Here is a 144,179-nt window from a genome sequence, read left to right as displayed (position 1 = left end):
ATAGACGAGTGAGTTAATTTGGACAAAAGTTTCCTCATTTTCTCCGTGTTATCAGCAATACGTATCTGCTTTGATTTTAACAGTTTCTGATTCTGATATGTACGGATACAAGTTATTATTTTCCATGATATCAATCCAAGACTCCATGCCACTAGTAAATGTCTAACTGGGTGTCGCATAAGTGAGATGAAATACTCTTTGGATACTATGAGCACAGAATCAACTCCTGAATTTGCCATCTGCAAAACAATGAAAAAATTTCGAAATTATAAACTGGATCTATATCAGCGCTAATTTAGCGTTCTTTAACAATACTTATCATTTATTTTAAATATCCCTTGATAAAGGGATGATTATATGTTTAGCAAGATAGAAAATCAACATAAGTTAGACACGGAGTTTGATCGCTACGGTCATTTAGGTTTTTAGTATTTGCTGTAGTTTTTATCAAGCCACTGGTTAACTTAGTGTTGTGAAAGAGTTGATACAACCATTAGATCTCTACGTCTTAAGATCGATTTAGCAAGGGATTCGCATTTTGTGGTAAGAAGTGGCAAACATATGAAAGAATATAAGTGCACTCACAGATTATATATATATATACATATAACATATAACATATTAATAATTCTGCAAAATTATTGATCTGAATGAACTCCAGTAGTGAGCAAAAATTTGCACATTCCAATCCCTAAGAAGTCTTAGAAATGTAGTAGAAATTTTGGGGTTTTCCCCAGTGTCATGTGAAAATCTGCAGTTTTTCTCCAAACGAGGGAAAAATTTAGGTTCCGTAGTCTTGTTCCCAGAAAGTTTTTAATTGTTATTTTCCTGGATTTTCCAAAAATCGAAAAAAGTTTCCCTAGATTCGGAAGATTGGGTTGAATCAAAATCTTGTCACATAGTTAGTTGTGACAAAATTTTAGTACTATTGTATCAAACTAATAGTTTACTTGCTTTGGTTTTAAGAATTACTACAGACGCTGTTGAAATTACAAGTACTGGGTTAGAACCAGACTGTCAAAAAGTAACCTCGTAGGTCGTAGCAAAATATATAAACCACAGCTTTGTTGCTACACGACCTGTCTGAACTTAAAATGACCTTGAGAGAGTACAATCAACTGGATAGTACCAACAAACCTAAAAGGAATTACTTAGTGATGAAATACAATCCAAGAAAAATAGGAATATTATGGGCGAAATCAGTATGTTAGTTCAAAATTATAAGAAACTAGAAAATTGATTGTGAATGTAAATGGAAAACTTTGCTATGAATTTTATTTCTATCGTTTAGAGCTATTTTCACATGTCTTATAATAATTCATAACATGAGCGCATCCAAAGTCATCAAACAAAAATTTCGAGAAAACGTGGGTTTTGGAGCCTGAAGTAAAATCTCTAATGGAAATTATCAAGTCGCTGCTTGATAAACATAAATTTCTGGGTAATGGTTGGATTCGCACAAACTGACATTGAAATATATGCGCAATGCAAATTCACTGAGATGAACTATGAGTTGCTCGATCATCCATTATTATCCTATCCTTTTTGGGTAGGTCACGTACAGATTCGTTCGAAATATAATATTTGATTGCGTTATAACACCGAGCGTTTCCTATCCTAGAAGAATCGTTCAATACACAATTCCAGTCGATGAAACCAACACAATAAAAAATGAAATAAATCAATGTGACCTTCGCCGAGAACAAAACAACACGATTGAAGTTCCAGAGGAAGCATAGAAACTCAGTGAGGGCGTGAGGAAAATAATAGTTCCTTACTTGCACCTGTTACTCCTCATGGAGGAGCATAGGCCGTCTACAAGCACTCTACATCCAACCCCGTTCTTCGCAATACTTTACATCTCTTTCCAGTTGTTATTCATCCTTTCCATATCTGCTTCTATTTCCCGACGTAATGTATTCTTTGGCCTTCCTCTTTTCCGCTTCCATCCAGGATTCCAAGTTAGCGCTTTTGTCGTGATGCAGTTTGGTGATTTGCTAAATTTATGTCCTGTCCATTTCCATCGTCTTTTCCTAATTTCTTCTTCAGCTGGAAGCTGGTTTGTTCTCTCCCTCAGAAGGCTGTTGCTGATGGTATCCGATCAACAAATCTGGAGTATCTTGCGTAGACAACTGTATGTAAATATTTGCACCTTCTTGATGATGGCTGTGGTTTCAGCTCCGTACAGTTGAACCGCCTGGACGTTCGTATTGCAGATTGTGAATTTGATATTGGTTGAAAGTTGTTTTGAGTTCCATATGTTCTTCAACTTAAGTAATGCGGCCCTTGCTTGCCAATCCTCGCCTTTTCGTCTGCATCCGATCCTCCTTATTTATCGATGGTGCTTCCCAGATACGTGAATGATTCTACTTCTACCAGAGTTACGCCATCAAGTGCGATTGGGTTGGCATACTCGGCATTGTATTTGAAGACCTTGGTCTACCCCTTGTGTATGTTGAGGCCTACTGTTGCCGAGGCTGCTGCTACAATAGTTGTCCTCATCTACCTTTGTTCGTGTGTATGGGATTGGGGCGAGATCATCTGCGAAGTTCTAAACTGTACACTGTATTCCGTGCTTTACTTCAGATGTCGAGGTCTTCATAATTCAGCCGACCACCAGAAGAGAGAGGAAGGGGGAGAGTAGACAGCCGTCGTATGAGTTCCGGATAATGTTGAAAATCTTCCCAGAAACTCCAAAGTGTCGAAGACGTTTCCATAATGTTCTCCTGTCTACACTGCCAAACGCCTCATAATCACTGAAGTTGACGCATATCGTTGACTGTCATTCAACTGATTGTTCGACGACAATCCGGAGTGTCGCAATTTGTCTTGTGCTCGACAGATCCTCACGGAATGCAGCCTGTCGATCTCCAAGTTTCGTCTTTTGTCCGGTTCGGCGACACTCTGTTGAAGACTTACTCTGGTACTGAAAGCAGTGTGATTCCTCTGTGGTTCTCACATTTGCTCAGATCTCCTTCCTTTGGAATCCTTATTAGGTGTCCTTCATTTCAGTCACACAGCACTTGTTGTAACGACCGAACTGCCAATATTTGGTTTGAACGAGGAACTAACGAACCAAAACTTATACAATTAGACAAGACTACGTTCTTCTTAATAGCGTATAAAGCGTTTCTGAGCTACTCGTGTTAAATTATATCAAAACACAAACTCTGTGCTCAAGTTAAACGGTTCTTATCTAGGAAATATAACAAATTATATCAAAAATACAAAATACCTCAAACGGTACAGCCTGTGCTATGCAGTCAACAATTTCTATAACACAAAATAGCGTACTAAACAACAAAAGAAGCAGTTAATACAAAAGATTTTAATACCTGGGAATCAATAATATGAGTCCCAACAACGTGGGGTCAGACATCTATCCGCAGGGATTCCAGCAATCCTCAAAAGCAGAAAGTCAAAAGGTTAACAGCCGCACACTGAACAACGCAGTGACTTTGAGCTTAGTCAAACACGACCTTACTGTCAATTGTCCGGCAACATGCAAAAGAAAATTATGTAACAAAAGATGGGTCTTTAATCAAAATCACATCTTCCATTGTCCTTCGGAATTTTTATTGATGCATATATGATATATCTGGTTTTCTGTGATGTGATCCGGTGAGATACATCTAGCTTTGTGTAGGAAATATTGTGCCGCCCATGACCAATTTGTTGAATGCACATAGATTTGAAAATCTTTCCTCACTTCGTTTCTCCCTCCTGGTTCATGCCTTCCCATGTGTCTCCATATCCCGTGTTGTCTATTACGACTTTGATGTTTAGACCTCCCATCGGAATGGTGAGGTCCTTTCTTGAGCACCTCTCTATGACTGATTGCAGCCGCTCATAAAGTTGATCTTTAGTGTCTTCGTTGCTATCACTGGTGGGTGCACAACATTGGATAATATTCATTGTGATCCCCTCATTCTTTGTTTTAATGATGCTTTGATGATTTCCGATCCGTGAAATTCTTATCTTATATGTACACTTCGTGCTTCTTTGGACACCATCAGAACGACGCCTTGAGTGTATCGAGCATTTTCCTCTTCGTAGCCGGAGTACAGCAGCATCTTTTCCGTATCCTGCATTTGATATTCAGCTTGGGTCCAATGGGTTTCGCTGGTTCCCAGTACTGCTAATTTGCACCTCGTCATTTCCGTTGCCATTTGACTGACTTGTACGGTCTTTCACATTGTCCGGACGTTCAATGTACCTATAAAAATTTTTGCTCTGGTTGCTAGAAGTGGCGTCGGCCTCGTCACATCCAAAGGAACTTGGATTTTGCTATGAGGCGTCATAGTTCTTCTAAATGGAGACTTTCTAACTATCGGGGCAGAGTCTAAATGGTTTAGATTATTTTTCCTGGTTAGCGTTTTTTAGTGGGGTCGCTAACCTCATGACCAACACCCCTCCTTTACTAGGTTTTGGGAACGGTAGTGTCTTTAGAAGAGACACAAGTAGAGTTAAGGGAAACAATAGCCAAAAAAAATTACAAACGCTGCCAGCTCAAATGGAGTAAAAAAACCAACAGAATGTACATGCGAAGGAATCAGTATGAATAAATTACAAGTGTATACATGGAGGGCTTTTCACACAGAAAACCTCCAAAATAGATCTTATATTGGGAATGTTAAGTGTAGCATTAGGATCACAGAGGCTATTAGAAATTAAAATGGCGACAAAGTGGGTATCGGTTATTTACTCACAGCGATAGATGTTGAGTGGCCATGCGTTAAACTTAGCTTTGATTAGGTTAACTTCACCGATCAAATTGGGTCATGTAGAAGTTCAAGGAAGAATCGAGTTTAGGAAGGATTTGACTTGACCGGATATCTATTGATAAACTATTACAGAAGCTTGTGTAGCGCATGATAACAGAGAAACTTGACCTTAATTTGGTTGATGTTTTAGTTACCTTCTGTACAAACTGCTAATTCAGGAGGTTATAATTACCGTCTTTGGGAAGATTTAAAGTACTACAATAAATATAGTTTGGTTTTCTAGGGTTTCAAAAATTTGGGTAAGGTTAAGCATAATTCGACTTCTATTCTTCTCATCTATCTTTATAAGATAGATCTTGTTTGAGAAGTCTTGTAAATTGGTATTGTAATTTCTCAATGTTCTGTCGGTCTAGGAAGAGCTTGCGACTGCATATAATTGGGAAGTATTCAAGCAGAGGTTAAACATATACCCTATATAAAAATCATTTTGGATACCTTTAAATGAAAACTAAACCAAAAATCAGGAATGAAATAGTTTAAAGATATATTTGGAAAGCTACCTATATGTTGAGAAGCTTCTAGGCTAAGCCGACACGGCACGCCTAGTCGTGGTCTGTTGTGGAGGCGTGACCAAGCGCCTTCAGCTAGGCTAGCCTATTAAAACCAGTATGGTCGGCATCAATGTCGAAGACCTACAGAACTGTTTATTTTGAGGATTTATTTACCGCAACACGTCCTTCACAGCTTACCTTTCAGAGGTGAAATATACAAGACAGCAGGATAATCTCATTACAATACAAAAATATCAAAACCATGTGAAAAAGTGTTACCAACTTCCGAATTTTCACCTTTCTTTCCCAGATAATATGAAACTGACCATAAGGTAACACACGTCACTTTACAAATGTCATTTGTTATCTTATGTATCGGATTAAATAACCATAATTATAACACGAATACTTTAATGACCCGTGGATCTGACTCCAATTAGATCGTATGAATGTTCGTTATCGCCTATCCTCGTATATTATCACCGACTTAAATCGCGTTAGTCAATAACGGAATTAAATAAGTCGAATAACCAGAAGTGACTTTCGAATACATATATCTTGTATATGAAGCGAGTGGAATCGAACAAAGCAAAACGACGCGCAGTGGAGATGGCTGGTAAGTCAACTCCCATTTAACCAAGCGTTAATCAATATTTATTGTTACACAAAAGTAAGTTACAGACATGTGATGAGTAATGGGATAAGAAATGTACACATACCTGCGCGCTCATATAACAACAGTCAAGATTGATAAGCGAATAAATAACAAGGTCAGAATGTGACTCCAGCAGAATGAATAGAATGGGCTGTCCGAAAGCTAAAATAAGGTATATGGGCTTAAAATAATAACAGACACTACAACATTCAAACACTAAGATCGATGTAACTGCTAAGTAATATTATAAAGGTTGATATCCTTCTTTACATGCAGCCCGTTGATTCCGCATCTAGTGAAATAACTTAAGTTTGTCCATCAAATATGCATTTACAGAAAGTGTAAAAAACTAAACTCTCAATTTGAAGTGAATACCCCTTCCACTAAGTGTAGGTCTCATGTGGCTAATGACAATTAAGTACAGCCAGATTGTTTTCTACAGTGTTTATGATATTTAACTATAAAAAATATTTTTCTGTGACACTGGACTTCATTCAAAAAAAGTTAGAATTTCCAAATTATTCAAGAAAACATTTATTTATTCAAGTTGTGTTAAATTATCCAATAACTTTGAAGTGTTGATATTGAAATAGTTTACTGAACCTAAGGAGCAAAAGAAATATAAGGTGAATAATACAGCAGAACGCTGCAGATGGAAAGATAAAGACTTATTGACATTCAACGCAGTTTTGCACTATCGAAGAGGTATCAAATGGGACAATATGATGTTTCGAATTATTTGAATTATAGTACGAACTAAGAGTCCCAGAAATAACGTAACTAAATCAAGAAGTACTAAAGAAGCACGAACGCATGTATTGTGTTTAGAATTCGAAATCAAGTACTCAACAAGTACCAAGAAATCATCAGTTCATTCAAACACCACAGACAACCCGGCAGGTTATGATAAAATACATACCAGATCAGCACACACACTTATAGAAGATCCACTTGTCACATGTTTGCACCAAAACCGAAACTTATAGGACGTGTATATCAATCCTAAGTTCTGCAGTAACTGCGCATGCGTGATAAACTATTAGAGAAGTGGTTGTTTCTATGCAAGTTGATTCTCACTCACTAACGTGTGACCTATTAACCTAATGGGCAGCCATTTTATTTACAGGTACACAAGGTAAGGATATCCAGAGAGTCAAATCTTAGCTCATTTATTTCTTAATAGTTCCGTATATCATATTGTGTACCAAAGTGACTTAACTGAAGACAATATTCGTCGTCAGTGGAAGTAAAATGATTACAGGTGTATTGATATATAAATAACATGTATTTAATAATAATCTCGATTCGATGTTATTGAAACTTATAATTATTAATCCAATGAGCCTTCTTGTTTTGGATACCTAAAATGAAATGTAATCGAAAAAGTTCAAACCGTTGCTATACCTCAAACCCAAGTCATGAACAATGTTGAGAAGTTTCAGTTTGTGTTTGTGTATAACCAGATTTAGGTTAAGTCAATGTAAATAAACTCGTTCCTGTCAACATTCAGCGACAGATTCTATGACACTGTTCATTCATATAACTTGTTTATATCTTCGGCTGGAGACGAAAATACATAAACGAATTTTAAATCATCGTCAAAGGGGGAAGGTTAACCGCTTTAAAAGAGTAAGCACATGTCATTGATGAAAAGGAGAAAAATATACCTTCACTCTACCTCTTCTTGCTTGTGATCTTGGTCTAAACCATGCTGTACTTTGTGTTGGTCAACTTACTAATACCGCTACAAGTAACTATCAAAGACTCTATACGTTACAATATTTCGGAATGCCAGTCAAATTTACGTTCACCTTCTATCATTTTAAACTTTTGGTTTTGTTGCCTTTGGAATCATTGTGTGGAATTGTCAAATTCTGCGTATCTATGACCTCTGAATTTACATTTAACTTGTAGTGTGGCGTGAAGTCGCGGGTGACTATGATCACCACTACAGGAAGACTACGTGCCAGTTAACCGATAAGATCCCCCGTTGGCCAAATATCAGAAGGCAGTTGATGGTTGTAGTCGAGATGTATTTGTTGGCGATCTCGTGGTATCGAAAGGATACCGAGATCGTGCCAAAGGAGTACAAGTGTGGTTACTGAGCGTAACCGAATTCGTGCAAGGTCACAATCAGTGGAAGGACGAATGTCTTTAGTGCAGTTAAACAAACAAGCACGGTAAAACAATCCCTGGTACTATTGATTATAATGATAATAATAATAATAATAATGACAGTTTCCATTAAACAAATCGCGTTCTCTTGATAAAAGTAGGTCACTACAAGTTAATTCCCATATGGGAGTTGAAGTATTCCATGATTTTCGGCAAACACAAAACCTGGAACTCAAGTTAACTTAATGTGAACATAACGCAATTATAATAATTATGCATTATGTACGATAAACCTACCATCCTTCACTTCGCGGTATGGATAGAGCGTTAAATGTTTCTAAACCACGTTCTGTGTTAAATAAAATCTGGTAAGGAAAATAAATGCATGAGAAGATTGCGTGCTATAACGCACGCTTTCTATGTATGTTAACTGTAACATTTCAAAGCTAGTTTTGATTCTTATCCTACCAACGCGAGCATCTGTAGCAACAACCATATCAAAGCACAACCCATATTCCCCTAAATTTTGTAAAAATTGACATGCATCTGAACATTTCGTTTCATGTCGTATTGAGTAACATCCATTCGTTTCTATTGCTTTCAAGTCATTGACTTAACTTTACCGATATTGTGGGAACTTTCAATTTCTTCTGTGCCGTTTTTCTGTCATGAATAAATATATGAACACATTTAAGAGGGTGATATAATCTTGTTGTTCCTAGTGCTTTCATAATTAACATAATCAGAAGCATCATCAAGTACTTCAGAATATAGCTAATGATTAGAAGAATGGTTCTATCAGTCAAGAAACAATATCCTATCGAAAGAAAAAGGATGGGTCAATTCAGTATGCTTCAAAAGTGAGCAGTCATCTAGAAAATAAAATTATACAGAAAATGAAAAATGTATAAAGTCAATTACGGGTTATCAATAACAGAAGTTTCATACACATAGTTCCCTTTATTATCTTGAAGAGAGCAAAAACAAAGATAATACGAACTCATTTTTTTCTCCGGATTCTCATCAGCTGCTTGCAACCTATGGTACTTTAAAGTCAAAATTATTATAGATAATGTCACTTATAAATACTAAGGTGATTAAAGATAAGCATCATAGAACAAACAAACATTAGATGATTGTGTAATGAAGTAACTGAAAGCAAACTAATGGTGATGAAGAAAGACATGAGTCGAAGTCAGCCAATACGGATGAAAATTATGAATTAGAGAAATCGACAGTGATGTAATCAAAACTTGAGAAAGAGTTGAATCAATGAATTATGCACTATAAATCATGTAATGTTACCAGGATAAAGGAAGATTTATTACTGTTTCTTTTCGAACTCACAGGTCTGATTTTAGACGTTTGCCCGCCATGGCTTTGGCAAATCTCAGACGTTTTGAATTTGATACATGAAAGTAAACTTATAACGTCATAAGACGTTACCTTTTCTATATGGGACAGAATCCGTTTATCTTTAATACCAGGTCATAATTTAAAATATCTACATAAAAGTTCAACAGAAATATTGCGTATATGTAACGGGAACATTACCTCTTTAGTAAGACGTGATTTCGCAACGCCAATTACTGGCTCATCAGCTCCGATGGGCGAAACAATAATGCTAAAATTAGCTTTCTCATTAAACAACTCAATTACACTACATTCTTGCCCTTTACTCGATGTTGGCCTAATGTTTAAAAATTAATCAAAGGTTATCTACTAAAACAGACTATAAGAGCTCCATATTCAGGAAACAAAGGTACATGTAATTCGACGAGACTTTATCAATGAATATCAGTTTGATCTGCTTCTATTTCTGAGTCGAATTCAGTTGGAGGTTTAAAATTACATTTGTGATGTGTACTACGTATTCGGACAGACACAGGCAGTATATAGCAGGAATTGGAAGTAGAATACTCACCAACAGGAAAGTATAGTAAAGAGAATAAACAGAAAAACGAAGAGCAATCAGAATAAAAACAGGATTGAGAGAATGATAGTGTAAAAGACAACTGAAGGAAAATATGTAAATGATGTATTTGATAAATAATTTAAGCATTTTGCCAACTCCCTGTGTAATCTTACATAAGACGATATATTAGTTATCCGTACCCGAGTTGTCGATCGTTACACTATCATCAGATAATTAAAAATTTAGTTTAACATCATGGGCATTATTGGCATTCTCTAATTTAAGTAGTTCTTTATCAACAACATGGTTTAAGCTAGATTTGCTTTCGGACAAAGATTACACTTTAAGTACTTCAACTATTATTCGTTAAAAATCTAACTTAGCTTCCTATTTTCCTTTGAAATAATCTTAGTTGGACTTTTGAAACTGTTTACAACAGATGAATCAATAACTAATAGATTACCTCTATCACTAGGCTTTTTCTGTTTAGAAATAATTATACCTTGTATAAAATTTTTTAGAGTACATGTCTAGTTTACCGTAATCTGTGGTACGGTTAGTTATGACTGAAAATTTATTTGCTTGCGGGTTAACAGAGACTTTGTCACCTATTCACTAAAATGATTGCAAGTTTACAATACATACTGATTATTGGTAAGTAATATAATTTAATTTACACAAAACATCAGGTACAAGTGGAGGCCATGATTCAATTAGCCTTAATTTAGACTAATCCCATTTATAAATCATTAGAATATAACGAGAAAAGCAAGATTAACTAAAAAGATATGATGCATTTGCCAAATAAAATTCAAACAAGTAATCATATATGATTTCTTCAACGTACTATCTTTTAAGTCAGGTAGGCCAATCAAATGAAACAAAAGAAAGTAAAAGAATGGATGATAAGCATATTCAGTGTGACAATGAGTTATGTTCTTTGATTTTTAAGTTATGATAACTTCTTAAATAAAAAAAGAAGAGAATAGTTGCAAGAAGTGAACTTTAGACTAGTTTTATAAATTGTTGACAAACGGTTTTAACTCCGCCTGTAGCTCTTATAGGGTTGCTGCCGGTCCCAAGCCCGGGTAAAGGAGGAGGGTTGGGCATGGGGTTAGCGTCCCCATCCCGTAGAAAACTAACTCGCTAAAAAAACGCTTACCAGAAAAAATAATCCAAACCATTTTAACTCTGCCCTGGGAGTTAGAAGGTCTTCATTTAGAAGAATTATGACGCTTCATGGTGAAAGCCGAGTTCCTTCGGAAACCACGAGGCCGATGCCCCTTCTAACAACCAGAGCAAAAATTTTTATAGGTACATGGAACGTTCGAACAATGTGGGAAACCGGGAAGACCAGTCAAATATCAATGGAAATGAGGAGATACAACTTAGCAGTACTGGGAATCAGTGAAACCCACTGGACCCAAGCAAGACAGAAAAGGCTAGCTACGGGAGAGATGCTGCTATACTCCGGTCACGAAGAGGACAATGCTCCACACACTTAGGGAGTTGCTCTTATGCTGTCCAAAGTAGCACGAAATGCACTTGTAGGATGGGAATCTCACGGATCCAGAATCATCAAAGCATCATTCAAAACAAAGAAGGAGGGGATCTTAATGAATATTATCCAATGTTATGCACCCACCAATGATAGCAACGACGAAATTAAAGATCAGTTCTACGAGCGGCTGCAGTCAATCATTGAGAAATGCCCAAGAAAGGACCTAACTATTCTGATGGGAGATCTAAATGCCAAAGTCGGAATAGACAACACTGGATATGAAGATATTATGGGACGACATGGACTGGGAGAAAGAAACGAAAATGGAGAAAGATTTGCAAATCTATGTGCATTCAACAAATTGGTCATAGGAGGCACAATATTTCCACACAAGCGTATACACAAGGCTACATGGATCTCACCGGACCACACTACAGAGAACCAAATAGATCATATTTGCATCAACAAAAAATTCCGAAGGACAATGGAAGATGTGAGAACCAGGAGAGGTGCTGACGTAGCTTCAGATCACCACCTAGTTGTAGCCAATTTAAAACTGAGGCTAAAAAAGAACTGGACAAGTGGACAAACAGCAATACAAAGGTTCAATACAGCCTTCCTTCGAGATACTGACAAACTCAATGAATTCAAGATAGCTCTCAACAACAGATTCCAAGCCTTTCAAGATCTACTGAAGGAAGAAGAAACTACCATGGAGGACAACTGGAAAGGCATCAAAGAAACATTGACTTCAACGTGTCAAGAGGTTCTGGGCCTAAAGAAACACCATCATAAGGAATGGATCTCTATAGAAACACTGGACAAGATCAAAGAAAGGAAGAACAAGAAGGCAGTAATAAACAACAGCCGAACACGAGCAGAGAAAGTCCAAGCACAAGCTGAATACACAGAAGCAAACAAACAAGTGAAGAGGAGCATTAGAGCCGACAAGAAGAAATACGTTGAAGAACTAGCAACGACGGCAGAAAAAGCTGCTAGAGAAGGAAATATGAAACAGCTTCACGATACAACGAAGAAACTAGCAGGGAAATACAGTAAACCAGAAAGGCCGGTCAAAGACAAAGAAGGCAGGAAAATCACCGAAATTCAACAACAGCGTAACAGATGGGTAGAATACTTCGAGGAACTCCTGAATAGGCCGGCTCCAATGAATCCACCGGACATCGAAGCAGCACACATAGATCTTCCTATAGATGTCAATCCACCAACTACGGAAGAAATTAGAATGGCCGTCAGACAAATCAAGAACGGGAAAGCAGCAGGACCCGACAACATACCAGCTGAAGCACTGAAATCAGACATCGAAGCAACCACAAGCATGCTTTATCTTCTATTCAAAAAGATTTGGGAGGAGGAACAAGTGCCGATGGACTGGAAAGAAGGACACCTCGTAAAGATTCCAAAGAAAGGAGATCTGAGCAAATGAGAAAACTACAGAGGCATTACACTACTGTCAGTATCAGGGAAAGTCTTTAACAGAGTGTTGCTGAACCGGATGAAAGAAGCAGTAGACGCCCAACTTCGAGATCAACAAGCTGGATTCCGTAAGGATCGGTCGTGCGCAGACCAAATTGCAACACTACGGATCATCGTCGAACAATCAGTTGAGTGGAACTCATCACTATACATCAACTTCATTGATTATGAAAAGGCATTCGACAGTGTAGATAGGAGGACATTATGGAAACTTCTTCGACACTACGGAGTTCTTGAGAAGATTGTCAATACTATCCGGAACTCATACGACGGACTACAGTGCAAAGTAGTGCATGGAGGACAGCTGACAGATGCATTCCAAGTAAGGACCGGAGTCAGACAAGGCTGTTTACTCTCTCCCTTCCTCTTTCTTCTGGTGATCGACTGGATTATGAAGACCTCAACATCTGAAGGAAAACACGGAATACAATGGACAGCTCAGAACCAATTAGACGATTTGGACTTCGCAGACGACCTAGCCCTCCTATCACGTACACACGAACAGATGCAGATGAAGACAGCCAGTGTAGCAGCAGTCTCTGCATCAGTAGGCCTCAGCATGCACAAAGGGAAAACTAAGGTCCTCAAATTCAAAGCGGAGAACAGCAATCCAATCACACTTGATGGCGAAACTCTGGAAGATGTAGAGTCCTTCACATACCTGGGAAGCATCATCGATGAACAAGGAGGATCCGATGCAGACGTAAAGGCGAGGATCGGCAAAGCAAGGGCTGCATTCCTACAATTGAAGAACATATGGAACTCAAAACAACTTTCAACCAATATCAAAGTGAGAATCTTCAATACGAATGTCAAGACAGTTCTACTGTACGGAGATGAAACTTGGAGAACTACTACAACCATCATCAAGAAGGTGCAAGTATTTATATATAGTTGTCTACGCAAGATACTCCAGATTTGTTGGTCGGATACCTTCAGCAACAGCCTTCTGTGGGATATAACAAACCAGCTTCCAGCTGAAGAAGAAATTAGGACAAGACGATGGGAATGAATAGGACATACATTACGCAAATCGTCAAACTGCACCACGAGGCAAGCCCTAACTTGGAATCCTGAAGGGAAGCGAAAAAGAGGAAGGCCAAAGAACACATTGCGTCGGATAATAGAAGCAGATATGAAAACGATGAATTACAACTGGACGGAGCTAGAAAGGATTGCCCAGGACAGGGTTGGATGGAGAATGCTGGTTAGCGGCCTATGCTCCTTCACGAGGAGTAACAGGCGTAAGTAAGTAAGACAAACGGTTTAAAATGTATTGGGAAATTTCCCGATTTGATGTGGCTCCAAAATGGTGTCATTCAGTAGTACTTAGCAACACTCAATAACCCAGATACTACTAGTATATCTACAGTCTGTTAATATAAAGTAAGTACACGAAGGTTTATTGGAAAGTATATTTTACATAACTGACAAAACTGGTAAGAATAACTACACTATCAAAACAGTGTATCATTAAGAGCAAGAAGGAAGTGCATTATCATTCAACTGATAGACTAAAAAAAGTACACATTCTTCATGATACCAAGTATTCAAACACCTGTAGAAGAATGCTCCTACATATACCCGTTCAACATTGTACTTCTCCATTTTTCTAATATCATCGGGGCAAAGTTGTTTTGGAGATTTGATGACGCTTGTTAGTTTGCTTCGATTCAGAGTAATTTGTACTGCACCTATGAATAACCAACCTATGTAGTACGCAAAAATAAAGCAGTTTGCAGAAAGAAGATTTAAAACAGATTCTTTATCCAATCAACGATAGACTCTCTTATCCTATGTTTTTCAGCTCCAACTGGAACCTTGCTAACAATATTAACCATAGTTCCAAATCAAGTTATAACAGTGTTTAGTATCCAGGTTATTTTCGCTATTCTCCCATATGACAAAGATTTAAGCATCGCTGTTATGGATAAAACCGATCATAAAGAAAATGTTTTACCGTTCACGCTGTTTGAAGTTAATTAAAATGATGGTAGAAAACTCGACTAGAAAATAACCTTCATTCTCTAACAATTCCTTAAAATGGACGGTACTGAGAAAGACGAGTCTAACGCTTGGACGAACAATGATTCTAAACTTCATATATAATACATGTAATATTAAAAATCCATAGACCCAATATCACCCATTAAGACAAGCAGTATCTGTGTGCTGTTCAGATACATATAAACCAGTAAAATGAGTAACAAGGTATCTAAATCCTTATAAAACAAAACATGACCAAAAAAGTTTATTTTAACTTTGATCCCGCTCTGGTAGTTGTTTGTTTATTTTCCATTCTATAGGTGATCCAAGAACTTCTCATTCCCTCCATATTGTGCCACTGTCTTCTTAAGTTTTTATTTATTATTTTTTACCATTCATTCAAATATTTATTTAGCTAACCCCATTTAGTTTTCATTCTAAGTCAATTGACGTAAGAGTATGCAATTACATTGTTCAAAATAGATGCTATAAATACACGAAATCTACGAGACTACGATATATGAAAGAACCAGATTTAAAATAACACGTCTTGGATTTTGGCGTGAAATTCACTTATCCAAAATGGCTAAATAACTCCTCCTGGAGTCCCCCCGGGGGCTACTGCCGGTCCCAAGCCCGGATAAAGGAGGGCTTGGCATGGGGGTTAGCGATCCCATCCCGTAGGAAACTAACTCGCTAAAAAAACGCTAACCAAAATGGCTAAATAGCATTTTCGGATTTCAGCCGATGTCAGTTCGTGATGAAAACCCTAACTTTTATTAATAATCCTAAAATCCGACTGTAAATCCTAATCCTAATTCCTCAAACTAATTTATAACACCCATTTAACCATAGTGAGTTGTTTTACACTCTCAAGGTCACTTAAGCATTGCTCAAAGGTCGTCCATAAACTATAGTCTCACCACCAAATCTTCCAGATTAACTCTACCTCGTTACATTTTAAATATTTTCTTGAATTATTTAGTAATCGTTCCTCAACGTTATGTCAATATTCAAATACTGCACTCGAAGTTTTAGCCTCTTGTTTACAAATTTCTTAAACCAATGAAAATACGATCATGAATAATATTCATCAAGATTTAGGTTAAACGAAATAAGGTTCACTATATTGGGTGTAAATTTCTTGTGAATGTCAAATATTAAATAAAAATTGTCACCTAGTAAGCTTCCATGAAACACCTTTTGGCTATGAACGAATGAGAGCTTAACATTATGTGACTCCATATATTCTTGTTTTCTTAAAAACACGATCTATTACGGCTTTAGAATATCATGTCAGACACTTGACGTTCTTTGAAAACTGAATGATGAGCATGAAAACTGTGATCACTTTACTTAACCAATATTGTTGACAATAAAATACAGATGAGTCAAATTAACCATTGAGTTATAACGCAAACTAACCATCTTTAATTCCCAGTTCTAGCTAGATTAGATTCCTTTACTTATTTTCTTTCGCTACTAAAAAGATATATTAATATACATATACGTCCGGCTGTTGCTCAAAACAACTCATTTCTATCGAAAATCAGGCCTATATTTTTGTCACCGAGGTAGATCACCATCAGTGGATTGGATATTATACATATATAGCACTTCCACATAACACAATAATTGAAACACTCATTAACCAAAAAGATGCAGTTGAAATGAGGGCTTCTAGGAATGATTTGAACAATTGAAAGCAAGATGTGACACAAGTATTATGATAAACAAGAATATATTGAAGGAGATAAGATTAAAGTTATAGGATGCCTAGTTCAAATCACATTAGTGTAATAAAGAATACTGAGTATGATTCTCTGCTTAACAATTACTGTAACTAACTAGTACTTAAAAGAAATGAAAATTGCACATAAATTGCTATTTTTTAGTTAATAATGAATTAACATTTCGATTTTAACTAATATTTGCTACTGTTCCAACGAATCTGTTTAAAATACTGCATGAACAAAAATGAAACAATATCTAGAAATTTTTATATTTCGATGAAAGAAGTAGGTAGATTTCAAAATTCGAAAGCCGAATTCAGTTTTTTTCATATTAAAATATTATACTTCTGTGTAGATTAAACGGTAATGAATATTTTACAGCAACGCGATAATATATGGTCAAGCTAAGTCAACTGAAGAAATAAGGTTTAGAATAACGGTTCTAATTATTCTGTGTTCTTGATGTCTCCAGTTCTTTCATAACATATAGCACACGCTCTTCTTGCCATGGTTTACCAATAATTTGTACACCAACCGGTAAGCCTTCACTTGTTTCCTGGTACTTGAATACCTCAGAAAGAAATCGATTGCCGACTTTCTTGTATTCTTCAGCCATCACTTTTGAGTTTTGTACATCTTCCTTACTCACATATCCCATTGGGACTGTTCCAGCTGGATAATCTAACAAGTTAAACAATACTGTATAAGCAATAGCTGGCGTAACAAACATCGATTTAGCCGACTTTGGAAATGCTGGGAAGGGGAAAACTGGACAAATGATTGCATCCAAATTACAAGCTTCTTCCATAGCTCTTTGAAATTCATGTCTATACAACTCAATATCTGAGATTAAATTTAATGTTTTTGCTTCGCCCCTAGGACCGTCCAAGAAACTTGTAACCGCAGCTGGTCTACCAAAGATAATATTCAATAATTTATCTATCATAACTTTCAGCCAGTGTGGGAGACTAATTAAAAGGTAGAGAAATTTAGTGTGTTCATTTAGTGGTTCTGCAAACAAAGCCTCTTGAAGATTATATTTTGTGTCAACAGAAATCGCCTTCATACTTAATTCATAAGCCCATTTTATGTCAGGTGGATGAAACGGTAACAATATATGACCGCGTTGTCTTAGAATGTCCACTGATTCATTCACTATTCTGCGAACACTTGGAACGCTAGTAATAATTAGTGGATCCTCTAGAGTCGTATAATATCCGATTGTCAATTTCGGCTTATCTGTACCCGCGTAGATCATATCATTAAACAGTAATGGTGGCACATATGGATCCATTTGAAACATTTTCGTTGTTAAAAGTGTACGCATTAATTTAGCTAGATCATCCACTCGTCTACCCATCGGTCCAACACTTACTCTCAATAATACTGACTTTTTATGAGCGATCACACCCACACCTTTACTACTAATACGATTAGTTGTTGGTTTTAAGCCAGCAAGACCGCAGAACACCGAAGGAATTCGTATACTTCCAGCCAAATCTGTTCCGATTCCAACTGGAGATCCCCGTAAACTTAGAAGTACACCTTCACCACTAGAACTCCCGCCTGTTTCATGTTCTGATGAATGAGGATTAGACATATCACCAAATACTGGATTTATTCCGCTCAGAGATAGAGCTGTTTGAGAAGTTGCTGTCAGAACAAAAGGTATTGCTCCTTCATGTCTAAGTACTTCCAATATGCAACAATCTTCATGTGAAGGTTTATTACATCGTTCTATCAAACCAAATGTTACATCATATCCCTTGGTCGAACATAATTCTTTTAAACTGATAGGAATACCAACCAACGTTTGTTTACTTTTAGGTAAGCGATTAAATTTAGCAACATCAACAGCCAACTGCTCCGCTTCATCGAGAAATTCACATATTCCTGAATTTCCTGAGTCATATAATTGTAAAGCTTTAATTTGATAGGCATGTAATAAGTCAACTGATGTAAATTTGCCTTCAACTAAACGTTCTTGGATAGTATCTAAATTCAGATCTGTAACTGATAGTAAATCAATATTTGATGAGCTTTTCGTGGATGAAAGATGTTCTTTCAGATGATCCATTCCTTGAGTTATTGATTGTCTTTTACGTAATAATTTAATGCGCAATTTAGACTTTTTCTTGAAATATTTCACAACATAACCAAGAATAAATATGATGAAAATCGGTAATAAAATTAGACGAATTGCATATTTTACTATCCATGACAATAAAGTCGGAAGTAAATACCAACAGAATCGTAAACCTTGTTCCATATTTCGATTTCTAAAATATACAGAGTTTATACCATTATGAAATATTAAATTCACATCAGTTATGGTTCTTATATAAATAAATGATTATTAACTCATCGTATATAATATTGCAGTTCAGTTATGTGAACTATGAGTTTCATTTCTACAAGTACAGTTGTCTAGCACGTGACCTTGAGAGTTATTCTACGATTCAAACTTACGTATTATCATCATCTTATATATTTATATAATTAGCTTACCTATATATCTGATATTGGTAGATTATTATTATTATTATTTTAACACATAGATATTGGTACAAGGAGGCACCAAATACATATGCGCCACACAAATCTCAATCGATTTGTGTGATGGCTGTAATACTGCCCGGGTGCCCAAACCGAAGCTGGTGGTTTTCTTAGGGGGCCACTCCCCGAGCCTTCGACCTGAAGGTCTGATCCACAAGGCAGTGGAGCATCGTAAGGAGATGCAGTCCCATGGAAGCCGGTGACCAACAATTGATTCATACGCCATTTGTTCCCGCAGGATACTAGAGCCCATGTGCACCATTGGTTTGGAATCCGGTTAAAGCGCCGGACATTCGCTTTTCGTCCTCTCATTTTCGTAAACAACACCCCCGCCACGAGAAGGCAGTGAGTAGGACTTCCCTGACAGAGGCTATATACGCGTGGCCATGTGAGAGCATTTCGAGAGGGAGAGCGGAATCTCCCCACTCTCGGCCGTACCACGGCATTTGCGGGTATATTGGTAGATATGAAAAACAGATTAATAGATATACACTAAAAAAGAAAAGAACATTCTCGTAGTTATGTTTAAAGTTCCTAATATAAAACTACTTCAAACAATTCGATACATTTATAATTGACGCAAGTCAGCTTCCAATTTATCGTCATTTTAAAGTAAACACTTAGAATGAAGATCAGAGGCCTAGTGACTAAAGTATTCTGCTTTCAGTATATGTTTCACAGATTTCAACTCATTTCTTTATTCCAATTTAGGTGGCTAGTTAATATACAAGCCCCCACATGAAATACAGCTGAAAGTCGAATACAGAAAATTAAACTAGACTAGGAGTTATGAATTTTAGATTACTGGAAAATTATACGAAAAGTACTAAAACACAGTACCATAAAATTCAGTAGTTGCAAATACAAAGTAAGAAACGGTAGGATTAAATTACACGATGAAGTTATAATAAACCACCGAATAATGTGTTTGCTCTTAAGGAGACCTGGATAGGAAACATCATTAGCAGTGAAACCGTGATTTATTTAGTGTCAGATTAAATGACTGGAACTATAAGTAAATGAATAGTAAGAAAAAGTTTAACTGGATATTTGTAACTACTCGGTTTCAAGGAAACATTAGATAAGTAGGCAATTTTTACAAGTTTTGCTGCGTTCTGAAGGTTTTCACATTCCAAAAGCGAGAAAAACTAAAACGACACAAAATAATAAAATACCTTACCAACGTTTAGTGTCTAGTACCATGTCAAATCAACATGAGTTATTCTAGCTTCCAGATAGATCAGTTTACCCATTATACTCATGCTACATTCTGACCTTGTCACTTATTCACTTATTAACCCTGACTTTTTATATGAGCATGTGTGTTAATCCCTTACCCTACTCACCACATTTTTGCATTCTGTTTTTTGTCTGACTATAAGTGCCAAGTCAGGCTTGGTTAAATCGAGTTGCTTTCTCCAATCCGTTTCGCCTCGATCTGTTCTTCGCTTCGTTTCTCTGATCATCTGTCTAGATCAACGATTATATGAAATATACGTATTCGTAATACATTTTCTTATTTCACTTATTTGATTCCGTTATTCACTTAGGCGATTTAAGTCGATAATTTTATACGAGGATCGGTGTCATGTATATTTCAATAACGATCATAATACTATTTAAAAGGAGTCAGATATCGAGCCAGTAAAAATGGTGAGACAGTCGATAGCATCATCTTCCGATTTAATTTGGCATTAAAACGAAGGACCACACCAAAAACTAACTTCCTGAGTTGGTTTTCTAATTTATAGGACAACAAAAGATGTGTAATAAATAGGGATTGAAAGACCTTACGGGGAGCTGGAGTTTAGAAATAATAAGCTCAGGAAAAAACTGTAGAGTTGATTAAAAGGGCAAATAACTGTAACTTGTGTTTGGTTAATCTAGTCATCTTAAAACAAAATTCAATTAGATCAAGTCATTTGTGTGTATACAGACAAAATTAGTCATTACTTATAAAATTGAATGTCATTATTGATAGATAACTAACTCAAAATCACCAGATGTTCAATTATATGTGGTTATGATTACATGTCTACGGACATTCGGTGTTTAACTTTTAATCATGGTAACTTTTTCTATATTTTCTATACGAATGTGCTATTTAAGAAGTAAGAATAAGTTTTTGATAGCTGGTTATTTTCTTTTAAATAACTATTCATTCGACAGTCTTTTGTCGGTTATTTTCTTTTTATGCATAACCATTACTCTATTATAAAAACTCAATCAGATAATCGGTTAGATAAACATATATCTAATATTCATCCACTATAACAGTTGAGTTTACATTGTGATCGTGTAATTACCATCAATTTATAACAGCGAACAAAGACAAGTTCTAATTAAGACATAATATTACCTAGTATAAGCTGTACAAATGTGAGGCGAAAAGTCATCCTTCGTCCAAGACTTTCATGCACCTCTCTTATGATAACAAACTAATAAAATAATTAGTACAATGACTAATACAATAATCCTGGCATCCTACAACAGCCTGCTATAAATACACGTACAAATTCAACCACTCCACTGCATCGTAAACATAAGCAAAAATCATGATTTAGATATCATTACCTAGCATTTGATCGACATCACGATGGAATACTTAGATCACGTATATATATTTTCTATTTGATCTGGTTTGTTCACTTTTTCTGTTCAGACACATATTTATTAGAAGAAAGTTATCTATTCTCTGACGAAACCCCTGTGCTAAGTCACAAATTGTATTTAGAAGAATGAGTTAGGACATTATGCTGTTTTTAGTATAAGCTTCTCATTATGGATTTGTCAGGATCAAAATATTTGACTTGAATTTTTTTATTTTTGAGAGAATTGCCAACTGGGACCAGAATACTTCTATGATTTTTCTTTAGAATAAATTTGGTTAGGGTTAGTAAATAACGTGATACATACTGAATTGAAGACCCCGATTCTACACATACGAAAATAATTTGTACATATCTGTATGATGATGGGTTTTTCGATTGATTTAAAGCCTAGTTAGAGTATCTCTTCCATAATAACAATATTGCTTATCGTCCTTTACTCAGTATTTTTTGCTACTATTAACTTCGTATTGTTGCACATATTCATTCACATTTCTAAATAAATTCAAATTGAGTATTTCTAGGTTATTGTAGATTTTATTATTGTTTGAACTGAAGAACTTCATACTATGCTGACATGGAAGCTTTGAACCACCACAGTTTAATATGAACAGTTGAAACATTTGACTACGTACTCTGTCAGTATAATTAACAATACACACTATTAATAATTATATTGCATTTAATAGTACTGACATTCAGTTGACACGATTTTCAATCACTTATATTATTCTCAGAGTTACATTCCTTGATTTATCGGGTGCACTCACAACTGAAAACTGAGACAATACAAATTTTATTAGCTAGTGACTAGTTGGTTTGCATAATTTAGCTTCAATAGAAATCATCGCGTGATGAACTGATAAATAACATCTCAGACTGATACCACTGTATCAAATGGTTTTAATATACTTTAATCAATGTTGAGACCTATACAGCATAAAAATGGTTATTATACAATGATGTAACAGAAAATAAAGCCCTTTCTTAGTATACGGCAAAATCTTTTCTATCCGTGAGAAATTCGCTTGGATTAATTAGCCTTATTTATTTTTTAACACATAACGGTTAGGTAAGTTATATGGGGTATTTCCATAACTAAGAAACCTTGCCAGTTCAAATCTAAGCAATCTTTAAAATACTTACTTATGTAGATATTTCTGTAACAAAGAGTTGATAGATTACCTTGAAAGATGTTACAAATTACTTCCAATTGTTGATTTCTATATTTGAACACAACTGATTTTCAACTTGATTTTTTTTCTTTCTATGGTGAAATCCAGAACTTTTATTGGTTATTTATGAAGTCAAATCAGTGACAAGATTTTACATCAAGGTTACAGAAAATGTCCAATCAAACGTGAGACAGAAATATATGTGGAATAAAGTCGTAATGATTTTGAAAAACATAAAGGATATGGCATTGATTATAATTTATTATCACAACCCAATTAGAAAATCATTTTGACCTTGAATGGCTTTTCTCAAGTGACGTCAGTGACAGCCAATCATTGATCAGTGTTATATTGACTTGGAAATTTGACCTACTTCGATCATTGTGTATAAACAAAAACCATTTGAAGATGAGGTGATGTTACTTTTTCTGAAATGCGTTAGTTACTAAAAAAAAAGTCATACGACATCAATGTTATAAAGTTATCTAAAACTAATTATCCTATAGTGTTAACCCTATGAAAATGAGACTGAATGGGTATCCTTATTTTCTGATAATTACAAAGACATTTAATATATCAAATATGCAATGTCTGTAAATTTAGCATCATGTTCTTTTCAAGTGTTACATAGATTTCATATTTTATAAACACAACAGTGATTGCATAACGATTTATATCAAGTTTATTTGCTTATAACATTCTGTAAATTACCTATTTTTCATAATCAGATAAGTAAATATAATCATACTTCAGATAATGAAGTAATAATAATCTTTGATTTCAATATTGAACAATACTTACTTAATATTCGATAAAATATACGATCTTAGGATGCTACAATTTTCTATGGAATGGTTTTAACGAACATCAAATTTAAATGTAATCACCCATTCACTTTACAATTACATAATCTATTGTACGTTTATAAATGAAAAATATATTTGTAATATCCAAATGAGTAGGAAAATTACATTTTCTGACGTTTCGTGACTTAGTGTAAGCCTCTTCTTCAGAGAATAAATAACCAGATCGGTTACGAAATGTCAGAAAATCAAGTTTTTCTGCTCAGTGGGATATTACAAATATATTATTCATTTATAACAATATACCCAATGCTCAATTTATTCGAAATTATCAAATCAAACCTTGGTAATGATTGTAGGTTTAAATTGTACTCAAAATATTTTATCCTTTGTAATTCAAAATTAAACAGTCCACATCTGAAAGATAAGAATTTCCCTAAAGCAAAAGTTATATTCACTTATATACGTTGTTCAGTTAGTTTATTCTCATACTTTACTTACTTTGTAAATGTATATTAACTATAATGTAGATTGTCTGACTATTACATAAAAATTTTATAATAAAAAATGTGGTATTTTTAGTGGGGCCCGTAATTTTGTCCTCTTTAGATCGGACGATGTTTGTTGATGGGCTCTCCACTTTAGTGTCGCGAGATCGGACTCCAATGTGATTGTAATGATGAATGTTGTTGAAATATATATGTCGCCTATCCTCGTGTATAATCATCGACTTTAATCGGGTTAGTCAATAACGGAATTAAATAAGTCGAATAACGAGAATGGACTTTCGAATACATATATTTTGTATATAAAGCGAATGGAATAGAAAGAAGAGAAAAGAACGCAGAGTGGAGATGGCTGGTAAGCCAACACCCATTTAACCAAGCAATGATCAGTAATTATAGTTACACAAAAGTAAGTTACAGACATGTGATGAGTAATGGGATAAGAAATGTACACACACCTACGCGCTCATATAACAACAGTCAAGATTGATAAGCGAATAAATAACAAGGTCAGAATGTGACTCAAGTAGAATGAATAGAATGGGCTGTCCGAAAGCTAGAATAAGTTATATGGGCTTAAAATAATAACCGACACTACATATTAACCGAGGTAGTGTTTAAAAAAAATAAAAACAACATGATAAAGGAACAAGTAATCCATCATTTTTCATATAAGTCAAAGCTCAAATAAAATCATGGTAAAAACAAGTATCAATCTATGTGAGTTATAAAATATTAAAAGATTAAAGTATATGAAAATTCAAAGTTCAAATACTCAAATAATAAAAGAAGACATAATTTGAGGTGAAGGAAAATAATAATAAAAATCTTTATCAACCATTAGACTATGAACGAAATCATAAACTTCTTTTGAACATTAAAATGGAATCTATTATCCCAAAATCTTATACCCTATGATGTGTATAAAATAAAAGTTAAAATCTGATATGTGGACAAGAATGATAATGATTGGTTGTTTGCTTAGTCAGATGTGGAGATAGTCTGACAAGTGTTAAATGGGTTGGTTGAAGTTAGACATTAACACCGTTGGATGCCGGCTCAGTGGTCTAGTTGGTTTAGCTCCTGGCGCGAAACTTATAGGTCCTGGGTTCGAGTCTCGCGGGGTGCGGGATCGTGGATGCGCACTGCTGAGGAGTCCCATACTAGGACGAAATGGCCGTCCAGTGCTTCCAGGTTTTCCATGGTGGTCTAGCTTCAATTGACTCATGATTTCAATCTGCGAAATGTTAGATGAGTTATATATTCTCCTGTCCTTATTATTACTATTGACTGATTCTTAATCACTGTTGAATTATTGTCGGTTTTTGGTGTGGAAATATATTTACATTCTAATCAGGTTAATCATATGTTCTTGATCTGAGTTGTGTTGAAATTCTGTAGAACAGACACTGGGAAGGAATTTTATGTAGTTATTCATCTATGGTAAATTAACCTCCCATTTGTGTAAAAAAAGAACCCCAAGTGTTATAATAAAACCATGCTAATATATCAAGAAATTAATCTTGACAACTGATATTTTCATCCTTAAATTAGTAATTTTTTTTTCTATTTATTATAAAGTTTTATGCACAACAAAATTTAATCGATTAGTTAACAATGTTAACAATAATATTGCTTGTTATTCTCATCATTAGGATCATAAGCATATCTAACTCATGGTATTTACGATGATGTAAAATCAATTTTCTAAGAAATGTAAACTTTATCACGTTTTAATCAGACTTATATTAAACGCATTCAATGGTTGTCATTCTATAATACTAAACATAGATGATTTGAAAAAAGAAAAATAAAAAAGACAATTACATTGTCATATGTGTCTTGAATTAAAAACATGATTAACGTGTTTAGTTTTAATATAATCATAGTTCTATCACATCTTCATACATGAAGATGTTTTCGACCAAAATTATTTGAATTGATTGAACTAGATTAAATTTAATTAAATCATAAGAAAAATTTGAAATATACTTTGGAATGGTGGATGTGTCGCTCAATTTCGTGGACACCGTTGGATGCCGACTCAATGGTCTAGTAGTTAAGTGATCGCGCGCGAAACCAGAAGGTCCTGGGTCCGAATCTCGCAAGGGCGAGGTCGTGGATGTGCACTGCTGAGGAGTACCACAATAAAACGAAACGGCCGTCCAGTGCTTCCAGGTTTCCCATGGTGGTCTAGCTTCAACTGACTCATCATTTCAACCATTGAAATATACTTTTATAATTATTTGATTACTAAAATTAGTGGAGAAAAACATTCTAGTACGATTATTTCTTAGGATTTATTGTTAATAATCATTTACATCTATGAATAGTTTCATAGAACAATCTTATTTGTATTTCTTATGATTTAATTCATAAAAGAAAGTTTATATTAAGTAATTGATTTTGTTTAGAGAATGTGCATTTTTGGGTATTTACTTAACTAAACATTAATACTACCATAAACTATCAGTTTATTTAGGGCATACAAATCAGCTATGTCCTGAGTTGTTGGATTTCGATACGAATATGCAAGCTGCCAATATAAAAGTCTAATCGGCTACTTGAATGTCAAGACCTAAGATGAGGAGGAATCTCTATTGGCTAAAGCGAACCGAGAGATACATTTATATATATATATATATATATATATATATATATATATATATATATATATATTTGCCTTTTTAAAATCAAAGCTACATATCTAGCCTTTGTTGTAAGTCTAGTTCCTTAGAAAAGGAATCCAAATCTTGGCCATGTGCGTGCGCTTATCACTTGGTCGATACCTGATTGACCCATTTTATCAGGATCATGTCAAGAGATCACAAACATAATGACTACAAGCCAATTTCATTGTTCAATACCAAACTGATTTTTTTAAATTCCATTTTTAAGATGTTTCATTATGTTGTTTTACTAATTATGGAATTAGACAATTCTCGTCGTAGTAGACAAATTCAATGCTTCAGACTTCTACATTTCATCTTGGGTGTTGCGGTATCGGACCATGTAAATTTATCAGCATTTGTAGTATAAAATATTGGGTGGTTTATTGGTTTCCTGTATGTTTAAATATGGTTTTTATAATAAATTTGTTAGTGTAATGACCGAAAATATAACAATATGATTTTTGCTATTAAACTTTCGAATTTACTTTTTATGCTGTAATAAGCTAAAACACAGACAGAACTTTATCGACCTATGAATCTCCTACTTAAAGTAAGCGTTGATGATGTTATGGACAATGACGACGAAAACTTTGTAATTAAACCATCTAACTTGTAAAACTTGATGTTATCAAAAATATTTAACTCTATGTTATGCGACTACATTAAACAAAAACAGTATAAAGATCTTATGAATTGTTTGGGGGAGAAAACAATCTAAGTGTTTATGAAGTCTACTAAATATCAATCAGTTACAATCCATAGTGTAAGTTTTGATATCTTTTCAGGTTTTTTTTTCACAAAAAAAGCATTAAATTTACGGTTAAAAATGAGTTAAAAATAAGTCTGAAAAAATTTTGTCATGATAGATTATTTATTACTAATTGAAAAAAGAATTCAGATACACTAGGAAGATATTTTATCTTCATATGAGACAGTTTATCAGCTAAAGAATTATAATTTTTTGACACTATGGCCTTTAGATAAGCAATACTTTAAATTCAGATTCCTAGAGATTTTCACCTTAATTAATCTCTCATATTGTCTGATGGTCACTCACCATCATAGCAAACATTTTCAAATAGTTCCCACTTATGAAACTGTATAAATTATGTGTTTGCTTGAATATTCTCGTTGTTGTTTAGAACGGAAAATGATCAGTCAGTTATTGCCACATTTGCGTCCTATACGAAATGCCTCGATGTTACCTTGAGTTATATGTCCTTTAATCAGAGATGGATGTTGGTTAGCAGTGGAATCCACGACGCGCGTTTAATCTTATATGGGACTCATCAGCTATCGCGTGATCCACTTGGCCAATGAGTTCAAATGACTACTACGAATAAAAAATCAACCCATCGCAAAGCTAGTGGTTATCTGGACTCAGTAGCTAAGTGGATAACGCCCGATGTTTAAAGAAAACGGTATTGGGTTCACGTCTCAGGGTGAACATCGACTCTATGATGCAAGTACATCCGGCTGACGAGTTCCAGATAGGGTGGAACGCGTGTCCTAGTATCAAGTGCTAGCCACTATCTATACCTAGTTTAAAAACGTCTATAAATTATCATTTATTAAAACTTGGCGCAGCTGCTGGAGAAAGATTAATTAAATACATTGATGGAGGTTACTTTCTATCCGAATTTGACCTAATATAATCAGGAATCAAAATTATGTTCATCTTCAACATTCACCTATCGAAATTTCGCGTTTGATGATGAATAACACATTAGATGATAGAACTTGATGCTAACAGAAAATAAAATTGATTGTTTAAAAGATATGTCACAAAATCAGTTTTTGGGACGTTTCAAATCAAAGAATACTGCACAAAATCTTCATTTTGTCAGATGCAGTATTTTCCAGTACGTATCAAAATAGTATGATTTTCATTCTAAAAATATGATATATTTTCAACAAAAATGGACACCTTTCTTTAAAACATATTACTAAAACAATAAATACTTCATGAATCTATTAATCAGTCCTTATTGAAGAGGTATCAACAATGTGATCAATAAATCAATGTAACATGAGAAATATACTGATATACATCAAAACTGTAGACCAAACACCCTGAAAGAAATTCACTATATCAGTGATAAATGAAGTTGAAATATATCAAAAGACTTAAATGCTTACATCAAAACAATGTTACATATCACCTAGTCACAAAAACATTATATTCAAGATCAGAATAAAGAGTTCACCAAGGCCTTAATTAAAATTATTTATGTAGATTAAATAACTTTACAGTTATTGACGTTTTGTAAACATTTTGTCTATGAAAAGTTTCACCAAAAGGCTATTTTAATTGAAGAATAATCAACTATAGAATGTTGACACTTTTAAAGTTCAACATAAATAAAATCTACTACATAGACAAAGTCAAATACAATATTTCTAAATTAATTTTTGATGGATTTTTTTAAAGAAATATCTTCACATTGTTTAAACTAAATTGCTGACTTTAAATTTAGTTAGGTTTCAATTATTGATTAGTGAATCGAAAATATCTACTGAGTTTTAGGGTGATTTTTGTTCGTATATCACTATAATCCAAATAGTCACTATGTGTCTACATAAGTAATATATAACACCAGTCAGAAGTTGAATGCCTCACAGCAGAAAGCTGGAAAGATCGAATCGAAGAGAACGGAAACATCGAGTGATTATTGTGATAATAAATGAACGATGAAGTTTGAGACAATTGATGGAAGATTTGCAAATAAAGGGTTGAACGTATGGTTTTCACATTTCACCAAACAACTGTAATTTTGTACTACGATACATTCGGTTATCTCTGTGGTGTGTGCTACTTATATTGATATAAGTAGTATATGTCGCGAGTTAAAACGTAATATCTGGCAGCAGAAGATGAGGTGAAGATCAAGAAAGGAAGAGCGAGAGCACAATGGAATCTGTAAGAAAACGCATATACAATGGAATGGGAGACAATGGACTAGTGTTTGCAACGGAAACAGTCCAGTTTGATATGATGCATTGATATTTTGCAAATTGACGATTGACTTTATGGTATTCAGATTTTATTGAGATAGTCTGTGAGCTCTATGTTTAATACATTCGATTGTCCCCACCCGTGTTCTTGTTCATTACATCAACTGTGTGTTCCTGTTCATAACAACTAGACACTTAAAAACGTGAATATTCATCTTATTTTTTCGTGGTACTCATAAGTCCAAATTAATCACTACTTCTTTCCAAACTGAAATTAAAATAAGTAGACTTACAATGTAAAATTTAAACAATGAGGGTTTGTATTTTCATGTTGTCGATATTGATGATTGGAGTCAGTCAATTTTAATTGCTACATGTTCATCCTAAGAGGAATACTTTATTATAGCATATCTTGGGATGTAGTTATGAGTGGAATAAGGACATCTCTCTCGTTCTATATGAAACTTCTCAGATGAATTTAGTCATATTTCAATATCCATGTACATTCTGAAACTGGAACCTATTACCTTTTTCTTCAAGTACCTGCGCGTTATCCACCTATTTACTAGTCCCAGAATATATCATTTATAGAATATTATATATGTATGAATGTTCCATAAAATCCATTCGGAATATCAATTGCTATAGGCTTTTGTTAGATATTTTGTACGATTTAAAGATCATTTTCATTAACATTGTTTTATCATGCTTCTTGATTTCCAGTGATTCTCTAACTCAAGTCAATTTGTGATGGAAATCATCTTCCTGTTGAACTTTGTTGTTCTAAGAGGCTTCGTTTTATAATATCTATATGAATTATCTATTGCTAATTGGATTTTCAGGATTTAGTTAAATATTTCCAAGACATTTAGTAAATTAATACTAAATAGCAAACTTTCTATTAATCTCTATCATTACTAAAAACAAGTTTATACCTGTGCATTTTATTATTCTATCACTCAACTTTGATTTTTATTAGTTATTTGTATATAATTATCAGAGATTCTTCTTCAGTCAAGATTTTCACTATCATTAAATGTTTGTCATGCACTAATTATCGATCAAAACAAGAATATAAAAAATAATCAATCACTCCGTATTTTTTGTTTCTTTCACGTTCATAAGTTATACAGTAATTTTCATTTCTGTAGTTTGTAAATGAGAATCTATAAGAGAAAACTAAAGCAAAATGAATCTTCAGTAGCGCTTAAACTATTTAAGACAGCATCCAAATTCAAGGTTAATTGAGTAAGATTACGAAATGATTAACTGGAATTTCTTATAGTTCTAGTTATGAAGTATCGTTTCAGGTTGTCTTGTTATTGAGAAAGCTACTTTTTTTTTCATATTCCATCACATGTCTTTTGCTTCTGATTGACACACATCATAGTTTATGTCTTGCTAAAACATGCTCATAGTTTTAACTCATTTTTATGTTTATTTATATAAACGTATATTTTTATTTCACACGAAATGATCTCTTCATTTCAAAACCCGATTACGGTTGGAAAATCACTACAAGAAGGTGCTTTGTTTAATAAATAAACGGTTACGTGTTAGGTAATAGGATCTGAAGTTCACACTGTAGATATTTGAAATGATCTATTTCGCAAAATTCAAACTACTTACAAAATAAACAAGTACGAATCCCTAGGCTTTTTAAATTTTCGCAGTTATCCGTTTCAGTTTCGATTTAAGGAGAAAACCATCAGCTAACTAACTAGTTTGAAATGAACTACTGGCTTCATTACTGACAACCATGAATTTAATTATTATTGAACAGCCTAATCTTGTTATTTAAGAAAGTCAAAAGTATTTTTAATCAAATTATTGCAGGTTATTTTCGAATCACATTTATCCCATAGAATCTATGAATATTATGGTTTTCTTGAGGTTACTGAATTTCTAACCAAAACAACATCTTACTTATTTTTGAATAAAGAATTTTTCGTAAATCTTTTGTTAATAATAAAAGCACCTATCAGTGAATTTAAATTAATGAAGTCCGTGGCATTATGCAATAGACAGGAAGTTCGATAACTTTTATTAGGCTGAGATGAACCATCAACTGAATGATACAGTTTTTGATCTAAGAATCACCGAAAATTCCCAATTATTTCAGACTGGCCTTACAAAAGATCTAATCCTGAAATTCCCTGTTAATTACTTCTAAATGTTTGAAACGGTACTTCTAGTAGGAGCTTATTCAGAGTTCAGTCAGTAAAAACTCTATTCTAAAATACCAAGAAGCATCAAGTACTGATTCCGTTACAGGCTTGTAATTATCCTACTTTTTCATTACTTAAAATAGTTATATAGCTCTTCTACATGTAACTATCAAAAATAATAACTGTGAAAGGAGATAAAAATCAAATAGGAATATAACCCTGAACACTTTTTAATTCAGTTTCATTAAAATAAGAAACTAAGATTATATTTTAAAATTTTAAAATCCATTTTATTATGGTTTCGAGGAAGGAAAAATAAAATGCTGAAGTGAATTAAAATAAGTCACATGTAGTTGACTGTGTTGTATCCATGTGTTTTACCATAAAAAGTAATTTCCTACTTTAGAAATTAAACTAGTAATATAGTTCAGTTTTACACACAATTTAGTTTTTATTCTCCGATTATAATGAATATAGCGAGATAAAGAATGATTACGGTTAATTAAATAACTTGATAAATAATATGATTTTAAATCGAATGTATTTCTGTTTTTCCATGATAAAGGGATTCACATGTTTCGTTAAGTATAAAAGATATACTGAATTGTTCAATAAGAAGTAGTATTTACATTACCATGGTTGACAAACATCTTTATCTATCGAGTTAGTCAGTTCATAATGGAAAATGTTAAGTGATACATTTGGTCAGAAAGCAGCCTTGTTTGTAGTTTACATCATTATGGAGAAAGATTCAATAAAAAACAAAAAATAGGACCACAATATGATGAACTTGTCAGATGAGATGAACTGGAACCAAAGGATATGAGTGAAATGCTTCATCTGACAAAATAAGCGTCCGAGGTCAGAGTAAAGTGAAATTGAGTCAAAGTTGATTTTCGACAAACATACCTATGGCATGATCACTTTTGTTAGATAGATAAATATTTTCACCTAATTATTTTGGTTTTACCCTGGTTAGAGCCATCAATAACACCAAATAACATATAACTTCAAATTTAAATTATCTATTCAGGAAAATAATTAGAAGTAACCTTAGAGGGTAAGTATTATTACTATGATTTGACTAAATTTCACATTAATTAGAAATTGGGTAGGCTATTTGTATTAATACAAATACTAATACATTTGTAATATCCCATTCAGTGAAAAACTACATGAAAAACTTCTAGGACTCCTCAATAGTATTTATTTATTTCCTAATTGAATTGTAACTTCTGACTTAACCTTTGAACCACTTGTTCTAAACTCGGCGAACTCCATTTTCTACCTCAGCTCAATTTTGTGAGACATTAAACTTTTACAACCTTCTCATTGTTCATAATCGCTTAATTCAAACATAACAACGTGAAGTTATCAAAAGAAATCACTTTTTTCATGAATCTTGTTCTTTACTACACATAGATAATAGCTGAGAATCTTTATCGTATATCATAGTATAATAGATTTAAACTAGGAATATTAATTAATATTTAATGGGATATTGTAATGCATTCACTTGGTGTTGTTTTACTTGTATCTTCCCATTGTTATTTAGGACTATGATTGATCAATCTCATGTTGCCATATGTGCATCCTGTGCGGGTTATCTCGATATAGCCTTAAGTCATAAGCTTTTTGAAAAAGATGGATAGTGGCTAGCGTCCTGGATTCCCCTCCTAGCCACTATTCATCTTTGCTTAAAAACATTGTAATACTGCTTAAGTATCACAATATAAAACTCTTAATTAATTAGCAAATATATAGTATACACACAAGCAAATTATATATTGTTTAAACAAATATATACATGAAACTATTGAAACATTGGACGTGACCTCAAGAACACGGTCTACAAAATAAGTATTTGATGCACTAAATAAAAAAGATATAAAAGTATCATTTACATGCATTTAGATTTTTTTTCAGAAAAAACCTGAAATTTATTCCTGAATATAAACAAGAATATAACGAATAATAAAGCTGTAGATAATTCACAAATAAAACTACAATCTGACACTACTTTGTTTAACCAAATATTTTGAAAAAAAGAAAAACCTTTCACCGTGGACGGAATTAAAACAAATTATACAAGTATTTGTACAAACTTAATTCAACAACAGTTAAGTCGCTTGATCGGCCATAAAGAGACAAGAGATAACAGTTATGCCGTAATAATGGATTGTAGTCTGACGAGTAGCCCAAGTACTAACTCATCATTCCATGGTTTTGCGACAACTTGTACACCGATAGGCAAACCTTCGGAACGTTTATGCTGTTCAGAGAACATGATGTCAAGCTGGGAACTTTTGAAATTGTTATCAGAGATGTCACCACATGCTTGCAAATCACACTTTTCAACACGTCCCACGGATAAAGTACCAGCTGGACAACCGAGTAAATTATATAAACATGTAAATGGTAATACACAATTAGTTACATACGACGGACTATCATCCCATGGAGCAGGTATTGGTGCAGTTGGGCACACTAAGACATCTAGTTCCACTTCATTCCACAGTGAGAAAAATTCTTGCTTATAATCATTAATTTGATTGATCAATGTTTTACGACTTTGACTGTAGCCTAAACCTCGTAGAACAACTGCTGTAGCTGGATAGTCTTTTTTAATACCTTCTGCACGCCATTCAGCTATTCTGTGTCTAAGAAAACGGGGTAGCGCATAGAACAAATGCAAGAGACGCTGCCTATAATCTACCAATATGTCTCCGTTTCCGTGAATATATAGTAACTTCAGGGATTCTGGTTCCATATAACTAGCCAATAAACTTATAGTTAGCTGGTATGCTTTACTCGGTGTTGGCAAGGCAAAGTCGACCACTTCATGACCTTGTCTAGAAAGCTCATCACGAATTTCTGACATGACTCGTTGTACTGATGGTGAAGCTTTGACTAGACCATCAAAATTTGAATAGAAACCAATCTTCAGTTTCCTATTTCCTTCTGCAATAGATTTATATTCCTTGTCGTTGAATGCCATCGGACATAAGGTACAATCGTGTGCGAACATATTTGAGGTCCAAAGGCTTTTTAAAACGTCAACAATATCTTCAATTCTATGACCCATAGGAGATGGAACTGGTAGCAAGTCTTCAGGTAGTTCAATTGGCAATTTCAAATCTTTGTTGCTCATCCTATATGGAGTTGGTTTGAGTGCTGCTTTTCCGCAAAATGCAGCTGAAAGACGTGCTTCACCCAATATATCGAAACCAACAGCTAACGGAGAACCCTTATGAACTAACAAAGGCCCCATACCACTGACGCACGCTCGTCCAGGATGTGTAGGATGACTTGTTAATCCAGTTATTGGATTGTTCGCTGATAAGCCAAGAATCTTTTGCTTTACATTTGTCAATATCACTGGAATTGCACCACAATCACGCAGTGCTTTTACTAAAATACAGTCATCTTCTGCACCACGATTGGTGCGTATTGTATATCCCATTGTATGGTCATAACCATGAATAGGAAATATTTCTTCCAATGCTATAGGTATCCCATGAATTGAACTAACATGTCCACCTTCTGAATCCCGTGAGCTATCAGCTAATATAGCGTAGACATCAGCTTCATAAATAATTTCACTGATACAGTTGGATCTCGTACGAAGTAGTTCTAAACCACGAATTTGATAAGCATCTAAAAGATCGACTGACGTAATACTTCTATTATGTAGCTTCTCACGCAGTTGACTCAAGCTCATTGATGTCAGTTCATTATTGTTGTTGAGTGATAACTGTTTGGATTGACTATCCATATTATGTAAACCTTGAAATTTGATATGCAATCGGCCATGTTTATCCGTCAAATCATCTTTTTTCTTATTTAACCGTCTATACACACTATATCTTCTCCAGCAGAATAAAAGACAGCGAAATATTAGCCATTTTTTAAATAAATAACTGAAAATATGACATGTTGGCAAACTTAAAACCAATCGAATCGACGTAATCAATGTTTTACTAAATATATAAAATGTTGCTAAATCTAGAAGGTATATAAGTGTTAATCCATCGATAAACAGACACAGAGTATTTGTTACATGGGACATAATGTTGATCAACTCTTGTTCTAGCTGTCTTGTATTCTGTAATCAGAATAGAAAATAAAAATTAGTGAAATACAATCATATAAAAATAATAAAGAAATTTTATTTTAACAGATCAATAATATATTGTTTCTGTGTTTGAGTAATATACAAACACTTAGGTAAGAGGTAATTCATAAGAACAAACACAGATATACCATAAGCAATAGACAAAATAAGGATTGTCCAGGAATTTTATACCAGTATAAAGTATTAATTATGAATCTAAAGAGCTTATTTAAAGTTTTTAGAAAGTGCGTTAATCGTATAGCGTGTTTGGAGGTTATTGTAATTTAACTTGCTCGTTTTTAGTTAGTTAAATGCACTTCTTTTCATTCACCACAATTGTTAAAATCTGTCGATCAGCTTTGTAATGTAACCAATAGTCTGATAAGGAGAAGTTTCATCTTGATGTAAGTAGTTAAATCTACAAATGACTTAGTCCTAGATTGTTTGGTTAAGTTTTGATATCCAAAGCAACGATAACGAACTATGTTGTTTAAAAATAACTGAGTAAATACTTCATTGAGTCAACACATTATTCAATGAGCATAAATAGAAATTATATTTAATTATATTTATTAGCCATCATACATATTTTACAGAAGATCACTACCATAATTAAAATGTAATAGAAAAAGAATCATATTGAAGTATTAAGTATTTAGATAAGTGTTGTTTATGTCATTCCTAACAATATATAAAAACAAATACTATTAAGTGTGAATACTGGAAAACCACTCAGACAATAGCTTATTCTTGCTTATAAGTAATTCTGTTTGGAATAATAGAATTAATACTGTAACTATATCCATTAACAATAACAGCTTACAACAACGATTGCATGAATCATAAAGTATTACAAATAAATCGACTTCTGGCCTGTTGAAAATATATAGACAGCCTACTGAATATTGGAAATTTTCAAATTAATAATAAAGCATATTTACATTTGTGTGAGCTAACTTTATATCACTTTCTTTATTTTCACCTATTACTATCAGAGGTTTCTAGACCATAACTTGTTCAGTCACGTTAACTAAAACGCAGCAGAACGGTATCTTTTATCTCCTTAACCAGTACATTATAACTTCATTTCATATAATAAATCATGTAGAAACATGTACGAGACAAACGTTTAGCACTACTACCATGGATCTATGTTATACTGGCAAGACTTAGGCAAAATAATTTATATAACTTTATATATCTAGTATAATAACTTTAAAACGCACTCTATGTGCAATAGGAAGTCGATGACGATTTTCTATTGCTTATGTATAGAGAGTGTTGTAGGCTTCATCAGATTTCATATATAATCCCACTCACTTTCGGGCACTGTTAGTGATATGAAAGTGGTTGTCACTTCCCGGCTTCCCATACGGTTGAACGATGTTTTGTTTTGAGATACCAGAAAAATAAACTGGGTTAGGGTGTTACTGAGGACCTATGGAGCTTGGTTTCAGGACTCTAAGGATAACTGTTTGAGACTAGTTACATATGGCGTTTTTCAGAAAAGTCCCTGATGTATTAGCTACGTACTTTAAAGGCCCTACCATGGGAGATGAAATTCACGGCATAACTGGAAGTGTAATATTTTTATGACCGGCCAATTCTAAGCCATCCTTCTTTAGTGGAAACGCATAATCGTTGTATATTCTGGTTGTCTATCATAAGCTTCTTACTGGCGTTACACCTCTGTTCAGTCATAATTTGAATTTCCCCCAATGACCTTTAGTTAATGCTTTTAGTATCACTGTTCTCAAACTAACCTTTCTGTTACCTTAAGATTTCATTAAACAAACATATCAGTCCAAAGACTCGATTTGGTAGTCCCGATATGTAAGATCGACCACCATATCACTTAGTTGAATATTGTTTGACATAGTGGTTTAAAGAGGTGTATTGAAAATTGCTTGTTAGATTTTCCCCTACCTTTTAAAATGAATAGGTGCTAGTTGCATGCGATTCAGTCTCTGTAAAATATTTACTCTAACGAAAAATACTTTTTATCTCTCTTCCAAGTCAGTTGATTAATCATCTGGTAACCTTTTAGAAAAATAAGATCATTCACTATTCACATTTTTTTTCAAAAAATTAAGCCATTAAAACTTTATATATAAGATTGGAATTGCAACCTTAAAGGTCAGGTATTCAGTCACATTTTATCTTTAGAAATCAATTTTTGTTAAGTAAATATTATCCGACTTGTAATGTTTAATTATTTCTACTGAAAATTTGTAGTGAAAATATACAAAATTCCTTCGGTTTATGTTTCATTATCTTATTACTCTTGTCTCCGTTACCAGGATGTATTGTATGATAGTTAAAGTAAGCCAATGTGTCAGTGAGTGAATTCAGAGAAGAAATTTTTTTCGATGAAATTATTTACTTAAGCCGTGGTATATTCGTATTTATTGTTGTTTGACAAATATTTATAAATATATAAGAAATAACACCTAAAAGGGGTTCGAGATTTCAAATATCAAAAGAAGACTGCCTAATGATTTAGAGGTTAGAAACGGTAGGGGGCATGAGAATAATTTATGGGTCAGAAATATGAAAGATAGTTGTTAACTGAACAGATGCGAAAAAAAAATTGAGAACGTAAAGGTCATATAACAATGAATCAATAATCATGAAAAATTGTTTGGGTGTGATATTAATTGATTATGGTTTTGAAAAAAGTAATAAAAATAATGATAACCGAAGCATACTGAAAAAAAGGGATTAGGGCCACGAAAGGAAGAAAGGTTGAGCGTATTGCTATGAAACACAGAGTTCAGGTTTAAAATGGTGAGTTATCAATGCATCAGCAGTACATCAAATTTTGGTTTGACATCCCTTTGATCACATTCTTTTTACCATGTAGATTATTTTGACGGAAGACTCTTTTGGAGTCTAGAGTTGATATGATGCTTTTGTATTGAGCTATTGATTGATCGTACATTCCTCACTTAAAAGTCACACCTGACAATGTTCTGAAATGTGTTTAGAAAATGTTAGCTTTGGGTAGCCAGTGTAGCCTGCCTCGCAAGGTGCACATAATTGTGGTCCAAATCAGGAGTTCATTCTTTAAGTATTCATGATAGTAGGCTTACTTGAGAAGACAATATGAAGCCCAGCTGGATAAAAAGTGTTTCTAAGAGATTTCGAAATTTGTTTACTCAATAATTTTTTAGCCCTATCTACTTTAAGTTCAATATATTTTCTTTCCATTTTCATATAGTCTCATATGTTTATCAAACATCAATAAATATGTATGTTTTGAGTCGATCTGGTGGGAAACTAAGATCTACATGTTGCCATAGACAAATGGTTAAAACTTTTAGTCACAGTGACATCACAATATTAAAGAATTTATTCCGGATGTTATATGGTATACTAGTGCTTTACGAATGCCTTTCAAAAGCGGTTACTGTGACGATTAAAATGTCAAATGTTTTTTTTTGCAGGATGATTATAAATAATTTGAAAAGCAGTTCAGTTTAGTGTTTTATAGAAATTACATCTGCTATTTGCTTCTGAATAGATTCATAAGCGTACCATGATGAAAGCTTCCAGAATGTTGTGCAATAAATTTCGATTTAACACAATTACGATAATTTCGTAATCTAATACAATAAATGTCAATGAAAACACCGCATACACTTTTATTTTGGATGCTAAGAGTGTTTTGTGTGTAGAAACTATAGATACTACCTGAAGTTTCAAAGTTCGGGATTGTTGTTTAACGGCTCAAAACACAATGTTTAGATCAATGAGCTACCTACCAAGGAGGAAACACAGATTTTAACTCTTCGTACTGACTACTTCTACCGTTTCTGGAATAGACTTTTAAGAAAAGAACAAGTAACTAGACAGATATTTAAACCAAGTTTATACTTAATGGTTTGAGAGAATTTGGTCATTGAGTAGATGAAAAACAAACTTTAATATATTTATAGGTATCACTACCGGGGTTAGACTTAATCATTTCGAATAAATTGAGCATTGAGTAGATTGTTACAAATACATTATTTTATTTACACTTAATATATTCAGATTCTTTGATAGATGTAAACCAGAAATTCTTAATTCCCTTTATAGTTGATACTCGGTCGTAGGTTCTATAGTAGTTGAACCTTGGAAGTTTCAGAATATTGAAGACTGTTTGACAAGCGCAGAATAACTAACTTTTCAAGTTTGTTTAGTGAAGTTTACAACGCTTAAAATTTTCAATTATACCTATAGCCGAACACATTAGGTATGGAACTTTAGACACAAGGCTGCTGAGATCACGAGCAGTATAAACGAGCAAATGAACTTGTGTCTGATATTTCCAAATACTTTCAATGAAATGTAAAGTTAATCTTGGATAATAATTAAACCGTTAGTACTTAATTGTAAAGATTGTTGGATTTTACAGACATCATGAACCAATCAATGTAAGACCACCATTGAAAAGCTGTAAGAACTAGACGACCATTTCGTCCCAGCATGGAACTCTTCATCAGTGCTCGTCCGCGACCCCGAAGGCGGGAACTGGACAGAACTTTGACAATCTCCACAACCCCTTACTAACAGTTGTCACTTGCTCACTAGTGACTAGCTTTCAGATAGAATTCCAGGTGTTCTAGTAAGTGGCCGTGACTAGTGGAGCTATACCGTGTCGGTTTTAGAACAGTTACCCACCGAAAACAATCAAAGATGATTTCACAATGTCATAGATTTATTAAAGTTAGACATTAACACTGTTGCATGCTGGCTCAGTAGTCTATGGCTTAAATGTTCACGCGCGAAAACGTCGGTTTTGTGTTTGAATCCTGTTTGTTAGGTTGTGAATGAGCACTTTTGAGGAGTTACATACTGTGACGAAATGACTGTCCAGCACTTCTAGCTTTTTAATGATAGTCTAAAGTTATTTGGTTCATTATTGCCATTAAAAAAATTCCTTATCAGTAAAATTTCTGTGAATAAATAAAATATTTGTATCATTTAAAAGTATCATCAGACGACTTACATTGAATTTGTAATAATTTTACTGATGAACTAGTTAGAATCATCTGAAGAAAATAATTTTTATAATTTGAAATCATTTTAGTAGCAGATGTTTGATTTTATTGGTCGAAAATAGTCCTCTTTTTGACCTTGATAGATTAATAGCTCAACTATGATCAATGACCAATCGGACGAGTGTTCGTTTGTAGTAAACTGGATTTGTTTTTTTCGAACAACGTATCTTTTATATAGTTTTAGCATAAATCAATTAAGTTATTAGTATGTTTTATCTATTTATACTTAATTAGTGTTTTATTTTGAAGAGACTGGTCGGTGAATTTTATGTTTCATTTTTAATTTCCAGTTTGTTTGTCTTTTTATTCACATTGATGGTCTCAACCAAGTGACCGTGCTGACTGGATACAACAATATAAATAAATTTTTGAATCAAACAAAAAAATGTCTAGTTCACGAAAAGATAGAATTTGAAAGAACCTAGAGATTTTCCACCAAAACTTTGTTCTTTTATACGAGACCACCAGTCAATAGCAGTGTTCATATTTACGTTCAACATTTATAGATAGATGGCTGTTACATATTTAATAATTGTCAGAAACAGACAACACAGTAAAATGAAGTTACACATAGTAATCGAGAACTGGATTAAGGTCCTTACTATTGAATAAATTATAAACATTCTCAATGATAAACTAAGATGTATGGGGGTTTGATATATTTAAGAAGAAATATGATTGAAAATAAATTTATGTACTTAAAGTTTACTGCCAAAGCTATAAGTAGTGAGAAAAGTCATGGTGGAAACATCGAAATGGGGTAAGCGTTTAGTGTTAGGTGTTAGGGCTAGGTTTTAGGGTTAAAGTCATCACCATGAACTGACATAAGCTATGATACAGGGATCCTAAAAACATATTCAAATCCTAACTCCTAGTACAATAACTCATTCATTTATTATTCCCGACTACTGACCGGCTAAAGTGATTAACATCTCAGAGTTGCTCGGCAATATACTTTAGGTCTACCCACATATGCTACACATTGTATATGGTGTTAAGAAGAGAAAACTCCGAAAAAATTAACCTTAAATTTCTTTGATTACCCTAATAGTGCTGTATTCTCTGCACCGAATGGAGATCTACTTGAAGTAGAAGCTAATAATAGTGATCAGAACGTCAGTGAAGGTTTCCCAATTAAGATATCAACTTTAAATAACACAGCACTACCAAAAGTATCTCCATTATGTAAACCTTTTGGTATATTTAGTATTAATACCTATATCAGACAGAATAATCTTGATCTGTAAACCATGTTATTTATGGGGATGCACTTCTAAGTATTGAGGTATAGATAGAATGTGGATTTAAATATGAGAGTAGATCTCCAGTTTATACTCTGAGATAATAATGACTTCAGTGCTTTAGTTATAATTCACTACTTCAAATAGATACATCAGAGAATAGTTTTATCACCGCCTTTAAAAAAGAGTTGTTGATAATTTCATTGAATTTTATGGACAAACATCAAATCAGTATGTAAATAAATTGAATGGTAACAAAACCTGTCACTTATTGAAGCCCATGACTCCTATTTGCTTCCCCATCACCGTTGTAACATTATCGTGCAAGATGCCTTCTCGCATTTGTTTAAACCAGATGTCAGTTAAGGTCAATTTGTTTTAATTTCCGGTGAGAGTAGAATAATGGATAAGCATATGAGTAACCGTAAAAAGATGTGTAATGATCAAGTGGTAGAAATCCACTTTCTCCGAACTATATTCAGGTATGTCATCATTTGGAATGTTCTTTACTAACTTGTAACCTTTAAGACATAGATACAATATTCTAGTCATGATAACTAACAAGAAATTACTTATTAAGTAATTAAAATAACTCATTGTGTCACTGGATAAAAATAAAGAGAATTCAGATAAGAAAATTTTCTTTTCGACGGAATCATCTACTTAAGTTGTATATTCATATTTATAGTTGCATGATAAATATATGTCTATAGAAGGATAGAATAGATTGCATAATAAAATGATCCGAGACTCCGAATATCAAAGGTTACGTAATAGTCAGGGGGTTAAAGTAAAATAGAATGACAAAAATAATGAAAGATAACTGTCCGCTTGACAGATTTGAAGAAAAATGAAAAACATAATGGTCATAATAATAACTGAATAATAATCGTGAAAAATTGTTAGGCGATAATAAGAAGCGATTACTGTTTAAAATTACAAAACACTAATTAAAAAAGCAGGACCGAAACATGCTACAGAGGGGAATTAGGGCCAAGGAAGGATGAGGGGTTAGAAGTATCGCTTTTGCAAACAAAGTTTGGAATTGAATTGGTGGATCGCCAACGCTTCAACAGTGCCTAAGTTTTTGATTCAGCCTCCCTTCGATTCAGTTCCTTTGATTGTGTAGATTATTTAAATAAAGACACCTTCGGAGGGGCGTGTCCCAAGTTGATTAGATGCTTCTGTACCTAACTGGTAATTGTTTCGCATTTTCTTTCTAAAATCAACTTTAAGTAATGCTCTGAGATGCATTTGGAAAGCGACCACTTTGTGAGACCAATGCAATCTGGCTCACAGGATCAGGTAAATTTATAGATGCATATCTATGTGGCTTAAAGCGGAAGTTAATCCTTAACACATTCATGAATGGTAGACTGGCTTGAGGAGACAATACGGAGCTTAGCTGAATAGAATGATTTATTTAGAGATTTTGAGATCCATTTATTCAAGTTTTCAGCAATCGTATCTCCTTTCAATTCAATATTCATAAGAAGAGTTTTTTTAAACTGTTGATGCTTTTTCAGAATGTTGTGCAGATGTTAAATTCCTATTAAAAAATGTAGTTGGATAACAATTCCCGATGAATATCTGTCGAATTTGAAGTAAGTCTCCATCCATTGTGTCATTAGAAAATATTCGTCTAATCTTTGAGGATAAAGAGTGAATTTTCTCTTTCTACTCATTGGGTCCCAGCTATGAAAATTCGTATACTGCCCATTCCAAGTCGGTTTTCTATGTACAAATCTCTGTAAAGAACCATCTGACCTTTTTTTCAACCGAACATCAAGGAAACAAATTTCCTCTTTCGCCTCTGCTTCCAATGTGAATTGAATTGAGTGATGACAACTATTAGGTCGATTTAAAATTTCACTGAGGTCCATATCTTCTTCAAAAATAATGAAAGTATCATCTATATATCTCTTATATAAATGAAATCTCCCAATTATTGGCCAAAGAACCGTATTTTCCAGATTGTCCATAAGACAATCAGCCATGAGGGGACCCATTGGTAAACCCACTGCAAATCGATCAGTTTGTCTATAGAAATCATCATTAAATCTGGGTTTCACATTGAGAATACTCCATAGAATTAGTCTTTTTAGATAATGTTTTAGGATATAAATTTCAAATTTGTTACTTTCAATAAAGTCACATAATAAAAAACATAAGGTTTCTGAGAGTGGAACATTTGTAACGTGAGAAGTGACATCCAATAAAATCATTTTTCTGCCATTTATACTAATATTTCTAATTGATAGCTCGAGTCTCAAATCACTTTATGATGCAATCTTTTCTATCCTTCTAAATATATTTACCATACAACTATAAATACGAATATACAACTTAAGTAAACGAATTCGTCAAGAAGAAAATTCCTTTCGCTGAATTCTTTCAATTTTTACTTCTCAATTATTATACGTAATCAGTAACATATAATCTTCTTTTCTAGCCTAGGATTTCTCATCTTACTTATTAAGAATATTTTATTTAACTGCACTTCTTTATTCCGTGTGCATTTATCAGAAATTGTTGTCAAATCACGAAATCATGAAAATTACTATAGATTAAATAAATAATTGATTTTAAACTACAAAGTGCTAAAGATCCTTAGTGATACCTAAAGCTTAAACTTTTTCTTACCATTGTAACTTTATCGAGAACCATTACTAATCGTTATGAGAATAGTTTTCTGTACTGAAGAAGAAGTATTCACTTAATGTTAATAGTATTTTGTGACTATTAAAATAAATCTGTTAATGTAAACTAATGGAATTCAGCTTAATTACTGAACCTTATTTTATTCATTATAGATTTAAATCATTTTTACTGGATCCAAGAAGGCTCATTAAAAGAATATTGAATTTTGTTTTTGGGTTCTTTGTTAGAGAGAAGTTACAAATTGGATATTTGTAATTTTTGATTATTGATACTATAAAGCATCTTTTTTCTAAAGATTTAATATGTTTTCTAAGAGTTATGAATTGAGTTAAGAATCCGTAAAATCGATTTAAAGTTTGTCATCAATTATGATTCTTAAATTTCAAATACTCTATGAATTATAACAAAATTTCTCATTTATATATATATTTCAGTTAAAATTATTTTAATTTATGTGTTTGTTTGTCTTTGTTTTGTTTTTACTGGTGAGAAGTTGTGACCAGTGGAGTTAATCCGTGTCAGTTAGAAACAGGTGTCTACCTCAGTACAATGGAAGATGGTCGCGCAACATTGTGGATTGATTGAGGTTAGGCATTAGCACCATTAGATGCCGGATCAGTGGTCCAGTAGGTTAAGCGTTCGCGCGCGAGACTGAAGGCCCTAGGCTCGAATTCCGCGTGTGGGATCGTGGATGCGCACTGCTGAGGAGTCCCACAATGGGACGAAACGGCCATCCAGTGCTTCCCGGTTTTCAATGGTAGTCTAACATCAATCGGTTCATGATTGCAATCAAAGGCTTAACAATTTCCACAACTACTAAACTGATAATTATCATAAACTTGTTGTTTACTTATTGTTTTAATACACAAATATTTATTTTAAAAAAATGAAAAACATTTTCCAAATCATAAGTCATTTGTTTTGAAATGAATATGATGAAATATTAAATGGCTCATTCAATGATAAACATACTGAAAATAAACCATGATAATGTAAAATTTACATATTCTGTCTGATCTTCAAGTGGTTGTATGCATTGAACTAATGCATTAGACTAAACTATATTTAAACATAATGAGAATTATAATGTATTTATAAAATATGATGAATTTCATTGAATTTCATTGCTTTTTCTTCAACTACATTACAAGTGAATAAGTATAATTGGTTTAAAAAATTCATATAAAAGTTTTTAGAGAATCATTTGTCGATAGGAATAAATTACATTGTTTTAAATGAATATTTAGATAGAGTGATTACTTACTTACTTACTTACTTACTTACTTACTTACTTACTTACTTACTTACTTACTTACTTACTACTTACTTCTACTTACTCACTCACTCACTTCACTTACTTACTCACTTCACTTCACTCACTACACTCACTCACTCACTCACTCACTCACTCACTCACTCACTCACTCTCACTCACTCACTCTACTCACTCACTCACTCACTCACTCACTCTCACTCACTCACTTCACTCACTCACTCACTCACTCTCACTCACTCACTCACTCACTCACTCTCACTCACTCACTTCACTCACTCACTCACTCACACTCACTACTACTCACTCACTTACTCACTCTTACTTACTTACTACTACTTACTTACTTACTTACTTACTTACTTACTTACTTACTTACTTACTTACTTACTTACTTACTTACTTACTTACGCCTGTTACTCCTCGTGAAGGAACATAGGCCGCTCACTAGCATTCTCCATCCAACCCCATCCTGGGCAAACCTTTCCAGCTCCTTCCACTTGTTATTGATCCTTTTCATATCTGCTTCTATTTCAAGACGTAATATATTTTTTGGCCTTCCTCTTTTCCGCTTTCCTCCAGCATTCCAAGTTGGGGCTTGCCTCGTGATGTACTTTGATGGTTTGCGTAATGTATGTCCTATTCATTCCCATCGTCTTGTCCTAATTTCTTCTTCAGCTGGAAGCTGGTTTGTTATATCCCACAGAAGGCTGTTGCTGAAGGTATCCGACCAACAAATCTGGAGTATCTTGCGTAGACAACTATATATAAATACTTGCACCTTCTTGATGATGGTTGTAGTAGTTCTCCAAGTTTCATCTCCGTACAGTAGAACTGTCTTAACATTCGTATTGAAGATTCTCACTTTGATATTGGTTGAAAGTTGTTTTGAGTTCCATATGTTCTTCAATTGTAGGAATGCAGCCCTTGCTTTGCCGATCCTCGCCTTTACGTCTGCATCGGATCCTCCTTGTTCATCGATGATGCTTCCCAGGTATGTGAAGGATTCTAAATCCTCCAGAGTTTCGCCATCATGAGTGACTGGATTGTTGTTCTTCGTTGATCGCTAGTAGTATATTAACAAATAATATTAAATAACTGGTTTAGTCCATATACAATGATTAATTTACAGGTTAATTCATGTTGTATAAAAAAAATGTTTAAAACCTTAAATAACTATCATATTGATTTAAAAACCAAAATAGTTTGGTAGTTTAACAAATTTTGTGGTAGATGTTTGTTATATCATGCTGAGCCTTTTAAACAATTTTTAAAGTATGTACTTGGATTTTTTTTCCAGCAAGTGGCATCATATTAGGAATATCATTTATAATGTTAAATCTTCAAGTATTTTATTTTATTTTTCTTAATATCTGATTTATCTTCCTGTGAGATTTACACTATGGACAACTTTTCGTATCTCTTTACAAGATTGATGTAAATATTCCTTTGTGGACATGATTTATACACAAAACGTTTGTGTTTAGATTAATTGGGTAAAGATTTGATGATGAGATGATAAATGTGACTGCAAAAAATGTTCTTCTATTAAATTATTCCAATATTTTATGCTAGTAATGTGGTTCCATATTACTTTAACCGAACACAAAGTTAAACGTGTGTGTAATCAACGAAACTGCTCTACCCTTCTTATCATTGTGATAATAAAAGAATTCTCCTTTTTACCTATTGGATTTGTACACGTACACAATGATAATAATAATTATTATTAATATCCATAGCTAAATATCGATCGAATTTGAGTTAGTTCTGTGAAAACCTTGACCTAGAAACATTCAGCTTTTTATTTAAATTGCATTTTATGCTTATTTATGCAAGCAAAATGATCTACCATTCATTTTAAAAACATCAAAATTATGATTATCTAGGCTATTGTAAACACGTATATATGGATAAATTCATTGCCATATTAAAGTGACTTAAATCAATACTACATCTAGTGAGCAATAAATGATGAATGATAACCTATTTTGTTTCATAAAGCTTCTCAAAATCTATCAATCTACCACTTGATATTACTGACAGGAAAATGTACTGATATCTTATAAATTCATACATTCTTTTCGCAAATTCCACTATCATTCTTTGAGTATTATTTTCAAGGGTTTTACAATTATTATTATTATTATTATTATTATTATTATTATTATTATCATTATTATTATCATTATTAGACTATCTAGTTAACATTTCGAGAAGAGATCATTTACATTATATGCTTACCAGCCAAAATCCAATGAAATATTTTGAGCTTTGCTGTTGATCTAATTCTTTTGAACGCACAATTAATCTGTTTCATCAGAAGATCAGATTATCTTATGATCAGTGCGTTTGAGCAATGGAAGTATGTACTTTTGAATGGATGTAAGTTTCTACAAAATTGACGACGTATAATTCAATTGGATACCCAAAAACAATTTCACCAGATACCCTAAGACATAGATATGGAATACTGCATTGCTAAGTTCTTTAAATTGGTTATTACATTTCATTTGGTAGCTGAAAGGATTCATCGCTCTTGAAAGTGGTAGACTAATAATGCTTAATATTTTAATCAAATGAGATGCACTTTAAAATGTACCCTTGGCTTTATAGAATTTGATGAAACAATCAAACTATGTGAAAATGTGAAAATAACAATGTGATAAGATAAATACTACTGAATATACAAAAAAGTAAGCCGTACACAACTTTAGATTATTTGTAGCCTGCATAATTAAAATTATTTCTGTATTATGACTTGGAAGTACAAAGTAGAATCTAACATATAACTGATTTCATTTGAATAAAGTCAGAAGTTCAACTATTTACTTAGCTACAATGTTGACAATAATTTACTACTTGCATGTATATAGACGGACTCTTACGTAAACATTCGGTTACATTTAGTCTTTATTCTAGGCCTTGAAAAATGTGATCATTTCAACTGATATGTTACTGTCCAACATAATGTTGATCTATCATTACAACAATAGATCACATTCCTGAAAATGAAAATTAATTTCAGTTGGTTATAGTCATTACAAGTATGTCTCAGTAGCATTAAACTTCTGAAAAACTAAAATTTTCCATCTTATTAAGAGTTCTTTATGTGAAGTAGTTCGTCATTCAATTAATAACTAAAAAATAAGATGAATGTTTGAGTCAGCTTATTGATTAAACAGATATATAGATTAAAAAACTCTTCTCTTCCTATGGAATACACCAAACATTCAGTTTAAAAAAAAACTAGAGACCACAGAGTCACATTGAAGAAGAAATAAGGACTATTTAAAGAAGAAAAATTTCTTTTCGATGATATTACTTTACTAAAGTCAAACAATCGTATTGATAGTTATAATGGATAAATCTATGATAAAATGGAAGACAAGCAAATAAATCAAAGAGACAATAGATTACAGATGAATGATAATTGTCAGCTTGAAGTATATTAAAGAACTGTGAATATAGAGTAGAGTTGAGTGATAAATTATTCTGGAATATCAAATACAGAAGGGAAGTTGTATTTGATATAGAGGAGGAACAAATTGTGCTTAATTTTTAGATGGTTTTCTGCTTGGAATGACTACTGCTACTGAACCGTGGAAATTTAGTAAGAATAAGAGAATAATTTACTTCTTATATTAAGATTTTTAAAGCCTATAGGAAAATGTTCGTTTTATGGACAAGACATTGCACAAGCTGAAATGAAATCTCACCACTTCAAAATTTTAATGGCAATCAATTTACAATCAGTAATGAAATTCTTTATTATACTTTTTGTCTCAACAACTTTTGTGGTCATGAAAATGGTTGTGTACGTTCCCTAAATTAGGAAGAATCCTGACCCTTGATAGACGTTTGTTGATGGCATAGTATGTGTGTATATGATCTCACTAGTAGTTCGTAAGGAAATCGATTACCTTCAGGACCTGATACTTTGAAATGAATCAATAAACTATTCCTTGTTATAAAAATAAGATATAAACTTATGCTACTAACTTATTTAAAAGTAGACAAAATTTTTGACTGAAATTGAGTCTTGTCGCTTTCAGTAATCAAGGCAGACGAGAATTTCACCGCATTGATCATATCAAATTTTCAGGAAAGCAAGAACTGTATCGAAGAATTCATTTTGCGATTTTAAAATCTATTCTACAGTATTGTAACAGGTAAAATTGATCGGAAGTAATTGCGATTAAGGGTGTTATATATTAGGCAATACAATTAAACTAGTCAAAACTGGTATAGCAGATTAAGATATTAAGTATGGTTAATACACACTGCAGATATGTCAGCCTAATTTGGTCGACTGACTTATCATTCGCAACTGACTTTAAATCTGCTTAATAGGTAATTATGCTACATAAGGCCATTATTTTGAACGTACTTCTTATTGAACACTTATAATCTTCAAGTGTTATCCACGTGTCATGACAAAACAAATGTTCAACTAGTGCACTCATCCGTCAACAGGAATTAGAAATTTTCATGATGAAAAGTCCTAGATGAGCTTCAAGCAGCCATAATATAATTTTTCAGTCACCAATTGTCTTGAATTTAATATAACCATCTTCAGTTCCATTACAGAAAACACGCCATTCTTAATTATTAAACTGGGAGGTGTATACAAGTAACCTATTAAACATTTCGCACTTGAAGTTCCTAATCTTCAATGAAGGCAGTATACTATGAGGTCCTTAGGATATGAAAGCCATACTTGTGATATGCAAAGTAAAAATAACAATTTCATTGTACGATAATGAGGAAAATATGAATCATCTGTATCGGTTAAATGACAGTGAAGATGATGACTCAAACAGTTAATCCACACGTACACAATAAATACCCACAGTTCAGAGACCAATGAGTTGTAAGTCAATACTGTCAAGTAACGTCCTTTACTCAATGTATACCGTAACTTTAGCGGCATTATGTGGATTTGCTCTTCTTTTTTATTATATTTGTAACTTATTGTGTCTGCTAAGAGCTTAACTGACTAGTGTTTGATACTGAAACCCACAATTTGAAGTTGCTTAGTGAGAATACAAAAACTGCTAATATCGATTTATTTGACTACTGAAACAAGCCAAACTCACATATGAATACACATTTTACATGATTCATTTACAGTCAGATTTGTATAAATCCACCTGAATGGTATTTAATATCGACTAATCAACAACTTACTCTATGAACACATAATTACTATACTCATACAATTGAACATCTGTAACTAACAGATATAACGAATTGACTAAGCCATGTAATTACTTCTTTTGAAGATGTGATTACGTTCCACGAATGATTAGAGAAAAATCAGTTTCATACGTTAATCAACTCGGCGATCGCTCACTATATAATTACAGGTTGGATGTTATACGAAAGAGAACAAAGCTATCACATCGGTGGGTTTTTTTATTTAAAAAAGTTTCTGACTTCAACTTAAATTCTATCCGTCAACGTTTCTTTAGTGAAATCAATGATCTTAGCAATCGCGTCATTGGTTATTATTGTTTTAATAGGGATAAAAAGTAGGGAACATTTCGCAAAATGATGTTTTCTATTAATTATGAACAATAATAATTTAGCGAACTCTGATTGAATGGTTTTGATTGTGGTCACTGACAGAAAAATTGTGCTCCAGGTAAGCGATACAAATTTATATATACGAACAAAGTGCAAGGGATTATTCTAGACTTTAAAGTCACATCACATCCCTAGGTGGATGGTGAAAATGATCCGCAATACTTCTCCCTCTGCATTGTTAATTGAATCAAGCTGACCAATGGTTTGTTGAATGTACTTGGTTCACATTGATGTACAAAACCAACAACAGAAATTTACTTAGCCATTAAACTGTGGCTTTGAATATGATAGGAATTATGCATAAAGCAACTAATGTAATCCATACTCTTCATCAAATAAACTCATTCGTAACATTTGATTTTATCGAACAGCTGATTCTGTAATAATACTTGATAAACCAGAATGTTACTTTAAGGTAACTGACAAGTTCCAGAACATTTTTATTAACTGGAAATTTGCAGCTCATGCTTATTTTTGTGACGCTGTTGAGGTCTTCGAGCTGGATGTATTAACTGAGGAACTTTTGTCGCTCTGAACACTAGCACCTGTTTCGTGAAAAAATGACTTACTTAATAAATTAGTTACCCTGAAAACCATCGAGTGTCAAGAACCGTCACATACCAACACTTATGCATGCTAAACAAAAACTTGGTTTTTTCGAATTCGGTATAAAACTGTCATTTGCTGCTTCAAAGAATCCCGTATATATATGGCCATGTTGATTTATCAGTACTTTGTACAATGCTGTGTTTATCAAAATCTTCGTCTTTCCACGGTATATTCCGTAGCTTTGTATAAGTTCGAAATTATGACCGGGCTGAAACTGTATCCTCGATTCTTGTTTTTAGTATTCATGTATCCTACAAGGGTATTATTTTTATTCTGTGAAAATACGATACTGTGTTTGAGAAAATCCAACATGATAACCTGTGATAAGTAGAAAGTTTGCTCCAAAATGACTAGCAAGATTATCACATTTAAACTAAATTGAAAGACTATTAGTTGAAATCAAAATGTGACAGACAACTGTTGTTTTCCAAAGGAAATTACAGTAACGTTCCGGAAGTAAACTCTTACTATCTGCATGATTCTTAAACCAAACCTTTAAATCAATAACACTTGTAGGGAGTTAAAGTATCTTCTGTCTGTTCAGATACTTGGTTGCAACCAGATTTTCAACCTCTAATTTCATCTCAGAACGGGAACCACAGACATTTAGTGTTTACAATATTGTAGTCTAGTTATTCAAGTTGTGCTTTAACCTTCTGTAACCACTCATTTGGATCAGGATGTTACACGTTGTGCAGTACCATAAACACTTAGGGTGTTAAATGAATATTACATTTTTCTCGATTTAAACTTTTTATGAGAAGTTTGTCATTCACGCTGTATTATGTACGTTAATCGAGCGGATTATTTTAAACCATTTTGTATTTTAACTGAGAACAAAACAGAAATTTCCTGTAATATTTAACTTCACTGATCATATCTTAAGTCAGACTGAAAACGTGACACATAACTTAAGCTCAGTCCTTTCAACTGAATTTTGCGTAGAACTTCAGCAGTATTTAAGGAAATTAAAGCAATCTCAGAAAAAATATTTATATTAGACTAAGTTACAAAAAAGGGGGAGTGAATAAAAGAACCAAAACAGAGTAGTAACTATTACAAAGACGTAGTGCTTAGAACACTCATGAGTAAAAAGTAATGCAGATTATTAAAAGGTTTCATCCAGTTCAGCTTACAACAAAACAATTTGAGTAGGAATAAGCGAATACAGGGAGAAATAAACCGAGTTCCCTGTAGACAAAAGAATGAAAAAAAAATCAAAGCAAGTAAGTTAGTGACTATTCACCAATGTATTATTAACTGGTGAATGAGAACGTTTTACATTTTCATCGGAATTCTCATCATCTTGATGTTTTGTAGTGTTGTCACTTGGGGTTCGGGAATTATTAACTGGCCAGTTCTTTTGACAGCTGCTAACCTATAAAACAGAAATGTGAAACCAATAGAAAGATAGGAATTGCAAAATAAACCAGTGGTAATATACTAGTTAGTCAGAATAGTGCTATACATAAATTATGTTACAAGATATACACCCCCATCGCTTCGGATCACAATAGGCACCGATATTTCCAAAAGTAATTAGAGAATCCTAGTCAATTCATACTCTCCAATCAAAAGGTGGGATTCAATGCATAAAGGCGATTATTTAAAGTTTAAAGAAGTTGAAAAGATAGTGCTTTATTCGTGATTCGGTTTACGATAAGTTTTCTAGTTTAACTTGTGAATTAACACGTGGTAAGTGATAATAATGACAATGAACTTTGTCATTTTATTTAAGCAACATCCTTAGTTTTTCTATAAATTTAAAGGATGACTCCGAATAGAAGCAAGTAGGGATTTTGTTGTGGTTTTATTTTACATTAGAAAAAGTGAGAGGAAATCGCTTAACTGAAGGAAATCTTTCAGATGGTATTTCGGTAAGACGATAATCTATGGACGACCTTTTGTCCTCTGAGCTCAGAGGACAAAACTCCATCAAAATCATCCACCTGAGCTACAAATCTTCTCCACCATCTCAAAATCATATGGACGACCTTAGAGCAACACTAAAATGACCTTGGAATGTCCACCTACTTAATAGGGTTAAATGAGGATTATGTATTAGTATGAGGAATTAAGATTAAGATTTACAGTTGAACGTTAGGGTTAGAAATTAGATTTAATGTTTTCATCGCGAACTGACATCAGCTATTATGACAAAATGGTATTTAGCCAAATGAGTGGATGAATTTCACGTCGAAATCCAAGATCATCCATCTCAAATCTGACTGATTTGTTCATAAATTATAGTTTCGCCGGTATTTCTAGCTAAATTATATGTCCCACTATATACTATAGTCGCTCACTTATTCTGATTGATTTATTCAACTGTTTAAGACTTCACTTATTTATCTGTGTGTACCAGTATTTATGTATATTATACAAACAAATAAGTATTCGAATTTATGGTGAATTTTATTGATAATATGAGCAAACTGGATTAATCATATTATTCTAATAATAACTTATCCTAGAACTGTAAGAGTCATGTAAATCAGATTAATAATTGAGGTTGTCAATGGTTTTATTTCCTTACCTATGAATAAATAATACAATATAGGAATATGACAAGAAAATTAATATTTTTTGGATTCGAAGAGGAAACGATAGAGATATATGAATTAAACTGGTAACCATTGTCCAAGTCACTCACTTTAAATACAACAAAACAACCAGAAAATATAAAACTTGATTTATTACAGCATACTATTAAATAGTTTCCTTTTAAACTACATTCATCTCACATTAAAGTACATGATATTGACTATCAGAAGGGTTAAACTGAACGTACTCTTTCTCCCATTGTAACAGCCATACCCTGTGTTTTAGCTCGAATTCGTACATGACCAGTTACAGGTTGATCAGCTTCCGCTTTTTCTAAACATAAATTAGCTAAAACATGTTCGCCAAATATTGTCTTGGCATAAAGCGTCACGCAAAGATAATCACAATCACCCGAAAGAGCCTCGGTAGGTGTTAGGCAACGTAAATTCGTATGGCTTGTAATTTGAGATAAGTAGGTGAACAGATCTTTGATTTGTGTATTCACAGTAACCTAAAATGATCACAAAGAGCCCAAATAAGTAATTGAGCATAAATTTATATGAAGAGAAATAAGCTATAACATGAATCGATTGAGTATGACTCAAAAGAATAAGTTGATGTGATAACTTTGTTTATACATTTATTCAACGTTCAAACATTTTGTTATGAGTTTGATGCTCACCTTATTCTCCCATTCAAATTCAGACCACATTTGACGAAATTCACTTGGTGTACAAGTGGCTGGCATAATGTACTCCATAATATCAATATGAATATCATTTAACACAATGCAAGTTGTTTCGCCAGATGAACCCCGAACATCGTAGGATATATTTCCAAAGATGATACCATTTTCTGTGGAAGAAACCTGAAAACATATATAAAATTCAATTAATTTAACTAGGTTGAAATGTAAATCAATAAGATAGTGAATTCGATATTCAATTGTGCACATTGTAAATAAGTAATAGAATAAATAAATATATAATATAATCAATAATTAAATCGTCTACAACTTACGAAACGTAACTGTAAGTCATAATATTACTATAAAGCTTTTTTTGATTTCGCTAATGGGTTTTTATCACCAAAACCCAAAACTTTCTTTTTTTTAGATACCCGTTAAAAAGCAGGAAGATAGAAAACTTCATTGTGATAATTTCTTGTATTTCTCAGTAATTTTATGATATCTTTAATACAATATTTAATAAAAACTATACACAGTACAGAATACAAACTAACCTTAATATTTGCTTTGATATTAGCAAAATCTTGAGGTGCAATTGTTAATGGACTAGGTTTTTCAACCAGACGTAAATCGCCTAATGTAGACAGTTCTAATGTTAAATTTTGCAGTGTATCTTTAGTTTGATTAACAACTAATACATCTAACAAAATATCGAATTGATTCACATGAACATACGCTTCTGCGTATACAGGATCAGAAAAGCCAGTTAATTGGTGAACCTAAAAATTTTTGAAAAGAAAATAACTGATTCACTGAATAAATGTATAATTTTGGTAACAGCAGAGTATTAATAATAATAATAATAAATTATCATTATATAACTGAACTATCAGATATAAGGTTTATGAAACCGGTCTTGAGTCATATTTTGTGTTTGTGAACAAGTAATATTATTCAGGTGTTCAAACTGAAGTAGACAGAGAGGGTTTCAAATCCGTAACTGAATGAACTTAGTGGATAGAACGCTGAATAACTTGTATGTCTAATATCTTCTTGCAAATGAAAAAAATTTGCGAAATTCAAATCAGCTATCACAGCAAAATGATCAATGGTTATAATCTAGGTAGTAAGCACTTGGAAGAATATACTGGGTGGCATGGTACACGATCAATCACGGGTTTACTCTTTACCTTCTTTTGGATCTTCAGTTGAAGTATTCCCTCATACATATGTTTTTCTTTATTTTTCTTACAATGTTTATTCATTCTCAATATTATGGTTAATTCGATTATCTCGACTACAGTTATTCATTTCATTGATCTCATGTTGTTTAGGTGATTTAATATGCATATCCCGCATATTCCTACAAAGCTATACACTGTTTATTACTGACTGACCTGGATATTATAAAAAAATTCATCACATGAAGCGTGGTTTATATGATCACTTGATAGGAGTAAAAGTTGATTTGGAAACAATTATGTAGGACTATAGGTATTTTAAAAACTTCTGTAACTTGACCACCGAGTACAGATACATGGACGTAACCCTGAGATACACTTTTGTGTGAGTACTAGTGACATTAACCAGCCATCCACACCAAAGTGGGTAGAAAGGTTTGAACGTGGGATCTAGTAGTTAAAGAGAGAGTGATTTAACCAATGAGCGACTGCACCTGTTTAGGTTGTAGAAATGAAGGAGCCTTAATTAAATCTACTATTTCCAATAATATTAAGATGTGAGTAGCTAAAAACAGCCATGCTCTTAAAAATAACATTTGTTTACCTTACCTTACTGAGTTTAGATGTAGCATAAGCATCACCAGCACTGCCTTTTCCACCTGCACCCAGCGCTTGACTAAGTGTTAAGTCAAAACGATCTACTGTGTCACCGAACTCAGTTTGGCCAGTAAGTAGAGAGAATTTGATCGGCGCGTCCGCACGATTCAACTCAGCCAATTGTTTTTGATGCTCAATTAAGCCTTGATTACGAGCTTTAGCATTGTTTTTACGTTCTGACTCTTGGTATGCAAGCATTTCAGTAAGACAGCCACGAGATGTATGTTCGAAAGCCTCTAAGACTTCAGGACGACGATCAGCCAAGATCTGTACAAATGAAAAAGTAAAGCCAAAAATGGCGTTATTACGCAACATTAATCATAGAGAATCCCAGAAGAAATAGAACTGACATTAAATATGTTTTCCACTCCCTAATACTCCTTACCGTTTATTTAGTCCGGGAAGAATCGTCAACAGATAAGATTCTGAGCCACCAAGTCCAGTGAGTTGTCTGAACAGATCCTGGGTTTCGAAGTACTATGAGAAGTTAACTTAACACACCTAGCTTCTACTCAAATGTAGAATTTTCAGAAACTGCATTATCAAACCTCAGTATTACTAGCACCCTATAAAACAATCAAGTAGAAAATATTTCATTGTGACTTTATATTGCTTACATAATGCTTTAAATGTCAGGACTGTACTGAGTTATACTGGCCACCCGTTCATGTTAATAAATCGACAATGAAAGCAAAGTTGGTCATTATAACCATAGAAAGGTATTCATCTTGAAAAGATAATTTATTTGATATTATTAGAGTTGGAAGGTAGTACAAATTGAATTTGAATCTCATGTTGACGATTGACATTCGCTAAATAAATGTCACGTAAAAATCGAACAATTCGTTTATAAGGAGAGAAATTTCGGTCACCGATTTTGCCCAATTATAACTACCACTATTACATTATACATTAATCATCATAGAAGTAAGACGATTTACCATCGTGCATCAATAAAACAAGTAAACAAAAATCAAAACAAAAACTTCATAAAATCAAAAATTACCCTACCTTTAGACAAATCCACATACGATCTAAGTGGTCAGGATTCACTTGATGTGGAAGTAGTTGACTAGTAGCCAAATGTATCATACTCGCAATGATAAGCATACATTCAGCAGCGAATGAATTTTCTTTTGAAATTATTTTAGTTTTTGTGCATTCATCTTTAACGGTTTTCATTTGTTCTTGTTTAAGAAGCAATGAATATCGATAAAATAATTTGACTAAACAGGCAGATAATACAACTCCAGGCATATAATGTGATTCGAATAGAGCTGCTTGTAGGACAGGTCGTTTGATTGCATTCACTGAGCTAGAATCTTTATTTGAACCTTAAATAATTTTAGAAAGGAAACAGAGCAACTAATCAGTAGGTAATCACTTCTAACGTGAATACATTTGCTGTTTCATAGGACAAATATTTTAAACAATTCGACGATAATGTTTTTAAACACGTGTTCATTAGAGTAAAACATTAAACGCCAAAACGTGTGATAGATTCTTTATGTCCTACAGTTAAATTCAATTACAATACACGCTCTTTAGGGATGAACCAGCATGCACTATACATGTTAAAACCATTGAACTTAGTGTTTCAAGGTGTAACACTCATTGAATCATGATATCCACTACGCCCAAACACATGACAGCAGATCTTAGGGTTACTTACAAGGTGTTGTACGCCTTACGCCTAATTTCAGCTATGGCTAGAAATAAATATGTCGGAAAACAATAAATGATAACGTCAACAGTTCGTAAACATAAAGTTTAAATTATAAGCAAAAAGTAGCCTTCTGTCTGACTGAGCAATCCTAATTTCGGAACAGTGGTTTCGTGATCAAAGAACTCAGCATTCAACAAACAGGTCATGCGTTCATCTTGTTATTTTCATCTTATCTTGCTAATGAGGTATGGTATCTTGAGCTAACCCATGCCTGTGCCAGACTCTATGTTGATGATGTCTGTCTGGCTGAAGTTCTAACACCGTTTCATCTACTTCAATTCAAAGATCCACGTATTATCACTACCTTGCATACAAAATGCTTTTAAAAAACGAGTTAATAAACCTGTTCTTGATAAATGAGCTATACTAATATTAGGTATTGCTTAATATGCTCTAAATTCTCTTGTTAATATAACTAATATGATCATCTAGTTGGCCTTTGTAGGATGTACAAGCTGTTTAGTTTTGCTAGTTGAACAGATGAAAAAACAAGTATTTGCATGGGCTTTGTTATATGGTTTATGTTGTGAATATATATATATATATATATATAAACTGATGTTTTTGTCTAGTCATATATTTTTAATATACAGCAACTGTGTTGAAGCCCTATTGTATCAGTTACACCAATCGGATCTGTTAGTTTTCTTTTCCTCACAATTTTGCACGGTATCTTCTTGTGTTCTGGGTATCTGAGTCATTACGAACACAATAATATGGCGAAGATAATCTTGGCTGAGTAAATGAATACTTAGCTGATGATTTTGACGATAGACGATGACATATCAAATACCATCCTTAGCGAAACTTCGAAATAAAAAATTTCAGAAATGCGGGGTTTTGATTACAGTCAATGACGCCTGAAACTTGAAAACACACATCTAAATACATTATACTGTAAAACCAAATATATTGATTTACGTAACCTACGAAGAGTAAAAGCAGACTGAGTTGCGTATGTCCCATCTGCAGTAACACGTTGTGCTGGACTGACACCAACATTTACATCACCTGAAATTAGCACGGACGGCTGACTTTGGTTTTCAGCAGAGGAATTCACTGAATTCACTTGACTAGCTTGTCTGCGTAACTCCTCATCAACAAGTGGTAGCTCGCCGATAACCTTGATAAAATGATAGCCATAAAGTGAATCAAGTGAATACAGAATTTAGTAGGAATAACTATGTATTTAGAGATCATATGACATATACAAACCATAAATTCTAATTTATATAGATTTTATCTGAGCTTAAAAATTTGATCGTGACTCTTCGTTGTGTTTCTGCCTAATAATATTAGGACAAACGTCCAAGGAAAGTGAGCAGTCAATATTTCGCTAAATATGTTAGAGTGTTAGCAGTTTGTCTCAGCAGTCTGGGATATGAATGGTCTTTGTAATGGAGCAATTTGTCTGATGTAATGGTTTCAGTAGCAGTTCCGATTCTGTTCTATCATCTTGAAACCTAACAAATAATCTTCGACTTCGATTGACTCCATAAGGGCCATATGAACAGGATTTCGTTTTTTTTTTCATTCGAAGTACCGTAGCACATTGTATGTTGTGTACATTCTATTAGTAAAATCTTGTTTAATAGCTCCACTTTCTCATGTTTATTGTATTTTGACTATGAATCTCATTTATTTCATCCCACATAATTAGTATTCTGAGATTGAATGTTTTGTCTAAAACGCTACCCCTTCTGAAGCTGCGTATGCAAAGCAAATTTATCATCCACAAAGTTTACATGCTAATGTGGATCGGACAACAAACAGATTTCGGTCACTAAACTGGAAAGCAGTATTAATGACAAAGTCGGCTTGAGACTTTTCACCGTGTTGCAAATAAGTTCTTGATATGTCAATTCAAAACGTATACTTCATATAAATTTTCAAGAGAATTTTGTACGGAAGGAAGTAACTGGGAAGAAAATAGGTGACATTTTCAGCTTACAACTATGCTGTTTCCAATGATTGCAAGCGGAATGCAACTAGAGATAAATTCTACAAGCTAGTGAATAGCATTACTGTGATGTGAGGACCCGAAATGTGGCAGTCAAACATTTACATACAATCACATGAAACTTTTTTGTTGCACATTCAATAACAATAATAATTCATCCCAATTATGTGCAGATTACAAACTGTTTTTAATCGGCATAACCTTTTGACAGATACTACCTAGCGTCGATACCCAATCTTTTCTAGACAATCAGATTCCATTATTTCAAAATGCTACTGTATTCAGTTACTAACGATGTAAACTTTAACAGAACTATCAATCCTTTTATGGTGCGCGACTGGATTTTTATCATATTTTATTCAAAGCCAAACAATCATTTAGCGTTTCACTAGTTGAGAAATTACTACTCTACATCGGTAGACTAACTAGTTTATGTAAATGTTAAACAAACAAGATTTTGGGTTAGCTATCGATCCACTGATTAGTACAAAAAGTCATCTGTACTTAATTAGGATAAACGATTTAACTCGTTTAAAGTTTTTAAGGTGTTCCGAATAGAAAAAAAATGCTATGTATCTGTGAGTTCCTTGAAATGTTTCCAGGTATGTTTGTTTGCTTCAACAGATTAAGGGTGTTGCTATCATATGCAAAAAATTCCATAACGTTTATATAAAAAACATTGAAACTTAGTCATAAAGTACGGAGAGACCACAGTTGATAAGTATGATAGCAATCAAAAGATTTTCCAGTATACACAATCCATTAGAAAGCATACTGACACAATTATATTTAATTCAATGTAACTCGTTTATCAAGTACGATTTTGGGCTACACTTTGTTTGAGGGTTAGTGAAGCTGCCCAACTACGCAAAATTAAATAGGCAAGGCCAGTTTAGGGACTGCTATATACTAGTTGGAAGCTAGGCGCTTTAACCACTAACTTATAAGTACCACTGTAACAATCATTGAATAGTACCCTGATCAACGATTTACGAAAACAGCGAAAGCTGGATTAGCACTCTAAAAACGTTTAATTAGGTTACTTCAGGATTCGTCTTTAAATCAATATTTAATCCACATGGTCTCTCAATGATAAACCTTCTAACACGGCAGTCTGGAAATAATACTGAATGTCAATTCATAATAAGGCACGAAAACTCAACTGACTTTTTCACGGTTGCTTTCGACGAAGATAATACTGTGATGAAAGAAGTTACTGAAGTTTCAAAAAATAAATGATTTGAGAGCGTTGTAACGAGTCAAACTTACCTGGCGAATAAGAGTCATAAAGGAGTTAATTTCTTCATAAGTAGTACAATATTCACCAAAAATCCAAACTAAATGTCGAAGAGTTTCACGGCCGATAATCGATGGAAAAATTTGCATCAATTTTTCCAAAATGTCAGCCTTTCTTTGAGGAAATCGCTCCAAAATTTCACGTAAAAATTTACAAGCCTCATTTGCAGCTCGTGTATCGCCAATTTCTTCGTAGGTCAAAATCTTGAAAATTACAAATAAAGGCAACAGTTGCTAGACCAACTAAACTTTTATGTAATAAACTAATGCACTGACAAGTTATTTAGAAGATTTGGGTTTGTGTTCATTCATAATGAAACCATAGAACACACTTCATGGACACCTTATCAAAACATAGAAGTCTACTGTTCAGAAAAACTTATTTTCCATAGAACTAATAGTTTTCACTGCCTCTTAAGGTACTTCAGCAAATAACTTACAGCATTTAGATAACTTCGTTCATTACACCCATAAAAATCAGGCAGCTAAACTCAACTGGTTGTACAAAATAGTGTATGAAATTATTTACCTATAAAAAGTAATCCCTGATTAGATTAGTAAACTTTGATGATTTCCGCAAGTAATAATTCGTTACGCATCCCTTTTAGTCGAATTAGAAGTAATTTAAACAATTTAAACATTGATGTCCAGCGACCAGTGATTACTCCAGGTCGACAGACAACGATTTAGCAACTAGTACAATCAAACTAGGAATCATGCAAAGACAATATGAAATTTCATCAAACTGAGGAAATAGATATAACGTCACAGTAGAATCACATTGTTAGAATAAATTGGGGACGAAAACAAACAAATCTAACGTAGCATAAGATGTAGATTTTAACACTTAATAGCTCTTCGAGTCGGAATTTCAGTTAAAAAAAGCCTCGGAACAACCCAAACGCCAACAATAAATTACATAAAAATACATAAATCTCGTTTGTATCCCCCTTTCTGAACATGAGGTGCTAGAGATTCGGTTGATCACTACATATGCTAGGTTCTACAACGTTTGTGACCGACTAATTAACTGTCTGATATGCACCAAAAAGTTGCAATGATAAAGCTGAAACTTTTACATATGTGAGTCATTTTAATTCATCATTGATTATTTTATGGACTCCAATTAGGAGATAACGGCAGCCAATGTCTGGAGACAGTGAATGAAGGGTGTGGTAACTTGATCGATACATGTTTGTGCTACGTTCTATGTTGGCTGACTGATGTAACAAAGCTCAGAACTAGTCGCAGTAGCGTTGTCGCATCCATTGATCTTGGATACAAAGGCGAAGTGAACTGAATGGTCAAACTCATATCAAGCAGTTGAATTTTGCTAAAAATAAAAACATACTGGGAAAAAATAACTAGCCATTTTATTCGGTCAAATTATACTTACTTCACAAACTGTCGGTACAATGCTTGGTAATACTTCTGGGAACCGTAAGCAAATATCATATATAGTGTGCACTAGTGAAAAACGGTAAACGGATTCGTCAGAATTTTGATCATCTGCAGAAGACTTTTCTCCATCACTCGCTGAAGCTGAAGGCCGGGTATTCGTGCTGCAAGCTTTGATAAGTTCTTTACGAAATATCTTAATCAATTCTTCCGCTGTACGAGCTGTCACTAAATCCATCGTTAAATTAAGTGTTTTCTGACGAACTTCCATGTCAGATGCATCTATAATACGGAGAGAATATATCAGATGGAAAAACAACAAACTTACTTATGATCTGCACGATATCCATAATTAGGTCTTGTAGAATACGCTCATGATACTGACGTAAATCAGTGAGACGTGATAATACAATTAGTTTCACATTGTTATCACTTTCCTTCAGGATTAAATTAATGTAACAACTTGCGGCTGCCTTAATGGCACTCGGGGCGGAACTTAGTGTTGTCAGCGTTCCTGCAGCTTCATAGCGCACAGCAGCACTACTAGATTGTAATAAGCTGTAAATACAACGAATAAACCGTAGCCTTTCAGAAGGTTTATCAAGACATACCTAGAGAGTAAAAAGAAATATGTATGTGTGGACTTACTTTGTAGATTAACTCTACAATTATGAGCTGAAGAATGTCACCGAAATTTTGTACTTCATCCAAACAAGAAGTAAGGTAATCAAGAGCAGTACTCTGACTGACATGAAGTAACATCATAAAAGCATTCCTTTTACAAGAAGAATCTTGCTCTTGTTCGAGGAATCTTAAAATTTTTTCAGGTGCATCCGGAATAAGCGATTCGAAGTTTTTGTATATCGTGAAAATTGCCAGCACTGCATTTCGTCGAACGTATGCATGTCGATGTTCCAGACACTGTTGAATAGATGGCATAATAGGCTCCAGTAATTCAGGTTCTTTTAATTTACACAGAAATCGTAAAGTTGACCCACGGATGAATTCATTTGGATGTTGTAAATCTTTGCGATAAGCATCACACACTAGTATCATTTCATGTAGAAGTTTCCCATCCGAACTGTACTTAGGCACAACTTCCCAAAATAGAAGCAACAGCTTTTTAATCATGTGATCCTGTGACGGCATAACAAAGCGAATCACAGGCATCAATAAATTGGGAAACTTCTCGCCATTAATTATTAGCCGAATAAGTTCCTTAAGTGCCTCTCTTTTCACATTATCATTGCTGTTCTGCAAATCGTCTTTGAGTTTTTGCTCAGTATATGTTTTTGCTTCAGATGACAAACCGACTAAAGTATAGCATATTTGATCACTAGCCATACTCCTTGAACCAGCCTTTAAAATAAATGAATAAATAAAATGTTTAGTATCGCATGAAAACATTAGAAACGTCTTCTTTACAACATCCACATAAAATACCTAGCCCGACAGAAAGTTCTATAACCAAAGGGATAAAGAAACTTTATGAGGCGTCAAACTCACAGATATAGATACGGATGCATACAGAAACAAGGTTTTAAGAAAACAGCCCGAGATAACTTTGCTAAGCACAATAAGAGGATGCACTCTTAATCGGCGAATAGCTAAGTAAAGAGAAACATTAACACAGCAAATTTAGGCTGATATTTCAAGATATGCTTAAGCCAAGACCTGAGATGAAAGCATATGTAAGAAAACATAATTTACGTGTTTACGACGATACTGTAACCGCATTTGCCGTATATCGGGTCCCTTCACCACAACATGCGATTTGGTCAGGTTGGGACTTGATTAGGATCTTTATAGTGGTTGGAATAATGGATTAGTAGTTCGGTTGCTATAATAACTTGTATGATGGTAGAGCTATATGATGCTGAGACATATTAAATTTTATACCAAACAAACTATGTCGTTTATAGAACTACCTACAATTGAGTACAAGCCAGCGAAAGGATTTCCTGGACTTTTGGCTTTTACAAATGCGTCCTTCCTGATTTTGCTCATGTTGCTCCAGTTATTGTCTTCCTGACTTCTCGATGCTTAACAAAATGGAAAACCCGTACTAACTGGTGAGTCGACTTGCAACTATAACTATAAGGCGTACGTTTTGTGCGCGTGAAGTCAGATGGCACAAATCAATGCACATTAAACTCGCCTCACTGTGTGCAGCCAAGTAACCTGTTGAACTCCAGTAGTCTTTATTACATATTTTTTCACTGTTTTTTGAAACAATATTCTCGATGTTTAATTCACTCCACTAACAACGCTACTACTTAGTGTCGATCTTGTTCATTATTGATCTTTTAATTTCATCTCGTCGTGCTAAGGTAGTAGTGATAACATGCCAACACATCCATCCAAACTTTAAGTTGATGACAAATATAAGACAGAGATTGCCTGACGCCTACAATCCATAGAAGCGAATTTGCTGGATAATTAAATGCTAAGCACTTTACAATAATCATCCTAATTATGAATACATCGTTTTACACTTTTGTGATACTGCTAATTATGTATTCATGCCAGTAACTAAGAACAAGTACTAAACGTGAGACCAGAAGTTTTAAAAACCGTGTCCATTTATTGCTAGAAACCACCTAGCCTGAATTTTTACTCGACATTTTATGAAGTATGTACAAACGTCATTGAAAATAACAACAATATGGTTACAAAGTGATGAATTTTAGATCAAAGTAAATCGGAAACTTGGATTATGCTATTTTGGTTTGAGAGGTGGCTGTTTTCATGTACAAATGATATATTATCACTCAAAATTACGTGGGAAACACACCTTCACACGTCGATGACGTAACGCGAATATTAGACTACGCGCACCTTTTGGTTGAGATGACACAGCACTTTTGCCGTCCTATGACTGGAGTTTCACAATATAACAATTGCATTACTCATCATGTGAAATATCGAAGGAGCTACAACTAAGACTTATAAGTGTAGTTGAAAGACCTTATATTAACCTAATATAAAGGGGATATATCAGATCTCAAATGCACATGTTGGTAGTAGTGATAATATAGTGTCAGTTTCGACTTCAATATGGCTATTATCAACCATGTGTCCATTATGGTCAGACATTCAGGCGTGGACAGCGGATATGTAAGAAATCGTCTCAGCAGAGTTCTCAGTAGATTGAGAAGTCAAGTCCAAATACCCCGTTGAAATGGCTTGCAAACGCTTCAGGAAACTGTACTTAAAGGTAACCACACGATATGTACCGTGAATAATACCACATAACCTAAGTTAATCCTTAATGCGATTAAACACAGAGTTTCAAAATGAAGGCAATCTTACTCGACAAGCTTCAATATTAAAATGATCAGAACACTTATTCTCTAATCGGAGAAGGGTTTTTGTGGATATTATATTCTACGCAAGATACTCAACATCTATTGGCCGGATACCGTCAGCAACAGCCTTTTGTGAGAGAGAACGAACCGGCTTCCAGACGAAGAAATTAGGAAAAGACGATGGAAATGGATGGGACATACATTACGCAAATCATCAAAGTACATCACAAGGCAAGCCCTAACTTGGAATCCTGAAGGGAAGCGGAAAAGAGGTAGGCCAAAGAACACATTACGTCGGAAAATAGAAGCAGACATGAAAAGGATCAGTAGGAACTGTAAGTAGCTGGAAAGGATTGCTCAGGACAGGGTTGGATGGAGAATGCTGGTGAGCGGCCTATGTTCCTTTACGAGGAGTAACAGACGTAAGTAATAGTAATTTCAATAGTCGAGGTCATAAGTGAAATGAAGCTAGATCACCATGGAGAACCTGGAAGTACTGGACGGCCACTTTGTCCTATTGTGGGACTCCTCAGCAGTGCGCATCCACGACCTCGCCTTGCGAGATTCGAACCCAGGACCTATCCGTCTCGCGCGCCAGCGCTTAACCACTAGACCACTAGGCTGGCTCTAAGTTAAATAAAAAGTATGTTATTTAATACAGACATGTTAAATGAACATAACCATATATTTGGTTCGGAGTATGACTGTGAGTGTCAAGTGCAGTGGTGCAATGCACAGCTGTGTGATTAACTCGAGTCCCTTTTCATGAGAATCCTTGTAATGGTCGTTTATTTGGTAGTCTGTTTATCTGTTTGTCTGCCTGTCGATCGTATTCTATTACTTTATAGATCTATCAATACTTGAGACCCACACATCCATACTCTTAAAGATGTCACAAGTATTCAGAGTTTGACAACACGCTAACCAGTAATAATTTTGGAAACAAAATGTCCCAACCCAGTGAAAACGGAAGTCAGAAGCGAAGAGATTCAAAGTCATATTTGACAGAATATCAATATATCGAGCAGTGATCAATCCAATCTGGCTAGCAGTTGTAGGCGAAGTGAAGCACGGAGTACCAACTCATGATCCGGTGCGGATAAATGACCGAACGCCTTCAGATATGTAAGTCCAGTAAAACTAACACAGTCAGCATCAGATGTCGAAGGCCTACAGACCTATTGATTTTGGGGATTTGTTTATTGCTACAATCTGGTCAATTTGCATTCAATTAAATACAGCGCAGATTATACTAGTCTAAAGCATTCCTGGGTTTATTTTACTACAATAAAGATGCTGGTCGTTCTGTTTCCAGTCTTGTTTCATTCTATTACAACAGCTAGTGATTCTATATGCCAGTCTCAGTATGACTCCAGTCGAATTACAAAGAGATCTATTTCCGGTGTCGATCCAATGACACCGTTATTCCGGTCTAGTTGTATCTATTCTGTCAAATTATGACTAAACTGTTTATAGGTACTGTATGTAATAATAAATTTAATTGTTTACCTATAAATCAACAAATGGTTTAGTCTATTTCTTACTTAAGTAATTTTTCCTTGACCAGCGATTTAAAAAACTAATATAAAGAGATGACGGTCTGGCTGTAAAATGTCCAAATGGTTCAGAGGGTTCTAAACGGAATAAAAGAATCTTTTGCTTGACAGACTTCCGTACCCAGTGGCAGTGGATCACCGATTCCTCCAGGTAGAAATTCAGGTATATCAACGATAAAACAGGAAAAAGAAAAAAGTTGGTAAATCATGGTGACATACTGTCCTCAGTCCTTAAGAATATGTCAAGCTTTCTCTTGAAGGACTACCGGTAAGTCTCTTGAACCAGCTCAGCCGGACGTAAATTCCAGTATTTGGCTACTCTTAAGAAGTAGATGTGTCTGCAGTCCGTCCTGCTCGTGTTGTGTCCCCAGTTTCTGGGTGTTTCCGCTTAGACTTGTGTTCGGACTAAACTTAAATAGGTGTTTAAAGGGATGTACAGAAGGGTTAAGGATTCTGTAAGTCATTAAAGGGTTACTTCTAAGACACCTGTATTTCAATCGGTAAAAGTTCAGCAACTGGAGGCACTTTTACAAGAGATAAATTTCGTGGCTCGCCGTTGGATACGCTTCAGAGTGTACTTATCCTTTTGGGGTGAAAGAAGAAATGTTTTGTTTCCGTACTCTAAATGATGATGAAAGTTTCTTCATCCAAAAGTACTTCTGTCTCGGTTGGCGTAAGACTTCAAATCGTAGGGTACCAACACTCTTAAATCTTTTCCAACTTGGGATACTTCTAGAGGCGAGTTGCCTAAGTTGTAGCCGTACTCTGCAACATGTCTCAGATGTACTAATTTACATTTTGAAGTGCTCAAGGTAAGCCCGTTGCCATTCGACAACTTTGAGGTCGAGTCGGATCCTCCTGAAATGCCGCTTTATCCTCTTGGTTGCATTGCTCTCTCCGAAGTTTCACATCACCAGCGGAAAGTAATACGTCAGACGATAACTGCTGTGGAAGATCACTTATATAGATCAAATAGTAGTGGTCCTAGTATTGAACTCTGGGGAACCCTACTAAGACATTCTATATCCTGAGAGATATTGATGTTAACCCTGACCTTAAAATGTCAATTCGTTAGATATGAAGTAGGCCAATCAGTCGAACTTGATTTGATACTTAATCATTTGAGCTTATTGATAAGGATGGTTGCCTATCTGTCCACTGCATTCAGATGGTTGGTTATACAAGAATGACCCTTCCTGAAGCCGTTCTGATGGTGTGGAAATAAGTTTGTAGGTAGTAAGTAGTCGTGCATACCGTCGCATAATTTTTCAGAGTATGGATAGAAGTGCTACCGGCTGGTAGCTTGAAGTTTCGCTAAGTAGACCTCTTTTGAAAGTTGATTTGATGTAAACCAACTTCCGAATTTCAGGTAATGTGCCTCGGTTAAGCGAATGTAAGAACATCACACCAAGCAGCGTTACCAAGATTGAAGCTGTTTCACTCGGAGAAGCAAAATGGGCCATATCCTGGCCAGGAGAAGTGTCTATCTTAGTACATCAAGTACATCCGGTACATTAGGTCAGCGCTCCGGTTTACTTCTGAAAGTCTTGTGGAGTTACAGGTTAGGCTTTCATCGATATAGTTGATGTTGGTTGGTAGAAATATCCGAGGGTATTGTTCTACTAGATGGTCAGCCGCATTATCGTTGTTGTTAGTTGGGCCATTAGACCCTAGCAATTGAAAAACTTAGGGTTTGGCTTGTCGAGAGGCTGAATGACGGAATAAGCATTCGGATTGGAGACAAATTTTTCATTAAGCTTTATCTGGTACTGAAGCTTGTCTTCTCTTATTGCCTTTGTGGATATGTTCCTTATTTGTTTGGATCGATGTTGCTAGCTGTTCGTTTGTATTCCTCCCGGCAGTGCCTCTTAAGGTTTAGCAAACGAAGAGTGCGATCATTGATGACCGTAGTTTCCCTGTAGACTTTGGGGACCGTTGGTGGTAGCACATAAGATCGTGTGCAGTAAGAAATCTCAATGAACATCCATATCAAGTTGAAAGCGAACTTTCCAGTCCACGTGTTTTAGATTGTCCCGTTAAGCTGATACATCCAACCGTTTGAAATCCCAATGTCTGTCGTTGGTAGGATGTCTTAGCTCAGTTTTGTTGATGAAACGTAGGGCTATAACTTCGTGATCACCTTTCCCCAGGAGATCCAGGAGTGAAATGTTGTAGACCAAAAATTCTTCCTCTGTAAATAGGCAGTCTAAGTGCAACGGCGTCTTATGTTTCTCCAACGAGTTGCCAACTTGACTAGTACGTGTACTTTACGAACGGGAAGTCTAGTGATAACGTGATTTTCATTTCTCTAACTTTCGCCGTATATTTACGCAACAAAATTACCATTTCTGTTCAAAGAATCTGTCCTGAGCTTTACGTTCGTTAGATTATTTTTCTTTCTGAGTTTGACACAAGTCAATGGTTAACTGTGCTTTTGTCTCAACTTACTTTTCGGCTATCGGTAAACCTGAAGAAAGGTAGTCCTAGATTGAGTAAAAAAAGCGCATAGTGAAGAAAAGAAATGGGACCTTGACAACGTTAGTATTGATGGGGCATGTATTAACACTAGTGAGGACATACCGTACCTTAACGCCATCGTATCATCGACGGTACTAGACTTCCTCGGCAAACTTGGGTCTTAAAACACATGTTCCTTTAATGCAACGGTTGTCTACAAAAGCTCCACAGGCGATTGAACCTCTTTCAACAAAGTTGAAGGGAGCCGGTTTTCACCGTCCAAGAAGCAGAACATCCCAGGTATTGAGTGAAACAAACTGGTGATTGGACCAAACTATCTACTCCTAATTCCGTCCAACCAGTCAACAAAAAGCAAAGGAATCGGAAACTTGCTTCAACCAACAGACATCAAGGTCCTCGACCTGAACATACACGAAAACCTGGGTGAACGATCACGGTTCACGATGACTGTTTCAAGATAATGAACCTTAAAGATAGGCCTGACCTTCCCCTTAGTCTGCAGGATGCTCTGTGAAGAGTTGAAAGCGAAGCTCGAATAGTCTAAAATAGAGCCCCTGACACACATGGTTTGCTCGGGGAAAGGACTCCAAGCATCATAGTCATCAAGCCACTAACTGAAATCGGATGGGAATTTAAGAATACTGCCTGATATAACGTATTCTGGGCAGTCTGACGCGGAACATTCTTAAGAAACATTGTGAGACGTTTATTCGCGGAGGAAATATCATCGTGTACGATGTGCCAGAAAACGCAGACCCCGACCACACAAACTCTGATATTCGGGAATGGAAAATTATCAGGAAGTCCTTGAAACTCAAAAGAATATTGACTCAACAAGTGGAGGCACTAGCCAAAAGGACGGTGGTTCTAGACCTGGCTGATGAAGATAACTTTTCCATCCTCCCATATAGCGGCTGCAACTCTGGAAGAATTTCGTGCTCACAGACACCGGTCGCCAATTGGAATCCTTACGCATGTTAGATATTTGGCAGATAAGGCGGGAACACGCCCATTTCCTCATTCGTTCATTCCTATAATACCACCGAGGTCGTTCTAATAAGAACGTGAAGATTGATCAAAGAGCTGAGTAGGATAACTTGTACAGTGCGTTGGAGACAATAAATTTTCGACACGATTGGACGACCTCTTATTGCAGAGATTCCATACGACAGGATTTATTGACGTGTTTCTATCCAATTTGTTTCTGGTTTCAGGGTTGTTAACAACAGTTCGTGCTTAGGATCACTATCTTTTTTTAAAGAGACCATCGGCTATATTGTTTGACTCAAAAATATGTCATATATTTGAAATATATCCCTAAGCGTTGTCCATTTTCAAGATTCTGGAGAACAAATATGGCCACATCGATTTTCTGGTAGGATAAAAGACAATTTGATTGTCTTGTTGTACATAAAACTGAGAAAAAAGCGCAGCGTTTGTACGTTACGTTACTGTTGTTAAATCTGCTCATTGAATTTTGTGTTTCATGTTGTTATCCTGGACTTTGTAGTTTCTGATTTGTTATCAGATGAAATTGCCTAATTTTATGACAACCTACTTATTGTTTGCAACTTAGAATACTGCACACTTTGATCTGAGGTTTCATCTGGCAAACGGAGTTGGTAAGTAACGTGTTTTATAACTCTTTGTAGAAAACACTGAATCGTCATTGAGATGTCAAATAAGATTTAGTTTGCAAATTTTTCCTGTTACATTCTCCCATTCTCAAATGGTTGTAGACGGTACAGAATAATTCCACACCGCTAAAGCATACTTCGGCACCAACCGTAAAGTTTTTAACCACTTTAAAATTGACACTTATATATAGCAGAAGTTTAAGCATCGAGGCTGGGAAATCACAGTGTAGAAAAAGTTTAATATATCTGGTGAATTATCAAACATAATCGAAAGTATTGAGAGTTGGAGATTGGGGTAAGATTTGTCACAGACTAGTATTAGGAGTTGAGAATAATAATACGGTTAAGATAAGAGAATATTTGGTAGCCATATCGATCAGATATAGTCCCTTGTTTTGGAACCTCAAGAGCCTTTCGTTGAAAATTTGTAAATTAAGCTGAAATTCTATATATTTTTGAAAGTTATTTATATCTCTTACTCTCACCATCATTTTAAGAATTAAGCAATTCCAAGACTTTTCGTTACCTTTGTAAAGCGAGATTTAGGGTAATAAACTTCCGAGGTTTCTATTTTTCTCCTCTTAAGCAATTCTTTAATCTGTAAATGCACGTGTTCTCTGAAACTTCGCAGACTGTGTATTTCCTGTAGCTAGGTTTTTAACACGTGTAGCAACCCAATCCAACCTATTTTCGATTTATTTATTTCTATTTATAAGCCGTAATTTAGAACAGGGTGTAATTCTCCGACGATATCTTTCAAATACGTCTCCGTATTTATCAATTTGTAGAACTCAATGAAACGAACAAATTGCTTTCCAAACTGTTACTTAGCAATTCAGATGGTAACATATGTGATTGTCACTTGTACTCTTTTCAGGCCTTGGGATCGCATCCTGACCGACCGTGGTGGGACTATAATTTATGGGTGACCTTTGAGCGATGCCAAAGTGACCTTGAGCATGTCCACCTACTATATAGGACTAAATGAGAGTCATGAACCATAGTGAGAGATTAGAATTATGATTTACGGTTGATGGTTTGGGTTAGGAATTAGACTTAGGGTTTTTGTCACAAAATGACACCATCTAAAATCCAGAAACGCTATTTAACCAAATAGATGACTGAGTTTCTCACCGGATATCTTATATCTGATTGGTTCGCCCATAAATTATAGTCTCGTTCCGACTGCAATCTTACCAATTTCATGTATCAGGAAATGCATTTAGCGATTTCAATCTGGACTTACTTTCATGTTCTTAAATTCTGCTGAAACGACATCTGTAACTTCATTTTTTTCTTGTGCGACCCTAGTGATTTTGATCAATGGCTGCGGTTAGGTACATATTGACAAATTTTATACTCCCGTTTCATGTGTGTATGTGGAGAGTTGGTCGGTTATCAGTGGTGCCTTTGTTCAGTTTAGTTTGCGTTACAAATCATTCTGAAAAATAAGTATGTTCGTCTGACTCCTTGTTATTATTAGGAAGCATTAAAGATGTTATTATCCATGTTTCATCTAAGTATAGAAATAATAGTGTGTCTACGACTTTAACAACCACGTATAAATTCTCCGGAAAGAAAAACTGAGTTATTGCCTATCCTCTTGATTGTGTCAATATTCAGGTCAAATTTTATCTTTGTAGGTCGATTAATCTAATATAAGTAGGCTAAATAACAGAACGTGTTCAATATCTTTCATGTTTAGATATATTTTAGAATGACTTATTCGTTTAGTTAATTCGTTCATAACAAAATTATACGCTACTGTTCTACAGTGGAACACTTACATAGTGAAATATATATAACTTTATTATATTGCCTTGGATGCTCATAATTAAGGAATATGAAACCAAATAAATTTATCAATAACGGTTTTTTGGGTATAACAGTGTGTAGTTTGATTTTCTATACAAATTTGTGGGACGGTTTATTGGGAAGTCATTCTAATATCATTATCCATTGTGTCAATTGAATACCATTTTAATGATTAAACAGAATTTGTTTAATTGATATATATATATGGTATAGAGATACACAGAAGCCAGCCACCATGAAAATATTTGATTAAGGATAATGCAAAACGTTAATCAGAAACTTCTTAAGTACCATGTCCCACAGAAAATCTGAATTTTACGGTAAATACAGAATCAGAAGCCTTTTAAATAATTCATATTAGTAAGCTGGAAACCAAACTACTCATACAAAAACAGTATAATCTGTATAAGTATCGGTAAATGTATGAGTGTAATGTATAACCTAGAAAGATAAGATTTGACATCCATACGTTGTAATTTGTAGTAAAAAGCTTTGAGGGTCGATTGCGATAGGGTAAACTTTTTGACCAATTCATATGCGGAAATACATCTTACTGTATTACTACTACATTGTCCTTGATAGGTATACTGTGAGAAGTTCATTGACATATTCAGAACTATTATGATTTTGATTGTACTAAAAATATTCCTAATTGTTTCCTTCTTACCATTTAAACCTGTGTTAATTTTATTCGGTTATTTATGTGCTCTGAAGATATGGCTTACATTAAGTCGCAAAACGTCGGAAATACAATTTTCTGCTCATTGAGATATAACAAAAAGGATGTTTTCCACTAACTTTCTATCCAATGATCAATTTATTTGAAACTGTCAAATTCAACCTTGAAATTGATACCTACAGTGAAAAGTTTGTTTAAATAGTGTTGTTGAATTCGCATTATTAGTTGCACCCATCTCTAACTGTAAACACTACTGAGGCATTTTTTGTTACAATATAAGGTTTTTAGTTTCGAAAGTGACATTCTATTTCATGCTTTCGCCCAAACAATACTTCAGATTATTTAGAGTTGTTTTAAATGTCAAGTTTCGATTGGTATCTGACCGCATTTACCACTTAATTTGTTTGGCGTTTCTTTTTATTACAGCCAAATGTTCTCCTCAGATTATGATGGTTGTGAGTCTGACAGTAGTTCATCCAGGTAATTTATGACCATCAATCATCATTCGTGTCATTTTATTTCGTTAAAGTGATTTGTGTTATGACAACAGAAGTGTCAATGCGATCGAGATATCCAAAGCTAAAGCTATGGAGTTTGATGAATTAATGAACAAAGAACTTGATTTATTGATCAGAAGCGTTCACCATAAAGCAACGGATTTGAAAACAGGAAAAAAGCAAAATAAAAATCTCAGAGTGAGATTTAAAAAGGATCATGACGATGGCGGTATGTTTTACTGCTTATTAATGATTTGTTTTCAACACATACAGATGACTTTCCAGTAGATAAAGATCCACTTTGCGATTATGAAGAAGATGAGGCTAATGCTAAATGGGTGCAAGAAAATCTCCCTGGAGGGAAGAGCGAGAAATCTGATGCCATCCTTAACTGTCCTGGATGTATGTCTGTGTTATCTCTAGTTAGTCATAGGTAAGTTTGGGCTTTATTTGAGCCGAAATATGTGTTGTAGTTCTGTGCTATTAAGTTTCTTGTAACGACTGGGAATAATCGAAATCTACCTTAAGCCTCATGTGGTTAAGCGAAGATATACTTGTATACGTAAATGTCTGGTTTTGATTTTAGATATGTAGGTACCCACGGTATTATTAAACCCTAACTAGAAATTGTGCATACAGGATAAAGGATTTTAGCTACTTAAGTACATTACTGGCTTGGATAATACCACATGTTTCGTCATAACTTTAGCATTAACCCTTTATGGGTTTTCAAACAACTATTTTCAGAACATAATTATTGAAGTGTTTGCGAAAAAGTGTGACTTTGTATCTATTATTCCGTTCATTTATAATCGCTCACATTCATGCCTTCATTCACATCTACTCTGTCAATCATTTTCACGATGATTTGGTGCATAACAATTAATCTTTGGGTACTTCTGGTTTATAACTCAACGTCTCCTTACATCTTCGTGGTAGGCTAAGTGGATTAAGCGATTTGGATCGCATCAATATGATAAAGAATGTGACTAGACATATCTCATTATAACATGACATACTAGAATAATATTAAAGCGTGATGAGTTATTTTATATTAATACTTTAAAATTTTGTTCTTGATTAGCAACATTGAGGAACAAATAAATTTTAAACTATATATGGTTTTCTAATTTTAGGCACCCACATTTCAAGACACAATATTATACAGAATACCCTATCAATTGTATTGTGGACGAAACTCAAATAATATCTCGAACGATATCAAAACCACAAAATGCGAAAAAATCTCCAGAAAGCAGTTTGAAATCAAACCGGAATGTCATGAAGGAATATCACCCGGTCACTTGTAAAGTATGCGGTAATTCAGTCGGATGTAAGGAAATCCAGACCAATATGATCTACTTCAATGACATACTTGCAAGTCATAGTTAACTGAAGGGATTTTTTGCACAGGATAGGTGGTATGGCTACTTAATAATATTAAGTAGCTTGTTCCGAGTAACATTAATTCATGGACTAGGACTTTTTGTGAACAACTTTATTTCACTGTATATAAGTAAATTGCTTTTTTTATCTCGGAAATTAATAAAATCTCGGGCAAATGCATTTCATAATTGTTTTTCATCTAGAATACTTAAAACAAGAATCCAGAAACTGTTAGCTTATTCCATTTCTTTAATTTAGTCCTTTACCATGTCATGTAATTCACATTGAAGTCGAATTGTTTGTTTTTCATGATGAGGAAAACCTAATAAGTTTTTTGCATAAAAAATAGGCTCTTTGAAAATTTCAGGCCTCAAAATAATAGTTGTTACTGTCGTGAAATTTCTTACAAATGTAGCATCTGTCCACAGGTAAACGTTAAACTTAGAATATAATTGTAAGCGAAGGTTATTATTTTCATCTTATCACAGTTATCTGTGTGGGAATCTGTTATGGATGTGAAATTCCTAAATGGAACTTAGAATAAAGTTAATATCTACCTAATATGAATTTTAGTTATATTAATTTATTCAATTTGAATTCTGTTAATGAACTTTCAATTGCATTTTTCACTATGATTTACGCACATTGATAACTCAATTCAGAAACTATAGTCATCGTAACCAATATATAACTGATTGTCTTAAATTTATTTTGAATTCTACTGAATTTTGACCAATAAGGCCTCTATACAGCAACAGGACGTCTTACTCCAGTTATTGGGGCAGGGAAGAAGACAATAACAATAGTCTCATTCACCGTATTGAAGATGGAGTCGTGAAACCGTAGCTTAGGACACAAATGTATTAACTAGGGACGAGGTTGATGAAAGGTTGATCATACACCCGGACTCAATGACTTATCTAAGGACAAACGAGATAAATCCTAACAGTGTGCTCGTACTACTGTGAAGGGACGCTGTTATCAAGTGTCGAAAACAGACCGAATCAAACACTCATATACACCCGATAAGTAACAGAGAGGGGCAAAATATGCTACAACATGACTCCTGTCAAGAAGAAAGCAGATCTCAAATAACTTATGTTTTAAAGAATTGGGATTTAGTGTTGCTTGAATTACATAAATGTGCTAAAATCGTCCTCATGTATTGCAATTCAATTATTCATCATAATAATGGATGCACGCAAGTTTTCCAGGGAAACGACAAAAAAAGGATGTAACCTACCGAATAGAACAAATGCAGAAAAATCTTAATAAAGTTTAATTAATCATCATCGATGATTTATTGTTAGTTCTACGATTTCACGTCTGTATGGACTGCCAAAATTACACAAGAAAAATGTTTCTCTTTGTTCTATAACGAATACAAATAACACCCTATACCATGCAACTGACAACTGAATTGTGCAAATTCCTTAAATAGCTGGAGATCAGATCAATAAACATAGCGCCAACAATTAATTTACTTCCATAGACACCAATGTATTTGGAAAAAGAATGACTTCATTAAATGTCGCCTCACTTCTCAAAAATACTCCTCTTACACAGGGACAATTTGTTCACTGTGAATAGATTACAAATGATAATATTGGGATTCCAAAATAATATCTAAAGAAATCGCTGTTACACTACGCTATGAGTTTATAATTGCGATTTAATAATGAGTTATACAGACAAATGTGTATGGCATTAAGGTCGCTACTAGGTCTTCTCTTATCAGAAGGCTTAATAGTCAATCTGGAAAATACCATTATTCGATTAACAGTTAGTGACTTTTGTTTTTACGAGGTATGTATGGATGATATCTTCATTATCTGTGACGAGAGTTGGGATCTCAACAGAATTCCACATGTACCACCAGAAAGTCAGAGTTGAGCACAGAATTTCACTTTTTTGATGTTTTTATGAAAAGTAAACCGGATTAGTCTCTGCAAAGACCAGTGTATAGAAGAACGACATGAGACTGACAGCGTACGAACTTCTAGATTTGGATTTAACTAGGCAGAAAGATAAACCTACTACATTCCGTATTGCTGAGAACCACAAGAGTTCGCACGGAGGACACACTCAGCAAAAAAACTAAACAGAGTCGGAGAAACGCTCATAAAAACGGGATTTATCAGATTCATTTACAAATAACTAAAACGAGAGAGCTAAATAAACAGAAGAAATAGTACTGAAGAAGATTTTGTTCTTGTATATTGAGCTTAAAGCGAGGGAGTATAGTTGCAGTGATCTTAAGAAATCATTGTCAAAATTGTTGAGTGAGATACTCGATTCAACTGAACTATGGATTGCATTATGCAGTAACTAATTCAAGGATGAACCGTTGCTTTGGTTACCTCCGTGTGCATCTGTCAGTTTATTTGCTCGTGTGGAATATGTTGTTGTTAACTCCAATATATATCCTCTTTCCAAAAGCATATCTGAACACTACCGAGTATGGTTATCAAAATGTGAATGCGAACCAGCTACTATTTTTATTTTTAAACTGTTTCAATTCTAAATAATTCATGAAGTCAAGCGAACTGGTTATAAGGGCATCCGATTGAAAAATATGTGTATAGCGAAGGGTTTGACGGTTCGTCGATTCAAGGTTGGTCTTTGAGATCAAAAGTGATATATCTAATCCCTTATTTAGCGATGATCCTAACACCTTATTTTAAATTGTTATGATATGTATCCGTCTCTTTTCTCCATATATTCGCCAAGTGAACACTTAACTTCCACACCTCTTTTCTATGTTGTTTTCATTCTTATTACTCTTAAAATTTTTGATTAACTCTTGTTACCTGTGCTAATGACTCAACATTTTAAAATTGTATTATACATTAATATGTGTAAAATAATTGTAGATACCATTGTACAACTTGAGAAAATAACATCAATAAATTTTTTTCTTCCGAACTGTTTTTATTTTACCCAGTTGTTATTACATAGTAGTGCCAAACTGTGAATACGGAACTAGTTGGATTCAGAAATAAGTATAGTAGGGTCTTGAATGATTCAGCTTATCGCATCCATTTATCACGAAATTCAAACCAGTTTCCTGACATAGATCCTATTTATGAGTGTAGTTCTACTAATCACGTTAATATGTCACAAGTAATTTTTATTTTACTTTTTTGTAAATTAAAAAATGCGAAACTTGCTACTATAAAATATAATGAGTTCGAATATTTTCACAAACATTTTAGCTGATAACAGTAAAATCTATTTGTCCAGAAGTATTCCCTGACGAGAGTGATTTGGCTTAGTAGATGCAAACGAAAAACTATGGTATAATCTCAGAACACAACTTATATAAATTGTTTGATATCATTTGTAAAAGTAAACAATATCTATCCATAGGCATATGCATTTGTCTGTTTACCACTACTCAAGCTCTAGCTATCTTCAATTCCAAGCTAATTCTACGTGTACATTAAATAGGCTTTAAGATCTTTTTTAACGTCTGAGCCCTAGTTCCTTATGCGCTTTCATATTCTTCTTTCTCTGTCTGTGTTTTTCTTAAACTTCAAGGGTATTTCTTTCTGAGTGCAGTATAATTTGTTATGTTTGACATAGATTTACAAATTTTATTTTTATCTCATAACATGTCATATTCATATTCACAATGACATTGATTTACATAATTTGAAGGAAAATTCTACCATAATCTCTTACATGTGTTCGACCTTTAGCCTTGTATAATTTTCGTATTTTCTAATCATTTTGACGATTCATATATTTTATTCAGTTGTATTGACCTTACTCCACAAGTTAACGAAATAATATTATTATCATTTAGATTATAATTTCCTATATATTAGTACATCATTTGAAAATAAAGTCGTCACAATGATGATTTTTCTGTCGAAAGATTTGTTTTGTGTTTGGAAGTGGTTTAAAAACCCAAACTAGAACTGTGATTATACGGAGTTAATGCAGCTTAAAATTTGCCTAGTTCACAGTTTTAATTTTTATTAATTGAACGATTAATTGAAACAATCTAAAAAACCTTCCTCATATATAATTCGCTAAATATTTAGAAACAAAGAGTATTATCTATAAGCTTTAGATGTACTTGATGTAGTTTAATTCTGATACGATGTCGGTTTATCCGTTTTAAATCTACTGATTTATGGAGCGTGATGTTTGCGGAATTCGTGACGTTCGTAACACTAAGATTGTGATGATTAATTCGTACATCTAAATAGTATTAATGATGATAATGTATCTAAATCGTACAATGTAAATTATCTCTAACCACCTACTCAAATTCATGCAGTTCTCTTGAAGATGATCCACATTCATAAGAAATAACTATAGGACGGACTGTTCAATACGGAGATTATTTTGAGATGTGTTTGGTAATAATGAGAAAAGATAAAATATTTAATTGAAATAAAGTAGAATTAAATACTTGTACAATGTATTCAGCCCTATTTGTAAATTTCTAGTTTTTGAATTACTGTTATGATTCTTTTCCAATACTGCAATTTATTATCATGCGGTTAATCGAATATTATTCCTTAAAGATGAGTCCGACTAGATCTTAGTCAGTTATAAAAAATGTAAGACCTGTGACAGAAATTCACCTGCCGAAATTGTCATTACAAAGACAAAAAATTAATAAAAGTGTAAAGTAAAACAGTGGAAATGGTGGAAAACTAAATTCTGATAGTATCGTTCGAAAGTTCAAGGAATTAACAATGTGAGTAATGTAAACACTAAAGATTTAAAGTTAATGAAATTGACTATGAGTTGTCATTTATGGTCTATCAAAAACTACAATCTCTGCTTGGATTCTAACCAAGGAGTCAGCACTTCTCTGTACTGCATAGACAATTGTTGAATGACTGCTCGAACTGTGCGCACGCTTTGGTATAGTCGACTCTAATAATTTCCTCACTCCAATTTTATGTTAGCCATCATGACAGATAACTAGTAACTGAATACGCAGTTTCTATGTCACAACCTTGATAGATTAGACCCATTTATAAAATATAAGTCTGACTTAATTGGATGGTATGCTTGTTATTGTATAACTTAATAATGTTGATTAGTTTTCATATGTACAGATGACACATCAGAAAGTATTACATTTTCAATAACAAATCTGATGACCCAAAATTACTGTTTTCTATATCAAACAGTTGAGAGACTACGAAATAATAAGGAAATATACTTTTGGAGAGCTATAACTATACACAAATGCTAACATTTTAGGACCAACTCGTCTCGTTACATAAGTAAATGAATCAGCATAAAATGGCTAATCATCTCTTCGGTATAAACGAATTCAAGTTATATTATTGAAGGAATAATGCAAAAACAAAGTTAAATACCATCTGAGAAGTTTTAGCAAACATCATATCTCAAAGAGACACTATAATGTATACTACTTGTGTACGAACAGGTACAAGTAGTATATATCAGGAATTGAAAGTAGGATTTCTAACGGACAGAAAAGAAAAACAGAAAGCAATCAAAATAACAACAGTAATGAAATAGAGGACTTAAGGAGGGTGGGCAAATATTGTATTTAACGTATTGTTTTCATAGTTTACAAATACAGTGTAATTTACATAATACTACACGTTGATTCAATCTAAAAAAGGTCTTCATTTACTAGTATACTTCCACTACAGCAACAATCAGCCGTCAAAGTTCATCAAAAAGATTTTCTGCTGTTAAAAGAATCCGGAAAAGACTAGTACATAGCATAATGAAGGATAACTTCTTCTAGATAGCAGTAGCAAACTGCACAACTTGACATAATTATATTTCATTTGAACATAATGACTCATAATCATATTGTAAAGAAAATCAACGTTTAAGCAAAATTGAACAAGTGATAAGTTACTAATTTTCGACCGTACCTGTTTCTCACATATATTGATTATAATTATTCTTATGATGATGTTTAGATAAAACTAGATAAATAACTTTTAGATTTAGTGAGTTGTTTTTATGAATAGTTAAGTAAATGTAAGATATTTTCTTTTAATGATTGAAGACACTTAAAAGACAACAGAAAGACTTCAAGCGTTGAGGAGTGTTTAACCTCGAGTAGAGTCGTAACCGCTAAAAAGTCTAGAACTAAAATGAAACACTACCAAAATAACAATTTATTGCTTCCTGGCTGTCAATCTATGTTAGTTTGTAGTGAAAATCAGCTTCCCAGAGTAATCTTTCATTTTACGAATTTTTTTAACTTGTTAATAATAAGCCACAATAAAGCACTTTAAAAACAATCTAATTTATATTAGACTAACCAAAATATATGAAACGATCTTCGATAACTTCATCATAGTTTGACTATATATAACAGCAAAATCTTAATGTAGCTAATCAGTATATTGCTTCTTTCTAGGACAGAATCACAAGATTGAATGAATATTATGCTAGTATTAAAGCATCAGTACATTTATACGTATATTTCTTCATTCGTTTTATTTTATTAAAGACCGTTGTTATTGAGTTTAAATAAGTTACCCACAAACATGTGATGTGGTATATCGATTTGTTAAATTGAAAATATTGTAACAGAGAATTAATTTTAGTCATGTACTCGCTCAATTTTATTTCCCCAAAGTTTGCGATACAAAATTTGAAAGTTTCTTTATCTATTAAGTTTGTTTTGGGTATTGATGACATCACTCGCTCATCTATAACGTAGGATCAGGCACATATATGCATCGGTTCAAGTTGCTAAACCCAGTTAGCACAAGACGAACACCAAATTCATGGAAGTAGTTACTTCAATGGTAGAAATAGATAAAAAAGAGATTACATATATGGGGGGAGATTTAGTTCGTAGAAATAAAGGTATGAAGTAATTTTAATCTCATGGTTTAAGTGAAGACAAAGAGTGTAAGCACCTATACCATTGTGATCAATTCTGAGCTATATCACTCAGTCTCTAGCCACTCCTTATGAGAGTCGCGCAGACCCCGCCCAAGTAGTCTGCCATAAAAACGTACGAATAAATGTCGACAACAAATGCATAATAACATTGGCTGAATAATTGAACTTATTCACAACATATAAAATCCTTACTAATGAACAACTTTTGACATTGTGTACTATCTGCTACCTAGTGTCAATTCTTTCATTACCAATGTAGAATAAGTTTTCGATTTTGCAAGTTCCACATTATTTTAACACCTAAATGAATCACTTATAAAATCTAAGGAATAAAATAATATTGGTTAATCGAACTATTGAGGTTTTGGATTTGAAGGAAAGTTCCAACAGAAATTTCTAGTTTTGATTTCAGTGACAGTGAGACAGTTGTTAATCTCTATTGTTTCTTTTTAGCAATCTAATGATTGATCTTCATTTCTTTACAACGAGAGTCATCTTGAAACTAAACGAAAGGTATCACAATATGAATACTAAATCTCATTTGCTATTCCATTTGATAAACATTTTAATCATAATTAGCTTTGATAGCTATTCTTACAACAAGAATTTGTTTTTTGCACTTCTCTTTCACATACATACGCAGTATAATTTTTCTATTCTCGGATTTTAGTTTAGTTTATCATCGTTTATGTAGCAAAACAAATTTAAACTTCGTACATAACAACAAGAAAACAAGATTGTGTATAATACATTGATTACTTATATTATCATACACCAAGCCATCAGATATTGTTCTGAGAAAGAACTGCTGACTCTCACCTTAAATAACGAATCTTGGTAGTGTAAAAGCAGAATAACTAGCAAACTGAGCTACATTTCTCTTCACTTTAAATAATATGACATTCTTCTGAGAAACTTAAATGATCTGAACATTCTCTGTCAATGCTTGTCATTTGATCACCCTCAAATGTTATTTAAATATAGTTAGATAAAGACATTAGAATACAGTTCAAGGTGATTGACAAACAATTTGGTTAGAAATTCCTAAATCTGAACAATATGAGAGTCAAAGTCTTAGATGTTTTGGAAATCAATAAAGATTATCAGTTATCCATTCAGCTTAATGAATTAGTTGAATTCATATCTAGTCACATTTTATTAGTTCAATATTGTTTTAATTATTAATGAGTAGAGTGGTAGAGAATACCTCGTCATATATCCCACTTGATAGTTTACATTTATCCTTAAAAAATGATTATCATGCATACTCGACTGATAAAAATCAATTTATTTTAGTCGCATATCTGAATCTAGGGTAAAAGCTAGATTTGTCGACTGAATGAATGTGTATTCTCAATTCGATGTTCACACTGAAAATTCATACTGATCACTCCAAACACCAAAACGTTTTTTTACTAAGCTACTAGGTTCATGGTACTCAATAAGTTATTCGACAGGTTTGACAAGAAAATATGAAACTTTACAATTAATCGTTTTTTTCTAGACAAAATTTCTGTTCTATGCAAAACAGGTATTTATAAAAGTTTTATGTTGCTGTACATTATTCTTGCATCTCTTATTGTCACCGAAAGTACCAAGATAGTTAGCATTAATTCATGAAAACAAATCAGGACATATTCTGTATCAGTATAAAGTTTTCTCACATGTTCTATTCACGTATTGTCTACAAACAATAATGATTCTTAATGATAATTTTGGATGTCATTTTGAGCACTGTCACATTTACTGTCGTACCTTTTTTCCAATAATCATCATTAATTGTCTGACAAGAGTCTTTTCGCTGCATCTCATCTAATTTTATTTATTTGTATTTTTGCAGTTCGCATCACGAATGTCGCCTGGCTTTTTCGCCACTTCTAAAAAGTGTAATATGGGTAAGTTGAGTGAAAATTTGAAGCAGTAGAGAAGCTTGGAGGTTTGTGATGCATATTTTATTAACTGAAAGATTAAAAAACACTAACACTTACACTCAATAGTAGCCAATAATACCACATTGTCTTACCTTCACTATTGATTGAATTATTTAGCCTAAATTAAAGTGTAGTTACATATCAAGATCGGAATTTTTGTAAATTGTGATTAATTGGAAGAAGTCAGCAGCAAGATCGGTACACAAGTTGTATGCTAGACAGGATTTGAATGACAGAATTATGTCACCAATAAGGATTAGATAACATAAAACGTGTTGCTAACCAATCCTACAGGAAGTCAATAGCACTCCAAACAGATCAGCAGTAACATTTTCGTGCTGAGAGTCCGACTGCCACAGGGAATATTAGTCCCCTTATAGTCAAAGATCCACAAATATGAAAAATACCAATAAGCACGATATGTAGGTTTAGAGCTTTCTGTAAAATGCCCTCAGTCACCTAACATATGTAATCACAGATAAAATGCAAGTTGTATGAATAAATTCGATAATGGTATAAACAGAATATTGGTTAAAATAATAATTGTTTCGAAATGACACTTAATGAACAAAGAAAATCATCAAAGTTCAGTTTTAGGTGTATTATACATTTAAAGACCAATATTCATTATAACGGAGGATTTGGCATACATACATCAAATGAACTTTTATTTTGAAAAGTTTGCATAAATATCCATTTTCTTTTCTAAAGAATTCATCATGTTACAATTAGTGAGATGGTCACTAATCTATTCAAAATTTCATTTGAATAACCTTTGTGTAAATATGGGATTGCTTAACAACATTCTCCTCTATTCTAGAGTTTTTTCAGTGTATACCAGGTAAAAAAAATCGAAAATAAGAACATTATTGGTTTATTACTAAGAATAACATGCAGGTGACTACGGATGAAGTTATATATATATATATGTATATATTCCAATCTTGCTGCCGACTGCTCTCAACCACATTGTACTGTTTGCTAAATCAATCAATCAATAATGAGGATAAGACAACGTATTATTTTTTTAAGTCGGTGGGCGTTAATGAAGATATATAAATAATAATTTTACATATCCTAATGGATTTCCAAATTTCATATAGTAAGCGAAACTAAATATTAATATTTACGAACCAATTTCCGCTATCTTATTGTGAATAATCAATAATCAACAAAAAATACAATGGTTGTGAGCGACCTTGACGTAGGAAAAACCAATAAAGACTTATTTATAAAAGCCAAAATTATGTATGAGCTAATGATTGGTTTTTGTGGGAATTGATGAGCCAATTTATTTCCGTTGCTACGCTTTTGTTGCATCTTTACTACATGGAATAAATTCATAAGTAATTGGTAATGATCAATTTAAGTGTACTAGTTGTTAGCTTGATAACAACAAGAAATAGTAAATGTTATGGTAGAATAGATGTACAAAAAGTAACTCGTATTACAATGTAACAACATTAAGGTATAACATATTATGAAGTGATAGGCAATGCTGGCTTGAAGATTTGAAATAATAAAATTTAGCATCAATAACTATACAGACAAATATATATAATTCTGTGGAACTTGGAAACTGATAAGATGGATTACGTAATAATTATGGTAGGCCTAAAGAATTTACATAAGTCTTAAGGATTAAGCGAGTGAAACATATAGATGAACTAAACTATTATTTAAGCATTGATGAAATAACATTTAGCCTAGCGAAGATGACATTACAGAATGAACACAATAACATAATAATAATTTCAGGTGACAATGTCCAAAAATGTAAATTTACAAATAAGGTTGTAAGCCACATAAGAGAAACAGCGAAATACAATAAATTCACATTGTTCTGCTTCAATCGTAGTTTCGGCTTTGTTCAAATATATAAAGCGAACTAAGTGTAAGAGTACAATTATTTGAATCAAGATTATTAACTGAAACAGTAGTAAATTACTAATACATAAATACGTCAAAAGATACTTGTTGTTTTATTTTTTTGGCCTAATGATCACTTTTTCTTTGCCAAGAAGTTCACTTTCTTTGAAATAAAAAGATTCAAGTGAGAAACTTTTATTTTCTCATTTTTAAATGACACTCAGATGAAAGCCTTTATTTACTTCTAGTACACACAACCTAACATCTAATTTTTAAGAAAATAATCTAGTAAACAATTAGCTAATTAAAGTTAACTATTATATTTATGAAATATTATGGTTTCTTTATTTGTATCAATTGAGTGACAGAGGTCACATATTTGGAATTCAAGAAAAAGCTTTGCAGAATTTTTCACTGAAACCACAAACTTCTTGTATTTTTATATGATTGATTCTATGATCATTACTATTTCATGAAAAAAAATAACGTGATTATCAACATTGGAATACCGGTACATCCAGCTGACGAGCACTTAATAAGATAAATCATGTGACATAGATTCCACTCCTGGCCATACTCCATCCACAGTTAATTTAAAAGATACAAATTCATTAATGTAGTGGTAATCATGAATTTTATTATCAAACATCGTATGATTACCAAGATTTATTGTATCAGTTGTAGTTGTTGAAAAACGTATATACACACAACAGAGGAATTAGATGAACGATCTTTTTATTAATCACTGCAAAAATAATTCAACCAACATATAATAAACAAATTAATTATAAATTTATATTAATAGAGATCACACCAAATTCTTAGGTTATTAGAACGTGAACTTATGATGTTAAAATGTGGAAAACTAATTTTATATTCAAAATCAAATCTGAACATGGTAACCAATTGTTTGCAAAATAAACATGTGAAAAGTTAATATTTACTATATTGTTTATGTGACCAAGAAATCACATGGTCTGAACAACATAAATGACCTGTTAATGTAACCAATCCTGTCTAGAATGTTTAACTTACTAGGACAATGGAAAATAGTTTATTATTCTTAGGAATTTTTACCTTTTAGCATTGCTTTAGTGTAAACTAATTGAGAAAATGGTTTGATTACAGTTCTCAATCGTTTTGAACACGGGGATATTATTTGACAGTAGAATCAAATGAATCACCATTGAAAACAAAATTGCATTGGATGCTTATTTCATCATTGTTCGGAATATATTCATTCATATTATTCAACAATGAATTGGTTACCTGGACTAAGTTAGAACATGTAAAAACAGTACACTGATTCACTTCTTCACAAAACAACATGGAAACCAAAGAAATGATGAGTCAGATTACTAACAAGAAGCAGAGAAATAACACCCGATGGAGAGTATGGATTAACTATGTTGCATATTCACATACTGTCGCTAACCACTAGTTTCTAACTGTCCAACTAGTGAAATGAATTTTTGAGTGGGGATGAACTCCACACTGTCAAGTCATCTAAGTGTATAGCAGTCAGTAGTAGCGGTTATGTCTTGGTTTATTTGGTCACTTATTGTAAATATTTCGGAATGATTTCTACCATAAAATTAATTGGCATATGTGGATTACGAGAGCGAAACTAATAATACTCGCTTCATTTTGATTAGTTGCCAGGCGCAAGATCAAAAGGGCAAATGACAGTGGAGTTTATCCTCAGTCGAATGTGCCTCATACCAGTAGTTACTTATTTGGTGTGCTAGTAGTATATCTCGATTTGACTATTATGAAGTCCTTTCATTTACGACGACAAAGGATATTAAACAGAAGCGAAATGAAATAAATTTCGCGATAATACTTGAATATTGATGAAGTTTAAATTTCAGTGTCCATATACTTTGTGTCTAATCGATTCACGTATGGAACCGTAAGTCTTTTACAACATTAGATGTAGGATTCAGTTTTCTGAAGAAAGACTCAGATCTAAGTTTATCCGGAACAGCAACCATGACCAACAATAAAATAAGTGAGAACACTAGAGGAACCGTCTAAAAACGTTAAGCATGAACTCCAGTATTTTCAATGTAATGTTCTATCGGTATACGTTTTTCATATAATTTCTGCAGATTTGCTTTGGCTCCAAATTTGAAACAGTTCTGCACACACCATCATTGGTTGCAGCATTAGGATGATAGACAAGATGGCCGTCATGAGAGTGTCAATAAAAGCTGGTGTAACAGTATGTGGCGAGTGATACTCACGTAATGTGTCAGAAATATGTATGTAAAATTATATGGATCCGGATGATGTGATTTCACCTGGATATACTATGATTGCGTAGACTGAGCTGTTTCGTGCATATTTCAAAGTGGATTGATGCATAGTTCATACTAAACTCGATTTTTTGAAATTCACTTTAATTGTTATGAGGTAAAGAGTGGAACTAGTTGCCATAGCAGTTTCTGTGATTACCTTTTTGTATTAAAATGTTGATCACACTTGGCTTTTGTTTCCTCGAATGTTTGTTCACAGAGCTGGACAGTCTTCTTGTTGTGGAATGACTCAAATAAAAGGCTTTTGAGATTTCCTGACCGATGGTTTACTTTTTGCATTTATCATTTGAAAGTCACTTTTGAAACAAGTAAAAAAATAAATTTACATGTAAAATTAATAAAATTGTAACTATTTAATCTACAAAATACTAAAAGCATTTTAGTTGTATATGATATATTTATGCCTGAAATGATGATGGCATTTATTAACAGGGCTTTCTCGTCTTCATCTAACATTTAAAGAAGCGCAAACTGACTAAACGAGTATTAATTTATGTGAAGATGTACAAGTCACTAAGCTGTGTGCAAGAAAAGAAACCATCCATCATATTCTGACGGAGTACAGTTCAACTTCTAGGGTTAGATTTAGTTTATAATCTAAACGCATTTCATCTAGCTCTTTTAACGCTCACAAAATATTGATGTGAACAATTAGATACAGGTCACTTTATTGATGGTTGATCGGTTCTTGGGCATAGTTATATAAACGTCATTAAATTGACCCAAACTGATTAATTTGGCTGGTTTGATATCATGTCCCGGTCTGACTAAATTAGTATAGTTTACTTCAAAATAAATTATATATGAACGTGCGCAATAAATGTACAGACAAATAAAACCCTGCAAAATGACATCTGCATTTCCAACTTATCGGCATAAGACAAGTAACTAATGATGATTTGGACAATATATTTATGGTCTCATCTAAACATTAAAGAAGGATTATTTTATAACTTCATATCACTGAATTACATGTTGAAATAGTGATTCAAAATTCAATATTTCAACAGTAACTGTAAAAGGGAATTGAAACACTGTCAAGATTGAGTTCAATCTATATTGTTAATAGTCGGCCATAAACAAGTCATCCAATATCGGTGAACATTTATATTACGGTTAGACTGATAATTGTTATATAATCACTTAATTCTTGATAAAGTACAATATTTCAAAACAATGTTTTCATCATAAATATCTATCAAAAACTTAACAACAGCATCAATATCAAGATTGGACATGATAGTTTCAAATAAATTGAGTATTGGGTGGAAAGTTTATGATACATAAATATATTTTTGTTGTGTCCCAATGAGTAGAAAAATGGTGACTTACATTAAGTCACGAAATGTCAGAAATACAACAAAAATATATTTATTATTGACAACAGCGTTACTGTTACGATAACTATAAGCACCTTGTAGTGTTCTCATTTTTCCATATACGGTGTTCTATGAGTGTCCTTATATTGAGTAAACCTTGAAATAACACCATAAATACAGTACTTGTTCCAGATACAATTTTCGGATCATCCTAGATAGTTACGATAAAAATATTTTGTACACACCATTTGCAAAGATATGAACATAGCCTACTGTGAGAATCTATACCCACTATAAATTAAACATACTACTAATAAGATATGGTTTTTTGTGAAATTTGTAACAATTAGTTATTAATATGTAGGAATCTTTCACTGGAAACATCTCACTACACTATATTTAATATGATCTAAGCACACAAATGATTGTTATATGGACAGGTGAACCTAATTGTTTCATATTTAACATCTTATTGAGAAAAATGCTAAATACGGAATAATGGAACATATATATGATACATACAGGATCACACCATGAGTGGAATAGATGCACAATCAAATGAATCTACGATCGATGAAACATGTATACAGTACTACTAAGAAAAACTTGAAAATCAAACATAATTAAGTGACCTTGGAATTGAGCACTTGTAAAATAACCGTGAGATAAGAGAAAAACTATTGTAAGAAATACAAAAGTAAACTCTGCTGTGTGATACACTAATTAAGTAGGTGACTCACTACAACTTCTCAATGTTATTTAACCGATTTAACATCATGTGTTCAGCCAAATTATAACTATTAGCTAGTGCTTAAACGATGCATACACTAATTGGTGAAGTTGAAGGGACACAAAACACTGGACACTACGGCAACAATCTCATTCACTTCATTAAATGAAATATTCTTATTTAAAGAAAGCCTAATTTCACATGAGTCAGTTTAAGGTAACTAAAAAAATTAACCTTATAAAATAAACAATCAATTCCAAATGGAAATAACTCGGACGGTGACTAATGCATAAAATAATAAATTCAGTATAGTAAGATATAGACCAACGTTCATACGGTTTTAAGCAACATAATGAGTAGAAAACTAACTGGAAACAACTTTGATTCCTTTAAAATATGCACCTGATTTCTGCTATTACTAACCCAAAAGGGGTTGACTGAAATAATCTGAATTTACTAGGAGAATCAGATAAATAAGAATTTAAGTAACATGTAAAGGTCGATATAAAAATTATCATCTGGAGAATCTGCAAATGTGATTATTGTTGCCTTCCACTTTCCGATGATAACACTAGGATTTTCAGACTAATAATGCTTTCTGATAATAAATACATTAATTTAGGGTCTCAGTGCGAGCATTAACACTGTAGACACATACAGGATGAAACGCGCGTCTTGGATTACATTGATAGCCTTGATGCAAATTTATTAAGACTTGTAACCAAATGAACTACCAAGCTAATCAGCTAAGAATGCATATATGTTAGTAGAGATTGAGCAAATGTAGCGCTAATATCGACAACGGGAAAACTCCAACTCATCCACTGAAATTTAGTTTAAGAATGACGATATTCGGCCAGTGTGACGCCTTTGTTAAAAAAAGGTTCGTAAAACCATATGTGCTGATATTTACAGGACTCTAGCACCATACAGCACCTGCAAGTAACCCGCTGAGTCTCGCACTACGTTTATGCTACACAGTATTCTGGTTTGTTCTGTTTTAGATAGGAAGTAACACACATGTCATAGGTGTCAGCACTAGCTTGTTATGGAATCGAAAAATATATAGAAATGCAGTTAAATGCTGACAGGATGGGGACTTCCGGATACGTAACGCGACATCTCAAGATCACAAGGTTTGTGGCTTGTCCATTACTTCGATGATATATATATATATATATATATATATATATATATGCATGAAGCGTGTATATCAGTATTCGACTTATAACATCGAGATTATAACGCATCCGTACTCTGCATAGCTGATTAGAGAAGCGTTAGGAAGCATGTAATAGTCATTGAATCAAAGCAAAGGCCAAGATCGACATAATGTTTTGCGTAAAGCGGATGCATTAGAAGTTATGAGTGGGAAGCCACGAACCATGAAGAGAATATGATTTTTATTTTCTCTCCAAATCTTTCCTTTGGCGATATAATGTGTAGCTATTGAATTGACACATTTACTCCAGGTGCTAAGTTATTGGGAGTCCATCCAAGTGATGTCCACAAAAATGGTTACAGTTTATCATAGGAATCAGTTCAGCACGTAATTTTATACGCAGGCTTTTTCTCTAACAATCATATGAGAAGTAGGTATAAAGGCAGTATTTTAATATATCAACTATTTTAGTCGATACAAACTAACAATAAAATCAATTGATTTGTCCCGTTAATATTCAAGTTTTATTTAAATTCAACATTACTCACTGGGTAGAGGATACTGAATACCGAAACAAGAATAATAGGCATTTTGGTTAGGTAAAATTGAACCCAAGTTAATTGTGGACATTACATTTATACTCACATATACATAAAAACAAGACAGTCATTTAGTAAAATCTACCTTTAAAATGATGTAACTAAAAACTAACAATAAACATGTAAACAAAACAAAATAGGTGAACAATTCTAAAGATGTCATTCATAAACAAGCAAGAAAGAGCACACCAGATGTGCTTTATTGAAAAACACTTACTAAACAAAAATAGTATACAATAAGTTAACCAAAAAAGCACTGAACTAAATTTCTATCATAAATTGCTGTTATACATCGTTCAAATATAGACACATGTAATTATGGAATAAAAAAATGACATTTCAAATTACATTCAGTTAAACCATATAGGGGACATAAAAAATGATAAAATAAAACAAACTATTCATAATGGTTTTTGTGAAAAATGTTAGTCACCGGCTACCATATGACTGCATCTTTTTACGTTACTCCACTGCCTTGTGGATTAGACCTCTAGATCAAAGGCTCCGGGTGTAACCTACTAAGAAAACCACTTTCTGTCTGGGCAGTATCACAATCCACACACAAATCAACTGACTTGTGTGTCGCAAATGTATTCGGTGCCCCTAGTATCAATATTTATGTGTTCAAATAGGTGAATAAGAATTATTACTATTACTTAGTGAATTACTTACCAATTTGTTCATAAGATATTGTTTAACTTACTACCTATGAATTGATAAATGATAGCGTGGTGTGTGTTACTGATGTCGACAGATATAAGTAGTACGTATCACCAATCAAAAGTGAGATGCCTGACGGCAGAGGGTCAAGAAGATCGAAGAAAAGAGAACGAGAACAGAGAGTAATTGGTGTGGAAACGAAGAAACAATCAAGTCTGAGACAATTGATAGACATTTTGCAAGTGGAGTATTTGCTGTATGGTTCTCGAATTTTACCAAGAGATTTTGTAATTTTATATTCACATGTATTTGGTTGTCTCCACTGGTGTTCTCGTTCACTACAATACTTTCTTATCTAACTATATCTCCTCTAGTATTGACTGATCACAGAAATGTATAATATTTGATGGAAAATTGACGAAAATGTTGAACTGAAACGAAAAACATTTATTTTGTTTATAATCAAATTTATCTCTATATAAAATGTAAACCGCACAATAAAAAAAACAGACAAACAATAGAACGGATAAATAATAATCCGATAAAATAATGAACATAAGTACAAACAAAAAAATATTAAAGAGGAAAATATAGATACAAGTAATACAAATATATAATAATGAACAAACGGACGAACACCCATCTGCAGGTAACTAAATAACAAAAGAAAAAAGAGAATGAATTAACAATAAAACGTAATAGATTATGCCTTTGTTATTTTATACAAGTTTTAAGCCAATCTATTTTTTCGCAAATATGAAGCACGTATGTGCGACCAAATATGATAACGTTTTTTTATAGATATGCATATTTCTGACGATTCAGGCATAAACCGCCTGTATAGTTTATGTGAATTTAATTTATTATTATTATTAAGATCAGTATTATTAATATCAACAGACGGAAGACTATTTGCTTCTGACTGAAGTCGTTTGTGTACAGCTTCAGTTGCTGCGGAGAAACTTGGCCATAAACCTAAAAAGATAGATAAAAGAAAGGCTGGCTAATAAACTACTTAGGGAGTAATTAACAAAGATATCAACGGTAGTTTCACAAACTGGACAACCATAATCAGAATAAGCGTATTCATCCTAATATCACAAAAAAAACATTCATCATTTCCAAAATGATAGTAATTTGAAGACATTTATCAGTCTCTGTGATCTGAGCGTACCTAACGTAAGAACGTTATGCGAAATTTCAGTAAACATGTGATTTTCATTTAGAATTAATACAGTAATCATTTGTTCTGTATGATATTTCTTGATATAGATGACGTAGAAAGTTTAGATAATTAGTTTGACTTATATTTAACTGCGATGAAAAACATTGTAATAGCGGGAAATGACAATAGACCGGAATAATCGTGTCTTATGCCAAAAATATTTCCCAATGACTTCATTATGAAATCTCCAAAATTTATCACGAAATAAAGCACACTTCTAAAGAAGTTTTCTCCATTCTACCAACATTATATTCCCGTAGGTCATATGACATGTTAATCACATTTGTATTCGTTAACTAGGAAATGTAAAAGGTGCACATGGCATATAATAATTGACGATTAGCGTTACTGAAATATGTTCTAACAGTGTTATGAATAAAAAGCCTTGAAAATTGTAAATGATGGATGTAGAGGGGTAAAATTTTGTACATCATTGTGAAGATCTGTCATCCCCTTTAACTTTACGTTACTGTATTCAAATTTCGATGTTCATAGTTGGAAGTCAAAATTTTATGTTTTGATGAGGATTTGTTTATCTATACATCATTGATGGTTCAGGTGAGATTCTGAAACGGGAAAAACGACCTAAGAAAAGCTTCAATAAACAGCCGCTACGTAATAGCCTACTGTCCACAAACTCAAATTAGCGTGAGAGCTGCCGATTATGAGTACAAAAAGATGATGTTTCATATCCTCTTTATATGTCGAATGTAGTTCATTTAAGTTCATGGTATTTAATACCTGAGATAATGTTATGTACTTTGATATGTAAAAAGCTTCTGGCAAGAACTAGCTTCGGTTATTGCTACCGACACAATATATTAACAAATACTGAATAAGCCCCAGTGAAACACACTATTTTGATACTTATTTATTTATTTTAACACATAGATATTAGTACAAGGAGGCACCAAATACATATGCGCCACACAAATCACATTTGATATGTGTGAGGGCTGTGATACTGCCCGGGTGCCCAAACCGAAGCAGGTGGTTTTCTTAGGGGGACCCACAACCGGAGCCTTCGACTGGAGGTCTGATTCACAAGGCAATGGAGCATCGTAAAAAGATGCGGTCCCACAGTAGCCGGTGACCAACGATTGGTTCATACGCCATTTGTTCCAACACGATACTGCAGCCCATGTGCACCATTGGTTTGGAATCAGGGTTTTTCAACTCACCTAGGTGGACTCTCCATGTCCACCAACCCGGTTAATGCGTCGGACATTCGCTTTTCGTCCTCTTAATTTCGTAAACAACATCCCCGCCACGATAAGGCAATGAGTAGGACTTCCCTGGCAGAGGCTATATACGCGTGGCCATGTGAGAGCATTTCGAGAGGGAGAGCGGATTCTCCCCACCCTCGAACGTACCAGGGCATTTGGGACAATTATTGTGATACGGGAAAAAATATTTAACTTTTCAGTATAGGGTTTTAGAGATTGCTGAACTTCATTGCAATTATGAACCAATGTTAGACCATTAATAGCCCAGAAGGCCGTTTCGTCCCAGTGTGAGACTCCTCAGTAGTACCTAACCACGACACCGCACGAGAGAATAGAAGTCAAGACCTTCGGTTTCACGCGCGAACACTTAGCTCCCAAACCAATGAGTGGGCATCCAACGATGTTATTGTCTAACCTAAATTAGTCCACGAGGGAAGTTTACGGAGTTCTGGAGAGGAGCCATGACCCGTGGAGTCCAATCCATGTCGGGTGTGAAACAGTTATCCACCTAATGTCGTGGATTGATTGAGGTTAGACATCAACACCCTCGTATAGACTCATTGGTCTAGGGAGTAAGTGTTCGTGAGTGAGACCGAAGATCCCGACTTCTATTCCCATGCGAGGGGTTTTGGTTAGGCACTACCGAGGAGTCCCATACTGGGATGAAACGACCTTTCAGGTCTTTTGGGCTTTTAATGATGGTCTAACACTTATTGATTTACAATTTCAATGAAAAATATTGTAAATTTTCTGATTCTTCATATAAATTTCGAAAGTGGGGAGCGAAAAATGTTTCATTTGAATGGAATTAGAATTAAAATGAGATATATGTTTAATGTTAAATTCCTATTCATCAATGTTAGGGCAAACACGTAATATGCTACGTATAAATTAATCTCCGTTCAAATTTAGTAAGGAAACAGGTTGAATACATTTCTTTTTAAAAACAGTATATTAACAGAAAAATCGAGTGATTAACACTGTATTTTGTGTGAATGCAACTTAAAGTGTCCAAACCACAAAATTTAGAATAAAATTCTAACTTGTGACAAAATAAGTGAAAAACAAATGTCGGAAACAACAATCCAGAAATATACATATAGAGAAATATTGACAAAATCTAGAGTGGACCATCTCGCTTCTCCAAATACGTAACTTAAAACCTAATTCGTCTAAAATATAATGAAGAACAGAAAACATATGGGGAACATTGAGTGACCTGACTGTAATCTTGGTGTGATCTTATCACGAACTAGTGAACAAGCAAAACATTGAAAGCCATACTTAGTGGTTAAGATTCAGTCTCAATGTCTATCCATAAGAATTGAAACAATATAGCAATATGTTCATGAAACTATTTATATTATGTTTGTAGCAAAATAAAAAATATTTTTGGATAATCATGAGCAATCCAATGAAACAGTACACAATATGGTACATATATATAATACATTTGAAAGCCTATTATAAATAATTTCTGATCTTAAATATTAAATTGCATTGAATCTACGCTTAGTACCACTAATTGTTGTCAACCGGTTCATATTTCTTCTTATATTCTCCTACAGATTCTTTCACGTATGCTTCTCTGAATACTCGTCCAACATGTACAGTGAGAATCACAACCAATCAACGACTGAGTGTTATATATATTGAAAATATTAATTACTGCTGCCGTTGTTATTCAAAACTAGTGATTCGAAATGATTCATTTAGGATGGCAGTGAAAATGCGAGTTACTGACATTTGTCAATACGGACAAAAGAACTTTCTATCGATGTTTGCTTCTGTATAGCACACAAGTGTATGCAAGAATATTAGTCAGAAGTTTGAGCTTCTTAGGAATTACTATCGGAATACAATAATAAAATATATGTCGAAAAATAGTTGATGAATTTACCTGCACCGACACCAGCAACAATTGCTGCACCCATACAACTACATTCTTCAAGACCTCTGCGTTCCACTGGGATTCCGATTACATTAGATATACGCTGTAGCAACCAATTTGAACGTGCCACATTTCCATTAACATAAAGAATAGAAGGAGAAATGCCTGGAGGAAAGGACGGAAAAATTAAATATGAGAATATAGTATTCATCAAGTTTGCATATTAATAATTCATTCACAAACAGACAGATTATGATGTCTATTTTGTGTGACTTCACGATCGTAGTTGAAATGTCTGGGACTCAAACCACACTATTACATTGATAAGAGAGATCAAAATTTTTAAGCATTGGAATAAAATACATACTTTCAACAGACATTAACTAACGAAGTCGGATAATCAATCAACTACAAAACATTCACACCTTAATAACAGATAGCTTGAAAGAAATTATGGGTCTATAGGGTTTCAAGATAATAAATGAACAGAATTTTCGCTACTAAAAATTTTGAATATGTGTGTGGTGAGCAACTATAAGAGAAACTATAAAAAGATATATTTAGTAAGGATAAGATAGGAAAATAATTGAGCGAAATGGGAGTAATATGAACAAAATGTGGTACGTAACCTAACATTAAAAAAAACAGGTTCTCTAGAAAACATATATCGATGGAGTAGCGTGGAGAAGTAGACGGTATTGAATATAACTAAGGAATAAGTGAGGAAAAACATAAGAAAAAGTCGTATTTAAAGCAATTACTCCGTTTTATAAATTTCGATAGAGCAATGAGAAGATGGATTTAATCTGAAAAATGTGATGTCTTGGTAATATACATTTCGAATAATCTGATCACACATATACTCGTCAGGGTATTTTATATGAAGATTAATAAAGGTTAGTTAAATGAAAGTTCAAGTAATAAAGGTAATAAAGGAGACAGAAATTTTTTTACGTCGTATAGAAGGAATAAGAAATTGCCGTATTACCCTTGGCCACAAAATGAACTAAGGATTACCAAGGTAAAGGCTGCGACAAATTGTTTTTGTACACATAAGGGGGGTCTGGATTTAAGAATAGTCAAGGCTTCAATAAACCTGAGAATTCGTCCTTGACAATTTCTATACAACGTCTTAAAAGCTGTGTTGATGTCAATTTCATGCCCCGTTTCAATTGTGTTTTTCTATCAATGAACATGGTTTCCTACTTCCCACGTTGATCGGATCATTTGACACTAACTGGTTTTGAAGACATCTAGGCACACGTTCCATGGCCCTTAATTGCATTGTTCGGTTACTCCTCCGTATGTATGTGTGTCCGCACAAACATGTAGATTGGCAAATGAAATGGGATGTGACGTAACCATTTGTGCATTGTCTAGGTCTATTTGGAATCACGGGCTTAGATTTTTCAATCCCAACCAGCTTAGCAGCATAATAAGTTTTCTCGACGGGTGCTTTCGATCTCTGTCTTTAAACCATACTGTTGGGTTCACCTCTACATGGTAGACAGATATATACTTTTTTTTCGGAATCGAATAAACGAGAGGTCTTACTGTTGACTGACTTTTTCACCTGTTTATAAACTTTAGTGGATAAAGATTTGATAATAGTGTGTCAGTGAGCAGCTTTTCATCTTCTCCAACCGTATTAGTGGTGCATATTCTATGAATCCTATTTAAAAGGCATTTAACCAAGCCTCGCTTGTACTGCAATGGACAGAAACTATGAAAATTTAAATATTGCCCCCTTTATTACCTTGATTACTTGGACTTTCATTTAACTAACCTTTATTAATCTTCATATAAAATACCCTGACAAGTATGTGTGTGATCAGATTTTCCGAAATATATATTACAAATACATCACTTTTTTCAGATTGAATCCATCTTCTCATTGCTCTATATAAAAAAACATATCTTTATCTAACTAAATTTTTTAAAGGTGATCACATGGAAAAGAAAACCAAAAACAGAAGACGGTTTGTGTAAAACTCCTTCTGTCACAATGTAAAGTAGACAAACATCTATCACATGTCGCCTTTGGCTGCACAATGCAATTTACATGTAAGTGCAAAAGTATGTATGTAGGAAGAGTAGAAAGACGGTCAATTATTTGTTTTATTAAGGAAATCCCAAAGAACTTGAACAGCATAGAACATAAAAGTCTTTGCTGTTACACAACGGATACAAATTAGACACCATACACTTAAAACAACTAATAAACAGACTAGGTTCGATTTGTGGGGGTTATAGCTATCAGGTTTAAAATTGCTCTTTGTATTGAAGAGTCAGTGACTAACTTTCAACTAGCCTGCTAATTGAAAGGAACAAATGTAAATAATTGATTTTTTCATTATCTACAATCCGATGAGTTCAAATTACAGATGTTTCTCTCTTATTTTTGTGATTTTCTACCACATTATTTAATAAAATCATATTTTCCAGTATTCTAGAGATATCAATTTAATAAGTTTGCGAAAACTATCATAAAATATCAATGTTGACCTTATTACTGACAACTTGCTCTTTACTGACGGGTAATTCATTTATTGGAACAAAATTCTATATGTACATTTATAACTTGAACTAATCAAACCTATTAATTTGTATTTGTAACTGAAGAGAAAACGAATGAATTTATTGTACTTTGAAAAATTGTCATTCTTATACTTATTCAAATTTATGGAGGGATAAAACTGTATGAAAATGTAAAATGTTGGTTTAAGATAAATCATTTAAAATACGACTTGTTTCAAACATTTAACCCAATGTTAACTACAAAAATGTTCACTTACGTGTTTGTTTACGACAATTTTCTAACATGAATTTTGTACAAAATGCAATTGACTCAATAAAAATACGTGCAACAAGTAGTTTGTCAGCAGACTTTGAATAATCCAATCCGATTACAAATCCATCAGGTCCGTAAAATGAATTTTTGTTTAATTTTAATGGTCCGCCTATTAGCGTGTTTTGATGATGTTTAAGTGTATTCCTTAGCAATGGGATGTAGAAGATATTTTCACGAGTAGCTTTTTCATCCAAACCTAAAAAAATATTTTAGCAAGAGAAGGATGGCTATTTATGAATCAGAACATTTACTAGTGATATATATCAGTTAGTTATTAACGATTAAACTAATACTACATTTTGGTTCTACGTGCAAATCGTATTCATTAATTTAAGAAATATTACAAGGATGAAAATGAGTTTAGTAAACCATAGAAGAAACAGAATTTGTCACATAAGAGAATCAAAAACTTATATGACTCTTTATTATTGATATTACCGTTTAGAGAGAATACAAAAACTATGAAACGTTTTCACTACTGAATGTTATATCCGGACGAGAATAAATGAGTGGTAACCGTTAGGAATTACTTATCGACTAATATTAGACGTATATTTTTATTGTATGATTATTAAACGACTATGTTATATGTATATTCATATTCCGTTCATTATAATTTTACTTGACCTATTTGTTACCGCTAAATGATTTGCAGTTCTCAAGTTATTCTCAATCTATTAGTCACAGTTTCTCACAATCACAGTCACTTTTGGTTTGATCTTGTAAAAATGTTATTTTCTTTTTTTTATGGTGAGATGTGGTTTGATCTGCTTCTATAAAAACCTAGTATGTTTGAAACATGATTCATATAGCGGAGGCGTTCTAGACTTAACAGGCAGGGCTAGGCAGAAAAAGGACCAATCGGGATTCTAGGTTGCTCGTACTGGTGTATGCGCCATTAGTTGGATCGAATAATTCAGCGTATCTAAATTGACAACGGTATTTCGCGATAATAGTATAAGCTAAGGTTAATAATATTATCATTTGAACACATAAATATTGATACTAATGGGCACCGAATACATATGCACCACACAAATCAAATGAGATTTGTGTGTGGGCTGTGACACTGCCCAGACTGAAGAAGGTGGTTTTCTTAGTAGGCCACACCCGAAGCCTTTGATCTAAAGGTCTAATCCACAAGGCAATGGAGCAACGTAAAAAGATGCAGTCACATGGTAGCCGAAGACCAACAATAGGTCCACACACCATTTTTCTCTTCATGATCCTCAAGTCCATGTACACCATTGGTTTGGAATCAGGGTTTTCCAACTCTCCTAGGTCGACCCTCCGTATCCGCCAAACTGGTTAAAGCGCCAGACATTCGCTTTCCGTCCTCTCAATTTCGTAAACAACACCCCCGCCACGAGAAGGCAGTGAGTGAGACTTCTCTGGTAGTCGCTGTATATGCGTGGCCATGTGAGAGCATTTCGAGAGGGGGAGAGGACTCTCCCCACCCTCGAACGTACCAGGGCACTTGGGGGAACATAACACTGAACTTAAACTCCAGTAAAAAAATTAAGTCTTGGATTAATTATCGACAGATTTCTAGCTTACTTAACATTATCAAGGCTTAGAAGAGTCACTTATGATGAATGTAACAAAATTGGAGATTTTTTTACTAGTATAACAGGAATCAGGGTAGAAAAGCCTTGGTTAAGCCGTGTTATGACGTAAAGAGGCTTTAAAATTGTAGTAAACCAGCTGAACATATTATTTTAAAAACTCCAATACAAACGTCTATCCAGAGACACGAAAAAAGAATTGATAGATACTCGCTAAGACGTGTAAATCTTACCAAGTCGATCACCACTATAAAGCATTTCTTCCAACTCAGAATACGTACAGAAAATATCTGAAAAACAAAATAAAAATTTAACAAAGACTACTCATAGCTAATAAGCATTTCTTTCTACTGATACATACTGAAGTAAAAGTCAAACGACAATCACAATAACAACATAAAAGAATTTTACTCAAACTACTCTTAAGTGATGTTCGCAGAATTAAGACATCTTAGTATTTATCGCATTTGCAAAGTAAAACAGAACTAGGTCCATTTATAATATTCAAATGTATATTCTTTTGAGTTAAAAGCATAAAAATACAAAGGTTCAAAAGTGCATAGGAACTTGAGTGCTTCTTATAATAACTACGTATATTCATCAAAGCTACTTTTCAGATAATGAACAGATAATTTGTGTCAATCAAAAGTATTTCGCAACAGAACAAATGAAACCTGTTAAAGTTAGTTGGTTTTCCGCGGCAGCTTATCGTTTCTCTTAAAATTGTAAAAATATCGACACACGCGAATTCATTATTTACACTTAATATTTTTTAATCTTTTTGATAAACATTAATAGTTCTATTGGAACTTTATTACTGTCTAAAAAATCTTTATTAGCGAATTCGCTGAAGAGTTATACAGATAAAATTATAGGAGAAACATCGTTGTCATCGTATCGATATGAAGAAGTCGCGTAAAAGTCGTGATTACTTTTATCATCCTTCAATACTAACTCGTTCAACATTTGGTGAATCATCAATAAAATGATTTAAGTTTATCATAAACAAACCAAACTGAAACAAAAAAATGGCTGGTTCACATGTTATGTAAAATCTATATACAAAAAATGAGCACTTGATGCGTTTAACATTATCATTTTCAATAACAAAGATTTTTCATAACAATTATAAGCGTTCTGGCCACTATATAAAAGTATTTCCATCATGAATTTTGTAATGGAAGATAAAAGTCATTAGTTTCTTAATTTTAGGCGAAAGCTCGTGAGTGGATTTTTAGATTCCGGTTGGCTTATCCCTATATTATACTCCTAACCAAAAATGATAGTGAATTTCAGAAGTAACTAAAATAGCGGTGCAAAACTAAATCAAAGTGTTATAATTCTCTCTTACGGTTATGACCCAGCTATTCCTATTGCTTAGTATTCTTGGACACCAACTCACTCGACAAGTCCCCAAATAAGAACACGGTTGAACAGGAAAGAAATTATATTCCAAATAACAAGGTTAGATGGAAGTAAGAAGTACAAAAGGAAAACCATTAGTATATTTATAGTTTTTACATGAGAAAATTTCTAGAGTATTCTCCAAGTATCGACTAGCGCTGATTGGGCAAGAATTGGGCAATCACCGTGCACCAAAGCAATCGTGCGTTGAGCATGCTTTAATCCAATCTATGTCCCGCTAACACAAAGTAATGAATTGTAGCAATTGATACACAAACTTCAGGGCCAAAGCCCACCTACATTATGGTAAAAATGACCGTCAGAACTCGATGCGATTACGAAACTAGCTGTAATCTGACAGAATGTGTGCGCGTACGTCACAGAATCGCCCACCCTAATTCCTATGACTGAATTACGTGGAATTATTAACGTATAAAATTTTCAGCGTCTAACTACTTGTCTAGTGTCGGGGATAAAAATAGAAAACACCCGTTGAGATTTAAACAAGAAATCGATCCAGTGGAATCTACCTTCTTGATAAATATTTAAAATCATAGCAACTAAACTTTCAGTTTCTTAACAAGAACAACATTTTTTGTGCTCTTGTCTATTTTTTTTGTTATGTTTAGCATTATTATCATTATTAGTAATAGGCATATGATTGATTATCATTCTGGGAAAAAAGTATATATTTGTGATTATGTCACTGTGAGAATGAATTCACCGAAAAGAGAAGAGTTTGTTGAATGTTTTCCTATAGTTGAGCACATATAGTCTTTGATATATTTTTTAAATGCAGTGTCAATAATCTGCAGAAACGGTTAAACCTAAGTAAAATTGACCAAGTATGCAAAGAATACTTTGTAAAAGATCCCAGAGACCAAATAATGAATTTGCCTACTTTTAGCAGTGTATATAAAAGTATTGGATGAACACAAAATGTTAGGAAAGCAGCAATCGTGTGTGAAAATGAAATGAGATAGTTCAGTCAGTCATCTACAACATATGATCAGGCATATAAAAGCACCGGTCGAAGTCGCCATACCTCATTAACACAGCAAGAACACTAAATAGATAGAGGCAGTTACCTCAATGGTAGAAATATATAAAAAGATTGCATATAAGAATATCATACAGGGAGAAAGAATTAGTTCGTAGAAAGAAAGGTGTGAAGTAATCTTACAGTTTAAGGGAAGACAAAGAGTATGCACCTACACCATTGTGATCAATTCTAAACCATGTCACTCAGTCTCCAACCACTCCTTACGATAGTCACGTGGACACCAACCAAGTAGTCTGCATCTACCGACATGGCTCAGACTAGACGTTTGTGACTTCAAGCACCGATCCCACGTTTTGGTTTGGCCAGCTCTAACTTTCTTCCAACCATCTCCAACACGTCACTACTGCATGTCATGGTAACAGGTGATTTGACATGCATAATACGTGCCCCAACCATCTCAGTCAATGTAGATTCATAACTTTATCAAATGATTTATTATCATCCCTTAATACCCTGCGTCTAACCTCACCATTACACACCCGGTTATCCCAGCAGATGCCAGCAATATTTCTAAGACATCTGTGATCAAATAATATTAACTCACAAGTATCTTCTACTCTTAATGGCCACGTTTCGCAGCCGTGAAGTAGAACAGAACAAACTGATAGATGGATATCTCACCTTCGCCACAGGTAACGTAAGTCGACAAAAGCCAAACTAGCCTTTCAAAAGCGTGCAGAGATTTCGTCAGACACCAAACCCATTAGGGCTGACCAGACTCCCAAGATAAGTGATGTTGTCGACGCGTTCGACCACTTCACTCCCTATCATTAGTTCAGGTGTTGACGCAGACCAGTCCTGAAGCAGCAACTTGCATCTCGAGAGGGAGAAACACATCTCAAACGTACTGACATTGTTGCTCAGTGCTATCAAAAAACTGCATTCTATCAGCGTCTTCACCAAACAGGACTATGTCATCTGCGTATTCTAAGTCAGTAGGTGGACCTCCTGGAAGGAGATCAATGTCCGAAAATTCAGTCTACGAGCAAGTTATTTCCATCAGTATGTCTAAAATGAAGTTAAACAAAAATGGAAATAGTGGACAGCTAGACCATAATAGAAAACCTGGAAGTACTGGACGACCATTTCGTCCCAGTATGGGACTTGTTGAGGCTAATGTCCTCAATATCTGACTCTAATAAATAATATCTCGTTAACTGAGTATTTAATGCAGGCTAAATCTCCTGGTAGAATTATGGATTTTACGCGAGATTATTCAAAAGCCTGAACACCAGTTGTAGAGATAATTTATTGTTAATAAAAATCCGCAAGCGTACAGCGAGCAAGCACACGATGAAACAAAGTAGAAATGATGCGCAGTGGAGATGGCTGGTAATCCAACTCCATTTTAGTCAAGCGTTACTCAATACTTATAGTCAGACAAAATAAAGCTACAGACATGCAATGAGTCATGGGATATGAAGTGTACACATATATACGCTCATATAAAAACAGTCAAGGCTAATAAGCGAATAATTGAAAAGGTCAAAATATGACTCAAGTAGAATTAATAGAATGGAATGTCCGAAAGCTAGAATAAGATATATGGGCTTAAAATAATGACTGGCACTACAGACTCCTCAGCAGTGCGCATTCACAATTCCGTACGTGAGACTCGAACCCTGAGTCTCCGGTATCGCACGCGAACGCTTAATCTCCAGACCACTTAGTTGGCATCCAACAAAGTTAATGTCTAACTTCAATAATTCATGATCTTGTGAAACCTTTCGTCCATTGCCTGAGATGGATAGTTGTTTCACACCCGACACGGATCGGACTCCACTGATCACGGTTTCTCATTAGAACTCCAAGAGTTACATTTTGAAGCTAGTCATGATTAACATCCAAACTCATATTATCCTGTCAAATTAACATTAAACACTGAATAACAAGGTAAATAAACATTGAACATTATATTTTATGATTCTGTTGATAATAATGCAATGAGGAAACAGGACAGTATTTGTCAAGTCTAGTTATGAGAATCAGTCAGTAATATTGTAACTTTTAAAACCGGATGTCAGTTCCCGTGCACTGCTCCCATTCTTTAACAATCGACTACGTGTGACTTTTCAGGGAGAGGAGCATTTTCCAATATTTCCTTAATCGAAACAGTATTACTAATCTAGTAACTAGTGTTTATAAAAAACTGTGAGGTGGAATTCAATTTTGTAAATGGCTAGGTACCAACAACGAACTACTACATTTATGGTCTTGGACACCAAATCAGACAGATAGTAAAGATCCTTCAGCAAAACAAAATTCTTTACAGTAGATACCAGCTCCGCCTGGAGCCCCCTTCTAAGATTACTGTCAATCTCGAAGCCGGATAAAAGAGAGTTAGGTGAAGGATTAGCAGCCCGACTACAAAAACGCGAAGCAGGAAAGGCCAGTTACCCTATGTAGACTCTACCCTGGGAGTAGAATGGGGAACCACGGCAACGATCAATATCAGTACATGGAATGTCCGAACAATATGGGGGGTCGTGATGCTCCTTCAGACAACAGCAAAAAAGGAGAGGTGCAATCTGATTCCATTAGAAATACGCGAAACACATTGGAAACAATCAGGGGTTGCACTGACCTTTTCCAAGGAAACACAAAAAGCCCCAATAAGTTGGAAAATTTATAGGTCTCGGATTATCGAGGCACCTGACAAGCGGAAATATGTGGAAGACCTGACAACCACAGCAAAATAAGCTACAGGAGAAGGAATAATGAGAGGATTGTATAATGCAATCAAGTTAAGAGGGAAAGATAGTAAACCAGAACGACTAGTTATGAACAAAAAAAGAAAACCAATCAGTGTGGAGTAAGAGCAGTTGAACAGCTGGATAGAGTACTTTGAAGAGCTCTTGAATAGAACATCCCAACTGAACCAATCGGACATAGAAGCAGCACACATAGACCTTCATATAAATAATACCCCACCAACAATAAAAATTAGCAAGACTGTAACTAATAATGTCTTTTAGTCTTCATCTATGGTTCTTACTATTTTTTTTTCATCAACTATCAGACATCTGCACAACCTAATTTTAACACTCGAAATTGCTGAACACTTTATTACGCAACTACACTCTATTTTTCAATGAACTTCTGTATGTCAAATAATTATGAGATTGTAAAGGTTCAACGAATTATAAGATTGAAAAGAGAAGTTTATTGCTTGATGATACTTTATTTTATTATAGATAGGTGAGGGGCGATTTCGTCTTGATAGATGAACTTAATTTTCCTATAAATTCATAACGATGAAAGTATTAGTTAAGTAAGCTGATTAAATTTATTAAGAAAACGAGTTGTGTTAGAAAAAACACGCCAACAGTAAATACAAATATTAGAGAGAATTAATTGTTCACATGATTCCAACACAGATAGATAAAAGATGAACCTTGAAAAAAATGTATCACATGAACAGACATTTTTAAAGCCACATATACATGAGTCAAGAAGAAATACCTGTTTAAAGAGAATTTACCGCAAGCTAGTAACGGTTGAAAATCAGTCGGTCATAATCAACACTGACAACTTTTAATTATTATCAGAATGAGTTTTGTGGAGATTTTAGTAAATTCCACAGGTTGAAATCATGAGTCAGTTGAAGCTAGACCACCATTGAAAACCTGGAAGCACTGGACGGCCGTTTCGTCCTAGTATGGGACTCCTCAGCAGTGCGCATCCACGAACCCGCCCCCTGCGGGATTCGAACCCGGGACCTACTGGCTTCGCGCGCGAGCACTTAACCATTAGACCACTAAGCCGGCATCCAACGGTGTTAATGTCTAACTTCAACCAATCCACGAAGTTGCGCCATCGAACACCAATGTCTACAGTGAGCTGACATCTCACAACAGACCTGGTTGAACTCCACTGGTAGGTCCTGGGTTCGAATCCCGCAGGGGGCGGGTTCGTGGATGCGCACTGCTGAGGAGTCCCATACTAGGACGAAACGGCCGTCCAGTGCTTCCAGGTTTTCAATGGTGGTCTAGCTTCAACTGACTCATGATTTCAACCTGTGAAACTTTTAATTAATCAAAATTCCCATACCACATCAGCAGAGCGAAATAAAATCAACAAGAAGAATACCAGAAGAGTCTAAATAATAATAGTACCAACCGAAGTTGGAAATATTAATCACTGAGCAATGCTATTCGAAAAGGAGGGATGAATTTGTAGACAGAAAGTACAAAATAATATTAAAGTACAAGACTTAGGGGAAGATAAGGAGCGCATCTTCAGAACTGTGAACAGTTCCAGCCCATTTCACCCAACATCTCCAACCACTGATTATAACTACTGCTACTGAGTGAAACAGTAAAGATTACAGAACGCTGAGGTTAACTGTCTTATTTCAAGAATTTTTAGGTATTACATTGTGGATGCAGACCGCGTAAAAACCCATTATTATAAAAACCAATAGTTATGAAACCTTAGTTGATTTTTCGTCACAAATAAATATATGTACTGAAAAACGATTAGAAAAATCACTCACTTTCTGACTGCAACCAATCAATAAGTGTACCAGCATGTGGATAGAAACCTTCAACTAAATAAGTAAGATCACCCAGATGAAAAGATCTAGATGTAGATGGTACAGATGATGGAGATTCCGAAGAACTGCTAGTAGAACCCATATAAAAAGTCGAAATACAGTCAAGATACGGGTGACCAGATGCCCATCCAATAACAGGATAAAAGCCTACAGAATAAATAAAATGCGACAGATAGGTACAGTACAACTTCGTATTATTCGACCCACAATACTAGACTTTAGCTGTCGGTTAAATACAGAAATCTTGCAATGAAATATAGTGGTGCTGAAGTCATATAACCGAGTCAGCAAATAAACCGACCAACATCCTCACCTTAAATTGAAATTCTGTAGGAGATTAGTTTACCAAGTTGGGTCCCACTACCGTAAAGAACTAGGGATGGATAAACTAAAGTGATGCAGATAAAGTGTGATATACGTACTGAACAAATATTAGACATTTCCTAGAAGGCTGATGAAATTTAAACACGGCTTCATGAATGGGTTGGCACTTAAAATACTGTATACTCCATTTATTTGATACAGATTAATGGTCGAAGCATTTTAGACACATAGTAGTTAAATTAAGTAAAAACAACTCACGTATACCTCATAAACTATATTACAGAAGTACCCAGATGTCTGATGGAACTACCAAATCACCCTTGCAACTGTTAGGTTTCCAACAATACGGAGAGTAAGATTGGTGGTCAAAGCACTAGGCTTTTCACATTGAATTTGGATATTTCTCCGTACACTATGAGTAACGGGATAATTTCCAAAACCATTACATCATGAGTATGATTTAATGTTGAATATACGAAGCAGTACTGGAAAATTGAATTAACTTACTTCACATGGCTGGAGCACGTTTCAGTACACTACCTGTCTTGTAAGGTTGAGTGACAGGTAGAAAAATAAATTGTTTAAGATGAACTAAAGCACGACACCAACCATAAATTAATAATCTAGTTACGCTTGTAAATGTAAATCTTTTCTAATGCTCAACTTGAGTTAGTCACAATAAACGTCTAAAATGTTAACAGTAGAGACTTATTATACCCTAAAAACTAGTGCTCTTTATTTAAATCTCATTATATCAACTTGTCCAGTACTAAAAACTATACAGAACAAGTTTATGAATAATAATGATAGTTTATCCTGCTGAGAACAAATTAGAAAAGCCTGACAAAATCATTTAAGACATACTATGTTATTATTCGTTTGATTTGTTATCACACATTTGAAGTTATTATCCACAAATACATATATGTCTTAGGTTGTTGATAGCTTAACTACTTACAGTATGGCAATAATGGATAAGCAGAAACAGTACTAACATGATATTATGCGTACCATTCATTACGGCTAGAGCTTTAGAACCAGAAAGTAAATTTAAAAATATCCCAGTGCCTAATGTAAGTTTAGCTTGACAAGGAGATAAACAATTTTCTGTTAAGGTGGCAGCTTGAGCATCACCAATGATACCAGTGATCGGAATAGACAAAGAAGGATTTGATGAATACCCCAGTGGACCATTTTGAACAGTGCCATAATAATAACTGAAAAATAAGAACACATGTGGTTATATGATAAGAAATAGGGAATGATAATTAGCTTTTAAAAATTATAGTTAATTGTGAGTGAATTATCACTGACAGTTTCCGAATTACCTATGAAGTTCTCCCACTAAATCCAGTAAGCTATGAGAATGACAATTATTACAAACGTTTATTTGCCAGCTAACCATTATTGACAGACAAAACAAATGAGTTAGACAAAATGAGCAGCTTAGTGTTATTATGACCCACCTACTCCGATTGCTTAGCATTCTCGGACCCCAACTCGCTCAACAAGTCCCTAAGTCAGAACACGGTTGAACAGAAAGGAAACCATGTTCCAAATAACCAAGGTAGATGGAAGTAGGAATCGCAATAAGAAAAAAGTTAGTATATTTATAGTTTTTACATGAGAAGATTCTAGAGTCTTCCCCAGGTATCGATGATTGGATAAGAAACAGTCAATCAGAGTGCATCAACACAATCCTGCAAGGAACGTGCTTTAATCCAATCTCAGTCAGTCAGTCAGTCAGTCAGTAACAACGTAGAACTTCGTAAGTACGTACATCAGTTCGAGTTGCCACACCACATTAGCACACAGATGCAGTTGTCGATTCAAATTCCGTAGTGGTAGAGGTAGTAAGAGTATAAGCAGTAATCGAGAAGATTAGTGTTTGTCGATGTTACTTAAAGAGTATAATACAGTGAAAAAATTTGGGAAGAGAAAAAAAGAGACAAGGAGGAATAAGGATATCAGAATTTGGGAGAACACAAAGTGTATGCACCTGCGCCATTGCAAACGATTTTGAGCCATATCATTCAGGGTCTCTAACCATCGGTTGCTATAATCTCGCGGTCCCCAACCAGGTAGTCTACACCTACCAACATGACTCAGTCCACTTGTCAGTGACTTCATGGGTTTGTGCTACGGTTTGGTCTGGCCGTTCCTAGCTTTCTTCCAACCTACTCCTATACCACTGAACATCGCACGTCGAGGCAGTCGGTCGTTGGGCATACGTAACACGTGTCCCAGCCATCTCAACTGATGAAGTTTCACTACTTCATCGATTGATTTGCCATCCTTACCTAGTACCCGTTTCCTAACAACTGTGTTACTTACTCGATGGTCCCATGATATACGAGCAATGTTTCGAAGACACCTATGATCGAATACTAGTAACCTACATATATCCTCTACTCTTACCGACCATGTTTCACTGCCACAAAGTGGGACAGAACGAACTGCTGTGCAGTAAACACGTCCTTCGATTGGTAGACGGATATCTCGCCTACGCCATAAATGACAGAAGTTGGCAAAAGCTAGTCGAGCCTTCTGTATCCGTGCTGAGATTTCGTCACACACTAGACCGCAAGGGCTGATGAGACCTCCAAGATAAGTGAACTTAGAGATGACTAATTTTATACAGCCGGATAGGCAAGACAATAAAAACAACGATTATGTGCATACAAAACTATTTGAATAATTTTCAAAGGTGAAAATCTTCATATAACATTATTTTTCAAAACCAGTTCAAATTTAATTTTTTCGATATATTGTTAAACTAAATATAGTAGTGATTTGATAGTTAAAGTACTAGACCCATACCAATGGAGTGAATATGCTTCCGGATCTCGAAGGGATGAATGGTGGATGGAACTATTTGGTCACCGCTAACTAAAGGATTGCATCTCCTGAAGTTGATATATTGTCGTGTGGATTGGACCTTCAGGTCAAAGTCTCAGGGAGTTGTCGTTTACAAAAACCAACTACTTCGGTCTGGCCTAGCCCATAAAAAATATGCTGAATTATAAAGAAATTGTGGCAAAACCATGTTAATAACAATGAGTGTATTCGCTCCCAATGACGACAATTCGGTTAGTGAGACAATCTTGAAACACCCACTTCAGTGGCTTGCAAAGAAAAACTAGCAAAATTATTCCTGCAAGTCAAACTTTTTATCTCCCTCAAGTTTTTGTGGAATATGAATATATGTAACGAAATTATTTTAAAGAACTGTTAGTGAATAAAGTTGATATGATACGAAAAGACTTGTTGGAGGATGATGATTCAAGTGGCCTTGCTTTAGCTTCATAAACAAAAATGGCGCAGTTTTCATTACTGTGCTACAGAAAACAAACCGGTGCATTGAATGTAAGTGGGGATGCCCGATGCAGCTTAAACAATGGTGGTGGCATATTCTTGATCGAACTAATTTTAAAAAAAAATCAAATCTAAAAAAGTAACCTACGTAAAAGTAAAGAAACTGGAAAAACAATTTTAACAGCAATCCTCTGCGAACCAACAGTATTCAGTTCGAAAAATATAATACTTTGATCAACTACTATTTTGAGATTAGTGATATAAATCCCAAAATATTAGGAGATTGTGTGTGAAGCTTGGGGTAGAAAATGATTGAGGAAAGTGAGAATTTCTGCTGTTGGTTACTATGTAGACCGAGTCACATAGAGGTAGTGTCGTACATATATGTGAAATTCTGTTGCGTCATTAGCTGACTACATTGGTGTCTTTTTACATGAAACTAACTGACGAGATTTCAACGAGTATTTTTCTAAAAACAATAGCTGAATAGTACACTCACCTGGAAGGATACACACCAGGAAGAATATTGGCAGGTATTCCTAAACTAGCCAAAATCGGACGGCTCCATTTACGCTAAAACAGCACAGTATACAAAAGAATCAACATGACGTAACACTAAGTACTTGAGTAAGTAAACGAAGTGAGATTACCTCTATGTTTTGACTGCAATAAAATAAAGTGATAACTCAGAAAAGTGAAGCTCGTGTTAGATAGTAGTGTAGTGAACAACAACTCAGATGGGGAAGACCAATTTATTGTTTAATGCAAAATTACAGTGTATTCGTAAAATATGAAAACCATACACTAAATACATCATTCACCTCTTACAAACCTTATCGTTCCTTCATTCCAACTGTTGTTACAATTACTCTCCGTTCACATTTCTTTTCTCTCCAATTCGATATTCTCAACCTTCTGCTGCCAGACATCCCACCTCTGATCAGTGTCACCTACTATTTGTCTATCAACATAAGTAGCCTACACCACAGCAGCACCACTTCTTGTATAAAATGGTGAGGGATATCATCATTCAGTGACCTGGGAAAACTAAATTTAACCATCTGGGGGAATGTTAAAGTATGACTTCAGCTGCAGTATGTTGAGGTGTATGAAATTATTTTACATGCAGCAAGTAGCAAACTAGCGCATTACTTAATGTACAAAAACTAAGTCATAATAATTAATGACTTTATTGTCTTTAGCTGTCGGAAATCTGACACTGATGTAACCCATCTACAAAGCAAAATCTTGATAGCTCAACGTTCAGCATCTTGGTTATTGGTTGACAATCAAACATTATAAATGCCCTCCATCAAAAGGAATTGTTTAGAGCCTAGAGGACCAGTCTTACAAAATTAGCTTAAATCTTTAGATTTCTTACTTTAGAAGTCGTTGAATTGTGGCAATTTCCTTTGTTTACTAATCAACTAGTAAATACACACCTTAATGGTCGTGATTTCATTATATAGTTGATCTAATTATTTATTATGGGAAGCCATAAGTTATAGAGACCGTTAACTATATGTCTACGATGTGTCTCTAAATGACTGAGCAATTTTTACAATGTTTTTCATTATATGACAAAGTCCAGTACACTAAAGTCGAAAATAAGGCTCTCAACTACAATACATGACTGAAAATACATCGTAACTTACAGAAAAGGAATCATACATGCCAGTAACACTTGCACAGCTAACATCCGTAGCAAATGTTTTGCCACCTGTGAGCCGCCATAGCAACCATGTCTCCAAACAACCATAGCAAAGTAACCCCTTACGACATTCATCAATAAGCTATAGAGAAATGAAAGGATATAAAATAAATTAGCATATATACAACATACCCTTCCATTTATAACAAAAATTGGATGTACTAGTAGTAATCAGAATATCTATTACAGGTATTTTTGGTATCATTTGGCGGGAACTTGAACTAAGGTGGATACACGATTTAAAACTCTTGATTATTTGTTCTCTAATTTAACACCTACAACTTTAATGCCAGCTTTTGAGGCAGTAAGAGTAACACAAAACACTGACCCATAAATTTATTGAATTATTTGACTTGTATAAGAAATAGATGTGACTTGGTCATTAGGGTGTTCGGCTTTTAGTCACCAGGTAATGGGTTCAAACCGCATTCAACCTACTTCAATTTGGACTACTAGGTAGCATCACCGGTGTACGGCTTATACACAAGCACATGGTGAATGGATCAACTTTACTTTTTAATAGATTTTTTAGGGCTCCTAAAGCGCGGGACATTACGATTTGCAAACTTCACTAAGACTTATTACAACAAAATAGGACAATTACTTTTCATATTGCTTTAAACCATAATCACTCGATTACATTGCATCTATTCGTTTTTTATTTACTTATGTTCATTAGGGTATTTTAATACACGTTTTTATTCTTTTTGGGTGCCCGAAAAAGTTGATTCCACGTTAGGTAGGGTTTAATCTAACTACCTTACTCGTTATTTCAATACGTCTAAGCAAGGAACCAGTTAACGATTTACAATGCAATCTAAAGTTTGCAAATGTAGGATTGACAAAAATTGGTATATATAAAAATAACACAATAATCAGAAGGAATAGATAAGTAATAAATACTGTGTTATCAAATAGCCACAAAGATGGATGACATATATAGGAGCTGTATTATGAAGTGAATTTTAAGTAGTTAGTAACCATTTAATATTTGTATAAACGGTAAACAGGAGTAATAAAATTCACATATGAAGGATATTTACACCTACCAAATTTTCGGTAAAACAGGCTAATGAAAAAAAACTAAAATGAGAAAGCTAAGGTACTTAACCAATTACTAATTCAATACTGATGAATTACAATCGAAGTATATGTGATGCGCGGGCTACGAATATTATTCACTTTCATGCAACAAAATAGGTGATATATATTTCGATTTGCTATTCGCCTACAAGAACAAAAGAAAGTAGGTTCATTCTCACTGATACTGACCGCATTAGTGGCCAAGATGGTTTAAAACCAGAATCAATAGGAATTCAAGACGTGCTAAAAGCACTTTCATTTTACATATCTAACTTTATGGGGTATACAGAGTAGTTGGAACTTCAGAGATATGAGTCGATATCAACCACGTACGAAATCGCAACAATGTACATTAAGAGCTGATACATTTTTCTAATTCGTCTGTTGACGTTTGAAATCTCCATATTGATCAAACTGTTTCTGTAGTATTAGTGGTAGTCATTTTCACTACAATGTAAACAGTACTAGTTCAGATGATTTATTTCTACTCATCTCCGGAAGCATTGTCTGACTGACAACTATCTCTTTTGCAGCCTCTTATAATAATTATAATTTTCTACCGCGGCTAACTGAGAATAGTGAGTGGTTAGTTCACAGACTTGTGGTGTGAATCGCAGTTAGTCTTAAATTGAAATCTGTTGGTGAAACCAGACTCTAAAGACGAAGTCACCAGATCGCCAAGTAAATGGTTTGAAAACTAGTACACAACAGAGAATCAAGACTAAAATGATATCAGTTAGGATTTTGTTGTTTAACTTTCCATGCATGGAAAATTTGCTACGGTCTACACTAATGTGGCTGTTTTTACGCTCAGATAATCCCTACTGCCTTACTTTTTCTCTCTATAATCGTATGATATCATAGAACTGTTTGGAGCACATTGTTTGATGCTGATGATACGTCAAGATTTTGTCTAAATAAGTACTTAGTGGTAATAATACTACGATACATTTCTTTAAGACCTGAATTCTTTAATATTTCCACAAATCTCCTGACGTTGCTAGATTGTTGTATGGACCAGACCTTCAGGTCAAAGGGTTGGGGAGTTGTCATTTACAAAAATCAACTGCCTCGGTCTGGGAATTCAGCTGGTATTCGAGACCACACACAAATGTACTGAGTTATACAGAAAATGTTATGCTTTCTTTGCCTCATTATCTATACGAACGATATTCGCAGTCTAACAATAAACTTCGAACACACAAATAAACAAAATGAGGAACCGACGTAAACCGCAGACCACTTGTTGCTGCAAGGCATTCTACCAACCAATATGGACTAAATACAAGGGTATGATATTGTTGTGCATTTTCCAAATATTATTTACTCCTTAACCGCAGCTTAGATAATAATGAATGATTTCTCAGACGTTAAATATACGTCATTTAATTAATATAGAAATCCGAACTTTAGTTTATGTATAACATTAAGGTAGTCGAAAAAAATTCACACCACTTTTGACTTTTATGTAGTTCTTAGTTAAATGGCTGTATTTCCAATATACTCTATAAGTAGAGACACAAAAATAGAAGCTTTCCAAACGGTAGCACTTGACATGTACTACAAGTTGAAAATTTACTGATTCTGACAGATATTAGATTCATCTTAATCCGACCACGATTCTCGCAAAATGGCTTATATAGTAACATCACGAAGTTTATCTGGAACGCTAGTAATGATATACTCCCCTCACTCATGATTTTACGATCAGGAATCAGAAACAAGTTTGAATGATGATTTTGAATTTTAATAAGTTTCATAGTGTGAAATGTCAGGTCACCGAAAGTCTATGGATCAAAAAAATCTTTAGCGAAGATAGTATTAATTATATCAGTATGTCGTGTTAAAACATGTATCTTATCATTGATATTACGAATGTGGTAACACATTTTCACAATACAAAGGCATCAGAAATAGGATTTTAGTAATTTAAGAACCGACCACAAGAACTAGTAAACATACCTTTGGTTTCTCATTTAATAAATATTTGAGACGTATACATGCTAATACTGTCTTGAAGTGGTACGACGCCAACGCTTTAAACCTTGATTGATGTGTCATCCAATATAACATATGGCCAGCAGTTTTCATACTCTACAAAGCGATGGAATTAGCAAGAAATAAGTGAATAGTATGGAAAATGTAGTAAAAGCATCTAAAAATTATCCCGTCCACATTATTTTGTCAGTTATTTTATTGGATGCAGTTAGTTTATCAACCTCTAAGGTGTCGATGTAGTTATAGTTTTGTTATGACAGTAAATTCATCATATTCAACATAGCAGAACCAAAATCTATTGAAATTATTGAGTGATCTATGTCCTAGTTATTCGACAACTTGTTTTAGTCGTCTAACTGACTCAATACTGCCAAGAACCGATTGACTCACTTAAGTCTAAACTTGATTAGGACACCATTTACCTATTGATCCCAAGGAACATTCACAACGATCCGAGGGCATTAGAGATTAGACATTAAAGTTTCAGATATTAATAGCATTATTTACTTTATTCAGGGCGCTGAGACAGAGTGCAATACTATAGAGAAACCTTTGATCCCGGAATTGCTGAAATGAATGTGTTAATCACCTCATCTAACTGAAATCACTCAGGTCAAGTACGCCAACAATACAACTCAATGAAGCTAATAAATATCGGGTTTACTGAAATCCGAATAGGTGTACCTAAAACATTTTCGTATGTGGTACTTATCTTTCTTAGAGTACAGATTAACAAGCATGTGAGAATCCGCCCATTAGGAGTAAAGAAATGATATATGAGAAAGAAACCAAACATTTAAAACTACGACTACACAGTTCAAAAAAAGTTAAACACACTTTGATATGGGTTTCTAACAGTGACAACAATAAAGTAATTTACAGTTGTTTCCCCATAATACGCAGGTTTCACTCATTAGTAATGAGTATACAGTACTTACGTAATAAGAAATATTACCGTTATGGGTGTGAAGTCCCCAAATACAACTTATGGGAAAGGCATTGCTATTATATTATGATATTCAGTGTGAACTCTGTACATGGATATACAATACATTTTTACCATGATTGTATTTAGTGACAAATAATTTCATAAATTATTTTTCAATTGTTTCGGGGACATCATCAACAAAGCTCCCAATACTAATCTGGCTCTTTTTTACTCAAGTTATCGGGGTAGGGTAGTCTCGTTTATCGTATTGGGATCAGAGTTGTGAAATATAAGTATAGCGCACAGACGTATTAATTGCTCAACCTATTTTTGTTAATTTACTTATAGAGTTGAAGGGGCTGGTTTGACAGCTAAGAGGACTGATTTTCAATTATTAGGTCACAAATCGAAACGCAGCACCACTTCAGTCTGAGTGATCAAGTTCTCTCTAGTTTTTATACAGTAGTTCAAAAGTAAGTGCACAGATTTGTACTTGATATGAGTTTCTTGGTACGTAAGACATGTTAAAAACGCAGCAACGTAATATTACTTTCGGAGGTAAATGTGAAGTACCTGTACAATCAAACTAAATTCTGAAAGTTATGAATAACCTATAACACTCTTAAGGTAAAATCAAACTTTGCTAAGTGAATGAGAATAGCTTTTTTTAGAATAAGAGTGCTAAAAATAACACTGGTCGTTGATTATAAATGAGAAGTACGAACCAATCCTGGCAAAATCACCTACTAGTTGTAAACAGTTAGCCATGATAACATTAATTTAGCAATATTAGGATCGGTGACTTAACAGCTAAACTAGTACATATTGCTAATGGTGACTTAAGCCACTGGCACTAACGGATAAGCATACTGAATAAATTACAACTTACACGAAAGATAAAAGAGTGATTTAACTTTTTGGCGAGATCCAAAGAACGTGTATCTAGCCACGTGATAACACGAGTTCGAGGATTTGATGTCTTCCTGTCAAACTACTCATACTTAGAAATAATATCTTACTTATCCCACAACAATAGGCTATTTCGCTGAACCGAAATACCTATACAATTGATCCGATCAGGGTTAATTTCTGCATCTACATGATTATCCACAAAAGCGTTGGTGTTACCTTGTAATACTTCATCTAACAGCTTGCAAAAGGATTCCCATACAGCTTCTGGATCCAATTCGCAAGTACCATTAGACCCTTCAAGCCGAGGTACCTGGAAGAAAAAAATATTTGTAACATTATTTTTCAGGGTGTAGCTGTCTGTTTACACTTATCTAAATATTATTTCAAAAGACAAAATCGAAAAGTATATTATGCAGAAAGAGTAAATGCGAAGGCTAGTTAAAAATCAAGCTACCCAAATGAACTGGTTCGAATAGGTCCCGAGCTAACCCCATGTTTGCTGAAAATCAAGGGGGGGGGGGGTAACTAGTAATCGAAAATGCTTAAGCAGGGACTAGAAGTGCCTGAATTATTATCTAGAAATAATATATACAATTATTGGCTTGGTAAAATGCTAAATTATAATGCAAATGATACAAATGTTGGTGAATAATTAGCTTGACAATTTTAATTTAAACCATAGATCACATCAGAGGCACCTTTTAACTCAGATAGAACAAAATAGTAGTATCGTAGGCGCTTACAGCAGATCCAGTTCACAGTCCAATAAGCGAATTTCTAGGACCGTATAATATACATGCACATATCATTGTTTAGTGTTGTGCAGTTTAACAGACCTTAAGTCAGTCAGTAACAACGCAGAACTTCGTACATACGTACGTACGTACATTAGTTCGAGTCGCCATACCACATTAGCACAGAGATGCCGTTGTCGATTCAAACCTCGTAGTGGTAGAGGTAGTAATGGTATAAGCAGTAATCGGAAAGATTAGGGCTTGAAGATGTTATTCAAGGGGTATAATCCAGTGAAATAAATTTGGAAAGAGAAAAAAAAGAAGGGACATGAAGAATTCGACAGATTACAATTTGAGAGAACACAAAGATTGGATGCACCTGCTATCGTCTCGCGGATCACAACCAGGTAGTCTACACCTACCAACATGACTCAGTCCACTTGTCAGTGACTTCATGGGTTTGTGCTACGGTTTGGTCTGGCCGTTCCTAGCTTTCTTCCAACCTACTCCTATACCACTGAACATCGCACGTCGAGGCAGTCGGTCGTTGGGCATACGTAACACGTGTCCCAGCCATCTCAACTGATGAAGTTTCACTACTTCATCGATTGATTTGCCATCCTTACCTAGTACCCGTTTCCTAACAACTGTGTTACTTACTCGATGGTCCCATGATATACGAACAATGTTTCGAAGACACCTATGATCGAATACTAGTAACCTACATATATCCTCTACTCTTACCGACCATGTTTCACTGCCACAAAGTGGGACAGAACGAACTGCTGTGCAGTAAACACGTCCTTCGATTGGTAGACGGATATCTCGCCTACGCCATAAATGACAGAAGTTGGCAAAAGCTAGTCGGGCCTTCTGTATCCGTGCTGAGATTTCGTCACACACTAGACCACAAGGGCTGATGAGACTCGCAAGTTAAATGAAGCGGTCGACACGCTTAACTACTTCACTCCCTATCATTAGTTCGGGTGTCGATACAACCCAACCCAGAAGTGCAAAATGGTGCTTCAGACCTTAAATGGTTGTTTGCTTCATAAGCCGAATGAACTATTTGTCCGTAAAATCTTCCAAGGACAACAAAATGATCTCAGACCATTTATTTTTAGTTCGACAGATTCTTAAGAAAATCCATTTATACTATCACGTCGAATAAGGCGTTATGTTGAACATACTGTGGAATTACCTCAAGGCATTCGAACCCGATTCCTGTCTTCGGGACAGAAATTTAAGATACGAACAATCGAACTACGATTGGAATTCATGATAAAATAAAGTGGCCGGACTATCAAAAACGTCGGAAGCATTTCTTAAAACCTAGTGACATTGATGTTTGAGAACTTGCTGAGCGTATGGGATACCAACTGCATCCATTTTAATGTGTTCCTGCAGCCAATCCGTGGCTCCGTGAAGTCCTATTTGAGTGTCTAAAATGTTTAGCCACTAACTAGTAGGTTCTCATGTAGAACTCTGTTTCACCTTATTCGATTTAGGAAGTCAGGTACTATACCGAATTTGTGGTTTCAAGTCGAGCATGTAAACGTACACCTGGCGAGTAACTTTCTAGTTACTGGAAACTGATGTGAGAGATCTCGGTTAAACTAACCCGGTGTGATGGAAGATTCAAATAGACAATTTGATAATGTGCAAATTACGAAGTCATAAAACAAAACCACTAGACCCAGCTTCATAAATTGTTAGGTATGGAAATGAAATAGACGGAAAAACGTTTTGACACCAATTTTATGTGACTCACTTTGGTGCTGCTACATCCGATGACCTTAAGATCCATAGTGTAGACCCTGGCGCATGCATGAGTGCTTCCGAAATCAACACCCAATATGAATTTTGAAACCGTTCGCTGTGAATCAATTTCAACGCAATAAGTCAAAAAGCAAGAAACATATATGTCGAATTTATATTTGAAAAAAAAACTTCTAAGGCATACATTTAAGTATTTTACATATCTTAGTGGTCATGTTTGGGACTAGAAATGGCTATCGCTTTTGCAAGCTCCCTGACCTTGGCGTCCTGAATCTCAACTACCGTCATGAGCTCATTAACCCGACTAGTTAGCTGATCCAGTGTTTGTTGTATGCAATCATCCTTATTATGTTCTTTCCTTACTTGCCGGCGATATTCAAGCAGAAGGCAAGTGGCCCCAACCACAAAAATGATAATTTCCCCGAGCACTTCTGACCCAAGGTCAACGGCAGCATCTTCACTCAACTTGTTAACCCCCTTTGGTAATTCCAGACCCAATAATTTTAATTTTAGTCGGGTTTCCCACAAATGATATACTATTAATAATAAACTGCTATTTTAGAGAACTTACATTGCGCTGGAGGCAGGCACACATAGTTCCTGAAAAATGTATTTGTTTTGGCCTTGCGCTTCAGGTAGTTGGCCAGGGGCTTTCCTATTTGTTTTATAGCCAATGCTCCCAATTTAAATACCGGGAAAGCCCCAACCATATGGTTTTAGTTGCAAAGTGCGCCTTTATTGGTTGCTCATGAAACCTGTGAATGTACAATCCTCCAAACTTTTATTTCATAAAAGTAACCAGTACGTCAAGAATATTTCATATTATTTAAGTGTATTATTGATTTTTTGGCAAAGAGTAGTGTATATTCCTTATCGATAGTTCATAAACCTGAAGTACCAAACAACTAACTATTATCAGTTTCAGTTTGGAAAGGACAGGAGGCTTGATGACCTGTGTTAGTCCTGGCAATGGTGGCCTCTCAGTTGATCGAACTTTCTTTTGAAAGAGTCGACAGATGGAGCCTCAACCACGTGCTGAGGTAATGAATTCCACTCGTTGATGATTCGATGGGAAAGGCAATAGTCAGCTGACAAGTAATTTGTTCTCGGCTTGTGAACTTTTTTGGAGCGTCCTCATAAATTCTCTGTTTTGGAAGACAAGAAAAATGAGAGCATATCGGTTGCGAATTTATCACTAAGCAACTTGAAAACTGTAATCAAGTCGCCTCTAGTTTTTTGATATGACAACGAGAATAGGTTTAGTTTGGCCAGTCGAGCATCATACGGAAGCTTCGCTATTCCGGGAATCAGATTAGTTGCTATTCTCTTAACCTTTTCCAGAGGCTCACAGTCTTTTTTTAAGCAGAGGCTAGCCACTTGTATGCAGTACTCAAGTTTTGGACGTACGAACACTGTATACAAAGTCAAGAACGTTTTAGCGTCGACATGACTAAAAGCCCTACTTATTGACCATAACGTTCTAAAACCTTTGGCGGCTATCGCACGGCAGTGTGCAGTAGTCTTCAAGTCTTGGCTAATGATGACTCCTAAGTCATTATATGTCTGGACAACAGGTAGCTCAGTGTTATTCATCGTGTATGTATTTGTACCTTGATGATCGATATGCATCACAGCACACTTGGAAGTATTTATCGGCAACTGCCAGGTTTGAGACCATTCAGATAATTTCCTCAGGTCATTTCGGAGTTCTAAGCTATCACTCTTACATCGTATCGTTCTCCATATCTTGACATCGTCAGCATATAGCAAGACCGATGATGATAGGAGATAAGGAAGGTCATTTACATACAAGAGGAATAGCACTGGCCCCCAAACTGTACCCTGGGGCACTCTACTAAGCACAGTTTCCCAGCTAGATAACTATGAGTTCACCCGTACTCTTTGTTGACGCCCAACTAGGAAGTCTTTTATCCACATCAATAAATTGCCTCCAATCCCGACTTTTCTTAACTTATATAACAGCCGGTTGTGCGGAACTTTGTCGAAAGCTTTACTGAAATCAATGAAGGCGACGTCTACAGGTAGCTTTTGGTCCTTAAGAGCTCACCAGCTTTCACGAGCCACTAATAAGTTAGTGAGACAAGAATAACCTATTCTGAAGCCGGGCTGCTTCTCCGAGAGGATCCGGTTTTTATCGAGATACGTAAACAGCTCCTTCCGAATAATCTTTTCTAAGATTTTAACAACCACACTAGTTAGGCTAACGGGGTGGTAATTCTCAGGTTTATGCTTCGTACCTGTTTTGAGACAGGACTTACTATGGCGGTCTTCCAGTCTTTTGGTAAACGACTCTGCATCACGAATTGATCAAAACATATACCTAAAGGTTTCGCAACGAAGTTAAATAATTCCTTCAGTAGCCTAGGATGCAATTCATCGGGCCCCATGGATTTACCTATGTCAACCTTATTTAGCAGACCAAGGACATCGAGTTTTTTAATGGTCACGCTATTCAGTGCATGTGTGGGGGATTTGTATGCGCTGATGGGAAGGGTGCTTCTACGGTATATACATTGCTAAAGTAGTTCGAGAACACTTGTGCCTTACCAGAGTCGTCCTCCACTAATGATGAGGCAGTACTGTCTCCCCATAGTGCAGGAATATTTCCTCTTCTTTTTGTCCTTTGGTTTATATAAGAATACAGGCGTTTAGGACATTCTATGGATTCCTTAACAAGTTTTCCTTCGTACAATTTTCTAGACTTACGGAGGGTCGAGGCACAAGCATTCCGAGCCTTTCGATATTGAGATTTTGTCTCATTAGTCCCCAGTAGCCAAAATCTATCCCACATTTTTCCTCTCTTACGGAGAAGGATGTGGACCTCCATACTGAACCATGGTGGAGAGTTTCTCGGCCCCCTTGGTATAGTCTAAGGGATGTGGAGTGCAGTAACTTTTAAGTATAAATTTCGGAATGCGTCCCAAGCCGTTTCAATGGAGGACTCTGGGTCTATTGTCCAATCTACTGACGGTTCTGAGTACATGATATCTAGTATGTTTGCTTTCCAGACGTTGGGTCTGGATTGGGCTGATGCGTGCTCGTGACCGACAGTTATATGGAAGTCAAAAGTTAAAAGTACGCGATCACTTTTACCTAGGGGTTGCATATAATGGAGGTTCGCAACGTCATCCTCATAGTGAGTCAATAAAATATTTAGTAAGGATGATACACTGTCCGGGTCGTACCTAGTCGCTTATTTCACATATTGCACTAGGGCATATGTGATAACCCCGTCAATTAGTTCCTGCTCGAAGGAATTTTCTGACGGTTCATTTCGCAGATTTTCCCAGTCTACCATTGATGCATTAAAGTCCCCTAGGATTAGACATCGACCACTTTGTGACCAAGTACTGAGACTGCTTAGCAGGACCTCGCCCCACAGATTGGACTGCGATAGACCAACCCAATCACCAGGTTTCTGTGACTGTGATTATGTCTGGCTTTGTAAAGTCAGTCTGCCACAATTGATTGATCACTGGGTGGCGATCAATTTCACGCGTGTCTAAAGATCAATCAAATGTGATTACATCTCAGTCCTACAGGAGGTCGTTCGCGGATCGGATAGCTCAGTGGTAAAGTCTCTGACTGTGAAGCTGAGCGACACGAGATCGAATCCGCCAGACAGTACCCCGGGTCCAGGGTTCCCTGTCGACTACCTCCAACCACCATCTAAAGAGTCAATCTGTACACCTACTTCCGATCGCTTATTGAGTAAGCTTCGGGCGTTAGTGTAGCAGATCTGAAGCCTATTTAAATGGCTTCGTGCTCCACCCACAGTGGCTTCGGCGTTATTCTCTGTCGAAGCCTTACAACCCGAAAATTTACAATTTGTATGTTCTTTTCGCCAGTGTCTATTCTAAGTTGTAGTTCTTTTTCTGCTTTCCGTCTTTTTACGCGGTCTGCCAACGGCAAGTCCTTATGGATAAAAACTCATTAACCATTTAATTTATGTCCTTTCTGCAAAGTTAAGTCGCGTTCATTCGAAGATTTGAATACTACTTTAAGCAGTCTGGATTGATTAGGCTTCAAGTTCGCTAGACTACCTAGTCTGTACACCTTTAGCAAGGTGACTCCGGGGATATTTTGAGGCATGAGTTGGTTAAGTAGCTGCTTTGTCAGCACGATATCATTCTGAAAACGAGTTTCTGGTTCAGAGCTCTTACTCTCCTTGGTTCTGTCAAAATAACTGATCTGTCACTGCGGTCAGCCTTCGATTTCCCGACTACTTTTATGGGGGCAGGATTCCCTTTTATATCGTTATGTTGTTTCTTCTTTACAACTTGCACCCATTCGTCAACGTTGCTAGTAGAAGCAACCACAGTTGTGCCAAACATACTGCGGGATTCCAGAGGGTTGTCGACGATTTGGGAGATAAGGTTGTGTTTCCCGCTAGAAACCGATCGAGCCTTGAGATTGAGGCTTCTAGGCGTTTCCTACTGGATACCATTTAGAAGACGGGGGACATAAAAAACCCCTTTTCTTGAGTTTTTGGTTGAGACTTACCTCTTTGAAGACTGTTTTACCTCCTTTAGTCGGTGTTAGTCACCTGTTTTGAAACTCACTTGAGTATACTTCACACCAATTTGCATGTCTACAGAGCGAGTATTGTTCAATGTGTCTCGACCACGCTTGCCGAAACACTTTTTTGCAGCATTTACCAATGAGATGGCCTCGGTTAGCAAGCTGTTTGCATCCGAACAGCACCGTTGACAAGGCCATACGCAACCGTTTTTACTGAACTGTTTGAAAGCCGCAGGCGTTAAATTCGTGCAAACATAAGATAGTTCATGGGGAGGTGTCTAGTATGATTTAAATGATTGTTGATCTAACAGAAGAAACTTTCGCTCAGTGAGCTTCAGTGCCTGATAGTAGCAGACCACTGATGTTTCGAGTAGTGGACCTATGTACGTCGAATTCGCAGATGTAAGTATTAGTAAATCAGTATGATGTACGTGTAGCGGTAAGAGAGTCCACAGAAAAAATAGTTCTGTACGTCTTTGACCCTTATACTGGCCTCATCAGTTTCACTAGACACATCAGCGACGTTTACCACAATTATTCCTTTGTACATTATTTCGGCTAATGTGAACTCTAAATGCATAACCATCGACCGTGCTCAGAGAATACTCTCGGATCTGAATACTTGTCCATAAATAACAACTAAAACACGAACTAAAAACTTATGGGTATTACTTGTCAGTATAGTGAATACGATTACTTATTATTATTATTATAAGGTTCTCAATCATATAACAGCTTTGCATCCCATGAACTTGTGTTTACTGTTCCATGAACCTTTTGCATCATCTTAGTTTTGTTCTATGCAGGGGCTGACTGCTTGTGTGTTATGTGAGCTGAGCAAGTTGCGTGGGCCAAAATTTTAAAATTTCTTCACTGGGCTTTCCTTTTGTCTTTCTTTAATTTTTTAAATTGAAGTTAGCAGTTTATGGTAGAGCAAAATATTACATTTACACACTAATTCCATTGATTCGACATTTTACTATATCATTCAAATCCTTGTAGTGGTATTGGTTCTAACCTAACGATACTCGAAATCGAATATAAATAACTGAGAAAATTCAAATTCATTACTCAGAGAGGGGAGGTTAGTCATGGTGGACGCAAGGATTAATCAATCCAAGTAACATGGCTCAGTCATGCAGGCTCGGTTATTCTGTATAACCTGCTTCTCGTATCAAATATGTTCGTTATACGTCATATTGCTGATCGTCATAATACGACGAGTCAAGGTAGAGAATGGTGTGGCTTTTACGTAAGATCGTACAGATTATGTGTCACATCATGACGAATCTGCAATTTGGGGATTAGGTCTATTCCTGTAGTGATAAAAATGTACTAATATCAAATAAAGCCATACTTCTACACCCTTAGTGCATCTCGTTTTACACTTTTTTGTCTGTTAACGTGCATGTAGTACTTCACAACGAATATGGTATCCACTCCTACCGCCATACATCTCTCACATATTATGTTAAGTTCTAATGGTCTCTGTAGAATTATGGTCTACTATGATATTAGTACTGCTCTAATAATAGACCTAATCCTAAATTTGTAGATTTGTCATGATATAACTGCCTAATCTATAAGATCTTACGTGGAAGTCACACCATCGACTACACCAACTCACTGTATCGCATCAATTACCAATACATGATGTAGAACAAGGTTAGGCTAGAGAAAGAACAATATATTTAATATGAATAGAAGATATAAGGTAACATTCAGCAGAGACCACGCCTGCATGGCCGAGCCATGCCACTCGATCAACCCCAGCCCATTCAATTCATTCTTCGCGCATTCTCCATTGTTAGGTATTTCTCCGCGTTAAATATTGAATATCTATTTTCTGAGTAGTCTCGTGTTCACAGCTTTGTGGATTGTGTGGCTATTGTCCAATGCCACTACACTACTCTCCCACCAGAATCAACGTGATGTTGGTTCGATACCAAATTGGATGGGATCGTCGCGCGCCGGAGGTTACCAAGGATAATAAGAATCCTCCGGGTATCGATAAGCTGAAAGATAAATCAAAATGAAACCGGCAGCATCTGGTCGGGAAATACATGTAATAATTTTAAAATATCTGCCTTCATGCTTGAAATGAAAATTTGGGTGAAGATTATTTGAGTTATAAAAAATGGGATTACAATAATAATAATAATAATAATAAAACGATGCGTGTTAATAGCCGTTTGTTAATAACTTAACGTATAGGTAGTAAGTATTTTGTGTTTAGAAATATTAAAGTAATGAATATTGTAGAAATGTTAATATTGGTATTAGTTTTGGTTTAAATTATGAAATCAAATAACGATTACGCCGGTAAGTTGTCCATATGTGTTGAACTCCAATTGCATCTGTATTAGTAGGCTAACTGAAGGAACAAAAGTATTACCGTGGAGAAGAATTCCAACTAGTGTTCCAGTTAGTTTGATACGGTTTATTTAGTTACGGGGAGATTTTCTCAACCTCATTTTTACTTGACCGTGATAGAATTTAGTAATACTACTAATACACATGAATGTTCATCAAAACAAAATTTAAATACGTGAGTGATGATTATATGAATTTTGGACAGATAGCTAGGAACAAATCGTTAAACATGAGTGTATTCGTAAGAGACATGCTCTAGACTCAATGTTCTGATCTGTGGCAGACTATTTATTTATATTTATACTTGCCGGCTGATTGGGCATACGAGTTAGTTGCAATTATGCAGTTTATTATAAGGCGGAATACGATTTAATTGAGATATAGTGGTTATAAGTTATTAAAATCAGTTAGGCCTGTGTTATATTACGAAGTGATGTGGTGCTCCAAGATGTATTTTACAAGATGATTCATAATGAGTGATGCTCATGTGATTATCAGGGAGTATATAAGTTGTAACCAAGGGGAGTACACTCCCTACTCATGTCTATGATAATGGCTTGAACCTTAGTCAGTGTTGGGGTAAATTCGACATTGATGTTTTCAGTTTGCAGGAGATTTGCTCTACTGCTTATACTGATTATTTGCATGCAGGATTGTGTCGCTAAACCATCAATTAGACTGACAAGGTTTCGAGATATTTACTGAGTGAGCATCTGATAGAGAAACATACTGCAATCATCTGTAGTGAATGAAGATAAAAGAAAAACAACACTAGTGATAATTATAAGTCAATTTTCTGACCGATTTTGTTAATAATTTCATAATTTTATCAATCATATTACGTGATTGTCAAGTCATGACAATGCTTTATGACGATATCCTGAAACTATTATGTTTAACTAGTTATAGGGTTGATTGAGGATAAGTCAGTGGAAAAATAGGTATTGTTGCTTTAGGTGATTCGAAATTATCAGAAATTTATAACGTTAAAGAATCCGAGACGTCTAATTTAATTATAAATTTCAATTCAGAAGTACTCGTTTAGTGTTAATTCTAGTAGGCTACGGAGTTTTGATTTTAAACGTTTGTTTAGCTAACAGCTACCCAGGGATTTAGTTATTTTACTAGTGCAGTTGATAGTACCTAAATTTTTAATCTTATTATCTAAACTATGTTCGCATTTTAGGCTGCTAATATGATAAACCAATCCATAAACCCAAATACGATTAGCAACAACGACTATGATGGGTTTATTGATAAATGTTAAAGGCGATTCAGATGATTACTAAATTTAGAAGACATGAAGATATAGTGTAACGTATGTGTGGGTCAGGTTAACAAGCAGGTTGTTGACGTATATGACAATTTAAAAATAATGAACATGACCAGATAAATAATTTTAAAGTTAAGACTGCTTGTGAAACTTCAGGCAGGAATATGATGCGTTATAAACCTTCCATAAGAAGTTACTGCATTTACCTTAGTGACACTTACAAATATATGGCAAAAGCAACTGAAAAACATATACATCTTAAGTACAAAAAAAAATCATCCAGTAAAATAGTTGAACTCGCCTTGATTATTTTTGAAAATTAGATTATTCAGTGGACGACATATATAACGCCATTCGTGAGTAGTATTGATCAAAAAGCATCCAGAATAAAACATGCAGTATGGGAATTAATTCCAGGGTGCTTGATGCTGTTGAGGTTTTTGCCACTCGCTCGGATCAGAACAATCGAATGAACCCAGATAATTGTGTGGTTGTCATTGAACGAACCATCTAAAAATGACCTTATGATTGCAGAAAACTTATAGCTGGAACTCACTGTATGTTTTTGGAGAAGTGTCATCCTTGTTGTTTGGCAATGGAACTCGAGAATATGAAATTAGGCAGGCAGTGGTCGGAAGAAAAGATATTACAGGATAGTGCATAGTTTAAAACAGGATGAGGTGTTAAGTGAAGGAACACTGAGAATTAGATCCAGATAACTATTTAGTCCTTGATTGCATTGCTAGTCAATGTATATTTACGCTATTTACAGGTTATATTTGCTAGAGCTTGATGTCTAAACAAGTCTATGTCGCTGAAGCAGGTAAATGCTATTAAAGCTTGTTAACGAACCATCAAAGCTAATTAGTTGATATAGATGATCAACTTTCATTATCGATTGAGCTAGTAACTTATGTGAACTAATAGATATAACGTTACGATAATATATGTGACCATTAATCAAAGGACTATTAGAATACTGGGTTTACAAAAATAAAAACCGATTGAGAAGGTTAAGGTGGAAATAAGGATTAACAATAATAGGTTGCGTTTCTTTAGTTGGGCTCACCCATGTAGAATTATGGTCTACTATGATATTAGTACTGCTCTAATAATAGACCTAATCCTAAATTTGTAGATTTGTCATGATATAACTGCCTAATCTATAAGATCTTACGTGGAAGTCACACCATCGACTACACCAACTCACTGTATCGCATCAATTACCAATACATGATGTAGAACAAGGTTAGGCTAGAGAAAGAACAATATATTTAATATGAATAGAAGATATAAGGTAACATTCAGCAGAGACCACGCCTGCATGGCCGAGCCATGCCACTCGATCAACCCCAGCCCATTCAATTCATTCTTCGCGCATTCTCCATTGTTAGGTATTTCTCCGCGTTAAATATTGAATATCTATTTTCTGAGTAGTCTCGTGTTCACAGCTTTGTGGATTGTGTGGCTATTGTCCAATGCCACTACATCTCTGTTCAGTCTGCATAGACCCCATTCACATCTACTTGTCAAACTATGTCTAGGCCATCTTAAAATAGTTTAACCTTACCTGATGCTAATATCACATGTAAAAAAACCAAAAATATACTAACATTTTGATCATTCCTTGTCGTATTCTGACATTTCGACGGCTACACTAGACCTGAACCACCTGCCTGGTTACGACATCTCACTACTTGACGAATCGCTCATACAGATAAGTTCAATCAACCATAAACTGAGTGGCCCGACACTGATGACTGACACATTGTGGGAACATTTTCAATGATGTGGCCGACCACAGACACTCAGTAAACCCTCAAACAGATGCTCTGTATAGCGGTTCACAGATCATAAGTCTCTCTGCAATGAATAACCCAGTGATGCGGATCTCGATTATGTTCCTGATGACATATTCCTTTCATCAAATAAGTATACACAGGCTAACCTCTCAATAGTCACTTGTTGAGTGCATTCGCGCAACTTTGTCAACCCCCCACAATTTCGGTGTTAACTCTAACACCTTCATCAGTGATAATCCAAAGAGTAGTCCGAGAGAACTTCACCTTGTCTAAACTATTCGCGGTTTATCATTGCATAGATAACTTAAGTGTTTCAGAAAATCCTGACCCCGAAATCATAAAGAAAATGAAACAATAACTGATTATATATCCTCGGAAGTGTTAATAATACTTCGGTTCATGTAGAGTGCCATTGTACATAATATATCTGGAGGTGCAAACCTAGGGTTTGTTGAAAATATTCTACTACAAGAGTGTGTACAGACGCACTCTGTGTGCAATACGGTGATTACGTAAAGTTCAGACCAAAGCTTCCTGTCCATTTTCCTTTCACTTTAGCAGCACTGTAGTACTATTAGCTGTAAACGACACGGTCTTCGAAAACGAACACAAAATAAATGAGAAAATCCACACCCAATATTTAACTTGGAGAGAAGGTCATTTATTTCAGACATACTGGGTTTATATATCAACCAAACAGACCTCAATGCACCATAAAATAGGAAATAACATTCGTACACAATAAAGCCAAAAAGTGACTGTGAACGTGGAAGACAGTAATTCATAAACTGAGTATAACTTAAGAACAGTAAATCGCACAATAATAATCTATAGGTCAAAACAAAGCTTATAATAAGGGGAATATAGATATCCATCATTTAATTACTGAATAGTTATACCATAAGAATATATAGATAATATTAGTCCATTAATATGTCTCAGAAGTTACTCGTAATTTAATCTTCACTAGTACATAACAGGTTTGGTTATAAATATTGAATTACACTTTGTTAGACTGAGCTAATTTGTAACAGCTTGGGTTGATTGGTTTAGTTTTGACCCCAAACAATTAAGCATACGTCAAAGCAATAGAGTTCACGTATTCATTCACTTCCGTATTTTGTATAGGGATTGTATTTTCCATTATCTCATAATGAATGTCGAGAGGCTTTGTTTGTCTGAACAGATAATCTCACGTTCCACTGTGACTGCACGAAGATCAAAATAAAGACCTACTCACTACAAGTCTGGTTTCTTCTATTAATAGCACGAGGGTTACCTATGGGCGCGAAAAGTTCATTCGCCTTTCCCAGTGTTCGTCATTACGCTTCGCCCTCTGCTACTCGCTTCATTAGCTTCATTTCTCCGATTGTCTGGTTAACTTAACGACTGCATGAAATATGCGTATTCGGAATCTATTCCCGTATTTGGCCTATTTAATTTCATTTTTCACTAACGTGATATAATTTGATTATTTGTATACGAGGATTGGAGGCATATATATTTCGACAACGATCATAATACGACTTAAAAGGAGTTAGTTATCGGACCAATAAACCATAAATGTAGTCAGTTTGGTTCAGCAATATCAGTTCTAGTCAGAGTTGTTGTCAAATTTGTCTGTTTTAAGTAGTGAAGCTAATATGATTTTCAGAGACATGTTCGTCGGTGTAAGACGGATGTGGAACTCCTGAAACAACTGAAAGTATATGAGTTGACATTGTGCTACTTCTTAGTACAGTATAGTAATGAAAATCCGAACGATTTCTATACAAAATGTGTATGCAAAGGAGAGTGACCTCCCGCAATCAACAACGCAAGAGATACAGGGGTTTGTTTCGAAGCATATTCTTTATCCTGTGGTCTAGACAGCCTATCGGTAGTGGTTGTGTTTAGCTGATAAAAGGCTTTTTTGTAATGTCAAAATGATCAGAGATCCATATCTACAAACTGCTGTGTTTGATATATGAGAAAAACCCTAGCTTTCATCGTTTAACAGTAAAAGAATACCATTCATTCTTTATTGACTTCCTTAGCTGCAGCTTTTGTTGTCGCCAAATTACTGGACGAAAATAATCTTCCAAGATGTTCTCGAAATGCGACGACGTTTATTTGAGCGACCAAAACTTCCGAATCGGTTTAAACTTTATTTCTATCTCTGCTAAGTCGATGATGTTGAGATGTAGACCCAAGACCGAAAATCGGGGGCAATCGGCAGTAGAAATGATGCTTTCAGAAACACAAATCTGGGTCCTTCTATATCTAGGGATGACAGTAAATGGAGGGGTGAAGCAATCTTCGATGTGCTAGTGAAAAATGAAGTTTCTAAGTCCTATGAGAAATTTGGCTATAGTAATAATAACAATATATTGTTGCATGAGAATGTACACGTCATTTTTACCAGCATGGTCTTTAAATTGCAACACTTGTTGGCTCACAACATACTTTCCAACTTATTAAGTTTATAGTTGTTATAAAGTAGACTCGTAGAGCGCTTGCTGCAAACTACGACCTTGAGTAGGCGCGAACGTCAAGTCTGTCCCAGACGTCAGACCTTTCATAGCTGTGCCCTCAGAGAAAGATTCTGAAAAAAAGGGAAACAGAGGAGCAGCAGGGCACTTGGATATGAACGCCGAACATTGCTGAACATTTTGTAGTAGAACAGACAGAGGTATAATAAATTAGATTAAATTCATATTAACTCTTGTTAGAGTGGAATGAAGTCATAGGCTCCAGGTGAAGGAATGCAGTAATAAAGATCAATGAATAAGGAGGGTTGTTTATTAGAACAGAAAGTGTATATGGAGATTAAAGTGTTGAGAAAACTAATAAATACATCTATTGTCTAATTTTTTTCTTTCTTTTTTGTCCATCCGACGCCAGCCACACAATCCTAGTGTAAACGTCCGAGTTAGCATGTTATAAGTTGTTTTAGTAGAATAGCTGATCCAGCATAAAACTGGAAACATGAGTCTCAATGGTGAGCGTAGGAGAATAACCTCAATATCACAGATTGCCTGGCTTGTTCTCAAACATAAGGAGTCTGATACAAACAAAACGTTCTGCCCCACAAGCATGTGTGGATTGAAGTCATCGCCCTCACCATCAATGCCGGTCAGTAACTCCACCCTCCCTCCTTTTTTGATGTTAAGCTCATCTAAGTTTATTTTGGATATATGTTATGCCTCACATAATACTCTGTGTTTCATATCCTGCTGGAAAACATTATTTTTATAATTACAAGCCTATCAGGCAGTTACAAATTATGGACTGTGGGTAAGTCATCGATGCAGTGCTTTAAAGGTGATATATTAGGTCCGAAATCACTTCTTAGTATTCTATACATTAAAATCAGATCACCTCTTCACCTCGGATAGAACAGAGAAAAGAGGTCTAGCTTTTCAGGCCGCTCTTTGTATGGTAAATCCTGGAGCCCTGTACTTGCACGGATAACTGCCCTCTGTAATTTTACCAGGATATCTGAGTAGCCTTTTAAACAGGGGCTTGTAGCCTGAATTTAGTTTTCAAGCTTAGTTCTCACTAAGGTTGTGTATACTGCAGTGAACACAGTGGTATCTAACTTGGTGAATGTCCGTCTTAAAGCCCATATGGTTCTAGAACTTTCAGTTGCAACCTCGCTGCATTGGGCTGTGGTCTTAAGATCATGACTTGCTGGCACAGAAACTTCCCCTGTGATGTACTTATTTACCTTTGTATCCCAAAAATTCATGTAGGCACACATGGCCAGGTTGATAGGCGTCACCCATTTTTAGGCCATCTAATCACAATATCTGAGTCTGACTGAGGTGCGCGTGCGTCTCTTGTTATTCTTCGCCAGATTTTTTATATCATCAGCGTCTCGTAGCATTTGGAACTCAACTATACTTGAGAGTTCATTTACATACAGTATGAAAACTGAAGGACCTAGGTCAGAGCCCTGAGGTACTCCACTAAGTACTGGTTTTCAGTTGGAGCACTTGGAATCTACTCTTACTTTCTGTCTACGACCTACTAGGAAATCCTTGGGCCATTTTAGATATCCGGTAATGCCTAGATTTTTGGCACCTTATCATATGCTTTTCTGAAGCCTATGTATACAACATCCACTGATTTTCTATTATCTATAGCCCTTATCCATTTCTCCCTTGCCATAAGGAGATTTTTATGCAAGATAAACTTTTCCTGAAACCATTTTGTGGGATGTTTAACAGGTTGTTGATTTTCACGAATACATTTAATTGCTCTTTGATTATTCTTTCCAGTATTTTAACTACGACACTGATGAGGCTGACAAGTTTGTAGTTTGATGGAAGTTGTGCTGGTCATGTTTTATGTATTAGAGTGACAATTGCATTCTTCCGGTACGTAGACAACTCACCTTAGCCAAGTGACATTTTAAATATCCTAGTCAGTAGGGCAGCAATATATTGTGCAATTAGTTTCAAAATTTTAGTGTGTAGTTCACCCGGTCCTGTTGACTTATCCGTCGTCTCGATCAGAGTCCACAGTAAACAGACGATTTATCGGCTTTGTATTTGGGTTTAGTTCTTCGTTTAAAAGAGGCTCCTGAGTGAAAACTGTCCCAAAATAGTTTACCATTGCCTCCGCTTTTTCTGATCATCCTCTATCATTTCAGATTCACCCTCTTCCGTAATTAGGTTGCATCACTGATCTGTAATTCATGTACGAGAATAATCTCTTAGGCTGCGTAATTACAGATTGGGCTAAATGCATTTTATATTTTCTTTGAGCTTCCCAGATTGTAATTTTTTACCGACCTGGGCCTGCTGTGCCAAGGCTGATGGTAGCGTTCTAACATTTCTTCTTTTGTCTTAGTAAACGTCGAATATCCTGTTCCATCCAGGGGTGACCGTTCTTCTTCTTCGGGACTGTCCACGGTATAAACCGTTGATTTACATACTTACTTACGCCTGTTACACCTCATGGAGGAACATAGGTCGCCCACCAGCACTCTTTATCCAACCCTGTCCTGGTGTGGTGTTTGAATGAACTATTGATTCCTTTGTACTTGTTGAATGCTTGATTTCGAATTCCAAATGCAGTACATTCGTTGGTGCTTATCTAGTACTTCTTGATCCGATCATGTTATTTCTGGGATTCTTAGTTCGTATTATAATTCAAATACTCCAAATTATCATATTGGCGTCGCGATGGAGCCTGTGATGGAACTGTTAGGCATACATTCAGATTTTGATGCTTTTGAGGATTACTTAGAAAGGTTCGAAATCTGGGCGATGGCCAAGGAAAAGGTTGACGATGTTAATATTGTAGCACATTTCCTCACATTCATCGGAAAAGAAGCTTACAGATTACTAAGAACTCTAGCTTTACCAGAAAAGCCTATTTCTTTTATGCGACTTTCAAGGAAATACTGCTAGACTATGTTAAGTATACGAATTTCGAATGCTGTAATGGAGGAAGATTTCGAAGAATGATTCATCAGGACATCAAAAATTCCACTACATTACTATGTCATCCCGATCCAGTGCATACTCAAGGTTATGGAGACAATTCATTGAGGAGTTGCGATGCAGTTCACGAAGATGAGATCAAGTTTGGTAAGTGTTTATTCTGTGGCAAATTTCATTCTCGTAATTCATGTGTATTTCGCAACTCTAAATGCTTTGATTATGGTGATAATGAACACATTCAGTCAGTTTGTCGTACTACGGTTCATTCAGCTACAATTAATGCTCAAATTTGTAATTATGATCCTATTAAATTGGATGTTTTTTACGATCATTTGTTTTCACCCATGACTTTGAAAAACGGTATAAAGTCATATAGCAGACCAGAGTTAAATAAAACTCAGAATCCTTGTGAGACAACAGTTTCTAATCAATCAACTTATCAGATTTCCCATTTTATTGTACTAGATACGGTTTTTCCTAATGATTCACATATTTCTGATGAAATTCCTTACAAATCTGAAGAAAATATGCTGAATCAACCTAATGGGGACCGAAAACCTGATGTAGTTTTGATAGATGCTGATTTTTCTAATGATCCTTTGCTCTGAAATGACATTCTTAATAATGTGAGGGAAGAAGAATCAAATCTTGATGACACATTAAATATTATTTATCCTCATAATCCATTTGTTTCTTGTGGGAAACTTGTTCATTGAGAAGCACGAGTACTAAATGGGCTCGATTTTGATTACAATTTGGATGATTTCACATCAACCGTTGTTTATCCTCTTCTTGAAGTCGCTTCTGATGTTTACTCTAGTAATGTGAGAAATGTGCTTTAAATGAATCCACATCATTCATAACTTGGGGATCCAACATTATTTCGTGGGGGGATAGTGTTGAAAAATCTATGGTTCAAATTCTAGATATTAGTGATTTCGATACAAAACCGACATGGTGATTGTACACAATCCTAGGACCCATGTGAGTCTGTTCCGACTTCTGTTGTTAATTCCAATACTAATGAGTACATTCTAGATAATACATAGTCTATATCCAATACACTGTCGGACAGACTCAGGATGAACTTAAGAAGAAGACGTACAATCGATTACGGAAACTTAGACTTTAATTTAAGCTGTATTGGATGTGATGTTTGAATGAACTAATGATTTCTTTGAACTTGTTGAATGCTTGATTTCGAATTCAAAATACAGTACATTCGTTATTGCTTATCTAGTACTTCTTGTTATATTGCGTTATTTCTAAGATTCCTAGTTTGTAACATGATTCATTTACGGCTAATTATCACAATACTGCAACCGTTTATCAGTTGCACTCACAAGTGCTTGTATCTGCTACAGAGGATTTTCCACAGTTTACCGTGGAAATCCAATAGTTATTTTCTTGTTCCACATGGGCATGACTAACCTCTAAGTGGACCTTACGTCTTTGCTGTGCCGAATTCGGTCCCATATTTTCACAAATTTTGTCTAGGTAATAACGCTACGTGGATAGCATCTGTAAACCGAAACTGTATATTATTGATTAGGCCTATCGTGGTTCGAATATTGATGTCCTTACAGAGAATGAAATGCTTAACTAAACACACCTAATCATCAAACCAGAACTAGTGAACGGACAGTGGCACAACCAACCATCACACTAAGCCCATCTACTGGTACAACAATTCTGGCACGAATCAGTTACAGTGTTCTGAAAAGCAGTAACAAGAATAATTGCCTTCCCAGCGTCGATGGATATTTTTGTTGGTTCTGTTAGACAACCTCCAACAGCAGATCCCATACGATGCAACCACAAACAATTACAGCGTGGTAAAATGCTGGCACAAACGAAATACGGGGTTCATCACTTCATCAATCTTGATAGTTCACATAAAAATAGCATGCACCTTCTCTGTCAGAAATATTTATATCATGTAACAAGTCGGATGATAGGAGACTTATAAGTCTAGTTACTTACGGGGAAAATAACATCACTTGAGAATCTGTACCCTGAGGCAAATCACTTGGCAAAGTTTCCCAGCATGATGACTGAGAACTAACCCGTGATGTCTGTCGACGCTCAGTTGAGAAGCCTTTCATCCACACAAGTAATATACCTTTGATTCCTTTATCACTTGGATAACAGCCTGTTGTGTGAAATTCTCTCAAGAGCCTTACTGAAGTCGGAAAAGGCTACATCTTTAGGTAGCACTTGGTCTTTTAGTGGACACTAACTTTTTCCTACTATAGATAAGTTTTAGAGACTTGACTAACCTGTCCTGAAGACGTACTGCTCTTCAGAAAGAACCAGATTTTTGTCTAGATACCAAAATGACTTCTTTCGGATAGTCTTATCTAAACCTTTTGGAAACACACCGTTTAGGCTTCCGGGTAGATAGTTCTCAGGTTTAAGTCTCGTACCCGTTTTGAAGACAGGAATTACTATCGTGTCCTCAAAGTCCTTTGGTTATCTAACTCAGGTTATGAATAGATTAAAACATATGCTGAAGAGATTTGCAGTGAAATTTGCCAGTTTCTTTAACACGCTAGGATGTATTTCATCGGTTCACGTGGATCTTCACATATCAAGTTTATTTCGTAAACTAAAGACATTGAGTTCATCAATAGCCACTAAGTCTAGAATGTGTATGGGTGATTTCTATGAAGCCAAAGTAAGTTTCTGCTACTGTATATACGTTCCTAAAGTAGCTATGGAATTACTGAATCTTGTCTTAGTCGTCTTCCACTGTTGTTGTAAAACGAATACCTCATTACAACGTTATGATACCGCTTCTTCCCTTAGTTCTTTGATTAGCGTCCGAATATAGGCGTTTCGGGAGTTCTACAGACTCCTTACCAAGGGTTCTCTACGTTCAGTCCTTTAGGCCTGAGCAAGGTTGAGGCTCAGATATTTCTAACTTCCCGATGTCAAGAGTTTGTCTCATCAGTGCCCATTAATTGAAATCTCTTCAATAATTTTCATTTTACAGTGCAGGGTATAAACCTCTTTGATAAAACATGGTGGAAAGTTTCTGAGTTTTTTGGGGTCATTATGAGATCTGCCTAAGATGATTCCGATTCCAGATATTACTCAGTTGTTCCTTTCACTTGTTGCACTAGGACATAAGCACCAATCACGGCAATCAGTTTCTGTTCGGGGTAACCTTCTGAGAACTCAGTCTTTAGATCTTTTCAGTGTACAGTAGATACATTAAGGTCTCCTAAGATTAAACATCCATAATTCAAAGACAATGTACTGAATCCGTCTTGGGAGATCCCATTTACCTCATAGTTTAGACTGCAATAAACTAGGACAATTAGCAGCCCTTCCCCATTGCATTCGGAGTTGAAACCGATTGATGTGCAAATTCCACTTTCATGAAACATGTCGCTGTAGGCCTTTAAGAAACTGGTTGAACTCCTGACGTAACAGCTGAATTTTAGTTATCCACATACCAATAGAAATAAAGCGACCGGGCTAAATTTTATTATTATTAATTTGCAGGTTGACAGGACCACCATTTTTATTCTACTATGAGGTAGATTACAATGGTTTGAGATTTTCAACAATGTTTCAGAAAATCGTCATTTACACGTTTCGAAGAGTTCGTAAGATCCGAACTTACTAACAGTACCCATCCGTGCTTGTTGGTTTCCGTGTACAACTATGTCATTAGGTTAACTGAAGGAGCACAAACTTAACCATAGAGTACAAACGTTTCAACTAGTTCCCGTTTGTTAGTTGTGCTTGATGATACTTATTAATTTGTGTCTACAAAATCACAACAAAACGACATATACAGACCCAGGAAACAATTTTATCAAGCAAATACGAGCTCCAGTCACTAGTAAAATCATTCACCAGCATTAGTGTTGATTGGGATTACTAAATGATAATAAGAATGAATATAGTCCATACCTCTCTCACTAAGAATAAACTTTAACCACGAGATGTGAATATCAAGTACAACACTAGCTACAAATAAAGCTGCCAGTGTAATGATGTTCTCGTCAAAGATACAATTTTAGCAAAGTGGAACAAAGTCGGTGCACACAATTTAGCTGTTTATACATCGACCATATAAACAATATAGTTGCTTTTTCTAGGGTGCTTCTTATATTGTTGAAGATGCTTTATTTTTTATTCTACTGTTTTTTGCATCTAACTCATAACCATCTATGAACATTCTTCCGTACCGATGACTTTCTTGCAATACGTTCTTGCTTCCTTTAACAGCGCAATCTATAGTCCACTGTATGATATTATGTATATCTTTTCATCGTTACGTTCTCTGTTTAACAGAGGATCTACTGTTTGAATATCAAAGCTCTTATTACGCTTGAAACATTCTAGCTGCGTTCCGGAAAGGCATCAGAAATGTAGTCTATTATGTTATCCATCGCTTTCAAATATAACTACAGGATTTTGAACTTCAATCATGTAGCTTGTTTCAAAGCAGTCGTATACTAAATTATTTAATGTACGATCGCAGTTTAACTCCAATCGTAAAACGGTAGGGCGTTTCGGCCACTTCTGTCACTCAACATTGTACTCGATGCCCAATTCATTTCTTCGCTGTTATTATTATGAACTTTATTGTACTCCCTCTTGGTTTACTACATTCGGCCAGTTGATATGTTACTGTTGTCATGTTATTTTACTGCTTGATGACCCTACTGCATCTTGCCTTTTTGAAAGCACAATGGTTTAGGAATATCCTGACTTCACAGTCCATATGCTAGAGGAAACTAACGGATAACTGTTGGACAAATTCAAGAACATTCACATATTGTATGTGAATGAATATGAGGTCTATGATCGAGTACTAAACATCTTCTTACAACTTGTGCCGCATTTGTGTAGCTTGACAACTTTTCAGACACAGCAAGCACAATGACAAATCTTGTCAAAACAGCCATGTAAGAACTTTGTAATCGTGAGCTAAGAACTCGCTCCTTGAGTTTCTCATGAAAATATAATATCTAAGACTTGTAGCGGTAAATAAATCCCTAAAATAAATAGCTCTGTAAGTTTTCGACATTGGATGCTGACCATATGTTTTAGTGGACTCATCTAGCTGAAGGCGCTCGGTCAGGCATCCGCACCAGATCACGTGTGGTAACGCCGTGCTCAACATCAACCGCAATCGCTAGCCAGATTAGATCAGAGAATTCCGATATATTGGTCATCTCCAAATATACTCTTCCGGTCTCCTCGACTCTGTCTTTTGATTTCTCTTGGTGGGAACGAAATATATTAGAAGGTGTTAC

At 34.7% G+C, this 144,179-nt stretch overlaps 5 protein-coding genes across 7 annotated transcripts in view; 1 reads left to right on the top strand and 4 right to left on the bottom strand.

Moving 5' to 3' along the window:
* The window catches only part of MS3_00006404 (uncharacterized protein), a 3,248-nt gene extending 1,976 nt beyond the window's left edge, over positions 1-1,272 (bottom strand). The window contains exons 1-2 of the mRNA XM_051214541.1: positions 955-1,272; positions 1-239 (exon numbers count right to left, since the gene is read on the bottom strand). The exon at positions 1-239 is cut by the window's left edge and continues 1,976 nt beyond it. Of these exons, the coding sequence (XP_051067729.1) occupies positions 1-239 (239 nt within the window). The 5' untranslated portion in view covers positions 955-1,272. The remainder of the gene's footprint in view (positions 240-954) is intronic.
* Positions 1,273-32,654: 31,382 nt separating this feature from the next.
* On the bottom strand, positions 32,655-41,423 carry MS3_00006403 (uncharacterized protein). Its single transcript, XM_051214540.1, has 2 exons — positions 41,229-41,423; positions 32,655-36,226 (listed from the first exon to the last, which is right to left on the bottom strand). The coding sequence occupies exon 2, from the start codon at positions 36,188-36,190 to the stop codon at positions 34,283-34,285; it is 1,908 nt and encodes a 635-aa protein (XP_051067728.1). The 5' UTR covers positions 36,191-36,226; positions 41,229-41,423; the 3' UTR covers positions 32,655-34,282.
* Positions 41,424-52,921: 11,498 nt separating this feature from the next.
* COPB1 (Coatomer subunit beta) lies at positions 52,922-66,954 on the bottom strand (the record flags this gene model as incomplete). Its single annotated transcript, XM_012936579.3, has 13 exons — positions 66,898-66,954; positions 64,752-65,462; positions 64,432-64,714; positions 64,102-64,385; positions 62,679-62,909; positions 60,380-60,572; positions 58,735-59,057; positions 57,676-57,990; positions 56,440-56,664; positions 55,880-56,065; positions 55,445-55,708; positions 53,900-54,031; positions 52,922-53,026 (listed from the first exon to the last, which is right to left on the bottom strand). Exons 2-13 carry the CDS (start codon positions 65,445-65,447, stop codon positions 52,922-52,924), a joined length of 3,237 nt encoding a protein of 1,078 aa, XP_012792033.3. The 5' UTR covers positions 65,448-65,462; positions 66,898-66,954.
* Positions 66,955-72,668: 5,714 nt separating this feature from the next.
* MS3_00006401 (uncharacterized protein) lies at positions 72,669-85,049 on the top strand. 3 transcript variants are annotated; one of them, XM_012936585.3, is made up of 6 exons: positions 72,669-73,232; positions 73,277-73,377; positions 76,003-76,056; positions 76,106-76,302; positions 76,347-76,506; positions 77,210-77,639. In XM_012936585.3, exons 3-6 carry the CDS (start codon positions 76,007-76,009, stop codon positions 77,463-77,465), a joined length of 663 nt encoding a protein of 220 aa, XP_012792039.3. In that variant the 5' UTR covers positions 72,669-73,232; positions 73,277-73,377; positions 76,003-76,006; the 3' UTR covers positions 77,466-77,639. The 3 variants fall into 3 exon arrangements, with proteins under 3 accessions (XP_012792039.3, XP_051067727.1, XP_051067726.1); XM_051214539.1 differs by lacking the exon at positions 73,277-73,377 and having other exon boundaries at positions 72,669-73,067; positions 76,003-76,302; XM_051214538.1 differs by having other exon boundaries at positions 72,669-76,302; positions 76,347-85,049.
* Positions 85,050-85,134: 85 nt separating this feature from the next.
* On the bottom strand, positions 85,135-124,236 carry GK5 (putative glycerol kinase 5). Its single transcript, XM_051214537.1, has 14 exons — positions 124,053-124,236; positions 123,474-124,017; positions 121,185-121,278; positions 121,076-121,151; positions 120,946-121,039; positions 119,093-119,224; positions 115,992-116,129; positions 114,836-114,909; positions 112,033-112,238; positions 110,638-110,844; positions 103,909-103,965; positions 102,055-102,306; positions 99,269-99,424; positions 85,135-95,892 (listed from the first exon to the last, which is right to left on the bottom strand). The coding sequence occupies exons 2-14, from the start codon at positions 123,507-123,509 to the stop codon at positions 95,648-95,650; spliced, it is 1,767 nt and encodes a 588-aa protein (XP_051067725.1). The 5' UTR covers positions 123,510-124,017; positions 124,053-124,236; the 3' UTR covers positions 85,135-95,647.
* Between the last annotated feature and the right edge of the window lie 19,943 nt (positions 124,237-144,179).

This window comes from Schistosoma haematobium, chromosome 2 (assembly GCF_000699445.3).
Source record: "Schistosoma haematobium chromosome 2, whole genome shotgun sequence".
NCBI classification, from domain to species: domain Eukaryota; kingdom Metazoa; phylum Platyhelminthes; class Trematoda; order Strigeidida; family Schistosomatidae; genus Schistosoma; species Schistosoma haematobium.
Note: the sequence above shows the minus strand (reverse complement) of the source record. Positions and strands in the feature narration are given on the sequence as shown.

Bases quoted from the DNA above. Each gene is read 5' to 3' on its own strand.
- MS3_00006403 (XM_051214540.1), bottom strand. From the start codon at position 36,190: ATGTCCCATGTAACAAATACTCTGTGTCTGTTTATCGATGGATTAACA.
- MS3_00006401 (XM_012936585.3), top strand. From the start codon at position 76,007: ATGTTCTCCTCAGATTATGATGGTTGTGAGTCTGACAGTAGTTCATCC. The intron at 76,303-76,346 runs GTATGTTTTACT...CAACACATACAG, and splicing joins AAAGGATCATGACGATGGCG to ATGACTTTCCAGTAGATAAA. The intron at 76,507-77,209 runs GTAAGTTTGGGC...TTCTAATTTTAG, and splicing joins TTATCTCTAGTTAGTCATAG to GCACCCACATTTCAAGACAC.
- GK5 (XM_051214537.1), bottom strand. From the start codon at position 123,509: ATGGATCTTAAGGTCATCGGATGTAGCAGCACCAAA. The intron at 114,910-115,991 runs GTAAGTTACGAT...GTGCTGTTTTAG, and splicing joins GCATGTATGATTCCTTTTCT to CGTAAATGGAGCCGTCCGAT. The intron at 102,307-103,908 runs GTAAGATTTACA...ATATTTTTTTAG, and splicing joins TTATAGTGGTGATCGACTTG to GTTTGGATGAAAAAGCTACT.